General features: G+C 37.4%; 3 protein-coding genes across 58 annotated transcripts in view; 2 read left to right on the top strand and 1 right to left on the bottom strand.

The window, feature by feature from the left end:
- HPF1 (histone PARylation factor 1) overlaps window positions 1-10,242 on the top strand; it is a 17,213-nt gene extending 6,971 nt beyond the window's left edge. For 2 of the 3 annotated variants that reach the window (XM_085577984.1, XM_085577983.1), the window contains exons 2-8: window positions 2,633-2,792; window positions 4,678-4,864; window positions 5,352-5,450; window positions 6,482-6,632; window positions 7,333-7,420; window positions 8,018-8,190; window positions 9,992-10,242. In XM_085577984.1, coding sequence (XP_085434110.1) covers window positions 2,633-2,792; window positions 4,678-4,864; window positions 5,352-5,450; window positions 6,482-6,632; window positions 7,333-7,420; window positions 8,018-8,190; window positions 9,992-10,123 — 990 coding nt within the window. In that variant the 3' untranslated portion in view covers window positions 10,124-10,242. Of the gene's footprint in view, window positions 1-1,542; window positions 1,615-2,632; window positions 2,793-4,677; window positions 4,865-5,351; window positions 5,451-6,481; window positions 6,633-7,332; window positions 7,421-8,017; window positions 8,191-9,991 lie in introns of those variants that run through there. The other variant, XM_021555552.3, reaches the window with a different exon arrangement.
- Window positions 10,243-12,015: 1,773 nt separating this feature from the next.
- Window positions 12,016-73,288, bottom strand: CLCN3 (Cl-/H+ antiporter 3). Of its 6 annotated transcripts, XM_085577982.1 has the most exons (15): window positions 72,269-72,393; window positions 62,083-62,258; window positions 50,149-50,241; window positions 34,997-35,154; window positions 33,923-34,022; window positions 32,171-32,358; window positions 31,402-31,524; window positions 29,882-30,088; window positions 28,753-28,833; window positions 26,989-27,534; window positions 22,737-22,923; window positions 21,142-21,540; window positions 19,108-19,324; window positions 16,726-16,801; window positions 12,476-15,073 (listed from the first exon to the last, which is right to left on the bottom strand). In XM_085577982.1, exons 4-15 carry the CDS (start codon window positions 35,138-35,140, stop codon window positions 14,915-14,917), a joined length of 2,427 nt encoding a protein of 808 aa, XP_085434108.1. In that variant the 5' UTR covers window positions 35,141-35,154; window positions 50,149-50,241; window positions 62,083-62,258; window positions 72,269-72,393; the 3' UTR covers window positions 12,476-14,914. The 6 variants fall into 6 exon arrangements, with proteins under 6 accessions (XP_021410891.1, XP_021411062.1, XP_085434108.1 ...); XM_085577980.1 differs by lacking the exons at window positions 50,149-50,241; window positions 72,269-72,393 and adding an exon at window positions 72,766-73,288; XM_021555542.4 differs by lacking the exon at window positions 50,149-50,241 and having other exon boundaries at window positions 72,269-72,408.
- Window positions 72,512-114,957, top strand: NEK1 (NIMA related kinase 1). Of its 49 annotated transcripts, none has more exons than XM_085577942.1 (35): window positions 72,541-72,651; window positions 73,037-73,081; window positions 75,527-75,675; window positions 75,756-75,852; window positions 77,794-77,891; window positions 79,394-79,477; window positions 79,893-79,960; window positions 80,083-80,169; window positions 81,222-81,276; window positions 82,635-82,835; window positions 85,062-85,122; window positions 86,765-86,922; window positions 89,180-89,239; window positions 89,380-89,427; window positions 89,520-89,591; window positions 92,594-92,775; window positions 92,858-92,989; window positions 96,312-96,414; window positions 99,301-99,384; window positions 99,909-99,992; window positions 100,491-100,583; window positions 101,604-101,699; window positions 102,185-102,358; window positions 103,796-103,864; window positions 103,946-104,177; window positions 105,189-105,341; window positions 106,002-106,187; window positions 106,770-106,890; window positions 107,097-107,179; window positions 108,089-108,306; window positions 108,871-109,025; window positions 109,886-110,097; window positions 112,172-112,305; window positions 112,552-112,684; window positions 114,649-114,957. In XM_085577942.1, the coding sequence occupies exons 3-35, from the start codon at window positions 75,559-75,561 to the stop codon at window positions 114,660-114,662; spliced, it is 3,864 nt and encodes a 1,287-aa protein (XP_085434068.1). In that variant the 5' UTR covers window positions 72,541-72,651; window positions 73,037-73,081; window positions 75,527-75,558; the 3' UTR covers window positions 114,663-114,957. The 49 variants fall into 49 exon arrangements, with proteins under 49 accessions (XP_021409667.3, XP_085434070.1, XP_085434078.1 ...); XM_085577941.1 differs by having other exon boundaries at window positions 72,545-72,651; window positions 73,037-73,101; XM_085577943.1 differs by having other exon boundaries at window positions 72,545-72,651; window positions 73,037-73,101; window positions 100,506-100,583.
- Window positions 114,958-129,838: the final 14,881 nt, after the last annotated feature.

Raw genomic sequence — 129,838 nt, forward strand, 5'->3', positions numbered from 1 at the left:
TAAGGGTAGATGCTTTCGTCCTGACTTTATTTACTTGTTTTTCCTTTAGGTGATGCTTTCTCTAGCCTCCACTATGGCTAAAACTTTGTTTACTAGAAATTACGAGTGAGACTCATACTTTAATTTTAGAAAGCATTTCCCAAAGAAACCTCAGGCCAGTACTCTTGACACTTTTCAGAAAGAAAATTAGGTTTGTGGTTTCTTAGTAAGCTTTTGTGCCTCGTTTCTGCTTAACCTCAGGCAATGAAATGTAAATCGTTAAACAAGGTTTGGATGTGAAATTTAATAGACCTTCCTTGTGTATGCAGGACTTTGGTAAGTAAACAACAGGTATGCTGATTTAAACAAAATTTTTCCATCTGAGAAAGAAGACTTTGCAGACTTTGTTCTGCATCTACATCATAGCAAACCTTGCTGTTTTATGTACAGGCAGTACCACCCATCAGTCAGGATCAAGTTTCCTGTGACTTACTTGTGTGTAACTCTTAAACGTGAACGCTGTAACCTGAAGTAACATCATCGAGCTTTTGTGTGAGTCATGCAGCTGTCAGGTGGCTGAAACGCATTGCAGTTTATTCCTGGACCTAAGCTAACAATCTATACCATAGCAAAGACAGCCTTAACAGACTGCAGGATAAAAAGATCTCACAGTAATTATTTATGCCACACACGCATCTTTCTGGTAGGCATGTGAGCTCACCAGTTCCTGTAGCTTAACTACATAATGTTGCTTTAAATAAATCCACTGCGATCTCACTGGAAAAAAAAAAAAAAAAAAAAAAAAGAAGGAAGGTTTATATATAACCAGCTTCCCTGTGCCGCTGGTTTTCCAGGCCCTCCCCTATGCAAAGCACTGAGCAGTGTACGCGGGTGTTGCACAATGTGGTTATGGGCCGCTCTGCTCTGCGGAACGTGCCCCACTTGTGGCACGTTTCACACGGCTGCCTCGCACCTTGCATTGAACAGAAGCTGTGATGCTGCTCTTTATATTCCTGGCAGCTGTCAATTGCTAAAACAAAAGATCAGGGGATTTGGGATTTTTTTTTTGTTTTAATTTGTACTGAAAATCCGTATTGCTTCCTCTCTCTCATGCCTTTAGCTCTGAAGAATAGTAAGTATCTGCGTAGAGCCATATAATATGCATTTTGCACAAGATGATTACATTTCAGGTCATCTCTTGTCTGTCTGATCCCAATACAGCACCCTACCTCATATTACAGGAATTCAAAGGTATATGTAAGCGGGACTATAAAAACTCAGCTTCGAAAGCGCATCTATGCGGTGTATCTACCGCTGTGGGAAGATGGCGGTGGGTTCCCGGCTTGTCTCCGGCACCAGCCGCATTGGCCAGCCGGGGTGAGCCGCCGGCCTTGCGGCGCCCCGCCGCTGCCGCCGGGCGGCCGCTCTGCCGGGGGTGCCGCAGCCGGGGCGGCCGCGCCGCCCGCCCCTCGCGGCCCCTCAGAGCCCCTCACGCTCGCGGCCGCCGCGCGGGGCTGCGCAGGCGCGGCGCGCGCGCCGTGCAGCGCAGGGCGCGCGGGATGCGGGCGGCGGGAGCGCATGGCGGGTGGCGGGAAGCGGAGGCCGCGCGGCGCGGCGGGAGCGGCCGCAGAGCAGGTGGGGCGGGGGCGGCGGGGACGCGGCCGGGGCACCCGGGCAGCCGCCTCCGAGGGCCTGCGCCGCCGCGGGTGCCTTGTGGTGTCTGTCGGCGCTCTGGCTCCTTGCCCCTCGTTCCGTTTCGCTCGGTGGCTCTGGGGACGGTCACAGGGCCCGCGTTGTGCACGCGGGCACCTCGCGGTGCGCTGGGCCCGCCGCAGGCTCCCCGCGGGACCGCGCCGCCACCCGGCTCGCCTGGCGCCGGCCCTGCTGCAGAGATCCGGTGTCCGCGCGTTGCCTTCTCTTAAAAACGATAAAGAAACCTTGTGTATTTAGCTACTTTACTTTTTATATTCTTTCAAATGCGGGAGTAACGATTCCTGCCTATTCACGGAGACTTATGTGGGAATGGGATGGTTGAGGCTACTGCCCACTAGAGTGTGCCCGTATGGATCATTTCCTAGCTGCTACAGCTCGCGTTGCATCATTTTTAAAAGCAACTTCACCTCTGAGCTGCTTCTAAAATACTGCACTGAAAACTCTGGCAGTCGTGATGTTGAATAGCGCAGTAGTTAACATAGAAGAGACCAGAGGATTTTTGCTGTGTTCTTTAATTTGACAAGACAAAATAGTATTCCTACTTTCAACTGTCTGTAAAACACATAAACATATTATATGCTCTCTGCAGTGTGATTGGAAATGGTCATTTTAGAACAATAGAATTAGATTAAACTTTTGCTTAATTAACAGAAGTGCTTCTGTTGATTATATTGACCCATTAATATCAAAGTAGCAGTTAGCTACTGCAGACACATTTAGTACATTTGTCAGACTGCAGTTTTAATGGGTTCAGTCCAAAGCAGATGTTTGAGGCTGTATATATACTGCTTGAACTAACAAACATGTTCTAATGGATCTAATCCTTGTTACTCCATTAGTATAAAAGCTTTGTAGACCCCTTTGGTAGAGCTGAGAGAAAGCAACTAAATTAACTCTGGTTTGGATTGGTTTTTTGTTTTAATTTTTTTATAATCTACAGAGTGAAAAAAATGGAGCTGTCAAGAAAAGAAGATCAAGCCAGGCAGACATTCCTGATAGTCTTTGCCAAGAAGCAGAAACATGCTATCGGCTTAGACTGCCTGAGGACTTCTACCAGTTTTGGAAGTTTTGTGAGGAACTAGATCCTGAGAAACCAAGTGGTGAGGTTTTAAATTTTGCGTCTTCTAACTTTCACTATTGAAACCAGCCTGAAAGCAGGCAAACTGAAGTTGGTCAGATGCATTTTAGTGAAGCTTCAGCTCTTCACTTGAGATGGTGAATATTTACATGAGTGTAAACTAAAACACTGGCTATAATCACCAAGATGTATACTTCAAGCTTTCTAAAATGTATCTACTGAAGTTGTGCAATGCAATGTGGTCTAAATCTACCTTTCTTGCAGGTGCATTTGAAATGTTTAGTATGAAATTCAAGTTTCTCATGTATCATGGTTTAATCCAAATCAAAAATTAAGCACCACATAGGAACTTGCTCACTCCCCCTTGGTGAGATGGGAGAGAATTGAAAGAGTGAAAGTGAGGAAAACATGTGGGTTGAGCTAAAGACAGTAAAATACGGAAAGCAAAAGCCACAAGCAAAACAAGGAATTAATTCACCACCTCCTGTGTGCAGGCAGGAGGTATTCAGCCATCTCCAAGAAAGCAGGTCTTCATCATGCTGAGCATGATGCCATTTGCTGTGGAACATCCCTTTGGTCAGCTGGGATCAGCTGTCCCAGCTGCATCCCCTCTCAGCTCCTTGTGCACCCACAGCCTCCTCACCGGTGGGATGAGAGGTTGAAAAGACTTTAACTCAGTGTAAGCACTACTAAATCCGGATTTCAACCTCTTCAAGTTTATTATATAACAGAATGTGGCATTGCTGTGTGCTCTAGAAATGACCCTATCTTTCAGAGACAGAATGATTTGGGTTGGAAGGGACCTTTAGAGGTGATCTAGTTGAACTCCCTACACTGAGCAGGGACATCTTCAACAGAGCCAGGTTTCTCAGACCTGGATCCAACCCAGCCTTAAATGTTTCTAGGTCATCCACTGTGTCTCTGGGCAACCTGCTCCACCACCTGCATCATAGCACTTTTTTTTAATCTTGTATTTAGTCTGAATCTACCCTGTTTTAGTTAAGAACCATTACCCCTTGTCCTCTTGCTACAGGCCCTGCTAAAATGTTTGTCCTTACCTTCAGTACTTAAAGTATTGAAACACTGCAGTGAAGTTCCTTCTGTTCTCCAGACTGAACAACCAAAAGCCCTCAGCCCATCTTTATAGGAGAGGTGCTCTAGGTCTCTGATCATAGTCATGACCCTATTCTGGACCCACTCCAACAGGTCCGTGACCTTGCTGTGCTGACAACCCTGGAGCTGTCTGTAGCACTGCAGGTGGGGTCCGAGCAGAGCAGAGGGAAGAATTCCCTCCCTGGCCCTGCTGGCCGCACTGCTTTGGATGCAGCCCAGGACACGTTTGGCTTTTTGGGCTGGGAGTGCCTGTGGCTGGGTCATGTCCAGCCTCTCACCTACCAGCATCCCCAAGCCCTTCTGGGCAGGGCTGCTCTCCATCTGCTCATGCTCAGCCTGTGTTGATACTAGGGGTTGCCCCGACCCAGGTGCAGAACTTTCCAAGACCACTTGGTCTTGTTAAATCCAAAGAGATTCCCATGGGCCCAATTATTGAGCTTGTCCAGGTCCCTCGGGATGGCCACCTATCCTTCAGGAGTGTCATCTGCACCCCTCAGCTTGGTGTCATCTACAGATTTGCTGAGGTTTGCTGATGCAGTCTTGTATAATTGATAAAGATGAATATTAAACAATACTGGTCCCAGTACACCGATCTCCATCCTGACATTGGACTGTGGCTGGATGGCTACTTTTCATTAAAATGTATTAACTCTTCAACTATCTGGACAAAACAATTCTTAGCTTTCCTTGTCTAGTGAACAGTGTTTGACTGAATTTATGGAAACTTTTAATATCTGAGCAACACTGGAACTTCCTGGTCTAAATATGCACCTGATTCATGGTTTGCTTTTCAGATGCACTTGTGTCTAGTGTTGGACTTAAGCTGGTTGGACCATATGATATTCTTTCTGGAAAACATAAAAAAGCAAAATCAACAGATGTGAACTTCAATCTTCATTGGAGATTCTTCTATGATCCCCCAGAATTTCAGACTATACTTGTTGGGGATAGCAGAACACAGTATCACATGGGATATTTCAGGTATTTTATTTCCTGCGTACACTTGTTCCACTACAACTATGCATAGCTTTTCTCCTCTCTTTCCACAAAATGTAACTTGTGTGCTGTCACCAAGCAAGAATCTTTCTTTTTTGTAGTAGGACGTTAACAAGTGGCTTTATCTTTTTATTAAAAAAGTTTGCAGGAACAGTTGTTTAAGTCTAAATATAAATATTCATTAATCTACTTCCTCCAGCCATCTAGAACACTTTCACTGACAAATCTTTAACTTCTGCCGTGCTGCTGAGAAGATCAGGTTACCAAAAGGAAATGTGTATTCTCTCTGCATGTATGGATACAAGCTCTCTTCAAGGCTTGCTGTAAGATTTTGGAGCTTTAGATTCAAGGGCATTTCTTGACGCAGTTCTGAAGGAGACAGCAGCATAGTGAGGAGGCAAATTTAATTTTACTTTGAAATAGGATAAATGGACACAGCTTGACTATTTTGTGTGGACTTTTTCATCAATAGGGATGTGCCAGATGAGCTCCCAGTGTGGGTTGGTGCAAGTGAAGCGAAGAAGGGTTGTGTGATTTCACAAGTTGGTGATAATATCTTTGCTGCCGTCAAGTAAGATTCATATTTAGTTTTATTTACAAAGAACAGAATAGAGAGAAATTGTTAACTGGGAGGTGGGATGTGGAATAATGAAGATAACTTATTATAAGTCTTTCTTGGAGAAACCCTCACATGCTTTCTGCCCCTGTTGGCAAGTTTTAAGATGCTCTCAAAAGCCTTTGTAGGCTTTTTAACAGTGCTTTACTTTCAGAACTGAAATAAATAAGTGCTCATTATGTCATTCCTTAAATATATTGGCAGTGACAGGCTCTAAATTGGAAAAAATAACCGCTGGGTATGTTAAAATAACTTTGTAAGTAGAGAAAGGGCATCTCAAACAGTGGTGAAGGAAATCTGAGTATCATAATAGATTAATAGCATCTGGTTCTTATTCTTGTCTACATAAAAATACATTATTTTTGTATATAATTAATATCTACAAGAAGTACCATTTCTGCCCTGTGGCAGGATAACACTGACATGGATATGTAGTTCAGTGTGATTCATGGAACTTTACATGTTCCTGCATCAAGAATGTAAACAACTGACCTCATCCCTGCTGGTTAAAAATGGAAAGCTAAGGACAGACACATGTCAGTCAGTGAAAGCAAACTGAAGAATGGCTTCTGCAAAAGAACCCTTGTGCACTGCAGAGTTAAACGAGGACATTTGTTTTGAAAGTACCATGAGGAGGCTTATAAATATGTATTTGTGTGCATGACTTGGATGACAAATGGTGTATATGGTATGGGAACAGCAAACTGAATTCTTAAGATAGAAAGATGAATAGTTACTGAGGCTGGGAGAAACTTCAGCACCTGCAGATTACATAAGCGAGATTGTAATGCAGGTACAGATAAGAAAAGCCCAAGTACAAGATGTGCCAAACTATTTTCTTGCCTCTTCTTAAGAGGCGTGCATTTTCAAGTCTCTCTGTAAATAAACGCAGGACTGCTAATCTTTATGGTTAAGACCTAGAGGTTTAATGTTTAAAAGGCTATTAATTTTTTGTTGTTTTCTTTACATGCTTAATTTGTTTGCAGATTATTTCTGTCAAAAAAACTTAAGGAAGTGGCTGATAAAAAGAAAAATGCTGTTTTGAAAGACATAGATGAAAAGCTAACAAGAACAGCAAAAGAACTGGGTTATTCTCTGGAACAAAAAACCCTGAAGATGAAACAGAGAGATAAGAAAGTATGACTTTCCTCATCTACTGGACAGAACTAAGTTGTGTTAAATTTTTTTCATTTACTTCCTGTTTGTGTTTTTCCATCCTTCTAGTCAGTAAGTATGCTACAGTAGGAATTTCCAAAGGTAATCAGCTCTCTATAAAACTTCAAAAGAGGAAAGATTACTACAAGTGTGTTCTGAATAATAGGATTTAATAAAAATACTTTAATCTTATAAATCACAGCTAGGCATTCAATTACAAACAAAACAACAAGAACAAGCTGCCACCAAAAAACTCAGTAAGCACAGTAGTCTAAGAACTGGAACAAATAGAGGCCATGAAGAAAACTACTTAAAATGGAAGAGTGTTATAAATAGCATGGTTGGATCTGTTAGAAAGAGGACCATTAAGGATAATATGGATGATAACAGATTTTTTGCATACCTATTAAAAATAATTATGGTAGGGGTCTAAACAAATGTGGTACAGTGCAACACAACTGACTACAAGGGTTCCTAAAATTCAGAATGTCACTAAAATGGTATTTCCAGTTTTTTCAAACTTCAGTGTTTGAAATTAACTGCAATATCATTTGAAACTAAATTGATGTCCTGGAACCAGGACACCATGTTAGGTTTGATCACCAGCAGTCAGGTGTTAGTTATTTTTAGGCCACAGTACTGTCTTATGGTGCTATGTTCCATTTTCTGTCTCTTTATTCAGGTGGTTACCAAAGCATTTCATGGAGCAGGCCTAGTTGTTCCTGTAGACAAAAACGATGTTGGATACAGAGAACTTCCTGAAACAAATGGTAAACGTCTTGTTTACTGTATCACTCTGATTTTTTGAAGTACACAACCCTCAGTAAAAAGCAAACTGCATTCATGTTTTCTGCTTTAAAAATTTGACTGATAGGAGTAAAACACAGAACTCCTAACCATGACATTTGTCCTCTAAGTATTGCCATTAAAGGAATCAGATGAGACTCGATGAAACATGCTAAATTGGCAAAAGGAATACCTGAAGGTGTGGCTTAGATGATATTTTCTTTTGTGTTGTCAAAGCCATGCAGGAAGTAGATCAAAAAGCTAATCTACATTCAGGGATGTGTGGGTTTATTTCTTATCCACCCTCTTCCAGTGTTGTTTTAACCGGAATCGATTCCTTGATGAAATTTCATCACACAAGTGCGTGTCTCCCTTTGTGAGGCACTGAGAGGGATGGGTATGGGGTAAGAATGAGCTTCCAAGGAAAGCGGGAACTGCTTCACCAGTAGTTCAGGGTGTGTCCCCTTACCTTACATGTAAGTGTGACACACGAGTGTAGTTTTGACACAGAATACTTCTGTGCAATATTAATTTTTTTTTTTATTTAAACATCTAAATACCTGCTTTTGGTTTTTTTGCAGCTAATCTTAAAAAAATTTGCAAGGCCATTGTTGATGCTCCAACTGATGAGGAGAGAGTGAAGGCCTTTGCACCCATTCAAGAAATGCTGACCTTTGTTCAGTTTGCTAATGATGAATGTGATTATGGAATGGGGTATGAGCTGGGCATGGACCTGTTTTGCTATGGATCACATGTAAGTACAACAATCAAACTTCACAGAATTATGCATTATTTTATATATGGGCTAGAAGATGTTCTGCTGTAGATTAATTATCCCTAGGAATCATAGAGGTCTGTGAGGATATTCTTAATTCATGAAGACTTAAAAAGTCACCCAGCATCATTCCATGTTGAATTTAAAATTGTGCTTATGAAGGCCCAATCCTGCAATCCAGAAGTGGTGTGTGAAGGGCCTGATCCAAATACATTGAATAGCTGGAGTCCCCTGTCCCCAGCTACTTGTATAGGCACCCATATTCACCCAGATCAAGAAACAGCCTGATGCTGGTAGTAACCCCAGCTGGAAGAATGTGAGCCCAGGTCAGCTGCCGGCTGCACTGCATAGGGCACCTCCCACCAGGAGTCTCCTCCCTAGTTCTCTAAGCTAGCAGTGAACACTGTCAGTAAGGGGATTGAATTAATAGCACTTATTGCACATAAAAGTTACACTTAATGCTTTTTGTTCTGTATTAGCTACTGACCTGCTGGGGAAAAGGGTCATGGCTGTAATTAGTACATAGGCAGAAAATAACACACGAAGTTTCAACATCAACCTAATGTGAATGAAACATAGAAACATCCCCTGCACAACAGCTGCTTCTAGCAAAACTAGTATTGACTAAGTGGTGCTCCAGAGTATTATGAGAAAGATAAGTTTTTCAATACTAAATGTAAGCCCAAAAGAGCTGTGCTGAACACTGATTAAAATACTTAGCCATTGAAATGTATGGAAACTGACTGCTCTTGCCATATACTGTTAAATTACTATTGTGTTTCTTAGACTTCATGCCCTGCTCTCTTAAGTTCCTTACAGTATCTGAAAGTGCTATTTTTCGTCAATATCCTTTTCATTTAGAACGTTTCTTTCACATACTAGGCTGCTTCATCTGCTTAAATCCTTTTTATGACTGGAAGGGCAGTGAAGGAAATGGTTCCTCCCATTTTTCTGAGTAGTTGGAGCCAAATACTCATTTTCCAAGCTTTGTGCTTCTCAGCACATGAGCCCAACCGCTGACAAAGTCCTGCAGTGAAAAATTGTGTTTACAATACTGTTGTGTCTCTTGTCTGTTACGCTGCAGCTTGGAACACCTGTAACTTTGCAGCTGTTTTCTAGAATTAGAAATCTTCATCTTCTAGTTTAGTAAACAGAAGAAACAGTGGCTTCACACATTAGTTTTGCTTAGTTAGGTCCCTGCCTTTCTTGGAGCTCCTACTTGTTTTCCAGCTCTGACTGCAGCCTTCCTGGCCATTTGGTTACACAGCCAGAGAAACACTGACACCTCATCTGTAGCCAAAGATATAGAAAAGAACTTGAATCGTCCCCTTTGTTTGAGAGATACAATGGAACTACAATAATGATTGCAAATGCTAAATATGCTCTTGACATTTATACTTTTGAAGTTCTTAAATGGTTACTGTAACTACCACTGTAATACCCTAAAACTGCCGGGTGGGACAAGACATGGGATTGTGACAGGATAGGGGACCTCACCTGCAGGCTTCAGCTTGGGAGGCTGTAGTGAGTGGGATCATCTTTTCTTGCACTGCTAACACTCGATTTCTCTCCCTGCGGCAGCTCGGGCACCCCCCTGCCCTTGCTGTGGCTGTCACAGGTGTAGCATGAGGGTACATGAGGAGCAGCAGGTGCTCAGCTGTCCCGGGAGGGTTGAAGGATGAAGCGTGAATGGGGCAGGGCCAGGAGCTGGGGCTGCTCCCGGAATTAACAAAGCCACTGAGGCCGAGGGCGGCTCTTTGTTTTCACTTCTGTCCTGCAGTACTTTCACAAGACGGTGGGCCAGCTGCTACCCTTGGCTTACACCCTGCTGAAGAGGAACCTCTTTGCCGAAATCATCGAGCAGCACCTGGGCGCCCGGCGGGAGGAGGACCTGGATCAGCTGGCGCTCTGAGCGGGCACGGGGCTGCAGCGGGGGGCGGCCCTGCGGCCGGGCCTGGGCTCGACTTTGTGTCTGTGGTTTTTTGTATCGGTGGCGGTGTCCCCCGCGGGCAGTAAAGGTTTTCTAAGGAACGCGCTGTTTGCCGGTGCTCTGCGTACGGCGGGAGCGGGGCTGAGGAGCCGTGGGGCGGAGCTGCCCACGGGCGGGGCCGTGGGGCTGACACGCCCGCCCGGGCCGGGGCCGGCGCTCCGGGCGGCCCGGGGAGAGCGGGACACTGCTCGGGGCACCTGCGGGCTCCGCTGGGGCTCGCTCACCACCGCCCCTGTGCCTTATGGTTCAAGTGGGAGGGAACTGACGGCACGAAAGAAATGCTGACATTACAAGGGAAATTAGGAATTCTACTGCAGTTGCTACCTTGCTAATAAGAAGCCATCTCCAGTTCTAAACATTTAAAAATTAAACCCAAGTGATTTTGTACAAAGTGCAAATTAATTGTTTTCAAGGTCCTTAACCCTCAGTTCTATGTTCTTGTTACTGTACTTGGAGGTTTATTCTCTGGCCATTGATTAAAGAAACAGTCCAGAAACAATGGAAAATAACACTTGCTCTTACTCAGCAGCCCTGCCACCACCCAGTGACTTGACTTCCATTGTAGCAATTCACATCAGTACTAGTGACAGCAATAGTAATTATTGCTGATAAAGATCATAGGCCAGTAGAACCATGCTAAAACATAAGTCATTCCTACTCTTTTTAAGCAAAAAAGCTGTATGTTACTTTATGGTAGAAGGGAGCGGTGGTGGTACAATATAGGTTAGAGTGCTGCAAAAGTATTTTGTGTTTCAAATGCACGTGATCACATGCCACAGCTACTAGTCTAAATTTGACAGCTTTATCCCTTTCATTCAGCATATTACTATCCCAATTATTCAAGCACAGACTAACAGGAGCTCATTCATAGGCCTAGAGGGTTTTTTTTTAAATACATAAAAACCAGATACTTTCCATCTCATTCTTTTTGTTTCAAGTAGAGGAGACCTTAATATCAGGCCCTATAAATCACACAAGTATTAAAACAGTTGTTTGAGTTGGAGGGGACCTTAAAAATTCAACTTTTTAACTGTTACTTAAATATGAACTTGGATCTGCAAAAATGAGGACCTGAGATTGGACATCCATATTCCACTATTAACTCCTGATGGAGAAGGAAACCTGTTAGAGCAGCTGCAACATAACTGATGTTATTACTGATGCTCTGTATCAATAAACTGGGACAGACTTTTTAGCAGGGCCTGCTGCACTAGGAGTATTGGCTTTAACTAAAAAAGCGTAGAGTCAGACTAGATAGGGGAAAGATGTTTTTTATTATGAGAATGGTGAAATATTGAAATGGGCTGCCCAGAGGGGTTGTACCTGCCCCTCCCTCTACATGTTCAATGGATGGGGCCCTGAGCAACCTGTCTCATGGAAGGTGTCCCTGCCCATGACAGGAGGGCTGGAATGAGGTGAACTTTAACCTCCATTCCAAGGCAGGCCATTCTATGACGTGTACATCATCAGCAGATGGTTTTCAGACAATAAAAGGCTCATCCACTTTTAATTATTTTAAAACAAAAACATTTTGTTTTAATTCTATAATTAAACCAAAATATTAAATGTTTATTTTGGAAAAATACACTACCTATGGCAGATCAGTTTGATGGTGTTGATTTGGCTACTGATTTTTTAGCCAAATGCTAGGCAATGCAAATACTGCATCTCCTAATCTGCATTCTTTTTGTCAAATCTTACTAGTTTTGTATGTAAAATTCCTAGCTGTTAATTGTCTCTCAGGGAAAATAAATGCAAAAATCAACACAAATCTTGTTTGTGAAAACAATGAGAAAACATGACAGAACAATAAATGGTAATACAGAAGTTTTTAATGCTTGATTAAATCATCACAGTAACGAGAATTTTTACTGTAATGATATGCAGTCCTACCACACTATTATAAATAAAAACATTAAGATCAATATTAAATACAGCTCTAGGCAACATCACAGATTAACAAAGAATGCATTCTTCATGAACCAGTATCTGAATGATTTAAAAAAAATGCTGACACTTTCCCCCTCCCATCCACCACCTTTTTTTTTTTTTTTTTTTTTAATTAGTAATTTGAGTAAGGCGCTGCAAGTTTCACATTAGAAATTTTTTGTTGCACAGCACAGGCACACATACTTCATTAACTGAACCTCTACTGCATGTTTACCAGACGGCATTTCAAAATGTCAGCAGGGAAAGCTTAGCAGGCTAAGAGTAAACAGAGATGCACAATTTATGTGCAGCTCTTGGGATCCATACAGAAATGAAACACAGCAGGAGTGTGAACTGTATTTTAATTCAGACAGTAGTCTCTAGAATTAGGTGCATGTTAATACAGTACACACAGCAGTGTTTTACAATAACACCACACATGGCAGAGATTTCAAACTGATTTAAAGTGATTTTTGTATGTGTACTGAGTTTGTATTCTTCCACTGTAGGAAAAAAAAAATTAGACAACAGAAATCAATGTTACAACTTCCAGAGCTGCCTTCTGTAAATAGGTCTAATCCTGCTCTTTGTGAAGCTTCCTCTTCAAGCTTATGTAACACAGCAGAACAAATTTTTAACAACTAGCACTGACTTCACATGGAAGAACAAAACTGGTTGTTGCCATCCTCCCATTTTTACATAGCCCAATTCCCTGTTTCATTTACAAACCTGTTTTTAATACAGCGCCTGATCTCTGTGATTCCCCGGCACATTTCACTTTCTACCAGTTCCAGTTGGAACCAAGATGATAAAATGTAGATGGCAGTTCTTAACTAAGGAAAATCGGTTTAAATTCAACAGTGCACTTAAGCACAACCATTTTTGTGCAGCTCAGCAAAAGTGCCAGAATTTTGGTTCATTGTGTTATTGTACTTAAGATAAAATTATACTGATTACTTTGTGAATAAGATGTTTGAGGTAACTGTGATGAATGCCTTAGAGATATTTAGGATTATTATGTTAGACTCTTAGTGTTTATATTCTTGCCATTTTTTGCAGTCTTGTGAGCATAATAGTTGAAGACATTTTATCCAACCTCATGTTACAAACATTTTTGTCAGCCAGATTTTTTTTTTTCCTTCCTAATTTAGGCTTATAGCATATTGTCATTTTTTCTCTGCATGCAGTTCTGGTGGTGGTCTGATAAAATGAATAGGAATGTACTGTAAAGAAGTTAAAGGTCTGCCAGTTCACCTCTGAGTGTGTGTGTGTTGCTGCTGAATTTTAAGTCCTGCAGTTTCAAGTACTGGATTCAATTCTGCCCTGCTGCTCAGGTGTGACTGCATATAATTTACACCTTTATATAGCTGGGAGAAAAGAAGAGTCAAAAGCAATCTAATAGTTGCTTTCTCCTATTACTTTTAAAACCCTGTGGGTTTCTTTTTTAAATCAAACCCTACTATTACTGTTCCAGTTATCTGCTAGTAAAGAAAAAAGGAAATTCAAGGTAACGGCAGTGAAAGTTACATTTGAAAATGATCTTGTATGTATGTTGGATCATAAAGAAGCCATTTTCTTGAAACCCTTCATCTAGTTGTAAACATTTGCAAATCCTCCGTTACTTGCAGAGGATTATGAATTATTTTATAAAATCACATTAAAAAGGTAATTAGTTATGTGAGATATCAACTGATTCATATTTAATATAATTTTTAATCCATACAAATATAAATAAAGAATGGTAAAACTTCAAGAAAAATAATATACATTTAGTGCAAATTATGAGTTACATTTCTTCCTACCATGTCAGCAGTGGAACGTCTTTTGTGGAGAAGAAAAAACAAAAATGACCATTCTCAAATTTTACAGGGGGGGAAAAGTTCTCCAGTGTTGAAGCATGCATTTTTTTACCAGATACACGTATATAGAATTGTTCCAGCTCTTAAACTAGTAGAATAGCAGTATTTTTCCTTATACTGCACAACATTGGTATATATATCATAGTGTGTTCAGTAATACAAAAATTGCATAAGACCAGGTCACATTATTGATATTTTCTGCAGCAAAACCAGTATTTTTCTTTAAAATACTGGTTTCACCTGGTTTTAGTTTTCTCATATCATGACAGCACACGGGTAGAAAGAAGTCTCGCATGGTTCTTGGAAACTATTACCTGTTCAATCTGGTTTTGTTGCAGTGGATCTGCACTGCCCCAAGCATTTCGTGATGTACGAACTTACACATTTAATGGCACAAGAAAAACCTCCCTTCTTGTGATCACACCTCAATAACTCATAGTACATCTCAATATGAGAAACAGCTGCTTCAAAAGGGCACACCAATTTTAAAGAGGCTTTGTTACAGCTCAGGAGAGAGAGAAATAAAGCTCTTCTGGAATGTAGAAAGGTGACGAGTAATAGTTAATACGTTTCATGAGTTAACACAACAGTTTTCAATGGTAAAAAGGGCAAGACCTTTCAGTCTCCACAAGATGGCTCAATTCAGAATGATCCCTCTAGAAACAGGGATTATTAACATATCTCTTCAATGCTGAAGTACCAGGCTGGGCTGGAGAATGGCACCATTTCGCATGGCTCACCCACTGCACTATCATGGCAGACCTGATGTCTCGGGACGCATCCAGTGCAGGACAGCAGCTCTCCCTTCCCACACTCCCATCAGCCTTCCTCCTCGCCACATGCTCCCCCAGACTGACTCCTGATTGCCAGCAGCACTGTTACATAAAAACCCAGCTCATCTCTGATTTTAGAAGTTTTCCCCAGACTAAAGTGTTGTGCTATTCAACAAATGAACCTCCTCTTCAGTTTCCTCTCTCTCCTCAGCTATGGGTTTCAGTTGAACATTATGGAGGCGGGGTCTTGGTTTGCCGTCTGGGCCATATGACGGAGGATATCTTTTTTTGTTATAATGCCAAGGAGGCGCCTGAAAAGGATAAATGGGAGACTGATATTAATCCAAGCAGGAAAATAATGAAGCAGAACAAATCTGTAGCCAAGTCCTTTTTGTTGACAGGAATAGAGCAAAAGTAAACAGTCTGATTTTCTTATTTAAACAGAAACATTTTATTTATCAAAATGCTGAGGAACCACCAGTTTGATAAACACAGCAATGCTGAGACACTGTATCAAATGGTCTCTGACAGCTGTAGTCCATTTTAATGAAATACAAGTCATACAAGTAGAGCCCATTACAATTTTTATTTAACTTTTTGTTTCTACAAAAATCAAATTTTCATTAGCCTATGCCAACAAAAAAGTAACAAAGAGGGACAAAGAAAAGAGAGGCATGAAAAAGAAGTGATAGTGATCCCATTTCATAAAGGAGGCATGTTCCAACCTAGCCATCAGAAGTGATGTATTGCTTGATGGCCCCAAATCAAGCAAATCAAACTCCCCTTCCCTCCTTTTTTAAACCAGAAGGATTCTTCCAGTCTGACACATTGGCTCAGATTGAATGCATTCATAGGAGCACACTGGCCACAAAACTTTTGTAAAATAAACAACAGTTATTTAGGTTTTGGAGTTTATGGCTTTAGAAAAAAATAAACTGTGAATAATAAAATTTTCATTTTCCAATTTAGATACTGTGCTCTTATGACAGGGTCTTTTAAAACTACAACTGTGAAACATCAAATAGAGTGAGACTGTCCAAAAGGATAATATCACAAGAGAAGCAAAGAGCAGAATGAATGAGCTGCTGCCCTTATTTTGGTTAGTACATTTCAATTTGTCTTATTAAAGGATGCATGAAATTCTTGTGAAATATTAGCATAAAATGAGAACATAATTAGCATGTTTTGCACATAAGCAGCTAAAAATGGTGGGTATGTTTAGTAGACATGGAAATAGCAACCCATGTCTGAATTAAGACGAAGTGTACCACCTATCTAAGGGGTTAGTTCACAACATCATGGTTAAAATCATATCTGGATTCTTAGGTCAACAGTCAACATAGTAGCAGGTGACTGGTATCTGTACATTTTGTAAAGGATTATACTGACTGCTGTAGGTAACAGTGGCAGAATCGCAGATTTTACATAAAATCACAGGACTTTGCTAAAAAATAAGAGTACTTTCAAAAAATCATGTTAATAAAGGGTGATTACAGGGAGGATATAATGATGCAATTAAAACATGCTTATTTCTGCTTCTCAAAAGATGTGATATTTTGCAGGTATTTAACAGCTATTTAAAGCTGTCCAAATCAGAAAAAGAAATTGGCATATACAAAAATCTTAATTTGCATTAGGCAGGGAAAAACTATTCCTAGCTGCATGCCTTCCCACCTGGGGAATTCAAGAGATCAACCAGCTGGATCGATGTGATCTCATCAACACAAGTATCAGAAAGTTTACTGTTTACTTTCCTTTAATGTTGTGACTAACAGTATGTTCACATTTACAGCTTCTTTTCTACAAAAGGATTTTGCACATGTTGTTTTATGTTTAATACAATTTTTGAGCATAAGAAGATTTCATTGGTCAGCTGATATCATAAAAACCCTGAACAGTTCACAAGTTTCATGCTTCCTGACTTCTACTGTGTCTAATTATGAGATCTGATATATCTAATCACCAAGGGTTCGACGTGCTGCTTTAGTTGCTCGAGATGCTCTAATATGTTCTTCTTTGTGATGATCCCCAAGACAATCCTGCAACAGATTATGTTATGCTAATAACTGTGTGAAATCAAAAGAAAAAAAAAGTTCTAATCATAATGAAAAAGGATTAGAGCAAACTAAAAAAAAAAAAATAAAAAAAAATAGAATGGTTGCAGGAAAGCTAATGAGATAATTAAATAAGAATTTATTTCAAAGTCAGTACCCTTTCCCAAATTTTGCTTTTTCCTTTTTCTCCCAAAATACTGAACATAATTAGCTCTTCAACCACCCAGAGCAGTATGTTTCTTCTATCAGGTACACATTGGGGTAGCAAACTTTATCCCTTCACCCTAAATTCACATATTTTTGAGTTTTAAAGGTACTGAAACTAAAATCTACTTTGTATTTCCTCTGTTTAATAGTTACTTCTCCTCACACATACAGATAATTATTGACATTTTTAACAAGCCACAGAGTAGATGAACAAAGTAGTAACTCTGTAAAGTCATAGCAACTGAGGTTCAAAGCTGCCCTACAGAGCTGGGCTATCTGGTGTCCTTAGAAAGAGACAAATTTAGACAAATTTCTGGTTCATGACAGGACAAACCAAGCGCAACTCCCTGCAATGGATATTCTGGTACAGATTTGGAGGAGTATGGCTCAGGCTTCTCTCTGTCATCTGCACCAATTTCTGTACAGTCTAATCTGGACTGGAATCAGTATGTTAATGCAAGTCTTTAAACAGGTGTATTCAGTTTGCAGGAAATCTGCCAGCCAAAATATAAAATAGTCCTTGAGGACCACAAGGCTATATGCCATGGCTAAACACCACCAGTACTAGTATTTATGATCTGCTCTTCTTGTAATGGACAGTGTATTTGTGGAATGTCACAAATTCATAAACTGAAGTAGGATAAAATAAATATTAAAGCCATATGTACTTCCTGTTACTTTATCATAAAATAGTTTAAAATTTATAGTTGAGCTTAACACAGCTTTGCATGATCAAGCTCTCTTTAGAGAAAAGTTTAGCATCAATGTCAATGTTTGAGCACTCAACCACAACAGAAACTATGAAAAAAAAATAATAGTAAATATTTTTCAGTGAAGTTCTATCAATTCCAATTTCCCTCCCTAAAACAAGAATAACTGCATGCCCACAGTAACTTCTAAGAGTCAGATCATTTTCCCTGCCAGAGAAAGGCTTCTGGAAACACTACTTGCCATTCCATACAGAGATGCATTGAAGAAAAAAAAAAAAAATCTAGACAGGAGGACATTTAAATAAATATGTTTCAAAATGCATCTGAAAAAAAAAAGCCAACTTGGAAACCAATAAAATATTTAAATATTCGCCACATATAGGAGCAGTCCTTTTGCCCACAGAAAAACTAAGGAAGTCCTAGTCATTTCAGATTTCTTCTCCCAAGGACATGAATCAATCCTAAACATGTGAATGAGCAGACAACATTTCATTCTGCAGGTGCCTTAAAAGACATGCTAAAGGGAAAGCAAGATACTATGGTAGGAGCTTTGATGTTGCATGTCAAGCATTTAATGCAAGGGATACAGGAAAGCAAATGTTAAAGGAACAGCTGCACAGAAAAAGATCATGTAGAAAAAAACAAGGAGCAGTTTAGATAAGAGGTAATTACAATGAACATTTAGTTTCCATGCCAGGGGCTCATTTATTTAGTAGATAATCACAGGACAACTCCCAATAGTCTCATTTACAAACATTCTAAATCTTAAAACTACTTTCCTGAAATATTTTGAATTGTAGAAACAAAAGTTGCAGACTGAAGTTCCAGAACTAGCAGCAGTTTAATTGTTAGTATGCCAAAAAACAAAAGCTTGGTGGTAATCGCCATCACTAGACTTACTAGATGAAGAGATACTGACTAGATCATTTCCCCCTTTACTCTTTATGAACCCAGTATTGTAGATGTTCAGTAACTGCTGATATATTGCATGTTGCCAGAACATTGGTAATAACCAGGAAGTATAAGCCTTAGACTCTGCAGCGCACAAGACTAAATTTCTGCAAGAGAAGTTGTATCTCGTCCACAAGCAAGTTGCACAGACCAAGCTTGCTGAATGGCAGTAAATTTTTAATAGAACATCGTAAAATGACTGAAATCATCTGCCTGCTTACTTGGAACACACGGACGGCGTAAGAATTTCAGAGAGGTGCTACAGCACAGCACGTTCTTAATGAACAGCTGGGGTCCTCAGTTGCAAACTTACAGGTTCAAATACCATGATCCTGGTGTATATCCTGGTTCAAATACTCTGATTCTGGAAGTGAAAAGTACTGTATCTAAAAAAATGCACAGCATTGCTGCCACTTTACTCACCCATTGTGTGTTACAAGGCACTGCCTCAGACCCAGCTTCCGGAAAATATCCACCACTATTTCCATTGGTGTGTGGTCTGTCACGGTGAAAGGGCTCATATCAAGTATACTTCTGAGCTTCAAAGGTCGAGGGCTTTCTGCTGGAAGTGATGGGGTATGCTGGGCAAAACATACCCTGGAACTGCCAACAATCCCCTCCTGCTTCTTTCTAGCACTTTCTTTAAAAAAGATAGGGAAGGGGAAAAAAAGCAAAGGAGGAAGAATTTACATTCTTGGAGTAAGATGTTAATGCAGACTTACAGCTCAACAATACCAGGCTCTTGCCTGTATTTTCATAGCCACTGCTTTATCCCCAGGAAGTGGTTGTGCAAAAATCACAAAAGCCATTTGCCATTCAGCTTTAGTCATTATTCAACTAATTTTCTCACTCAAATAAGTAACTTTTATTTACTATGAAGAGGTGGAAAGGCTAAAAAAAAACCTACTCAGCTCCTGAAGAAACTGCCAGGGAAAAGTCAGCCTCAATTGACAGCCCCCTGAATTTTTCCTAATATCCAACTTAAACTTCCCTCAGTACAACTTCAGGCCATTCCCTCAGGTCTTATCAGTGAGCGCACCACAGAGGAGAGATCAGTGCCTGCCCCTCCTCTTGCCCTCATGAGGAAGTTGCAGACTGCAGTGAGGTCTCCCCACAGTCTCCTCCAGGATTAACAGACCAAGTGACCTCAGCTGCTTCTCATATGGCTTCAGCTCAAGGCCCTTCACCATCCTTGTGGCTCTCCTCTGGATGATCTCTCATGGCTTTATAACTCTGACTACCTGGCACCAAAAACTGCACACAGGACTTGAGGTGAGGCTGCTCCAGTGGAGAGCAGGACAATCTCGTCCCTTGCTCCACTGGCAGTGCTGTGCCTGATGTACCCCAGGACACACTTGGCCCTCCTGGCTGCCAGGGCACAATGACTCTTATGACAGAGACAACCCAAGATTAAGTGACTTTCACTGTATAATCTCAGCAGCTGAAATGAGTCTTACCTGTGAAAGTGTTTTCTAAGAAGAGTGTTCTGCTATTCCCCCATTTACTCAAATAAATGCAAACTTAAACCAGTATGGATGGCGTCAGTAATGATTTCCAAGTTTTGTACATTCATATACATCCTACGCAATGTAATACCATGGTATACACAGTAGTAGGACCCCAGGCCAAAATCTGACTGAAGTAAACAGTATTATGTTCAAAAAGCATGCTTTTAAAAAAAGTCTCTGGAAGCATCTGTCCCTTTCTCAAGTGTCTTTGTTTAAAATATATGTTTAAAAATAAAGTAGTTTAAGATGCAACTTCCATCCCTTATTTCATGCAATAAATGTTACATGCTTTCTAACATTTTCTTACATAACAGTGTGTTTCCTCTTACAGTTATGATAGTAGCCTCAAAATCCACAGAATTTTTCTTGCCAGGGCACAAAGCATTATCACAAGTATCACACAAGCACTAACAATATTCACCCAGAAAGAGCTGTCCTAAACAGGGCTTCTGTGCTCATGTACCCAGGGACTAATTTCCCATTATACAAATTGTAAAATAATTAATATTCCACATATCTCTTCATAATACAACCATGGTTGCTGTGACAAAAGTAAATAACACACTGTAAGAAAGAAATAGGATATACATTTAAAAATTACTTGGACAGTAATTCTCACAGAATACTGCTGGTCAAAAATGAGAATTACTTAATTTTGAAGAACAATGTTAGTATAGCATTACTCGAGGAAATGAGATACTATCAAAAGCCTCAAAAAAATAAAAAATACCAGATTAGATAATGTTTTGACCTACAACTTTTGCTTTTACAAGAGACAAAGAGATGAGGATTTTCTTCATTTCAGAGCCTGCTACTGAAGATACATTATCACACAGTTAAATCAATCTGCAGTCTAAAAACATACAGAGTAAATTCTATTTTAAATATAAAATAATATTAAACAATTTAAATTGGTGCATATAATAATGCAATACTGGAAGTTAATTACCTATTGCAATAGTTAAATCTCTTCTTAGAGCAAACCCCACAAGTCTCTGCGATTCCTTTGACATAATGACAGGAAAACCATTATAGCTGGTTTCATTGATCAGGGTTTCTATGTCTTCGACAGTCATATTATCCTGCGTCAGAACTGCTAAAGGTGGGTCGCTCCTGCGAGGTCTCATCACATCAGCAGCCAGTGTTGTGTGAGTGAATTCTTCCTTTGCATCCAAGAAAGGATATCCATTCAGTCGGATGTGTGCTTCATAGATGCCTTCCCTACCAAAGGCATCTCCTACCCACTTACTGGTCATGACTGCAGCCATTAGGGGCACAATATATTCCAGCCCTCCTGTTAGCTCAAAGACAATAACTACCAGGGACACAGTCATCCTTGTCACACCACCTGCAAGGAAAATGACAGTCAGTAACATCTGAGTATCAGATAACAATAATTTTAGAATTTTCTGCCTTCCTGCTGAGACCTATAAACATAACTTTGACATGAAAGGCCATCTGACAAACATCCTTCTGTGTAATACCAACGAAGCAGACAGAGAAAATTAACACAAAACTTCTAGAAGTGAAAAAGAGAGTTTAGGGAAAATTCATAGAAAGGGAGGTAATAAAGGAATTGGAAAATATGTACAGTTATTTAATGTAAACTAAGAATAAAACTGTGTATATCTCCATACCACATCAAAGTTAAAAGCACTGTGAAATGCTTTTAATATAAGAATTTGAAAAAAGAATTCAATGCTGTTGCTTAATCATAAAAGCTAAACAGAATTATGAGCTGATGAAAAGAAATCTCTTTCTTGGACAACAGAAGACAGGGATTATATTTCTCTTATGTTACTGTTTAAAATAATTTTTTTCTGCCAAGGTTTTTGATGCTGTCTCTTCATTCAATCAAATAATAAGAACTGTCTTTCAATTCATTCAAGAGTGATTCAAGTTGCACTATTAAAAACTAGAACAACTTCTCCAAAACCTAAATTTCTATTACTAGTTTGATTGCCCAAACATACCTTTGCTTAAAGAAGAAGTCTACTTCTTGCAGAATTTGTCCTAACAGCTTTTAAGGTTAATTTCTAAGGCCACTAACTTATAAATAAGGACAACTTAAGCCTCTTTCCATGAAGCTGATTTTCAACAATTAGACTTGTTAAAAATACCTTACACACTTCTAAAGCTTTTGTTTGGATAATGAATTTCAAGAACAATTTCTTGCAATTCATGTAGATGTGGTAGCTGATCACACCACTTCCTTCTAATAATTTTAACTGTACTTGACACCGTAAATTCTCTGCTTTAAGGAACTAATTTTTTTGACCAATGTAGTGATGACTTTTCTTGATACCAAAAAGAGAAAGCAAACACTACTAAAATTTTCCTATTTCTCATCAATTTAGATTTCACATTATTTCTCAGATCACAAGGAGTTGAGGGTCTTGTGTAGAGATGTGAATGTATTACTCTGGAGGAAAGACGTTATAAATAGGTGTTCCAAAACTACACAAGTTTATATCTCCTTTCATTTTTTAATAATTATTTTGATATATGAAGAAAACAGATACTTATTTGTTACATTTTATTTACCTAAGCATGCAGCAGCACCAACCATGGCATAAAGACCAGGTGTAATACAGTCAGCTCCAACTTCACACCATTCCTTGAAAATGAACCAGTCATGATGGTAGTAAGCCAGCTGCTCCACTGCAATTCCTACAATCCTTCCTGCTATTGCTCCAATTGCCATACTAGGTATGAACAACCCAGATGGAACCTGCAACGAAACCAGAACTGTTGTCATGCTGCTGGGAACATAACTGACACATCACTTAAGAAGTGATTTTTTCTATTTTTTTTCTGAAAGAGTAACAAACACTCAAACTATCAGGTTAAAACATGTAAAGTGACCTTGGAAGGTTAGCAGAACTTAACAGAAAGCTATTGATATCTCTGATTGACCTGATTAACAGAAACCATTTTATGAGAATGTTTGTTTATATCATACTGTGTTTGAGAGAAAATCTACCACCAATACAGGACCAAAAACTAGACTCGGTGCCAATAGCACAATTCTCTACCATGGGCATGCCCAGTGTGAGCTGTGCCAATCATACTGGAAAGATTTCCTTATCATTTCCTGTCTCCCTTATTCCTTCACATTCCTCAGAGTCAACATTGACTTACTAAACAGGACTGCCTTCCTAAACTGCTTCCTGACACTGCTATAAATTAACTAAACAGGTGAGTTTTAAAAGAGGCTCTGTACTATTACTGCTGTCTCCTATAGAAATGAGTGTATGTAGAATGCTAAACACACCAAGAGAGAAAAAGGCAAGATGATCCCCACCGCAAAAAAATTGGTAACACAATAGGTTAAAGAAAAACAGAAGCTTCTACTGTCAGTTTAGTTACTTAAAATGTTTTTCTGATACTAACTAAAGCCTTGTCATACAAACATGGCTTAGTAAAATATTAGTGCAAACTTGCTTTTATCAGCAGTTTCATACAAAGAAACTTGTGTATCTTCTCTTCTCCTTATGAAGCAAATCTTTCCAAAAAACATACTGGTACCTAAATGTCTCATTAAACTGCAAATGCCTGCTGCTTCTCCTCACAGCAGTTGTTAACATCAAAATATTTTATACTGTGACTGAGGTAGAGGTGTGACTACAAAAAAAGAATAGAATTGTTACTTTGTGCATCTCATCCCATCTTGTTGAAATAACTTAAATATTGCATTCCTGCTGTAACAGGACACATCATGTAATTTTTCTTGTATTGTACAGCTGTGAAATTTAAGTATTGTGGAATTCCAAACTATAGATTTTTGCTGTGGTATTCAATAGCTGGTGCAGAAATGTATTTTAGAATTGCTGTTGTTGTTAGTATTACTATATTTTATCTGTATTTACGGTTGCAAAGAAGATTTCTAGCAACAAACCAAGGGAAAGCAAAGATAGCTTATAATTATTATTACTTTATATTTTGTCTATATTTGTGGTTGCAAAGATGATTTCTAACCAACAAACCAAGGGAAAACAAACTTTGTGTTAGACAGCAGCACACGTTTTGAGAAAAAGTTTAATAAACTTTAATTCCTATACTGAATTACCTAATATTTCAGTGTTTACAGAGATAACATTCAATGCTATCATTTTAGTCTAGTATTCAAATTATGCATTTATACCACTATAATTACCTGTTATTTCCCACAATTAATTATGCATCTAAGCCCCTAGCCAACTGCTAAAATATTTTCTTTCCCTGAGTGAAATTCTTTCTTGATGTACAGTACAACAGTACCCTGAAAGAATCCCATATTTCCAGTATAAAAGTAACAAAATAAACCTTTGAAACTGCCTCAGATCCTACTGTGCTAACAACAGAATATTGCAAGAGAAATTCAGTCTACTGTGTATGCAACAGAAATTCAGTCTCCACATGGAAATTACATCAAAATTGTTTCTGGTCCTTTGGTAATATACCTTTTAATGCACTAGCTCCTCCTTTCCATCATATGTGGATAATGGTTACAAGTCTAACTGTAATTATGATTTTACAGGTCCATTTGTTTGCATACGCCTGTGAGTCACAAATCACAAAGGCGAGAGGAATCTTCCCAGAGAAGTAGCAAGGGAAAACAGCTAAGTTTTTCCTCTTCTCAGCTTTCTTCTCTGGGGCTTCCTTTTGAGCAAGCTCAAATTACACTCCAGAGGAAAGGATTTGTTGTGTGTTACATGTGTCATCTTTGGAAGAAGCAAGGATTAGGATATAGGTACAAGTTTCCACTTCTTCATTAGTGCAGCTGTGTACCAATCATGTTCTGAGGCAAAACTGTAACTCCTTCCCACCTGTTGATCAGGATTTAGATACAGTAACGGGTCTACTGATAACAAGCAATAGAGTTTAGAGTAAAAACATGAAAGGAAAAAAAAAACACAAATCAAAACAAACAAAAAAATGCCAAACCCCTGCCTTATCAGCCTCCTGGTAATGCATGTCCACAGCAGTACTAGCAGCAGAAATCACTTTGCCCCACTGGCAACAGCTGAGTAGCTTTCCTCACCTCACAGGAAAGCAGTTCCTGTGGGGAAGATGTATGTTTGCAGATGGCTACAGCTCCAGGAACAGACCTGGAGAGCCCAGAGGACCTTTATAATTATTTAAATGACAGTGTAATATTATTTCTTCACTTTTTTTTTCCTTCTATTTTGAATTTGCTTATTTTATAGAGATAAAGCCTAAAGCAAAAAAATATCATTAAAGTAACATCCTCCAGATCCTGGCTGATGCTCTAACTAACCACATGCTTTAAAGCTTCGAAGAAATCCATGCAGCACAGTTCCATCAATGACAGCAACATGACCCCTTGCCTACTGGCAAAGTAATAAAGACATTCTCACAACTTCACAAAAAATATTTCTACATGCTGAAGTTCTGAGAAAATGAACCAAACTCAAACGAGGGCTCTCCCATTCTGTATGTAAACCACTGAATTCTATCTAATATGCAGTGTGACCTTGTGGTGACAACCCCATGCAAAAGAGACAGATGCACATAAACACGTGAATGGTAAAGGAATGTCCAAAATATAAATGAAACCCAGTAAGTGAATACAAAACTAAACAACAGATTGAAGTGGTCACATCCCACAACACTGCCTGAATTACGGACCTAAGGAAGACTAGTGTTTTAAACACACACTCTAAGATTCCTCTTACCCACCAACCAACATACAGAACATAACTTCAAATTACAACCTGCAACATCTTCTAAAATATCCAAACATGAGAAATACAACATGATGTTACTGTTCTATCAGTTACAGAATAGTTGAGGTTGAAGATGACTGTCCCAGATTGTCTATGCCTGCTCAAGCAGGACACCCTCAGCAGGGTGCTCAGGCTTGCAACCAGTCAAGGTATGAGAACTTCCAAGGGTGTTCTCTGCACAGCACATTCTAGTGAGCAGACACCCTTACAGAAAGGAAGTGTTTTCTTATGCATGCTGTTACATGGAACAGCAACTTACACTGAAAAGTTAAGGCAAATTTAAACAAATCTTACTTAGTGAACATTCTACAGAAATTTGCATTAAGACACATTTGATTGTGATGTACTTGCAAAATCTATGAAGGGAGCCTGACAAGACAGAAAGTGATGAAGGTGTGACACTTATACATCATCATTTGGAAAACAGCTACGGACTGTGGAGAAGCCGAAGCCACTTCCAAAACAGATCTATGAAACAACTGGTAAACCAAAAATTATGCTGCTTGTAATGGAGAAGAAATTTCCATTACAGTCACATGAACAAAGCCCATTTTCTCATCACAACATGCAATACTGGAAAATACAGCAGAAGAAATCATCATTGCCTCCTTTTAACATCTGTAGTAATTCGATTTATGTGAACAATGAGGAGAGTAGATATAAGAAATATCACCAATGAGTAGTGGAAGGGGTACAGTCTGCTCTTCTTCCAAGTAACAGACAAGGGAATCTGAGCGGTTATGCTTGAACTTCGCTCCTGGAAATTTTAGAATAATCCCTTATTGCTGAATCAGGCACATACAAACAGCCATCCATCTACACAGTTACTGCTCCCTACTGCATTTAGCACATTTCTATTCAGCTGAACAAAGGGCTATTCTGAATTTAATTAAAGTTATTACTGTTTGCTACAGGACTTGCTTATTAACCAAAAGTAAAAAGACCTTTTTTTAAAAGAAATAACATGAAAAAAGTAAACAAAGCTTCTAGCTTCAAGAAATGGGAAATGAGGAAGGCAATAATTAAATGATCACAGCAGATAAGAGAGCTACTGCATTCACACTTACCTTGATACCAAAAGTGAAGACTGTCATGATTATTTTAAATATGAGTGCTAAACACAACTGCCATATAGCTGAGTAGACTCCAGTGCCTGCTGGGCGGTCCGGAATATCATCTACAATTTTGCTTGCATTCATATCATTTCTGTAGTCACAGAGTGAGGAGGATTCTAATGGCCCACAGTCTGTGAAGAGCTCCTTAATAAGCTCACTGGTGTTTAGCCTTGTATATGGATTAGGAAATGCAATCACAGCTGTTATTGCTGCAACAATAATAACCTCCAGGACAGGATACTTCCCAAATTTTGTAGATTTGCGTCGGCGACACCATGCAATATTTGCTCGGATGAAAAATGCTCCCCAGAGCCCACCAAATACTCCCAGAAGAATAAAAGGAAGCAGTTCAAAAAGATACCAAGGAGTGTGATATTCCACATAAAAAAGAACTAGGCGGCTATTACCAAAAGGATTTATGGACCTTAAAACAAATGCAGCTACTAAAGCAGCAAAAAACGATCTCCATAAAGTTTTCAGTGGGAAATAGTAACTGACCTGCAAAAGACAATACATGAGAATCATTAGTGATTCAATTAAAGACTGGGAAAAACAGGTTTATGCATGTGTTAGAATACTGCTGCTCACATGGTATAAGCTAAAAAAAATTATTCCTATCACTTGGAGCACTGGCACTCCAGCGGATTCTGCATTTTTAAAAAGCTCAACTCAGATTTTAAGTCAATACTACAGCATGTTGAAACTTCTGCTGTTTTAAGACCGTTAGGAAATGATGCACTGCAATTTATGCTTAGAAGCTGCTCTGCTTTGTGTCTCTAACTAGTCTTCATGAGAACCAGAGTACTAGCTGTACTCTTAGATTTCCTGCTAATATTTTCATCTCCTTTCAACCTATATTGAAAGGTTTATCACAGATCTGTTATTTTTAAGAAGTATGATTAAATTAAAACTAACAAAAAAAATTTAAAAGGCCTCAAAACAGAACATGCAATTTCATTCTTAAGCCCCACATAGCCTGATTTGAATTTTAAGACAGTTTTCTTCTGCATTTTCTGGCAACAGAGGAATTCCTCAAAACACCCTAAGAATATAATAAAATTATACATAAAAGAATACCTTCCCTACTTTTCAATTCAGAGATTTTTAGGGTTTTAGTTGTCTTTAAAAATGCCAATGATAGAAATAACATTCTTATGTATTTTGGAAATTAAAATTAAAACTAATTTAGCATAAAACATTTTTTGGAAAAGAGAATTTGCTTGCTTTGGAGGTAAGTTTTATAGTATATTTGCCCTTTTAATAATTATCACAGTTGTGTTAATTATCATATAATTGTGTTTAGTGTCTGAAGCTTTACATAATGCTTAAAAACATGCTTTACAAAACTGTTGAGTAAGTTTCTAAAGCCTTTTTCAAAAATTAAGAGACTTATTTCTTTTTTTTTTCAGAATAAACTCCTAGAGTGAAAACCTTCTGTGTCTGTATCTGCATGTAAACTGTAATTATTAACAGATTCAATCCTTTTCCAAAATAAAATAACTGAGAATAAAGTAAAGCTGACATTCATTAAAAAAAAAAAAAAGAAAAAAAAAAATCTTTAGGAGTTTGCTGGTAACAGGACTCTTGGTTTTGAAATATGGGTCCAAAAAGAATTTCCTTCTTAGGAGAGACTCTATAGCTTAAAGGAGTCTGTAATTATTTAAACTAAGAGGATTTTTTAAAACATTTTTTCTTCAGTGCCATCTCTTGACATACCTCCTCCAGACTGAAAAGGACTCCACCAATTGGGGCACCAAAGGCTACAGAAACCCCTGCTGCTGAGGCAGCTGACAACACCTGGAAAACAATAAAGGTGAGGGGGTTTGTCACAGTCTATGTTGTAAACATGAACAACAAAATTCACCATAGTTATAAGCTAATTTTGCTGATGATAGAGGAGAACAAATGCATAGCAGAGCAGATTTTCACCCTGCAGCCCTTGCAAGCTCCTGGCAAGCTCCTAGCAAGGGCCGTGGCCTGTGAAAAGGAGCCCAAGCAGGAGCAGGTTTCTCGCAAGCACTGCAGCTTGTGGGTGATCCAGGCTGGGGCAGTCCTGAATGGCTGTACCCTGTGGAAAGGACCCACGCTGAAGCTATTTGTGAAGGTCTGTCTCCCATGGGTGTGGCCCCTCATCGGGGCAGAGAAAGAGAATCAAGAGGAAGGAGCAGCAGAAACACAGTATCCCCTTGTGCCACTTTGGGATAGAAGAGTTAGGAGCAAAGCTGAGCCTTTCAAGAAGGGACAGTGGGGGCAAGATACATTTCGTTTTGATTTCATTTCTTATTACTCTACTATTGGCAGTCAAGTAACTTTCCTCAAGTCTGGCCTGTTTGGCCTGGAATGGTAACTGGTGAGGAATCTCCCAGTCCTCATCTTGACCTCTGAGCTTTTCATCTTACTCTCTCCTGCTGTCCTGCACAGGACAGAGAGGTGAGAGAACTGCTTGGCCGGCCCCAAGTCAAACCCACCACACTCTTATTAACAACAGTGAACTGAAACGGGGCAGAAAACACTGCTGTCACCAGGAACACTTTGTTCATGGGCTCAGAGTACTCTGCTGTCCTCACAATTAAAGATACTCATCAATTACCAAAATGTAGAGACAAGCACAGAAAGAACTTAAATAAAACCAAATGGTCTCTGAAGTGGAAGAAATACAAACTGACTCTGCCATAGAAATTACTTACTGTGAGAATGCTGGGGATAACACATTGTTTTTAGCATAATAAATAACAATTGATAATCACTAAATATTTTCTAAGAGAACAAAGATCTTCTTTTAAATAAATCAGTGAAAATGCACCAATATGCAATACATTCTAGAAATGCTTTTTCAATAACTTACCTCTCTTTTTTTAGCTTCATTTGTACTGTATTTTGGAAAGAGGTAGGAAAAAATATTCCCACAGCAGCAGGCAACATGTACCAAAGGACCTTCTTTTCCTAAACTCAAACCTGATGCAACAGCCAAGACTAAAGTAATTGTTTTTATCATCAAAGTCCACTTCCCCAAGTAACCTCTGATGATGAATCCGCTCAAAATAGTTTTTATCTGGAAGAAATAAAAAACTGTATCTGTTACTGCATTCTTCAATTTTCAAAAAATAATTCATCCTTTAATTTTAGCTGCTTTAATTTTAGCCTTTTCAAATTACTAACTTTGTCATACTTTAAAACATGTATCATTCGTATGGCCACAACTCAATCTATCTGCTTGCCAGAAGCTTTTCATTTGAAACTTACTCTAAAACACTGGGTAATAACACACAACTACAGTATCAATTACATTTAGTAGAAAATTAATCTGCAGCAGCTTCTAAGACTGGATTCATTAGTTTATGAGGTAAATTATTGAGCAAAAGGCAGAAAATTTCCAAATGAAAAATAAATCTGCTAAAACCATACTCAAGATCATCTATTGTACCAATATCCCAGCTTGCACCAATATCCCATGTTTTCTCTCCATGTTTTTACCATCATTACATAAAAATCGACAGTAGATTTCTTCACATGAAGATGGAAAAGATCAGCCTATCTCCACCAGGAAAATGTGCCACATGCCAAAGGTATTACTGTGCTTAATAATGCTATATTATAAGCTTGGAAAATAAGCCCATGCAGAGTAAATAATATACAGCTATCACAGGACAGCATGTCCATAAATAGGATGCACACAAAATACTGGGCAGCTGTGTCTAGGAAGTAAAGACAGCTAGATTTAAAAACCAATTCAAGATGAAATTTCTTCTGGAATAATGGCACTGAACTACTCCAGGCTTAAACAGAGGTAGATTAAAAAAAAATATTTACAGAAAAACTGAAGAAGTGAGACTGACCAGAACTGGTTTGACTTTGGATTTTTCTCTCCCATTATGTGGATAGTAGCAGACAGCAATTGTAAACAGCGATTTTTTGAGGATACCACACATTTCACACTGCAACCGTCTATTGGTTTGTGGTAGTCAATGCCACTAAAGCCATTGCAACAAGATTGATTGCTCTATCAAATGACCTATATTGTGTCAATGAATCACTGCTCTCTTATCACCATAGAGAGGGTATGGATTAGGGGAGGTTTGGCAATCATTCTTCAGAAGTATACTAATCCAAATGCTTCCTTAAAAAGTGGTCCCGACAGAAGCAAAATCTACTAACCCAGGAGATTCTTTTAAATTTAAGGCATTTTCTCAGAAACAATTAGCAAAACTACATGTTTTCAGTTTGAATGCTTGTATTAATATATTTCTTCAAAGGCACAGGATGCTTCCTCTTGCCTTTCCCCTGACCCACTAAGGCAGCAGTAATCTACACATTAACATGAAACACCTATAATATATATATATATATATATTAGTTAGACCTCACCTCAGGTATCCCTGAGCCACAGGCGTAGGGAGCAAATACCTTCACCAGCGAAACTGCTAAGAAGGCAAAGCTCAAAGCCCAGAAAATGTACATGATGTAGTTCATTATGTATGAACCTGGACCCTAAAAGCAAAAACAAAAAGTCAGAGAATAGATTTGACATAAGAGCAAAATCACTACTTAAAATAATCCAGAAGTACTCTTGCTGCAAGTACATTTATACACACATTTTGAGACACAACAGTCATTGCCAAGAGAGTTTTGTTTGAAATGCATAAAGCCATGACACCTGTACATTAGCACAGACTGTGTTAGAAAAGGTGGAAAGTATTTCTTCATCTTATAAAGAAAAAATAAACATATAACAAGTGTATTTTAAATAGCTAATAGCTGCTAAAATCTAGTGAATATTGAGAAAATCTTTATTTAAAAAAACTTGGTAGAAAAACAAATAAATCTATTAGTTATCAGAGAACACCATATATGGATTTAATTTACATACAGTTATGATCAAGAATAGAAATTCTCGTGTTATTAACAGTTCTATATTCTCATAACTTCCTTACATTTGCAATATTCCAAGCCACCTTCCAGTTCATGGAATACACATTTATTACACTATAATGTAGTAATCAATTCAAATGCTGAAACATGGCACAGACAGTACAACCCAAATTCATGTGTGGGTTGTACCCTAACCTTAAGGCCATTATATTTTTTTTTCCCTATTCAGCCAAGCAGTTGAAGAAGACCATCAAAGAATACTCACTTCTGCTTGCCCAATTATTAGTTCTGCCCATGTTTTCCACTGTGGACATTTATCTCTCTCTTCAAATGTGGTCTCATTTGAACCCCAACAACACTGTTCATGGTTAAACCACAAAGCACTAAGGCAAATGCCTTCCTTCAGGTCAGTCATCCAGTCAGCAGCTATGTCAATTAATCCTGCCAAAGCCCCTGTTGTAGAAACAGTTTTGTATCAATGTTCTGGTAAACAGAAATAACACACACAGCTAAAATAAAGGAATGTGCTTGTATTAACTGAAGTAGTAAGTATTTACTTAATTAAATTGACATTTAATATAATACTGATTTCCAGGATTATATCCTGGTTTTGTTATGGTAAGACTAATATTTGAAGAATTAAGTACTTCGCATATTTCCCAAGTTAAACGAGATTTTTTTTTCCCTTTTTTCTTCTTATACCACAGTTCTCCAACAGTCCACTGAAACCAAGGAGTTAAGAGTAAAGAGAGAACTGTTACTTTTGTGTGATGGAGCAGTTTATACGGCACCAAGCCTGCTGGAAAGAGATGGAATTCACCTGTCTAAAAGGTGGGAAAAGATTCTAGCCCACGTGTTGGCAAGTCAAAAGCAGTACATCAGTAGAACAGAATTTCAACCAAATTATTAAAATACATAAACATAAGATGTCCTCGTCACTGAACTCAAGGTTGTACCATTTAAGATTCACTAGACATACAAGAGAAGGTATCTGAGACTGAAAAACCTACCACTGTTCAAAACCAGAATATGCTCACTTTGTTACTCAAAAACAGAATAAAGGAATTGTAAAAAACAGCCTCTTAGGGGATGGAAAACACTCCACACTGCATGCTCCCATTGAAATTATCATAAACAATTTCCAGTAATTATCCACTCCTGGTTTGTGCATCCAGAAGTATATAAACATGCTACAAACTTTGCATATATATTAATTTATATGTGATTTGTGAAAATGATTATGTATATACCTAAGCAGTAATTATACTGTTACCATGCTTTTTAATAAGCATAGCCTTACTTCACAACTAACTTTCCTAACATTTAATCTACAATGTCTATTTGAAATACTTATTTTGAAAAACTTGGCACAAAGTTTGTGACCTTTCCTTACTGCAGGTTTTAGTCACTTCAAACTATATTCAGCACTGCCTGATCACTGGGCCACAAACTATTGGATGGCTTTAGTTGTAAAATCCATTCTGAAATACGTTAAGAAGGAAAGAGAGAACTGAAGTATAGGTCAACAAACTTTACCTGTTAAAGTCAGTACTTTCTGTGGAAGAACCTCAGTAAAGGTACAACAGAAACATATACTTAGAATTCACCAATCCATAAACACATGCTTTACAAGGAAGTGTGCTTAGCAAAACTACACATACCAGAGCTACTTTTACAGTCAACACTTTCACAAGAAATCCTACAAAATTTTACAGAAAGGGAAAATATAAATGTCAATCATAGGATTAAAGAACATTGACAGTTTAGTAGGTGGAAGCTCCAAAACACCTGAGAAACTCTCTCTAAATTCAGTAAGGATTTTGGTTCCCACTTGATCAGTAAACCCTCATCTCAAAATAGTGAAGCCTGTAAATCAAGATAGTAAAATTTTTCTTCCTTTATGGAATTTTTGTAGTAGACTGAACCAGCTCTTAGCTGGGTTGATGGAGAACAAAGAAAAAACACAACTATACCTGCTGACAAATATAAGAAAAGAATCCTTTGTGTTTTCATTTACCTGATGCCAAACCAGTTAATGTGACTACCAACCATCCTGACCATGCATCGTACAAACTTTTTGTCATCTCCCATGCTGATTCTTTCTTCTTGCTGTTAATCTGCAAAGAGAAATCAATATGTAGCATTGCATGTATTTCAGTAATATGAATAATGAAACAAAAGGAAGTATGACATACAAATTGCATTATGCAAGCTGCAGGCAAATAAACCCTCTCTTGAAACCACAAATGTTCTGCCTGTATTTAGTGCTTTACATAGATAAATCAGCTTAATTATTCAGACATCAAGCAACTGACAAAGAAACATACAATTGCTTAATTTAAAGAACTAAAATCCAGGAAATGCATTATTAGGATAATTGAATATTTTCTATGGCATACACCTAAAATGTGAATTGTAACATTATTTCCTTCCTATAGATTAAATATTTTTGAACCTTAATTAAACTGTTAGCATGCTAATAATAAGCTATTTCATATGATTCAAATTCTAAAACTTCTACTTCAAATATAAACATCTTTATCTTTAGACTAAAAAACACATAGAAGTAAAATAAAACAAAAAATTTGGTATCTACCCTATAGTACTTCTAGACAACTATTAGTAATGATATCTGAATTTATTGTGCTGAAAAAGTTGCTATTCTTCTTTTATCCTAATTTACTCTGTGCACTTAGCTGCAGTGGCACAGACACAGTTGTGTCAGTACAAAGCAATATCCGTCACACTTCACTTTTCTATACAAATACCACCAAAACCACTATTGTACTATTACAAATACATCTACACTGGAAAATAGCCTTAAATATACTAGCATGCAAAAAATGCAGTACTTTAAAAATGGTATTTGGGTTACAGGGACCTAGTCCCCCTCTATTAAATTACTGCTTCCTTTCCAAGTTATAATAATGCTGCAAGACTGCAGGTATCCAACTAAGCAGTGCTTTTTAAACAATATTCAGGTAGGTCTACGATGAAACTATGTACACATCTAAAGGACATGCATGTGTTACTAAATCAGACCTTAACTCCAACATCCAACTAAAGAAGTACTATTATTTATCTCAAGTACCCGTCTATGCCTTTCTCTGTCTTTGCATTTCTCTCGAACCCAGTCAATGGTATGGAAGTCATCGTATGTTCCAACTCCAGGAATTGGCTCATCCAGAAGGTCCAATAAATGTGTTGAACTGTTGATATTTCCTCCATTTGTCATTGTATAATGAGTTCCTGCAGTGGAGAAACACAGGAATCAATTAAGTCTGCAATAAATTAAGTATTCAAACTATGTTCATAGCACATAAACTTTTGAACAGCTAATTATGACACTTTCCAGAATAAGTGTATTGTATAGTCATTTAGGTCTGTCAATGCTGCATGCCACCCCTCTTTACTGCCATTCAGCAGTAAATTAAATTGATGTATTAGTGACTTTGTGTTTCCATTGGTTAAATAGGAATGTCCTAGTCAAATTATTGTTCTGTTTTGTATGCAGGCTCCAGAAAAACTTCAATTGAAGCAAGTGGAAAAAAAGAGCAACTTTGACACACATTTAACTTCAAGCTTATTACAGCTTATGAACTACCATTGGAACATCTGTTTGTAGAAAAATAAAGCAAGGATGATTACCTAGAAAGTTCACAGTACCTTCATATGTAACCAATAATTTCTAAATATACATTCTATTGATTACAAATCTCTCCTATACATCTAAACCAAACCTAAAATACATTATTAACAGATTGTATGTGCATCTAAAAAGCAACAAAGAAACAAACACTCATATTTTGTTTTTATGGATTTTTTCAATTAAATCACAGAGCAGTCCTCTGTCATAAAAACTGGGAACATTGTATAAAGAAAATATCTTCTGCTAATTTGTCATCACTACCTATTTTCTCCACAAGCAGCTTGCAGAGCAACAGCCACACAAATATTTATTGCACTGATCGGAATAAGAAGGCCAAGGGCAGGGGGGTACTGAAAATCTTTACATTTTCAAAAGTGATTAAAGATTTTTTACGCTTTCAAATGTCATAAATTCAGTAATATACTGGCTTTTTTTCTTAGTTCTCACTTGTTTGACTAAGGACAAAATAATTTGCCTAACAATATACAGCATACCACAGCAATCTCTATTTATAAAGACGTAGGCTCAAGTGGACCAAGATTTCTATCAGTTCAGACAGACACCAGAAATCATTTCACTAGACTGACACTGGGATGTTTAGACAGGTGGGGGGTTTTTTAACCTGTTTTTTGGGGGGGTTTTTTGTTGTTGGTTTGTTTGTGTTTATTTCCAGGTTTCTTTAATTGAGCTGCTTGGTATTGTCAGTGGAAATTTCCAACTAACCAAAAAACCAAAACTAACAGACAAACAGCTTGCCAAAGGACCTACCTGTAAATTTCCAAATGCTACAAATGCTGAGATCACCAGCCCAAGCCCTCATAATAACTCACAAATAGATTTATATGTAAGTAAAATGTGCCTTTTCCCTTTACAAATGTGAATTCTAAGATCTAGAAGAAGCAGTGTAACATCTGGCATTACACTATGCCTCAGTCATCTATTGTTAAAGAGGTCATGTTGATGCCTACTATATAACATATTGTTTATTCAGACATTTTCTTAGTGGTGAAAGAGAAAACAAGAAAACAATACAAAATTCTTATTAAGACAAAATGCAATCTATAATTTTCAAGATACACAAACAACTATTATTACAAATTCTATAAAGATTAAAAGAAAAGTACAGAAGACAATGCAAATGTAGCAGACATCTCCCCAGTAACACCAATACCTATCTCTTATGTGAGCCTGGCTGCCATCTTTAGCTTAATACATTTTTCCCCAGTCCATGCCATACTAAATCCCCCCTCATCCATTTCCCATAGCTAAGCCCTGTAAATCTCTTCCCAAAGCTATTGCTAGTCTCTCTTAAGGCAGATGTAAGGAAGCATTACCTATGCTTCCATTAATAAAAGGCTAACAACAACAACAATTTAAAACAGATTTGTTAACAGAGGTGATTGTGAAAACCTTGTTTTAGGATAAGGGATTCAATTCCCTTGCCATTTCCAATTCTCCTAACTAGAAGTCTAAGATACATGCCTGGATAGCTGAAAGGGCAAGGTGATCTTGTGGAAGAGATACTAACAAAATTCACAGTGTGATAACTAGTTTAGCTCTTAGAATTAAGGCACTAACAGAATACATTATTAAAATATTATTTTTACATGAAATCAGCTTCCTCTGGCAAAGCAAGGAGACATAAATTAACCTCACCAATGGCTTAATTATTAATTTCCTAAATCATTCCAATGTGATGACACAGTTTCCTGAACCTGAGTGAGTAGGGTTGGGCAAAAGTTTGTCTTTGCTCTGGAGGAGTTGGTTTTATGCCCTGCTATAAATGAAGCAGTAACAAACTACAAGGAGCATGCAGTCCTATGCCACAGAAGGCAAAGGAAAGTTGAGAGTTATAAATGCATCACAAACAGTAAAAGATTATTTTATGCATATCACAAGGTGCTAAATTGGAATTCTCTCCAGGGGATTATCAGAGATGCCATCATCAGAGATGGCATTTATACTAATTGCACCTGACCCACAGCAGAACTTGGAGTAGATTACAAATGATGGTCACTGTCTAGATACAGTAAAAATCCCGCTGAAACTATGTCAGGTTCCTACTTTGCCAACAGTTGCGGGCACACCAAATACTGGAATATAACTGATTATTGTACAATGGGGAAGAGACACAGAAGAAGATATGAAGCTGAAAAGGAGGTTTTGTTTAATACAGAGCTGCCATGACTGCCTAATGCAACACCTGAATAGCTGCAATCTTGTATCGAGAGAAAATAGGAAGCAGTGAACATGGTAGAAAGGCTTCCTTAGAGCACCATGAAGAGGACAACTCTACAAAATCTGATGCTCTATATTTAAGATACAGAACTCTGAGATGACATTCTCTAGCTAGTATCATGATCTGTGTGATTTATAACTATTCTAAAGGAGATGTTAAAGAAATATACTTTTACTAAGACTCCACATTTTTTCAAGCTTTTACTTCCCTCTACCCTTCTTCCTTCTCTAGCATTTCACACGACAGGATGCTTCTTCCAGCAATAAAGATGATTTCTCATCAGCATAAACACACAAATTCTTACTATTTACTCCCAGTTTCAAAGAGTCATTAAATGCATTTTCAGCACAATGTTAAAACCCTTACCAGAATACAGATATTTCATCACCACATTCTAACCATCAGGCAGAAAATCATCATTACATAGATAAATTGTAGCACTTAGCAAACATTCAGAATTATTTCCCCTTCCATCCTCTCCCTCTTCCCCAGTCCTGAAGTTTCAAGATGCTTTCTCAGGCTACATGCTTTCCACCAGAAAAGAAGCAGGTTTGGTCTTAAAAACCACAACAAGCACTTAGCATACAAGATGTATAGGTATAGCCTCTAGCTATGATAAGAGAACACTTCTGGAGTTCATATGAGGATACCTAAGCCATTTTGGAGCTGTAAAAAAAGTAAAGCCTTTTTATTACATATGAATTTACTTAAGTTTTTATGAGACTGGAAGCTAATGGTAAAAGTGGCATGCGGAACTTTTATAATTACTGCTATTCTAAACTAACCCATGTTACTAGAGTGAGGGAAACAATATATTGATATTCTCAGAGTCTTAGTACAACTCACAACAATCCTTATAAAGCAAAATCACAGAATAGTTTAGGTTCGAAGGGACTTAAAGACCATCTAGTGCTTGGGCAAGGACACCTTTCACTACATAGGTTGCTCAAAGTCCTATCCAACCTGGCCCTGAACACTTTCAGGCATGGGGCACCTACAGCTTATCTGGGCAACCTAATCCAGTGCCTCACCACCATCATAGTAAAGAATTTCTTCCAGGATCTAATCTAAACCTCCTCTCTGCTTGAAACCATTCCCCCTTGTCCTGTAACTATGCACCCTTATAATTCGTCTTTCTCCATGCTTCTTGTAGGCTCCTTTCAGGTACTGGAAGGCAACAATTCCATCACCTCAAAACCTCTTTTCCAGGCTGAATAAACCAAACCCACTCAATCTTTCCCCACAGAAGAGGTGCTTTAGCTCTGTGATCATTGTGGTGTCCCTCTGCTGGACTTGTTCCAACAGTGTCCTTCCTGTGCTGGGAACCCAGAGCTGGATGCAGCTCTGCAGATGGGGTCTCACCAGAGTGGAGCAGAGGGAAGAATCCCCTCCCTGGCCCTGCTGGCCACACTGCTTTGGATGCAGCCCAGGACACATTTGGCTTTCTGGGCTGGGAGTGCCCATGGCCAGGTCACGTCCAACTTCTCATCTACCAACACCTTGGTCTTGTTAAACATCATGAGATTTCCATGGGCTTACTTTTGGAGCTTGTTCAGGTCCCTCTGGATAGTATCTCATCCTTTAGGAGTGTCAACAGCACCATTCAGCTTGGTGTCATCTACAAATTTCCAAGCATGCACTCAATACCTTGATCTATGTCATTAATGAAGATATTAAATAACACCAGTCTCAATATGAACCTCTGAGAGACACCACTTGTCACTTATAGCCATCAAGACTCTGAGCCATTTACCCCTACCTTCTCATGTGACCATCCAAGCAATTTCTTATTCATCTAATGACTGGATAATGGTTCATGAAATCCATCTCTGTCCAGTTGAGAAAGAAGGATGTTGTGGGGGCCCATGTCAAATGCTTTACAGAAGCCCAGATAAATAATATCTGTAACCCTTCCCTTTTTCATTGATGGAATCACTCTCTCATAGAAGGCCACTGGGCTGGCCAAGGGGGAAACTTGGTGAAGCTTTGCTGGCCGTCCTGAATCTCAACATGTAACTGCTGTGAGCTGCTGCAATCACAGACTGAAAGCTTATAGACAGTAGGCTTGTAGACAGTAAGAGCAACATGCTTCTTCGGAAAAAGGAAGTCAGTCACTCTAAGTCTTGAATGAACTACCTTCTAGAAAGGCAGGTGACTTTTGTTATCCTTCCATGCATAAAATTCCAAATCTTGAGCACAATCCTTTCTCAGCAATCAGCTCTGGTATTGCTGAAGAACTGTGTGAACTGAAATTGTTAAAAAAAAATATTGCACAACGTTAAAAGAAAAAACTGTAATAAGCATTAAGGTTAGCAGTTAAACACTGTACTTTGGGACACCTGATGAGAATGAAGTACAACAAAAATGCTACACAAATGAATAATGCTTGGTATTGTCAGTAGAAATTTCCAACTAATCAAAAATGCTACACAAAAGAAACCAGAATAAGAAAAGTGGATTGTAAAAAAAAGCTTTTCTGTCTGAAGAAGTAAAGGATTTTTTCTTCTTCTTTTTTTTTAATTTTAATGAGAATGTAAAACATACATCCAAATCCAAAATTGCAAATACAATCCAAAATTGCTTGCGAAGATACTATGTCTGACAAAAAACAAACAGTTCTTACCATGTTACTCTTCTGCATTTCTCTTTGAACATGAAGTTATACTCAGCAGCTGTTGGGTCTCAACACTGATACAACTTCCTGCTTTTTCTAGCTAGTTTCTGCTGCTGGAACCACTAGGTTAAAAAATTATAAATTTTTCTATACTCACAGAAGCCTCTTTATATACCAGGATTCCTCCCTGGCTTTTGTCCCTCATTAAAACAAGAACTATCTCATCTTTCATATTTTATAGATGTGCCTCATACAAGCAGTATTCAATCTCGATTGATGTTGGAACTATGATAAACATGACTGAAAGCTGATTTATATAGATTAGACACAGCAATCTTGAGGCCATGCACAGTATTTTTAAAAGCTGCCTCACCTCCTGCAGCAGTAATCCCATACTGCTTTGTCTTTCTGCAACTCAGAAGATTTCTTTCAAATTTGAAAGTAACCCTGGAACACATGCAGCTGATGAAAGATGTTTTTAAAAAGATGTTTTTAAAAGAAAAATACCTGGTAAGTTAGTAGCTAATTTATTGCATACAAGAAAGTGGTTTTACAACATACATTCTGCTCCTGATTAATGCATAACTCTTCAACAATCCTCCCCAACTCTTTCCTTGTATGCTGTGTTCCTTCTTTCCTCATAAAAATAATGAGAAAAGAAACACCAAGATTTAAGACAAATGCTACATCCTGCGTAGTCAAACAATGCACGACAGATTTTTATGTGGTAATCCACCACGTGATTACCTGAACAATTACCCAGTATCACCTAGAGAACAAATCCTCACAGGTACACCCCCGCAAGAGAATAAGGTACAGAACTGAGACATGAACAGGCTTCTCAAGAGGGTGCCTATCAGAGTTAACAAGGGACCATAATCTTATGATAAAGTTTATGACCCCTTCTATATGCTACACAGCACATGATATCCATCTTCTGAAGGCACATCACAAAATACACCGTTGTCTCAAACTGAGCCTGTATTATCTCATTCCATTTTAAAAAATGAGACATACCTCTTGGGACATAATTATACAGTAAGACTGAGCTGATCTAATTGACTGCTGGCACACAAGGAGTAGATCTTGCTCCCCCTATTCATCCCTGCTGTTCTTGGTCACACTCTCCCAGTCTCACCCTTAGATCAGCTCTGTCACCCTTGATCTGACTGTACAGTAAACCAACCCACATGCTAATCCAGCTAAGCAGACAAACTAACAACAACAACAAAAAAAATCTGCCATTATAAGGAAGTGGAATCAAGTTTCTGTGGTGTTGGAGAACAAACAGAGCCTGCAAGGGCAAAAACTGAGAGAATAGAAGGGGAGCAACAAGTTCACCCCCTTCCATAGCAATGAACTGTCAGACTAGTTATCCTGAAATACATAAATGCACCCTTGGGGTCTTGTTATATTTTAATTATAACTTTCTGCTGGAAACAGCTCAAAACTATGAATATTAATATCCAGACACTATACAGTAACATCTATTTCAAAGAGCTCAAAACTCCCTAAGGTTTAGAAACATTCCAGAGTTGTGAAAACAACAACAGATAAACAATGTCAATGCTGTATTCAATGGCAGAGCAATAACAGGACCTAATTTCTCACAGGTATTTCTCTACAGGCTATGTAATTGTTAAGTCTTACAGCAAGAATAGTTGCTGCTGCTCACCATCCCTTTTTCTAAACAATACACAACTAAATAGCATTCGCCCCAGCCCCTGTTCTAACAGCTGACAGCAGTGCAACGTGTCTCCTTTGGGCTACTCCCAGCAGTGTGAAAGGAGGGAAAAAATAAATGCACCTCTGGGAGTGAAAATGAAGTTAAGTCAGATTACAGTAAAGGCTGGAATAAGCTCCCTCTGACATGACCATCCAAATCTGCTGAGTGTTAAAATCAGCAGGGGTTGTAGCTTTCCGGAGGCCAGATTCTAATCCAAGGCTTTGCTTCACCCGCGTGTCCTTGGGTATTAGGTGGCAAGGGGAGTGGAGGCAGGGAAGCACCCTGCATGCAATGCACACTGTAAGGATCACTTACGCTTGGAACAAAGAAGATTTGTATACATGAGGTATGTTCTAATGCCTCAGCTTCTTTCTGTCACCATATTCAGACCTCAAAATATGAGACTTTCAATTAAAAAGACAAGAAACAATCATCAGTTTATTTTACTTTATCTGTTTGTTAATGACTCAGAAAGAGTAATTAAGCAGTATTTCTTTTTCCTGGCTAGAAGCAATTTTTAAATTTCAGAATCAGAAGCACAGCACACAATGACAATCTTATTTGCTACTGTTGATGATTAACAAAGTTAAAGTCTTTGCAATCGAGTAATACATTCCACTTGCAACTATGAATTTTCAGCATGTCTCTTCAGTTAACTCTTCTAACTGTATCAAAGGCTTTCAAACAGAAAGTGGTCTCTGCATTACAATCAAAGTGCATATAAAATTGACACAACTATATATACACAAACTGAAAAAAGTCAACTGGAAAAAAATCTAATAAATAGGAAACGGGAAGATATGGAACAAGCTTTGAGGAACAAAGATAAGTTGTACTGTTTACTAAAATACTACATGATAATACTCTCCATTTCATCTGCTCCCAAATAGATCAGGGGGCATAAATAACCTTTTACAAAGTAGGAGTGAAATCAAAGTTCAATAGTAGCACCTCTGAGTTAAACCAAGACTTTTGAAGATTTGTGTCCACCACAAATGCGCACGGGAAAAAAAACCAAAGCCCTATGCTTTGGCTTTTCACTTTAGTGAAACAAACATTTCTGTTTCTATGATGCAGCGCCAAAAAAAGAGGTTTACTGCTATAGATTTCTTTTCTTGTAGTCATAAAGGCAGATGGATTATGTTTATTTAATTATGTCTATGATGAATAGGGACTTCAGATATGCAAGTGAAAAGTTATTGAGATCCTCCCACTACTAAATTTACAACTTATATTTAAGATGAATAATGAGGAAGGAGATGAGAAAAATAGAAGGTATAAAAATATCTGAAGTTAGATAAAGCAAGCATTACAAAAGGGGAGTTATCTATGATCTAACAATGACCAAGGCCATTAGAGTCAGAATGCCAGAAATTTAGATAATTAGATTTCTAAGTGCCACTGCTGCATGTACATAAGAGCAACTTACTTATATGTTGTTTTAGAGGGCAAAGACAGGATTCAGCAGGATTTCTGTTAATATGATTATCCCATTCAGACCACATTCAGGACCAAGGAGGGCATAATCTTGGTCTGTTTAACAGTTTTCTAATATCTCAAAAATGCATCAAAAATTATTTCCAAAATTGAGAAACAAACTTCATAGAGAACCTTACCAGTTATACAGCACATGCGGACAGATAACCTGTAACTACCTAAATGAACTGTATTTACAGCTGATGGTACTTCATGGTAATCACCAAAGTCAAATATGCTAAACTCATAATTGAAAATCTTTATCGCTCTTTTATACAAGGAACCTTAAAACAAAGCACAGCAGAAATACAGTGTCATAATCATACTGAGTTTCTCCAAGTTAGGTTTTTTCTGGAAGTATTTAAAGTTAGAGAATGATGATAATCTTGATCACATTTTCTGTTGTGAGCATGTAATTAATCTAGAAAAACAATTTTTTAACTCTTGCTCTGCAACCAATAAAATTTCAGGGTCAAGCTCTAGTTCTGAGCATGTGTACACAACTTTTATAGCCATTTATTTCAAAGGTCACACAGGTATTGACTTTTGATTTATTACTAATTCTTAAACATAAGAGGACCTTAAGCACAAATGCAGTCAAAAATACCAAAGTATAAGTTTTAGCACTTAAGAGCATCTGAACTGGCTCAGTATACATCTGACTCAAAGTCTTCCTAGGCTATTATTAAATATTCTCTGCCCACAGTTTACAGTAGCAGGTGAGGCTCCAGGTGGCTGAGAGGTTTCCTCTGTTACTATCAGTATTGTCTAAGCAAGAGAAGTTGCATCTTCATGGCTGGTGACTGGTGCATGATAAATGAAATTGTGACTTACTTTATCTCCCAAAAAAAATCAGGTTAATAAAAAACTAAATCATCAGTATATCTAGCATGTTCTTTATACATGTAGTTTTTACATCTCTTGGCTACTGATTCTATCAGAAATTATTAGCAAAATAAAATTTCAATAATTTTCCTTGAGGATTTCCAAATCTTTCTTAAATCTAAGGAATTTCTTAAATCTAAAACGTGTTTATGTATATGCAGAAAATAACTAGGAGTCAACAGAGCTTGTGCCTACTAAAGATCAAGTCTTGCTTGATCTGGTAGCCTGGCCACCATACATGTTCTGCTATTGCTCAGATTTCAAATTTTTAAATTGGGGTAAAATTAAGGCTTATTTAGGAATAATAAAAAGAGGGTCAGCATGAGCATGTATATGAACAGCTGGAAGATAAGCAAGATACTGACCATTCTGAACTTTCAAAAGGGTCAAGGTAGTAAAAACAATGCAAAGATAAATCTGAGGGCAACACAAGTAATTTATTTACATATGTTGCAGTATATGGTTTGTTATACAAAAAATTCTAAAAATTTACATGCCAGTTACTTGGGATATATTCAATCCTACATCAGAACTTTTCAACCCTTTCTGAGAAGTAGTATTTTTAACTCTTATTTAGTAGAGAAGTGAGAAAAAGTGAATTGTGTTCCTGAATTTTTATTTGTGTGTCAGGGAGGATAAGTAGGTCTAGAACGACGCATTTAGTATCACATAAAAAGAAATCTTAGGACAGCACAAGTCAAAGGAGCTCCTACTAAGGAGTATTCAATAATATCTAGCTTTTTTTTTTAAGACACAGTAGTGAGTAATCAACATAAAAGCTAAATACAATTAATACAAACGTAATTTTCAATTTGTTTCATTGTGTACTTGCATGGGAAAAAAATCTTAATGCAAGGGATCTAAAGCTAACAGATCAGGCCTTTAATAATAATGTATCATAATACTTCCTATTTCATCTCACTGAACATTAGTGAAGGTCATTAATTAAACCTCAAAGACCTCTGCTGATTTAAAGTAATTTCATAATTGCTGAGGTACAGCTACTTTGGGTGAGCCACTGCAGTCAATTAGTGCAACAAATGCCTTGATGTTACAAAGCAATTGTGCATGACGTGAACATTACTCTGCAGGACATACCAGTTGTGAGCATGTGAATAAGGGAAAAAATTCACCAGCCTTTGACAATTAATTCCGCTTTCTTGGAATATCTTTACCCATGATCTCTGAGCTTGTTATCACAATGCTGTGAAATCTACATGAGATGAAAATAAAAATTGTGCTAGTACACAAAGTAATGTGAGGAATTTACTTTCAATTTCTGGTTTTGTCTGCTAGCATTTTGAGCTTTATTTTAATAGCTGAATCACAATAACAGATTACTGTGACGTTGTAAACCAGCAGGAAATACTCACAAATTTTGGTTACATCTATTAGAACAAACTTGTCTGGAGTCATCTTCTTATGAGACATATTGTCATGGTTTGATAAGTACTTGAAAAATTCAGAATTGGAAAAGATTATGGTGACACTATTCAGGTTTAGTTGTTGGTTGCTTGGATTTTTTTAAATCTAAACTCACTAGAGCAAGCCCAAGAAGCACAAGTAACATTTGTTTTGAAATAAAACATTAGAATATGGGAAGCACAAGCCCTAACAGAATTCAGTGGAACTGCAAAAATGACAAGTCGCAATTGGGAATTGTCTTGCTGGCTCCCAGCAGTGTCACCACAATGGAACTACCTAGCTGAATCCTCCACAGTCTTCATTACAGTATTTGCAAACATTATATTTAACAGCAATACTCCAGTGTGCCACATACCACTTTGCACTGCAAATATCTACTTTCTGTATTGTAAAAATCAACTAAAACCTGTTATTTTCCAGGAATATACAGCTTATCACATTTCAATGTCTGACTATTACTGCAGAGTCTGAAAGTGTCATGTTAGGACTGTTTTGCAGTTCTCATATTTAAATCTATCTACAAATCTAAACTCACAGAATGGCTGAGGTTGGAAGTAATCTCTGGAGGTTACCTTGTCTAAACCCCCTACTCAAGCAGGGCCACCTAGAGCTGTTTTCCCAGGACCATGTCCACATGGCTTTTGAATGTCTCTGAGGGAGGAAATTTCAAAACCTGTCTGGGTGACCTGTTACAGTGCTCATAAACATCTGTTTCCTGATGTTCAGAGGGCACCTGCCATGTTCAGTCTGTGCTCACTGCCTCTGGTCCCGTCACTGGGCACCGCTGAGAAGTTCCTGTCTCCACCTTCTTTGCACCTTCCCTTCAGGTGTTTACATTCAGCTTTGGTAAGATCCCAAAGTCACATTTCGCAAATCTTTTAAGAAAATACTCGCCTCAATTTCTCAGAAGGGGTTCTAAATCTGACTTAGAGAACTATCTAGCACTTGCTAGACAGTGTAAAATTTGCTTGTCTAAATTGGAACTTGTTGATGTTCTTAAGATATGCTGAAAAACATTCTAAGAATCATAAAAAGACCTTCTATGTAAACTACTAAAAGACAGATAAAACGTCAGATGAAAATAAATGATCTGATTTTTTTACAGAAATAAAGAGTTTGCATGGACATGCAAACCAATTATTAATTTACAGAAATAAGAGTTTGCATGGACATGCAAACCAATAAATTACATGGAGAGAGAAAAAAATAATTTTATGTAAATCTTATCTCTGTTCTCAGCCTACCTCCTCTCTAATGCTTACGCCAGCAGCTATAAATGTTCATAACTTTCTAATTTTAGATTGCCCAATTTAAACAAAAGTAGGAATTCACTACATTTATTGTTTTAAATGCCACATTGTGACCATCCAATCCAAACAAGAAAACATACTTGTATTTTCAGAATTTGAAGGCGTAACTTTTATTCTTGCTACAACTTCCCAGAACAAAAGCAAATCTTTACAGACTAATATTTTCTGCTTTAAATTTACAGCAAGAAACAGAATGCAAACTCAAAAGAGAATTTTTTCCCCCTCTGAACACTTTTCTTTCTAAATCTGCTTCCTTACAAGCAACAGTGTAGAGAACCTAAAGCACCAGTTCCTTATGAGTTCATCGATATTTGCTGAGCTGACACAATACCATTGCAGAGCTTTCCCTTGGCATATCAAAAACGGCAAGAACCGGTCAAGCCTTAAAACCAGGTATGGAAACGCAAAGCCAGACAAACACTATTCCTATTCATGCTAGTGGAAAGCAGGTAAATACTCTATTTACTAACTCTAGCTAATTTGGTCGTAGTCAAAGACAAACACAGTTTTTGGAGGGCTTTTTTCTGCACGAGATGGCTTAATTGATTAAGGAAAGAAAAAAAAAAAACACACACACATAAAAAAATCCTGAGAGGGAGCGAAAGGCAAGCCTGCCACACATCGAAGATGGAGTCACAGGGCGATGAGATGTGAAGCAGGACTGATCTGCCCGCAGAGAAAACAATCCCTGACAACACAGGAACCAGCCAGAACTGAGTTCTCCTCCCACAAAAGGAATCGGGCAGACGAAAAAAAAGCAGTTCGATAATTAGCAAGCCTTTACGTCCCCGTTTCCAACGCGGACAGCGGTCCCGCACGTACAGCCACGCAAACAAGTAACCCAAACGCCAATCCGGCATACCTCGTTTATGCAACTCCCGGAGCGGAATTCCGTCTCCTCCCCCTCCATCGTAGGGCAGATACGGATCGGAAGAGACATCCATGGACGTGACGAACACGAGGCCCGCCTGCCGGCTCAGGAGGGCCGCGGCATTCCTCACGCAAGGCTGGCCGCGGGGGCCGCTGCCATGTTCGGCCGGGCCCGGCCCGCGCCGCCGCCGTGGCTCTGCAGCGCCGGGCTCTGCGGAGCGGGCTCGGCCCCGCCGCTGATGTCAGCGCGGGGCGGCCCCGCCACCGGCGCGGCTCGGGCGCGCCCGGAGCGCCCGGCGGGAGGGCGGAGAGCGGCCGCGGCGGCTGCCGGCAGAGCCGCCCGCCGGCCGAGCGCCGGGAGGGATGCGCTCCCGGAGGGGAGCCCGCCAACAGGTGCACGGTGGGGCCCGACTCAAAGCCGGCCGCCAAAGAGCCGCTCGTAGCTCCTGCACCTTTCTGGAACCACGCCTGCTGACGCTTCTAAACACCTGTTTTATCTATAAAAATATTATGTATTTTATCCATTTTATCCAGAAGGGAAGATTCATGCATTGCTGGGGGCTGGGGAGAAGCCTCCTTCCTAGGCATTTTATTTACTCTTTTCTAACATCAAAACGATTACCTCAAAGGAAGAACAACATTAACCTGCCAACCCCTCTGCTCCACAGGATCAGCTCAACCCACTTTCATCAACCTCCTATCCCCATTCAGGTAGAACTTTCAGTCCTACCGCAGTGACTGACAGATATGAATATGTGTCATCAAAAAAATTAAAACAATAATTTAATTACATATCTAACTAAAATGGAGTAGTGTCTCAATTTTTTTGTGCGATTATTCTGGTATTACAACTGTGTAACATCCATACTCACACTACAAAGCTTGAGGTGGGTGGAAGAAAATGTAATAAACACAAGTCCACAGTTAGCTTGCATTACTCTACACATTGATAAAATGGTCTGAGTCCCTTAAAAGTCACAGGCTCAAAATAGGCAACAACCCACATGAATGCTAACCAAGGCATCATCAAGCTGTGGCTGTTACAGCACTGGCAAAGCCCAAGCACTTCAAACAGCCAGGATCTAAAGACAAGAAATCTTACACTGACTACATGCTTCCATTTGAAGCAGATACTATTACATATTGAATCAATATACTATTTTATGTTTAATGTATGATCTTGTCCTGGTCATAGCCTCCAATTGCTAATAAGAACAATTTATAAGAATGCTATTTTCCACGGGATTTCCATAGTTGGTCCAGTGGTAATGAAATACATACAGAAGGTATGCGTATTGGTTTTCCTTCTCTTCCCCTTCAGCAGGTAGCAAAGTTAATATATTGCATGCCTACTGCACAAGGCCAGCTTCCATTTCATTCACACAGCAAATAAGGAATTAATTTTATTGTGTATGCCTTTGCACCTCTGTAAATGTGACACAGCTATTTTATTTTCAAATGGGTTAGTTTCTTAAATAATTTTCCATATATGTTCTTAGAGAAGTAATTTCTCTTATAAGCCAATGTTACAAGCTGTGTCCTCCATATGATTTTAAGGACAGAATAGGACATAGAAAAATGTTACATTTACTTCACAGGCTTGTAAATATACTAAATGTTAAAAAATACGGCTCTGATACAGACATTGAGAAAATGCTGGTATCTCTAGAGGTGGAAAAACTAATGAGAAAAGGCAGGGGGAAATGAGCATATAGCAAAATACGTTTCAAAACCTTAAAGAATACCTTATCTCCATGACAAAGGGAACCCTTGAGCCACAGATAATCAATTCTAAAAAACAGACAACTCCCATTTGCTATCACCTCTACAAATGTTTTTTTTAAAAGTGGCCTCCCACAACCTTTTTAACAAAAAAACCAGAATCTTTAAGATCTTGCACATGCAAAACTTTCAGAGCCATTATGCATTATCACCATTTATTTTTGCCTGTGAAAAGACAAATCTAAGCACCTCTTAAATTCAGATTATCCATATACCTTATTTCCAGAGAAACACAACAAAAATCCCTGAGCATTCTTAACTCCTTACCTCAACAGAACCTGGAAGTAGTCTGTAATCTTATTGTAAGGTTCTAAATAAGAAGTCATTCACAGCAGGAAGAAATACAACAGTTTCTGTAACCTGAAGCAAGAATTATTACAGAATGAACTGTTAGTGCATTTATTATATGTAGATTATAGATGATAACACTATAAATTCAACTTCATACTTGAGAGAATATGAAATAAAGGATATAAAGGACTTGACGTCCTTTATAGGACTGGAAGATCACCTCTACTTTAGGAGTTTGATGTTGCTACTGAAAACGTGGAATGTCTTACAACTGATAATAAAAATCAGTCACAGCAAAGAAATAGCTCACTTGTTTTGCCTAAACCTGTTCATTGGACTAAGGCAAATGCAAAACTTCTGCCCAAGACTGAAATCCAGTTTGAGCTGGAAAAGGTCAAGGATATAACTTGTTTGAGAGCATATATGATCCACTGTGGATATGGGGGAAAGTCATAACAAGTCGTCTGCAGTGTAAAACAGATTACTTCGTATTTGCTACATGAAATATCAAGAGTCCACCTAATACTAAAAAAGAGTTTTCAAAGCTCACTGCTTAGAGACTGGCTGCCAAATAAGTCCTTTGTCTACTCTTAAAAGGCAGAGCAGTCATTTTCCCTTCTCAGTTACCAGTAGCTTGTGTTCTCGTTGTTCATACCCATCACCACTGTGTGTATTCACTTTCCTACAATACCATGAAAGGTGATTTTAGTTTTTGTGTTGTTTTGTTTTTTTTAAGAAAGAAAGATAATATGCATACTAACGTGACAAGCAGTCCTTTTCCTTTGTAAATAGCTAAACACCTATGCAATGTAATCTTTCCAAATTACCCTTTTTCTACCTGATCTGAAAAAGTGTATGGCTTGAACTGACAACTTTATATTCCAAAGAGTATGTCAGTTATTTCTCCTGTCAAGTTCTGCAAATTCCAAAATTATAGTCAGTGAAATGGTGACTCTAGTACAAAATATTATGAACACTTGTAAGGCCTAAAGCAAGTTTAACAGTAACCTTATTTTAAATGGCTGAGAGCCCCTTCAAATTGCCAATTTACAACATAGAACAGCTCATATGTAAACAGTAGGTGTGTATAGCAGCTTGTTTTTCAAATGTCATCACAGTAATTATAGACTAATTCTCAATCCCAGAAATCTTCCATGCCCAAATAACTTCACACATCTGAGTGCTCCCATTGTTCTCTGCAGGCACAGGCTGTGGTTTTACCATAACTTAGATGCACCTGTCTTTGCAGAAGTCCATTGTTCTGAAAATACTGGAACATACACAGGTGACACACCTTTAAGGCATACTAAGAATGACAAAAGGCACTTTTATCCTCTCTCCACACTTGGTCTTTTCCAGTTTAGGGAAAGAGAAGAATCATATTCAAGGTAAAGTATCTGACAATATAAGAACAAGTCAGAAGTTATACAAATCAGTTGCACCCAGGGAAATATGTTTTGAAGGGACAAAACAAGGCCAATGAAAAGAAGGGAAGTACCATGGAGGTATGATAGCCTGCTTACTCAAAGCAGGAGGGAAGACCTTACCTCTGAAGCACTTCCCATTTCATATTAAAAAGTAAGCTAGGTTTAAAGAAGACAGCCAAGCACCTTGCTATGTATAAAATAAATATGCTCTCACTTCTCCCAATTACTTGGTTTATTTTGGAGACAGACTATATATCTTTGTTGCACTAGAAAATGAAAATTAAAACCAGCTCTTTTATGAAATTACAAATATAAGTTTTGGGATGCTGAATGATTTCATCAGCATAACAACAGATGCCGAAAACGTGACTGATAACTACAAATGTTAGTGTGACTGATGCAAAAGATTTTGGTGACTTTTAACTGTAATTTTCTTTCCTATTATTATTCAAAACTAAAGCTTCTATTTCAGCAGAGCTAGAAGATAATGTTCTCCTGAAAAATGCTACACATAGAGCACTCACCAAAGTAACTACCATCTCCAACCATTCCAAAAAGAATTTAACTCATACATACCTTCTCTTGAAGGGGAGGCATGAAAGCATCTGTTTACAACAAAGTGCCAAAGCATACATAAAATGTCTCAAAAGCCTCTGTGCTTCATCATTACTCTTCCTCCCATCTTCACTCTCCTACCTTTTCTCCCAGTTTCTTCTTTCATTAACCCTTTTCCCAAACCATGCAGCCAAATTAAGCTCAAGTCTAACCCCTCTACCAGGTTGACTTCTCTTAATGTCTCAGTCTAGTATCTTGCAGCCCCTTCAGCCTGGCTCCGTTCATTCTGCATAAAATCATAAAACTTTCTCCTATGGGTCACACAGAGCCTGCTGTGAGAATATGAAAGATGATAAGAGGACAAGCACTGTTCTCTCAGTTCTAATTCCCAGACATGATCCAGGATGATATAACAAAGAAAATGGGGAGGAAGGGAAGAGAGAGAAAAAAAAGTACAGTCATACATAGCTTCAAACTGATACACAGTAAAAAAGGAAAAATTATTTTAGAAGCATTGTAAATTAGAGTCTTCAACTTCATTCCTTCATTAATAGTATATAGAATTCTGTCCTTGATCAGTGTATCAGGCTATATATAGAAGATTGACACCTCATCAAAAGCCTCAATAAGGCAGACAGATATCAACACAAAAAATTTTAGACCAAACACAATGTAAAAGCAGAAGAAAACAAATTTATAGCATATGCTGTTGAGAAGATGGGGTTTAAACAACAGAGAAGTAAAAAAAAAAAACCACAGAAGAAATTGCATAGCAGTAACACAGTAAGATTTTTCCCTATTTGCATTTTATTATACAGAAAAAAATAGTTTCTCAATCACCGTTTCTTTTTTCATAATCGCTTGTTTCCCACAAATTTGTCACTTGATTTTACTCACAATCATTTCACCCACCAGAGAACACTTTAGTTCAGGTTCTCACCTAATAAACTCAATTTTAAATAGCCGAACACAGGTTTTTGTATCATACTCCTAGAGTTTTTTATAACTTCCAATGGTGCTTTTATTCACTCTCCAGACAGAGAAGGTGGTAACGGAAGTCAAACCCAACCAGCAAACAGAATGCAGTAGAACAGGTCATATAGCCAAAAGCATGTTGTGCAATCAATTCTGAGACCGACTTCCCCTCAGGGAAGTTGAACCTTCACTGCCAATCAGGGAAACAGCAGTAAAGGGTTCCCACTGCCAAGCAAAACCTCAAGGCAGAAATAAAAATAGATTTAAAAAGGTGGAAATAATAAAATCATGATACAGCATTAACACCTAAGACCCCAGTTATTTATGTTTATAAACTGGGGGAAAAAAAATAAAGTTTGGTCCCTAAAGACTGGTTTGACATCTTCTCCCAAAACACTGAAAGCAAGGCTAGTCTCTCCATTTTATTTCTATTTCTTTCTGGGCCTGCCTGTAACACTACTTACTATGTAACCCAAGGAGGCTGGAAGAAAAGACATCAACAGACTACATATAGCTACTAGGTGTGAGAGGTGTGTGTCAGTCTTTGTAGTCTTTGAGGTTTTGTTTTGTTTGGGGTTTTTTCTTGGTTTTAGGGGTTGTCTGGTTGGTTGGTTTTGGTAAGTTTTTGGTGGTTTGTTTCTTTTTTAATTGATCCATTTTACACTGACATTAGAAATATGTACTTCTCTGTATTAACCATGTGAGAAGCATTTGGCAGAAAAGCAAGCAAGTTGCTCTCTCTCTGATTCTCTAAAAGCCTCTTAACTACTACAAAAAATAGGCTTTTACTAAGAAAAAAAGTACTGCTGCATTTTCACCTTTGCATATGTGTTCTCACACTCGTTTGCTAAAGCTGTAGTTACAATACTTCAACAAGAAGATTTGGCATCTTTCCCTGAAGTTCACTTCTCCCCTTTCTCAGACTAGAAAATCCTGCTGCAGAGATTGTTCTGTTTTTCCTCATATATAGATGCATACAGGGATATAGGTCTTACCTGCTCCACTGCCCTTATTCTCTTTTAGGGTTGTTTACTGTTGGCCACTATTTCCAACTTGGTGTTCACAACATATTGGAGGGGATGCAATTGTAGCACCAAGGAGTATTCCTCCCTAGACACAGCACTGTCCTGGTTCCAGCCCTGATGTCTGGCCTGGCTCAGCAGGACAGCCACCACGACCAAGACACTATGTTATTCCACACCGCCCTCATGTCATTGCCGGGGCAGGGAAATGGGACTTGCCCTAATTTCCAAGAAGGGTATTCCTTTCCACTTGGGAAAACATGGCTGCAGTAGGGTTCAGTCAGGTCAGGCTCTGGGGTGAGATTTTTTGCATGTAAATCATTCTTTATTTTTTGTATGCATTTGTTATTACTCTTGTTGCTGTTACTGTTAGTTTCCTTATCTCATTGCTGTTTCCATTAAATTGTTCTTATCTCCAGCTGTGATTTTTGCCTTTTGTTCTTCCAGTTCTCCTCTTCATCCACCCACAGGGTAGCAGGAATGGGGGGAAGATGGAGCAAGCAGTATGGTTTGGAAGGTCTCAGTGGAGAACTAAATGGGGGAGTACAACTCCTAAACCACAACAGCCATATAAATATAAATATAAATATAAATATAAATATAAATAGAAATAGAAATAGAAATAGAAATAGAAATAGAAATAGAAATAGAAATAGAAATAGAAATAGAAATAGAAATAGAAATAGAAATAGAAATAGAAATAGAAATAGAAATAGAAATAGAAATAGAAATAGAAATAGAAATAGAAATATTAAGCTTTCCTCCTATCTTTGAGAATATTACATCTTCTTCATAAATAAATAAGCTTTGTGAACAAAGAGTCAACAGCAATTCTCAATTCTGCACATTGTTAATACATAATTGTACATTATGCCAGGCATATTTGAATTCCATTAAGCTATAAGCCCAGTACTTGGTAGTGGTCAGAATAAACTTACTCCAATTCTAGGACATGCCCATCCTCTAAATGCTGCCTGAAGTTCTGACCCCTCCCTTAAATTAGAGATATTAGAAAGGGTTCAGAAAGGGGCAGTGAAGAAGATCCAAAGGATGGGATAGCTACAAGGTCAAACCAAGCAAATAAGAAGACCTCAACCTGAAAAAGACATAACTGAGGAGAAGAAAAAGTAAGTAGCAATGGAAATAAAATTTTCACCATATGTTCTAATAACAGTGACACCACCATATAATTCATGTGTTAATCCTTGTTAGTGTCTACATGCGTATGGCCACCACGTGATAGGCTTATCAGGGTATGTGTATTTGGCACAACAATCAAGTCATCCTAGTTTCAGGTCACTCTGTTCTGGTTTCATATCAAACCTTTTCTTTTTAACAGCAGTTTTACATCAATAAGCTAATAATACCCCCTAAAACTTTTTGTATCGGCAGAAATATTTTCTGCAGTTACAACTGTAGATGAAAACCAGAAAACACAAAAGAGCTTATGCATTTATGCCGTACAAGGGAAAGTGACAAGGAGATCCACGTGTCAGTCCATGCTAACACATGGGCCAGTGTTAACCTAAGTAAGACTGGCACTTAGATCTGTTCTCAGCAGTATTTATACCTGGATTTAAGTTCAAAATAAAGAAAAGAATGTGGTGCTTTACATAAAACATAGCTGAGCTATGAAAGCCTGCAAGGGATGATTTAGGTGCTAAATAATAGCATTTGTGAGAAAAGCTCAGTTCAAGAAAAATACACTGATTAAGACTAAAATTAAAACCCACCACTCAGATGACAGGGGCCATCAGCTAGACAAAAACTGCTGTACAGGTACTGTGGTGCTGATCTCTTACCCTGTTATTACTCTTCCTTAAGCACTGACTTTTAACCCCTGCCAGAGATAGGATGCTAAGCTAGGTAGATTTGTGGTTTGACTCAGTACAGCTGTTCTCATTTCAGGGACATAATGATACCCTCTTTCAGAATAATATTTCGGTTTAATCCAAGCAGATGCAAAGCTTTCACTTTAAAATGCTGGTAAGCAAGAATATTCTCAAAAGCAAAAAACAAGAGTACAGCCTGACATCAATTTGGATAAAATCCTATCTGCTTTCTTTGGCTGACCTGAAAGAACAAATCAAAATTAAAATTAATAAATGAAATATTATTAAATCTGTATTTAAAAAATTACTATTTCCTTCCTAAAGACTTTATAGACATATTATACTGAATTATTTTATTTTACATTTCAGATTCATCTTTCTGCATATATGCCATCAGACTTCCTCTGTTTTCATTCCTTCACTTTACACTATTCATACTATTTGTCTGGGAGAGGGACAAACACATACTAACACTACACCAAGCCATCAAGTTGGGAACAACTTCCTCAGCAGCATCTGTTAAAAAAGCCAATGTGCTTTAAGCACTTCAAGAGAGCTGCAGAAGGAGACCAAAAAAGTATATAATATCAGAAAGATGGAAAAATGGATTATTAGTACTATAATTCATCTTCTTCCAAAGCATCAGGCTCATGTGCCAAATAAATCTTTGGCAGGAAGGACCAGTGAGACCATTCAAGGACTGTTAGTAGGGTTGACATACAAGTCAAGTCCTCAAAGAGCTGACCATGGTATTTATAAGATATTGAAATTATAATTATTTGTTTTTAAACATTTAAGAGAACAAAAAACTACTTGGTTACTAAAACTCTACATACACACTTTAATTTAATGTCCATTCCTCAGAAAGCCTAATGCCTAAACTAACGCTGTAACATCATTACAGGCTGTTCAACTACAACCATAGCAAGTGAATTTACATTTTGGACAATAACTACAAAAAAGACAAACACTAGAGTTCAGAAAATCATTAGCATAATAAACAGATACTCACTAAAATTCACTCATTCGATAATGACATCCCATAGCTAAGATAAAACATTTTTTCCTTAAACTAACAATCTTCCCGTCAGTTGCGGAAGGGGGTGGGGGGAGAGAAGGGGTGTTGACAATAATTTTTAAATGCTTGAAGAAGGACCTTGTTAATTAACACAGTTACCCATGTAAACATAATGTATAACAATTTCTGTTCCAGAGAGGAGAGCAAAATCAACTTTATGCATTACTAATAAAAAAATTAGAAGAAATCATGGTTTGATACTATCAGATATCCTGTGTTTAGCTGCATTACTAGTATGAAACAGGCAAAATGTCTGCAACCTAATTACAATCCAACAGAAAAAAAGTAAATTATAACTAGTTACTGACAATTTAATTTAATTTCATTCCATAAGTTAGCTGTGCCTCCTGCTTGTCCTTGTCATCACAGCAAGTCATGTTATCTCATGCTTTGATCTGTATGGCATCATTTGGGGGTGAATATACTCCTTACTTAAGAATGGCAATGAGCTCTTTAATGCAAATATTGCTAACTTGGAAAATACGTTGTATGTAATTTAGGAAAGTGGTATGTCAAACTGTCATAATGACTGTTCAGTCAAGTCAGTTTTATAACACATGGATGGAATGGATGGGTAATAAAAACAATGCCAATGGTGCAAAATTACTTCAAAGGCTCTTCTTCATATCAGCTGTGAACAATAGGAAGAATCCGTTAAGGCAATTTCCATATATAAAGAATACAACAGGAACAGTGAGCTATTTTTTATTTTTCTTTGTATTCTTCTTCTATTTTTAAAGAGCAATAGCTAAATAAAAATAAGCATACATGTGAAACAACATTCACATGTCGCTGGAAAAGATATGTTTCTTTTGAGCTCTTGCTCAAAAAATTATCTGTGGTACAAATGTCTTCATTATACTTAACTGCCTGCGCTTGCTGAAAGTTGTATTCTGTTCCTCAAATAATGCATAATACTAGTTCACTACTAGAAGATTTTTAGTGTCAGTATTTAAGGCACTGAAAGTAGATTGTTTAGGTCTCTCTCTTTAGGCAAGGGACTCCAAATCATGGTTAAGGAGGTTTTAGGAGAGATGCAGAGTTTTACACTATGACCTGCTGGCATACTCTTTTCTTTTTCAGCGGCAGTGAGATAGTAGCAAGGAAGAGAGTAGCAAGGAAGAGTAGCAGCAGCTTTTGAATTACCAGTTTACAGGTTGTCATATTAAGGTTAAGTATTGCCAATTTTATGTTAGCACCATATGTCAAATTGTAAACTGTCTCCACACTGAACTCACAATATAAGCAACTAAGCTCCCTCAGTTGAAGCAGGAATCTCTATAGCTACCAAGAAGAATGCAAGCTCATTCAGGACTCGAATTCCCACAGACAGGTCAAAGTACATCGAGATGTGAACAGCAATGAGGTCATTTGTTTGCAAACCATTTTTACTGCAAATAAGGTTCCATCATCTAATTTCAGGAAGTGCTTTGAAAAAACTGCAGTCTGACAGCAGTAGAAAAACCCACCTCCACTGAGCTTGCCCTACACTTAAATAAAAAACAGTCAAAACCAATGCAGACCTCTTTTATCAAATAAACAGCCTTCAATTGTGAACAAAATTATGGAGACCTCAGGGATGACAGGATGACAGGCAGCATCCCTTCAAGACAGGGCTTTGGTACAGGCCATCCAAGCCTCCACATGCATGGCCATGTAATTATTTAGCATGTTAAAATACACTATGTTCAAAGAATTCACAATTTCATAATACCTACTTGTTCTCCATAACACTGCCATTGAAAATCCGTCATTCATGCTAAGAAAACAGCTTCCAGGAAACATAACAGGCACAGTACATATATAATTACTATATATACATACGTATCTGGTTTACAATGCTACATCATCACAATTTCTGTATTTTCCTCATATGAGACACCGAAGGACAGGTCACATGCATGCTTTCAGATGGTGTTGAGAAAGGCAAGATTGCTGCACAGCATTGGTTTTAAGATAATGGTGATTACCCAACACAGAACTATCCACAGTCTTTCAACTAAGATTATACTAAAAAGACAAATTGCTATCAACTAAATATTAAAGAAACTTAAGAGTCTAGGTGACAGGACTTTCTGATTACTGGTTTCAATTAATGTTCATTTGCTCAGTCCCATACAGTATCAAGGAATTCCCACATAAGAAGTGTGTGAGGTTAGCATTCTTTCCCAACGTCATCCAATTTCCACAACCTTTCAACACAAGGCATATTCATCACTGTGTAAGAGCTTCAATGGCTTTCCAAACCTCAGTTAAGCACTTGAGTATGAGTGGTAATGTGAATAGCAGTACAGTGCAGCTTTATAGAATTGCTGTCCTGAGAGCCAAGGGACTGAGCAAGCCGAGTGAAGTAAGCAGACTTCTGTTAACTTACAACCCTCTGAACGAGGGGGAAAGACTACAATTACTTTAGAAATTCCATATTTTTAGACATTTATCTACATTATGTATGTGCAACTTATGTTTCCATTTTCATTAGCTGAAAAAAAAAGAAAGATAAAGGCTAATCCTTCATTTACTCCTCACATGGTCTTGATGTTTTAAAAAATCTGCAATTCTACATTTTATAATGTAGATAAACTGTAAAATATTGTATACTCTACTGTCCATGGCAACTTACTGCATAAATTCACGTCTGTGCTCATTTGTACTACAAGCTTACATTCTGCAGCTATGCAGTTTTCAATTTATCTACGTTATTTCCACAATCATTTGAACTGCAGATACACTGTTGCCATTTTGCTAATGTTGCTAAGATACCAGACTGATAAATTCTTCCAGTCCCACAAACTCAAACCACCGTATTTTTAAATAGGAGTCCTGATTTTGGCAGGGTTCACCTGCTAAAGCGCAGAGCTAGACCTGAAGCCTCTGCATTCACATCATGCTCTGGAGGGCCTGCAGTGCTGAGAAGCATGTAATCTTCCACTTACTGGGATGGTCCTGCCCTTCCGCAGGAGGTGAGAAACGTTCCATATTGTCCATACTGAATCCATCTGTACTTACACTTAACAGAACAAAAATGCAGCTAAAGGATAAGAGCATTTAAATAACGGTAATAATAATAATACAAGATCCCAAACATTTGATGCTAAGTAAGAAAGAATTACAAAATGGGCATGTGCAAGAAAGCCCTTGTTTTGTCTTGTCAATGAGATTTGCTGTGTAAAAAATACAGAAGAAAAAAAACACCTGACTCATTTGGATACCTAAGGAATGAGAAACACAGATGTTCACCTCCTGAATGGAAGTTTATATGTAACATTTTTCAAAGTATGTTCTTACCACCCTAAAAAGAAAACTAACATCAGATTCTGATCTACTACTCATATACTCTACTACTCATCTACTATAATAATTTTTTATTATTTACTGTATAATAAAACATTTTCCATGTATGGAGACACATAAATCACCATTCAGTTAAATAAAATAATAAAGTTTATTACTCTTGTTGCCTCTTACAGGAAGTCCAGAATTGGGGCATGCAGGTAAGTCATTAGCAAAAAATTAAAGTTCCAAGAAAGAAATACATTCCTATTTATGTACCAACCCACATTCTGTTACTTCAGTGTTAGAACAAGATGGGAGCCGCTGGCATGTGCAGTAATTAGCAGTGATTTTGACAATGCAAACAAAACAACCACCTCATCTGTTTGGACTCAATTTATGGATCAGATTTCACAACAAGTAAAGGGCAGAACACTGGCTCTGGAACGATTTATTTTACTGTAAACTCATTTCTCCTTCATGCTTGAAGTGATGGAAATTATTTATATGAACAATAACCAGAGTAGCTTCAGTCTTTCAGTACAGGTTATAAATATTATGTTAAGACAAGCAAGGCACTCACTTTATTAGAAGTGTCAGATACTTAGAACAAAGAATTATATATGGAAGTCAGCTGTTCACTTAATAATTTCCCAACTCTTAAGCACTGGACTTTAGTGTGCTGGTGTTCTCCAAATAATGTGCCAGAAGGACTATGTAGAGATTGAAGGTGTGCTGGCTTGTGATACCTGTATTGGTATGCAAGTTAAACAACTGCACATTCAAGATGTATCTAATTAGACAGAAGGAATACAGGTGAGAAGGATGCTTATAATGATATGGCACAACCATCTAGTACAGTACCAACATCCAACTGATAAGTGCAGCAAAGGCAAAACATATGGAGAAGAGACACTGCAAGGAAGGAAAACAACTAAATACTAGTGGGAGGAGAAAAGAGGCAAAGGCAGTAAAAAAAGCAAAAAAATACAGGAAGCAGAATTTGATTTTAAACAAAGTGAGACTAAGTGACTAGAGTATACATTTAAACAAGATTAGCATCTTTAACATAAATTACTTTCCCTCCTTCAGTTCACCTCTTTAACTATTGCTATATGAATGTTAATACTTTCACTACCTGAACTGTTTTCTTAAACTAAAAAAAAAAAAGCTTCCCAGTTCTTTCTTCTTCATGTTACTTTAGTGATTATACAGTGTTCACTGTAGAAAGTTTTCTTTACAACCTTTTATCTAGTCAAAAATTCAGCTCATATTGTGCTTTTTGCTGCTTCTAACAACACCCCTACTTTTGGCTTTTGTTTACAAAGGTGAAGCTGAATGAAGCAAAACAGATTTATCTCTAGAAGTAATGATTAAAACAGCCTGTTAAATTTTGAATCAAAGAAACATTGGAGACATTGAGACTTCCAAAATCCCACTGAAGAGAAGAAAGACTAGGCAGCTGCAGAAGAGACATCCTTTTACTTGATAGGAAGTTTTACATTTGTCAGCAGCCTGTTAGTATCTGCCTTGTATGAGAAGTCATCCCACACAACATAGTTGTTAGGCAAGCACACAGAAGCATGTTCAACTCCTTTCAGGTTTAAAGCCTCTATCTGAAGAACACATTAGCTTAACAGAAAAGGATCCAATTTGGTCATATGAAACCAAAACAAAATAAAAACCAACAAAAAACCCTCACGACACATAAAAATACAACCCAGAGAAACTTTAAACTGAAATTAACTTACCAATGGATGCATCACCATCCAAGAGATTGTCATCTTCAGAGGTCTGAAAATCCATAATTACACCTGCTCCATCTAAAAGCTCCTCATCGCTGCTTGCACTAGTTATGCTGTTGTAACTGTTTCGATAGTAGCCTCTATGAAACAGCTGCTCAGACTCCATTTAGCTGCTTTATAACCTGTATGTACACACACAAAAAAGTTACTTCCTACTTGAATATTCAAAAAACACTAAGAAATTTGTATCAAAATAAAATGAGTATTTCATGCTTTGGCGAAAGCTTTTTATGGTGACAGTATTACAAGTTACAAAAAGGTAGCAGCAGTACAGAACAAATATAATCTAGAAGAACGGAGAGCTAAAGCAGGATATCTTACCTGTTATGACTAGAGAGAGGAAAGAAAGTAATGAGCACTCAGGCACAGCATATAGTGGAAAATCTAATTAAATACAGCACAGGCAGGAAGTACATTGGCAAAGGAGAACAGTGAACAAACAGCTACATTAATAGCAGAAAAAGCACGTAAGGCTGTGCCGTTTTCTGCAGTCTAGTACCACAAGCATTTTTCTGCTCTCCAACATCAGATATCCTGCTTCTCTTTCAAGCTCTACATTTAAAAGGTCAAGCACAGAAGCGAGTCAGCTGAGGGAACCACTTCCAGTCCAGAGACATGTCTATGGAAATGACAAAACTGGCCAGTAAAAACTCTGTTTTACAAGACATTTGCTGACAGCTGATCCAAGGAATCAGTAAATCTCCAGAATGTGCTGTTATACCATAAAAACACTTATCTGTATCTCAAAGGAAAAAAGGCAGCTAAGGCTTGTTATTTCCCCAGAAGGGGGGTAGAGTGAAAACTTTACAGTACTCTTCCAGATTCCAAATTTGCTTGAAATAGTTCAAAATCAAAAACAACTACAAAAACCTACCAACAACAAAGAACCTAACAAACACAATCAACACAAAAATCACAAACCAACAATAAACCACAATCATTTATCTTAACAAAAGAGCTCTTTTTCAAACTAAGAATCCTGATTAATCAAAAAATCAGTGTAAAATTAAATTTTTCTGTTCAGTACTAACAACTAAGCTAAAAGGCAGTCATCTGTCTTCTAACTCTCATACATCTTCCAACAACTAGAGTACAGCACTTAGTGAGAATGCTATACACCCATGAAGCAAAAGGAGATGTAATAAAAATTATCAATACAAGCTTTACACATAACAATATGTTCTACAGTAGAGAAAATACAGGAACAGGAACCAAAGCGTAATTTTCTGAAATTTTTTGAAAACAATATACAATTTAAAATGGTTTAACTGTTAAGAACTTTCAAAAGTAACTACTTGTTATAAAATAGTCAGGCATTATATATATATGTATATATATAATCTTATTTTTAAGATTTCAACTACTGCATATTTCAAGAACAGATAAATAATATGACAGAGACACTTTCCACACCCATTCTTAAATTAAAATTTTAACATGTATCCATATATATATTGGGATCTATGCCAGAACACAGGCCCAAAAAATGAAACCAGAATTAAGCTTTTATCACTAAATTCTAAACCTCCCATATTAAACTAATTTAAAATCCTGCTTTTTTTTAGTTTTTAAATAAACCTGCCCATCAGAAAGAAATTTTAAACTCAGAAATTACAATAATTTTACAACAGTTCTACAACAAATGCCATGTTGCAGCTACTCTTAATCTCACCAGCATGAAAATTGCATTTCCATTTTTACCACAGACTCGGCATATGTAGCTTTCCTTTATTTATTCTATCTGCAATATGAAAACATTTAAGGAGGATGAGAACATCACTCATCTTCCAAACTCTGGATTTGGAAAATGAGTGAATGAATTGTGAGGAATTTCTCACTGAATTTTTTTTAGACCATTATCAGATTTCTTTGCAAAAAGGCACAAAAAAAGTCTTAACACTTCAAGTTAAGCTTCAACCACAAAAATTCTTACAGACACTCAATAATTCAAACTTAAAATTTAGGGAACGCTTATGCTAACCAACCTTTACAAAAATACATAGGAAAATCATTCTCTGTAGCACCCCAAAAAAAAAATCAAAAACTTTTTTTCTTTACTGTGAGGGTGGTGATGCACTGGGACAGCTTGCCCAGAGAATGATGCCCCATTCCAGGAAGTGTTTAAGACCAGGTTGGATGGGGCTTTGAGCAACATGTCTAGTAGAAGGTATCCCTGCCCATGGCAGGAAGGCTGCAACTGGATGATCTTTCAGGTCCCTTTCAACCCAAACCTTTCTGTGATCCTCAGGAAAGGATCTTGGTCAATATTTAAGTCATCTTTGGAAAAACAAAGTTATGAAGAAGCACTGCCAGTTAACTAAGGCTATTTGAGTTTTGAAACCAAAAACTTCTATTTGAATTTATATAGTAGATTCCTAGGTTGCCTTGAAATAGAAAATAAAAAGTCAGTTTCCAAAAGTATCCATAGGTAAAGCTTAGACTAGTTTCATTCACAGCTGCTTCCAAAATAAAACTGACATACATGGATGAAAGAGACCTACTCAAACATGAACAGAACAACATAGACCAAACCACAGGAAAAAATAATATTTGTAAAGCACAGTCTTAGCTTTAAAACTGCAACAAAATCTCTCAGTATTCATATTTATGTCCTACTGAATCTTAACAATCTTAGCTAAAAACACTTAATATAACACCAGCCTGAAAAAGTTTCTTCATTTTTATGACAAATACCAGTATAAAATATCATCACTATAGACCTGATCTTCACTAAGGCAGAACCTATAATAAATACTCATTTTGGTAGTACTTTTCATCACCTTAGTGTTAAAAAAAAAAAAAAAAAAAAGGAAGCCAACAAAAAAATAACTAAAACCTGAGAGCCTAATTACCGGATGAATACCAAACTCATGCTTCTGGTCATATGATGACAAACATTAAGGGTATTGACTTGAGTTTGTATAAAGTATTTGAAATCACTGCATCTCCACTCCCTAAAATGTCATGGCTACCCACATTGTGACAGCTGAAGAATTATACCCACTGGCACAAAGATAGAAGCCTACCTGATGGAAGGCATTGCTTCTTTCACAGCCAGTTACTAATGGGAATACTTTATAGCATTCAACCAAACTAGCTGGATCAGCTGAATACTTCAATTTAAGCATACTAAACCCCATTTATTGATACATTAGGAAAAACTCTGCTATCAGAGTTGGAGAGTAGTCTCCTGCACAGGTAGAGTAACAAGCAGCTCCATGAGTGGTAAACTCTTAAAGGGGTTTTCAGTCAACAGTTTAAAAAGAAGGGCAGAAAAGAAAAAGAAAAGCTAACATCATAATCCCTTACCATGAGCCTGAACTAAGTATGAAAGCAAGTATGACTCAAAAGTTTTAGCTTCACAGACAGGTACTGATCCTTAGTCAAATCACAATAAACAACTCTGCCCATGGCTGCTGCTTTGGAGCAAGGCAAAAGTACATGAAAGATACAGTACTAATATCTAAACTAATGGGACAGTACCTACATTTGCAAATATTCAGTCTAGGAAAGAAAAGATGAAGAGTTCCCTTGACCAAAAAAAAAAATCTCTGATGTCCCTTCTGTGATCATATTCAGATGAGAATTAACATTGCAACTTGTTAAGACAACTGAAAGGTAAAACCCATCCTCCTCTTTTGAAGGGTAGGAACCATGACTGCAGTTTCTATTGTAGACAACATAACTATTGTTTGTTGAGTCTTAAGTCATTTTCTGTTTGATGAAAAGACACTACAACAGTGTCTCTTTACAGTTTTTAAAGGCTTTTGCTCCTTTTTAATGTGGACTTGTGTTGAAGTCATCTGAGGGTTATACAATGAACCAGAGCTTTTACACATCACCAGAAATCTCATTAATAATACTACTTTTCTTCAACTCATCATAAAAATGCACTGACCAGTCTATAACTTGGATTCCTAAGCTCAGGGTCACACCTGAGTGGAGAATCTTTCAAACAATTTCATTCAAGTTCAATATAGTTTAGGACTGTCAAATTGAAATGTGAAAAAGCACCACTATCCTCAGTTTAATTCCAAGTGTCTTCTCAATAACAGCATCAACCACAGATTTTTAAGGTCTTAATTAAAATTTATTTAGAGACACAATAAAGCCACTGAGATAAAGGAAAAAAATCCTACAGAGGTTTCCAAAACACGGGACTACTACTTGTGAAATCTTGTGGGGACCCCTGGTGGTTTCTGGTCCTTACTCTCCCTACTAACAAATTTCCAGCTTCAAAGGAGTGAAGAAAACACCAGCTCAAGAGGAACATATCCACTGTACTCTGTTAGAAGTGACAAACCTTTGGTCACCAGAAACAAAAAAGGCTAGGCTCTCCTCTGGTACGTTTAACTGTAGAATCCCAGAAGATAAGGGGCTAATGTGTATGTCCCAAACAGTGATAACTGGATGGATGTGGAGCCAACCAGGGATTGATGGTAATAACAGACATTTGTTGTTACTAACATAAGAAAGAACAAGATTGGCTGGAGAAGGGGCCGTGCAGAAGTAGGATAGCACTCCCCCAGGATAAACATCCTTGGTCTAGTTCCAAGAGAGAGGCACAACACAGTACAGCGCAAGCACAGGAATGAGGCCAAGATGTGAGCACAGACTGTAGAGAGGGATCAAGGCTATCCCAGACCCCTGAACCTCTCAAGCCCATTTCCAGAAAGGTCTGAAAGAATGGACTGCACACAATGGGTAATTTGCACAGAAAAGAAGAAACCTGCCTTCCTGGTGAGGAAACATATCTATTAAAAAGTACTCCCAGCAAGTTCAGGAGTGCACCCAGCACCTTGGACACCTCATCAGCTGTACCGATGCTGGAATCAGACTAGTGATCTCTTTTTCTCTCTTCCCTTTCACCCTACTCCTTTATCCAAAGCCCACTGCCATGCACTTATATAGACTAACATAGCAACTTTCATGCCAAGTGTGTAATGCACTAACAAAACTTTCTGATTGTCTGCAGGCCCCTCTGACTCTTGTTGTCCCTTTTGACTACGAGCATTTATGAATCTTGAGTGCTTCCTTCCCATTAAGGGAGACACATCACAGTAGTAGAGTGATACACTCACAGATGCAGTAAGTACAGCTATTTAAACTTCAAGGCCAGGAGTGCTGACGACAAACTTGCTCTGCTTCTTGCTCTGGATCCTCTCAAGCAACAATGTTGAGGCAGCGAGGTGAGAAAGGACTGATCTGTGATCAACACCTGGATCTTGCTCATGGCTGACATCATTTTCTCGACTACACAGAAGGCACCTCATTTTTTTAAAAACAGCTCTTCCAACCATTACTGGTGACCATTCTGGTAATTTTCAAAGGATTAAATAAATATATAATGTTTTTCAAAAAGACCTGTGTGTGAACCTCTGATATTAATAAACAAGACTGTTAACAGCCTGTTCCTGCTTTTTAATAAAAACAGATATTCTAACTAAAGGAGATTTTTTTTAAAAAATCAAAAGGTAGTGAAGATGCACAAATGGCACCAAAGCAAAGTATTTCCTAAATCAAGTGTGTTAGCAGTTCAGAATGCACAAGTTGCCTTCACTTGGATATTCTTCTCTCCAGCTGTAAAACCTAGTTGAAACATTCCAAAATTATGTGTATTTCATTGGGGTCTACAAATGGTAGACAAGTTTCTGGCAGGAGAGTCCAGAGAGAAATTTACTGTTCAATAGTGGTATCAAGTTAAAAACAAGACTCATCATGGGTATTTTATGAGGAAAAAAAGAAATTGGGTTCATGTGAGATTTTTAATATTTAGAAAAACAAACTTTACTAAAAGGCTTTCAGCTAACAGACAGCAAAGAAGGTGAGTTATCTAAAATGTGTTACATAACCACAGTGATGAAGTCAGTTCATTGAGTTCATAGATCAAATTTATTAAAAATTATCCATCCTCTACCTATCCAAAGAAAATACACATTCTTTAAAATTTCTTAGGAATAAAAACTGAGATTTTCCTAACTGTGGTAATGACATAAGTGCTTAGTGCAGATTCTTAGGTCTTCTTAGTTGTCTTAGAAGCTTTACTGCCCAAGTTAAAAGAATATTTGCATCTCAGCACAAAACAGATGAAAACTGTTGAATCTGTAAGATTGATAGTAACTTAAAGACGTCTGCAAGACTAGAAGCAAAAAAATTCAAATAACAGTTTAAGGAATCTTCCGTTTCTTTCCTAGATATACTCTGGAAATCTGCAGATTCAGTTTTCAAAATCAGAAAATGAATGTGTTTGGAAGCATATGGAGAACAGAATTTTTTTCCCATCATATACATGAGACAAAAGCAGAAAACTCAAGAGAAAAAGCTGCAGTAGATCAAAAACTGTAGATAACACATCAAAATCCAAGAAATCTGGCAGAGAACACTAATTTGAAGATAAAAGTGGAAGGAACTCAGACACAAACTTATCTTTCAGGAAAACAAGTACTTGAATTTAAACTGGCAAGATGTCAAAATATTAAATCACCCCAGTAGCTCTATCTGGAATTTAAATAAAGTACTGAAGTGAAATGCCACTTTTACTATTTCAATTAGGAAACATTTTTTCATTGTACTTATTGCAGTATGAACATGCAAACATGTACATACTTGAGCACTTCATCTCCTCTGAACTTTTTAGAGAAATTTATCACAATATATCAAAAATAAGGAAAAAAAATAACAGCGAAGGTTATTTTTATCAAAGGGTCTGGGCTTCAGGACTGAATTAACTTTTTCATTTACTACTCCTCCTTAGCCCCACCAAGTAAGCACAGTTTAATCCTGTAAGTAGAAAACCCAAGGAAAATACTTAACAAACAAAACAGCTGAATGCCTAGAAAGTTCAAATGGAAAATAACTGACTAGACACTCTCCAAGTTATTAAAAGTAACTGCTGGTACCCACTATGGAGTTATAAATTCTGTTCTTTACATTCATTTCCAGGATTATACACTCAAGACCACCTACTACATAATACAAACTAATAAATACACTCCAGATGCAAACAGATTTGTAACCATTTTAGCAGCTTTGTCTAGAACTCTTTCTATTACACATGAAGCCGATGAATTACTTCATCAGCTCCCTTCCTCAGTAATAAAAAAAATCAGTTCATTAAGTACAATTACTATCACAACAATTTACATTTTCCAGTTTCTACGCTTTTAAAGCAGAGCACATTTCCCAGCAGAAAAAAAATTTATCTGTTTACAACCCTCTTATCATAATCAATTTAAATAAGCATTGTTCCAGCTAGACTTTATTCTCTCAGATGATCTTTTATAAAGGCTTCCAAAATTCAAAAACAAGTTTCAAGTTAAACAACTCTATAAAATTTTGTAATTATCAACTTTCTACTATCCTAAGCATCTTCAGTTTGCTAAGCATGGCATATACACAAGCATGAAGTATTGTATTACAGAGCCTCCTTGTCAACAAGCACAGGTAAAAAGCTGACCTGACACCTGAACAGCTTTAGCAAGTCAGACAACACAGAAGATGCACTTTAAGGTTATGACAGAAGGGAAAAACTGAAACAAGGAGGGCAGAATTGGGAACTTGCTCACAGACATTAAGCTGAAATAAGCTGAAATCTTAGTTTTGGGAAAATAAGCAGGGAGAGTACAAAAGCAGTTCCATGCACATGATCTACCACTGCTGACAACCTTTGGAGTTTATTGAGTTACTACTGCTGACAAGGTGCCAAAGCAAGAAATTTAGGAACATGCAAAATAATCTGAGAATCAGGAAATTAACTCAAATTGGCACTATCACTTCCAGCACAAATCTCTTCAGCAGTAGAGCTTCTATTCTACTTTTTTAATTTAGGACCAAGTTAAAAATATCCCTACTGCCAAATTATTATAAGACTTTACCTGAAACCTTGATCTATACAGGTACGCCTATTCACATGCATATGATGTCAGCTAAATAAGAGCAGGAAAAAGCTGTCTCAATGTTCCTAGAATGCCTTTTGGCAATGATTGTGAACTTGGAACAGCTGTCCCAGCTTTAGTACTTACACTCAAGGAATGCAACTCTGCTCTTCAAGGTAAGACACACACACACACAGACCCCAAAGCAAAGTGTGTAGGGGGATGAAGCCAAATTGTATATTCATTGAACAGGAGAAGATAGATTACACAGCCAGACCCATCTGTTCATAGAGTAACCAGAAGAGTGGGTTTTCACTTTCAGGTTACTCAAACATCAATTTGCTACAAACGTTTGTGCGCAAGAGACCACAACAGGAAGTATGAACATGGTCATGAGAAAAATGATGACAAATCCATAAAATAAAGTGATGCAGAGCAATGCAGTCACAAAGCGCAAAGGCCAACAGTTCCAAGTGTCTTTCCTGGTCAAGAATTTGGATAGGCTTGTTCTTATTACAAGGGGAGAAGAGAGGAGGAAGGTGGTGGGAATTTTACCCAGGACTACTTTAACTTGCAAGTATGCACCACAGAGAGAACAGTGGAATAGTAAACCACTCAAAGAGGGCACTGTAAAAATTTGGGCAAAGAAAACCTTGGAATAAAAAAAGTAAGACCTGTTTCTAGAAACATTACAATACATACCGTGTATAACATCTACCATTATCAGGCAAAGAATTTTTAGGACTGACATACCACATACCAACACTAAACAGAAGCAAACCAGAAACAAGCTCCATTTTTCTGAACACCATGTAAATTCTGTTTTCACATGTGTTGCAGAGAGATGCAGAGTCATTGTGTTTCAAACTATGAGTTTCAAGCTACCTGTAGTTTTCCCAGAGCAGAACTCCTTCCCACTCTGATAACTTTGCAGCAAGTTTACATCTGTTTGCCATCCAAAGAGACATCAAATTTACAGTAGTTAGTGAAAGACTTATTTTAGCAAAAGTGATAGTGACAGCTGGTGAGCTCTCTTTCATTATTCTTCACAAAGGTATGTTTCCTATAATGCACAAATATTTTTTTTTTAAATTTTACATTACAGCATATTGACATTTCCTTAAATAGAGAAAGAGTTTTGATGACTATCTGCTTTCAAATCTGTCATACCAACACATCCTTCATTCAAATAGCTGTATCTGCAAAGAAGTATCTCTGTTGCTAAGGGCTACCTAAAATAAATGCCTTCACAGGTCCACCAAAAAGAAAAGCATCTAAAAGCACCAATTCACCTGACAATTTCTTCCACAAACTCTAAAAGAGAAACTTCAGAGGTCCCACAACGTCAAAAATGAGGTGCAAGTCTTCAAACCCAAATGCCTACCATTTACCAGTATGTTGTCAAAAATATTTAAGCATCTATTCTAACATAGGTTAGACACAGAAAAACTTTAAATTTGGTGGTAAAGCCCTATTTTGCCTAGTTTAGTACTTTAAAGTGTGACACAGCAAATTTACTACACTACTCAGAACACAGTTCACTATTAGCACACAATTTTCCACTGTCACATTCACAGCCATTCATTTTAAGTGAGAATTGATACATACTTATTTTACAGCTGTTTCCACGGTTTCGGCTAGGGCAGAGAATAATTTTGGACAAGTACAGAAGATAATACGAAAGAATGCACTCAATACTCAGTTTTAACCTCGCTAACCTGCACACCCATATAATTGTAAGGTTCCAACAAGAGCCCATTACCTCTCTCTCTTGTGTAAGAGCGGCCCTACTAGCCAAACCCGTGAGCCAATATAAAGCGAGCAACTCATGCAGAATAATCCTTCCAGCGTTGGTTACATGGGGAGGAGACCCTGGACATTCCCAGCCGCAGAACGCCCGCACTTTCCCTATGAGCACAAGCGCTGCCCCGAAGAACACCGGGATGGAGTGACAGGGTGCAAACATTATGTGTTTACGCTCTGTAAACACGCGGGGCATTTCCCCCCTCACCCTGGCCTTTCGGCGGAGGCACACGGAGGAGCTGAGGGATACGCGAGGAGCCATCACGTCCGTCCCTCCCCGGTCCCGGCCGGCCGGAGCCGTGCGGCCGGCGGGGGCGCAGCAGCCGCTGGGCGAACGGGGGCTGCCCGCTCCGCTCCGCTCCGCTCCTCCCGCCGCCTCGGCCCCGCTCGCTCCCCTGCCGTGCTCCTGGGCCGCGGGGGAGCCCCAGCCTGCCCCGCCCCGGCCCTTCCCGTACCTGCGCGGGCGGCGCCGCCCGCTGATCCCCGGGGAGGCGCTGGCTCATCCTCCCTCCGAGCGCCAGCGGGACACGGGCACAGCCCCCGGACCCGCGGCCGCTCCGCCGCCCGGCACCGCCCCCTCGGCCCGGGGAGGGCGGGGATTCCCACCGCGCAGAATCGGCGCCCGTCGGGCCGCCGGGGTCAGCCTCGCCGTCACTGCTGATTCTGCTTCCCGCGGGCCGCCGGCCCGGCCCCCGCTCCCGCCCTCCGCGGAGGGGCGCGGCTTCCCGGCGGCGCGGGAGGGGCCCGCGCGGGCTCCCGCGCTGCGGGGGCGGGTTGAGGGCCCAGGGGGAGGCAGGACGGTCCCGCGCTTCAGAACGGGGCGCCGGCGGTTTCCCAGGTAAAGGAGGCGGAGAGAGGCCGGGTACATCGCGGCATCGTTCCGCTTCGGGCTACACTGTGCCGCCTCTAAATTCCTGGCGCTGCGGAGACCCCGACAGCTTAAGGGGTTTACCTGCAGAGAAAGCGCAGGTGTCGGGCCGAGCGCGGAGTTCCTGGGTACTGCCAGCCGATGTGCTGAGGCCAGTGTGGGGTCCGCTTAACACACAGCGATTGCAAGTTCCAACAAAACGGGTCAAGTCAAGGGGTGGGTTTATCTTTTTTTCCCTAAGTAAAATGCCCGCTGGTCCGCTTATGTGCAAGCCTAACAAGCCCGCAAGGCGCCGTGCCCTGTGGCACTCGGACTGAGAAAGCGCGTTGTGAATCACGAGGCTTTTTGCCCGTAGGTGCTATTAAAGCGCGCTTTGGAGTGGCGAACGGAGGAGCCACAGGTGCGTCCCGACCCTCCCGGGTAAGCGCTGCGCACAGCGCCGCCGGGTCACGCTTCCCCCTGGGACCCCCGGGGCTGTCCCGGGGCAGACACGCCGCCGGTCCGGGCTGTAGCTGCTGTGGCTCGCGGGTCGCTCCATAAACACTTGCGGCTGTTCTGGGAGGGTTTCCCCCGAAACACTGGCACCCGCGCGCGCCCCGCCCGTCACGTGGCCGCGGCCGCGCGTTACCAGGGTGAAGTGCCGCTAACGCGGGCAGGGCCGGGCCCCGCCCCAGTGCGGGATCGCCCAATGGGAGCCAAGCTGCGGGGCGGGGCCGCCAATAGGGGCGGGGGGGCGGGGCCTTGCCAGGCGCGAGGCCAGGTTGGGCAGTGGCGGCCGCGCGGGCAGGTATGGCGGGGTGGGGGCGGGCTGGGCGCAGGGAGCGCGGAGGCGGGGTGGGGCCGGGGCCGCCCTTCTGGGAGCCGGGCAGGCCGCGGATGGTCCATCCCAGCCGCCCTGGGGTGGCGGTTCCGGGCCGCGCCTCTCGCCCCGGCGCTGGGCTTGCTCTGGCTGTGCGGGGGCGGCGGCCTGGCGGGGCCCGCTTGCGGAGCGCGGCCCAGCTCGGCCCCTGCCCTGCCCTGGCCCTCCCCGCACGCGCGGCCCTGGCCTGGCCGCCGCCGGTCGGTCGGGCTGCCTCGGGGTGTGACTTGTGCAGCTCTCCTGTGTGTCCCATGAACTGACTTGCTGCCCTGGGCTTGAAAAGACGACGCCCTGTCAGTGCTGATCTCCTTCCTCTAAACGCCTATTTTTTCCTTGCCACATTTAAAAATAAGCTATGTAAGTAATGGAAGATTATATACCCGCTTTGACTGAGCTGTAACTTCTTGCCCAAAGGCTGGTTACTGCCCATTTGTATTTGCACGGGACAGCATGCAGAAGCAGCCCTAAGCTACATCTAATGTAGCTGTTTTAACTGTAGAACAACTCTGGTTTCATAAAATAGGGTAGGAAGAGGACTTCAGTAGAGTCATGCAAAGTTCAAATTGTGTCACGCCTGCTGTGCTTTTACTGTTGTCTGAAAGAGAATATTGAAGTTAGTACCAAGATCTTCTTAAGTTTAAAAGTGCAGCTTTATATTAAGCTGTCTTTAAGTACTATAAGAAAAAAACAACCTTACACAGACACTTCAGGCTTGTAATTTTAACTTTTTACTTTCCTGGTAGTTATGCTTAGTCTTATTAAGCTTTGCATCTCCTCTTTTGCAGAGCAGGTTACTTTAGATCTCTCTTGTTTTGTCTTGCTGTGCTTCTCAGGCTTGTTCATGTTAGTCTGCTTTCATGGTATAGTTCCTGTTAAGCAGCATCTGTGTCTAGTACATGGTAATTCTGTACAAAAAACAAAAAAAACAACTCAAATTGAGGAGAGACCCTGATTGTGAGACCTGTGATGCATGTGAAGTTTGGATCTAAGCTACTAGGATCTCCTGTTGGAAGGAAGCTGGATACAGCAAAGCAGAAATGCAATTAGCAAGTGAGGCTTAAGTGAAGAATATCTTGGGACACTTTTGTCTTTTTCAGCTTATGGAGACTTCCTCAGGGTATGGAAGCTCTTTTTACTTTAAAAAATACAATCTTTTAGTCTACTGTGAATTAGCTCAGACATTTGTCACTTTGGTCTTTGTTTTGCCCTTTCATCGTGCTATTCTGACACGTTTGTATATTACCATAGCTTCTGCTTGCACCTCCCTAGTGTCCTGTTTTTACAAAAAGTAGTTCTTAATATAGAACCCTAAACACCATAAAAATTCACCTGAGTACTTCTTTTTTTATTCTGAAAAGGTAGTCTAAATGGTCAGATAGTACATGAAAAATAGGGATTTGTGATATTTTATGATTATTTGTTTTATATGCAATGTGAAAAGAGTCTTTCAGTCAGGCTTAAGGCCACATCTCTCTGTATTGAATAATGATTTGAAATATGATAGGGATCTGCTGAATTCAGGCCATTTTTGGCTTCACTGTAGTGATAAGGAAGCTGGATTTAGTGCTTCTTAAGAAACAATACATAGGAATTCCTCTCGCCTCCATTGTGTTCCTTCCAAGTCAAGCTGAACAAAACATTTTCAACCAGGTGCTATAGCTCTATGATGTTTGTGTGCCAGCTGCATCAGAAGTCTTGGCGCTGATTGCACTGATTTATTTAAAGACAAAACAGATCCTTTTTAGTCAAAATGAAAGATGTAACAGGTTTTAGTTATGCTGCCCCTGTTGGCTCAAAATTAGTCAACTGTACCAAAATAGAATTGAGACTAAGGGTATATGATTTACAGAAAATCAACTGAAGAGACAAATGGATCAACATTTTGAGTTAAAAAAAAGTACCATGCCTGATCAGGCTAGATCACTGAGCACACCTAATTAAATATACTCATGGGGGTTTTTTGTGTTTGTTGGTTTGCTTTTCCAGTACTCAAGTAAGGATGCCTTAAGACAAGAACTATGGATAAATATATCAAAGTACGGAAGATTGGAGAAGGATCCTTTGGGAAAGCAATACTTGTCAAAGCTAAAGAGAATGGCCAACAGTATGTCATTAAAGAAATAAACATCTCTAAGGTAAGTGATTATTATTAATAAATTCCTGATCCATTCTTTTTGTATTTCTGTTCTCACAAATCATGATTTTTATTCTGAAGATGTCAAATAAGGAGAGAGAAGAATCAAGGAGAGAAGTTGCTGTTTTGGCAAACATGAAACACCCAAATATTGTCCTGTATAGGGAGTCATTTGAAGGTAAGATGAACTTGAAGTAACATGAGTGACTCTGTGTACTTCTTACTGCACTTAGTCTAAAAGTCAGGGAGTTTTCTCTCTTTGATCAGTATTTTTCATACCTTTATTACTTCAGTTATTTTCCATATTTTTTTCAGAATTCTTATTTGTGTTTAAAAAAAATCATAATTCAGGAAAAAGGGCAGCAAATAAACATTTATGACTATAACTTTACATGCCTTGGTTTTGGCTGATGCTTAAATGAAAGATATTCTCTTGTTTCTCCAGAGCATAAGTCTCCTTGAATATACCCTAGCAACTGGAATGCTTGTATAGGTTAAATTTGTGTAGGTTAAATTGCAGTCTAAATTTGGATATTGATAACCTAGCAAGAGCAGTTTTATGCCCAAGTCTGTTGTCTTAGAGTTCAGACTTCAGTAACTGCAACCATATAGCTGCTTTCAGAGCTGGGAAAATAGATGGGACTGTTTACTTCATCAGGCAGTGAAGGAAGGAGAAATCAAATTCTACATTGTCTTCACAGTGAATGTCTTGGGAAAGGGAAGGACAGAAAAAAGATTCCAAAAGCTTATTATAAAAGTTAAAATATTATTAAAAGCTCCTAAATATTATTTGAACTGCTGTTTAGAGATTTTTTTGCTCTTCTGCTTTCCTTCCTTTCTGCTTTCTTATGTCTTTTGCCTGGGGCTTTCACTTTCTCTTTTCATTAAATTAGATTTTTGTGATATAATCATATCAGCCACATAATCACACACACAGGTTTATAAATGTACACTGCTTTCTTCATTGTGGTAGAAGGCTATTCTTTAAGACTGCTTTTTTCTTACAAGGTAGATCCTGTAATCCATAATTCACAGGACTTTGTGTTGCATCTTTATTGCCAGAAAACATTGATTTGAATACATTGAATATAAAGTTCCTAGAAGAAAATTATTTCAGCAATAGATGTGCAAGAAATCTAGACTTCTAGAATCATTTTTTAAAATAACACTAATTAAAGATAATAATAAAATAACTAAATAGAGAAACTTTAAGTATTTGATGTTTTGAAAGGCAGATTTCAGAAGCATTCCATGGGAGTGAAATTTCAGTGACTTAGATTATTCAATTTATTTTAATTCAAAGGTTTTTAAGTGTTGTGACTAACTTTTTCATAAAATAGGAGTTCTTTTTCTTTTGAGCAGCATGTGACTGATTTTCTGCAGTTATTCATCTCTTCTCAAAATCATGCCTAGTATGTGAGTAGTGTAGTTCTTACGCTTTTGGCAACTTGCAGTTTGCTTCTGCCTAATCTGTTTTTTCATCAGTAACTGGGAAAACCATAACTTTGAATGAAATGTATTATGTTTGTTCATACCTCCTACTGAAAACGTGCATGGGATATTTTTTAGTCTCATGAGATTTCATTCAAATATGAGAAATGAATTGTTTCCATCTCATTGTCTGCTGGAAGTTCTCTTACTGTTCTTCAGACTGAAATAAACTGCATGTCTAGTATGAAAGCTGATGGGTGTCATGTTCTAGCAAGTCCAGGTAAAAGTCCAAGAAAGAAAAAGGCAAATAGAGGCAACTTAAGATCCCTTTAGGGTAGGGGGATCTAGAGGATGTTTGAAAGTTTAAAGATTGGTTTTATATTGCGTTCATAAAATGACACCTTTAATTTCTTAGTGGTTTTCAACGCCATGTTGGAGCATTGGTTCAGTAGATGTAATTCTTTTCCCTCCCTATCAAAATAGTCCAGTGTTACCAAAATGGAAGCTCAAAATAATAAACATATTTTTGCTTGAAGTTTGAAAAAAATGACTAATAAATTATATCTGACGCTGCATGTGAAAAAATAGATGTTGCTTTTTTTGTGACTGTGGTGAAGATATTTAGAAAGTTAAGTAAATAAGGGTCTTGCTTTTGTCTTTTTGAAATACTTTGTCTTTTACTTCACAGAAAATGGTTGTCTGTACATAGTGATGGATTACTGTGAAGGAGGAGACCTATTTAAAAAGATAAATGCCCAGAAAGGAATCCTGTTCTCTGAAGATCAGGTAACAGGAAACTGCTGTTACAGTGTTTTGTTGCAGGATACTTTTTCATTAATTTGAAATTACTTTGGTGCAGGTTATAGATGTGGTTGCTTAATGCAAAAGGAGATTCTCAAACAGTCACCTCTTGTTGCTATTGGTCAATGTAGTATCATTAAAGAGCAAAACCAAACCAAAGTCCTGGATATGCTACTTGAGATTTTGTCTCTATGTGTAAGATGCTTTTAAAAGTTGGTTCTCTTGTGAAGTAAACCAAATCTGAGACATGAAAAATACTGAAAGACAACATGAATATCCTTAAACCTCTGAAATAATTTTTAAAGTTTTTAAAGATGTAATGACAGAGGATTTTTGTGTTGTAATACTGATTTTCATGTGTCATAAGTAAAAAATAATGTATTTTGTAAGTATAATAATATGATATATGGAAATACGGAATTGGCATCATTCAAAAGTTCATTTTGCCAGTAATAAAATTTAATATTCTGCTGATATACTTGCAGTACATTTTCTTTTGCCACAAAACTGGTTATAAAGTAATTTTTAGTGAAAGAGAAGTGACATAGTTTGGAATAAATGAGAGGATTTTAAGTACAGATTTGATTAAATTAAATAAAAATAAGTGATGTAGGATTCAGGGTGGGTTTTTTGTTAGGACTGATGTGTTTCTTTGTTTAAAAATTGGTTTTGTGCTTTTGTATCTTCATCCAGTAGGATCTCAATTTAGCTGGGGTTGGAAAGTCTTAGTACTATGTTAAACATTTGGGATATAATTTGTAAAACTTTATTTTCTCATTTGACCTCACTTTTATAAGAAGGACTTGAAGTGGAAAAATGAAAATTATGCCTTGCATTATACTATAATTTTGTCATGTATGTACTTCTAAGTAGTGAATGTAAAACTACTATTCACATGGCAAAGTTCTTGTTATTAATCACTTCTTAAATTGTGATTTTTGCAAATTTACCCAAAAAAGGGCATTGTTGGCTTATTCATAATCTTTAAGTTAGATGTTTGTTGCTTTTCTCATCAAAGTCTACTTTGAATATTTTTCTTTTTAAGATGAGACACACAAAATTAGTGTACATACGATAAGTTTCTGAGAGTATCAGTAAGCTTCCAAGGACTCTTGGTCAATTAAGTGAGTGCAAGAAGACTTGTATTTGCTACAGCAAAAGTACAGTCTTTTATTTTGCAATTTCCATATCTCAGGCATTTTAGCCAATCAAATCCGTGCGGCATACCTCTGCTAGGTTTATAATTCATAATGAAAATAGTGGTCTCAAGTTTAATATCAAATTTGGGTAATAAGCATCTTTCATTAAAAATTTTGTGTTATAGTGACAGTAGTATTACATTTTTAATTATTCTTTGGTTTAAATGAAACGGGGGGAGGAAGGTAAAATCCATAGTTGTAATTAAAGTCTAATTTGATAATATCATGTAAGTGGGGAAGTTTTCAGATAAATGATGAAGTTAATGTTGCATTTTCTTTTATTAATAGATTCTGGATTGGTTTGTACAGATCTGTTTAGCACTAAAACACATACATGATAGAAAAATCTTGCATCGGGACATAAAGTCACAGGTATGTAGGTGGCAATTTTTCAACTGAATTGTCTTTCAAAGTGATTGCATTCAGATCTTCCTAGTTTATGGAAACATTTCTAATACTAAAAACACTTATTCAGAACTGCAGGAGGTTTATATATTTATACAAACAGATGGAGATATTTGATAAAACTACAAGTGTTACTTATGTATTTATGTGCGGGGACAGAAAAGATTGTATGACAATGTGAAGTAGTGCTTTCTCATATTAATAAAGTAGGAGTTGTATAAGTCTGGTGTTTCATAGCAGTAAGTAACAATTACTTCAGGGGTATTGAATGGTAGAAAACTTTCTTCTTCTCAAAACATGTAGAGAACAAAAAGTGTGCAATTGTATGAATATTTTAATTAACAGACTTCTTAACATTTCTGTTATATCTTGTCATATCAAGAATATATTTTTAACCAAAGATGGAACAATACAGCTGGGAGATTTTGGAATTGCCAGAGTTCTGAACAGGTAATTTATTTTTTATTCTGTTTTTCCTGTGACTTAATTTCAATTGCTTTGATGAAGGAAAACACAATCTGTGCACTTGATGTGAGTTAACCAGTTAACATCCATCCTTGTTTCTGTCTTAGTACTGCAGAGCTGGCACGCACTTGCATAGGAACACCGTACTATTTGTCACCTGAAATATGTCAGAACAAGCCTTACAACAATAAAAGGTACTAATAAGGATTTTATTAAACATTCTTGATAAAGAGAAGAAAGTAAACTCTTTTAGGAACCTAAAGCTGTTCTAATCAAATGATAGTGAGCATCTGTTCGTTTGTCTCTTACCCAAGTAGGTGCTGAGCTTCACTGCAGAGCTGGTACGTTAGGGTCTGAGGTACAAAGCAGTGTCATGTAGAGATGACTAAACATAATGCTCCAAGTTCTAGATCTAGTTGTGTCCTTAATTGTGACTCTACTTTTGCTTATCTGCACAGTGGTTGTACTGCCTTTGTTTATGCACTTCCAATGTGAAACACTGTTAAGGATGAAATACAGTAATTTGATTATCTGAACACATGATGTGCATAGACGGGTGGCTCAGCTTGCTCCAGATACCTCGCTTATGCCTTTGCTGCCCTGGCAGCAGCCTGTACCTGGTAACAGTGTCCCCAGTGTAATTAACTGGTAATAATTAAATGTTAGTAAGTTACCCTTCCACAGGATCAAGCTGTTTCATTCATTGCAGTGAGTGCCTTATACTCATTTCAATGGATTTCTTAAGAGATAAAAATTATTAAAATTTCTATTTCTTCTGCATGGGGTTTATTATCCAATGGTGTTCTAATCAAATCCTGTAATGAATGAGGGTAAGTTTAGTCACTGCTAAACAGAATAAATTGGCTTTGAGAATTGTATTTGCTGAGTTAGGTGAAGGGTTTTTTGATTTTATTTGTTTAATTCAAAGACCTCAGGCAAATGTATATATTTAAACAAAAAAGCCTGTGTCCATATTTTGTCTGATTTCTGTGGCTGAGATGATTCTAAATCAGAAGCTAAAATAGCATCATCTGATTTTCAGGGTGGCCTTATTTTGGTTGATGAATTTGTTTTGGTATTTTTGTTTCCTTGGGGTTTTGCCAGGTCAAAGAAGTCCATAGAGGGGGGCTTGTGCATACTCAAAAATCCACCCTTTTCTCTTCAGAGATAGACTTCAGAGATACAAGTTGACTGGCAGTGTTAACCTGGAACTAAGTTTTAAAGTAATGTGTTCTCTTTGATTTAGTGATATCTGGGCCCTTGGTTGTGTTCTCTATGAAATGTGTACACTTAAACACGCGGTGAGTGGAAACTTTGTGTCTATAAAAGAATAGTGATTTCAAACAGAATTTATTTCTGATGTTATGCAGATGTATTTTAGTTGATGAAATGCTTTCATGGTAGCTGTTTGAAAATTACCTTCAGCATTTTCATCTCCCCTTCCCATGCCAACCAGGACTTTTCATTGGTGTTTGGTTCCATGGCAATCTCTCAGCTGTCTTGACACTTTTGTTTTTAATGGATTGTATTAGCTGAAAATATTGTTAGATGTTATAGTAAAGGATACTAGGTATAGTGGGGGGCATTTGTGGGTGTTTTGGGCTGGTTTGGGGTTTTTGTTGGTTTTGTTGTTTGGGGTTTTGGGGTTTTTGCTTGGTTGGGCTGGGTTTTATTTCCAAAAAAGCTTGAATTCACTGAAAGCTTCATTGAAAATCTTATTTTGGATTCTGCTTTTTTGCAGATATTGTTATTTCTGTTTAGAACATAAATAGTGCTTAGAAAATATTCCCAAGGTGAAAGAGTCACCTTTTTCAAATTTTTTCTTCTTCTGTCTATGTGCGTGTATAGTTTGAAGAGCATGTCTTCGCCATCCATTTTTCAGTTAGGAAGGGAAGAAAATGTTTGGGTGTTTTTCTGTCCTGTTTTGGATTTTTTTGTGGATATTGATTTTTTTTGGAGCTTCTTGGTAGCTATTTTATTAAAAGAAAAATATTATAAGAACATAAAAAGGAAAGGAAATATTTGCAAGGGATAAGAATTTAATTTCATTTCCAGCTTCTGTAATTTCTTCTTGTTTGGTCTTTTATGTGGCAACACTTCTAACAAGGTTTCATTCCTGAAAGTTGATGTCAACAATTTGTTTTCTGTAAGCTGGGTGATACATATTGTTTTCTTTTTATTGTACAAAGGAATTGAAATGGTTCCCTCTGTTATCTGAGTTTAACTGAAGTCTGAGGATTCCCTTGGATTTCATCCTGAATGAGTGTGAATACTTTACATTCTGTAATTTGAAATGGGGGGTTGCTAAAAGAAACAGAAGGCATTTTGTAGTTCAAAACCTTTGGAAGAGGAGATCAAGCAGATAATTATTTTTTTCCCTAGTTATATATCATTGTCAGTCTAGATCTGGACAGAAGTAATTACTTGTTAGCAATGTTATATCTCCATATTATGAAATACCTGTATTGTGATGTATTTTTAATTGGAATTTTAATTAGTATACTTGGCAACAGATTATTTTGAACTGCTGGTGTTGACCTTGAAAATGTGTGTGTTGAGGGAAAGTGCACTGTTAGTTTGGTTTCCTTATCATCTGTATGTGCAGCCTTGCATGTGGACAGGTGATAAGAGTAAGTGTTCTCTTCCTTGTGTGATATAGTTTGAAGCCGGTAACATGAAGAACTTAGTCCTGAAGATAATCTCTGGACCTTTTCCTCCTGTGTCTATGCATTACTCCTATGACCTACGTAATCTGCTGTCACAGCTGTTTAAAAGGAATCCTAGGAATAGACCATCAGTAAACTCCATATTGGAGAAAAACTTTATAGCCAAACGGGTTGAAAAATTTCTCACACCAGAGGTATGGAGTTAGTTTTTCTTAATTTTAATGTTAATATATTACGTGGAAAACTAGAGTAATGGTATTCCCCTGGAGCTCTTATAGACAGGGTCAGTTGAGGAAAAACTAGTTTTACCATGAACTTTAAAGAAAAGTCTCAAATTATTGTTTGGTAGTTTCCATAAGTAAATCTACAAGTGACATTTTCTGAAGTGTATTGTTTTGAGTGTTTTTCTATATAATGAGGAATCACAACTGAGATTATTTGTTTAGATATGCATCTTTTCATAAAATGCTGCTGTCAATTATTTCAGCATTGAAGTTGCTTCCTATTCTGTTTTAAGTCTATTAATATAATTTTATATCTAATAATGTCCTTTTAATATGAATGTAGTCAAAAGAGATCAAGATTAACAAGTGAATAATAGTACTGATATAAGGTAAATAAATATAGAAGAGCAAGGACATGGAGCAAGTACAGTATAAATAATTCTAACTCACAGCTAAAGAAATGTCTTGAAAAGGCCATATATAATTGGAATTTCTGAATTTCTGTGTTGAAATAGACTTTCAACTTCAGATTCAAGTCCCAAAGGTAAAATTCAGAAATCTTTACAGATAAGTTTGGTCTAACATTTGCAACAGTAATAGTTTTATCTGATTTTATTTCCAGCAGCTAGAATGAATATGACATTTTTATTTGGAGTTAGTCAGCCAAATTATAATTAGTCATAGCTGTCTCTATCTCCATATGGTGATACTAATTTATTGTACATGGAGTATGAATACTTAGGTGCAATTTTTCCAACTGTACTACTGCTGTCTTTGACTTAGAGATGTTCTCTAATATTTAAAACAACCAAAAAGACCCCACACAGAAAGTAGCTTTTATGAAATGTATCAGTCTGGTACATTCATATTCAGCAGGAGGTGGTTGTTCTGTGATACAGCTGTAATGCTTATTTTCTTTCAGTATCATCCATGGCTAGTGCTGTTGTCCTCTGTTTTCTTAGTCTAAGCTTATGAATTATTTCATAGTTGGCATCTTCATGTTGCAACTGTTGCTGAAATCCCATTTTTAAATATTGGGAAATCAATCTTCCAGTTTTATGTAAATTCTTTCTTTAGCTTCATAGTTGCTAAGTTGCATTAAGGAGCAGATCTAAATTAGCAGCAATTTTTAAAAAGGAGAGGGGGCTCTTTGAAAGATAATGAAGAGTTTTTTTTTCTGTTAGTAAAGGTGTTATGGAAACATCATAATTCAGTTGCTACAGCTTACCACTCAAATAAAACCTTCAATATAATTGAAATACCATTAGCAGGAAACTGTGTGACTTCTGACTTACAGAATCTTTGATGCCAGATTATACAGATGAAAAATTTGCTTTGCCATCACATGCAAAGTCCTAAGTTCTGCACTTTTGTTCTTGTTTTGGGGTTTTTTTCAGGTTTAACTCCTCAGCATCGATTGTAACTGACTGGTACAAATCAAAGGAATCTGAGTTGTTCAAGATTCTGTAAAGGCTATTTGTGAACTGACACTTTTCATTTATCCTTGCTGCTCTTTCTTGAATACTTCTCATTTCTACTATATAGGTTTTGAGGTGTTTGGTTCAGAACTACCTACAATATTTAAGATGATGGCATATTAATATTTGAATATTCTTTGTCTAGTCTCAAATTTTTCATCCCAGTAAGACTGCTTTCCATATTTTATTATGCTAATTTCATATGCCTGACAGCACACCATATTTTGTTTTTCCAGATATCTGCATATTTGGTCATCTTCCCATCTTGAAAAGGATAGCAACACTTTAAAACTGCAAACATTTTTAAAGAACTATTTTTTAACACTAGCTGTATGAAAAATTGAGGTGAACTTCGGTAGCTACTCAAAAATCTAAAAATCTAAAATTAATTATGCATAAAGATTGTGTTGATGCTCACATTAACTTTTTTCTAGTTTGTTCGCTAGTTCATCAATGAGATATGTGCCATCCAGAAGTCAGATTAAATTGCTTTTTTAAATTACTTGAGTAATTATGCCAAAAATGTTTGAAAATACTCCAGCTTCATATTGGTGTTAGTTATACTAGATTCAATGGATAAAGTTGAACATTCATTTTCATGTAATTTACAGTAAATGCTCCTAGTTAGATGCTTACTGCTAATGACACACTTGTCTAAAAATGAGTTATTCCTAGCTTTGGTCATAGGTACTATTGACTAACTCTTCAACTTTTTTAGCTTATTGCAGATGAATTCAGTCACAAAATTTTCCACAAGTTTGGACCACATGCTTCACCAGGTAAGTTGGTGTCTATACTGCTTTTGCTTTCAGCTCCGTCAAGATCGTGTATGTAGCTTTGTTCTTTTACTAGGGTTTTTTTTCGGTGTGTTCTCATACCTGACTGTAGAATTTTCAAGAGAAAAAGAGAGAAGAAGCAATTTCCTCCCCTCCCCTAGGGAGCTGGACATATGTTGGGTACAAATAATGCAAATACAAGCAATGGGCCTCTAATATATTAAGTGTACTTTTTCCTCTTGCAGTATGCTACACTTCCAAAATTAAGGAGACAGTGTAGACTGCAAATAATGGAACTAATTCATATGCTATGATTGTATGACTTTTTATCCCTTAGGAATGAAAAATGGTTAATGAGAAGTACAATTTATTAAAAAAAAATGTGAGATGTTTCATTAGAGATTCCAAGATAAAGCCTGGGTTCAGTCTAATTCAGTAAAATTTCTGCTAGTGGTAACAAAGAAATTCTGTCAAGATGGTCTTCATTTTAATGCATTAGTTTGCCTTCTTTTTCCCTAAATTTCCTTCCCAGTTATTTTACTTCCCTGTAATTATTTGATTGTTTGTCAAGGGCTTTGGTATATTTTGATAGTGTTGCTGACCTCCTGTTCTGTGGTAAGAGAGCCCTGCTAGCCCAGAATCAAACTCACAATATTGGTGTATATTCAGGAACTCTATGGGGAAAACAATATCCCTGAAGGCCATTGATGACATTAGTATTACAGGTTTCAGTTCAGTGTTGTTAGTGGAGAAAGGCAAGTCTCTCCATTCCATTAGGAAACCTCATCCCTGTGTGCATGAACACTGTGCTGTTAAGCAAGGCAGCTGAATGAAATGTCAGTTATCCAGCCTGAAGAACTAAGATATAAAAGCATAGGAATTGTTTTCTTCTATTTCTTATCAAACATCAAACTTAGACAAGCTAATACATCAGCTTATGTGAATGAAATGTTAGCAGTTTGTTACGGGTTCAGGAGGATGTCTATGCAAAACAAACCCAAAACCCAACTGTGATTGCAAAGCAAATTTGCTTTTAATTACTAGCAGTAGCAAATAATACATAACGACCCCTGGTTCCTGCAAAGCTACTGGGCAGGCAAAGGACATGGAGAGTATGGCGCTCATGCAGGGATTCAGGCAGGCAGAGCACCTTCAGGATATCCCCTGGATCCACACAGTATGCATCCAGTCCTTGTCAACCCTCCACCCCAGACCCACACCTCAAGGCTTCTCCTCAGGAGTGCAATTTTTCCAGCTAGGACATCTGGCCGGTGTGTGAGATGAGGCTACAGCGGCTCATGATCCCACCTCCGTGCTAACAGCAACTCCATTGCACGTTGTTCTCTTTCACAGGTTAAATTCCCACCAATGGACCAATCCGTTGTTTCTCTTTCAAAGGTCAAGTTCCCACCAGTTATAAATTGAAGTTTTCCTCATTGTCTTGTGGATGTACACAAGAGTGAACCAAATATGGCAGGGCCTTAGACATTACTTCAGTCCCCAACACACAGTTCACCCATTTTTCTCTAGTTTTGCTGTTCTAAGACCTTAAAAATTCTTAGAAAGGGAAATACCATACACTGGCCAGTCTGGGTAGCTCAAACCCAGGGTTTTTTTATTGTGGGTTTTTTTGTTTTGTTTTCAGCTCAAAGACCAGTTCAAGAACCAACACTGACTTCAGTTGCACCAGCTCAGAAAATTACCAAACCTGCTGCAAAATACGGAGTGCCTTTAACTATCAGGAAGTCCTGTGGTACATCTAAAAAGCCTAATGAGAAGAAGCCATTGACTAAAATTAGACAGGTAAGAAACCAAGTTAGTTAAATTGAGCTGTTTTGTTCATGCCTTATTTAAATACTATGCCTTCCTTTTCAAAATGTCTTGGTATGTGGACATGCCTCATGCACCTGCAGAGAAAGTAGAGCTAGTAGTTTAAATGCTTGGCTTGCTTCATTATTGATTGTTTGTTTAGTTGGTTTTAATATAATTTTTGTAAACACCTACTTTAGGCTTGGGTTTTAATTCCAAGGCTGAATTATATTTGTGTGTTTTCATTTGCTTTGTTGGTGTTAACCACTCTTAGAAATATTGGAGGCCTGTCAGGTATACCAGGAACATTGACACTGGATAGGAACCTTTGCATCTTTTTTCTTAGTTCCAAAATAATTTCAAATTTTCAAAACAGGCAAACTTTTTCTAGCCATTTTACAAAGTATTGTTAGGCAGAGAAACTGTGTAATTGAAAGAGAAATTTCCCAGATTTAATTCCATGAGATAATGAGAAAGTTTTCTGTATACTGTCATTGAGTACTTCTGATCTTTCTTCCTGTTGTGTTGTCTTCTTTGTGTTTCTTATTACATAAAATTTTTATTCTCTCTCTCTTTATTATTATGAGTTATTTATAACTCATGGTCAGGAGTTGGTTTTGCTACAGCTAGTTTTGAGCTATATGCACATGCCAAACAACTAGCAACCAAGAGGCTGCTGCTTCAGCAAGAGAACTAGTTCAGATTTTATTCTGAATAAATAACATGGTTGTTGTTGAGGGATTTGTTTTGGGGTTGTTTTCTTCCTTCTCCAATGGCACTTCAGGAAACATAATACTAAGACCTCTGAACATATGCCAAAGTTGTAGGTGGATAGAAAGTGATCCTTGAGGTGCAAATTATCTGCGAAGTTCAACGTTATCAGAGGTTTAGAGAAAAGTTCATTGATCACACAAGCCTTGTTGGCTCTTGAAACACAGTTTGAAAAAGCAAGAAAGGAGACTGTAGACTTCTTGTGTGACCTTATAAAATCACGAGGTTTATGCGTTTTAAGGCTCAATTGGAAGGCCATCTATGGGTCTTTGTCATGGGTTTCACAGCCAACACTTATCCAACTTGCCTTGAGTCTTAATGTGGCAGGGGAGAGACTGAAGAAATATCCTCTTCACACATGTAAGGAGTCAGTAATGCTACGTTTAGACAGTCTTTTTGTGAATTGTACCTAGTGATAAGATGGGGGATAGAAACAATGGCTACAACTTAATATAAATTTTCTTCTCTGAGTCTGAGCTTGCAGATGTTAGCTGGCTTTTCAGAGGAGCATGTAATAATTGTCTCCTTTATTTAGTAATATTTCATTAACACTGTATTATTACAAGTCTCTAAAGGTTTCCAACTTCGGCAATACTTGATTTTAAATTACCCATTTGTCTGCATGTTGTCAAAACAAAATACTGTGAAGCTCTGTGTGTTCTAGTATGTTCAGAGAAACAAATCTTTAAAAGTAATGATGGCTTTTTTGAGAAGATTAAACAGCACATTTTGTTAACTATAGCTGCTTCTTTACACAGCGGTGACTGTGTTGTCATAGGTAACAAGAACCTTAGTTAAGAGTTGGAACCAAGTGAAATACCACCAAGCAAAAGAGCCCTAGGATAACCTTCCAAATAAGAGATTCTTAATATCTAGGCCCTCTCAAAGAATTTCTATAAAGAAAAGGTTGTAATGAAGAGCGATACTACCAAAGAATTAAAATTAAGATAAAACAGATTTTAAAAATCACTGCCTTCAGCTTTTGAAAAACTTTTAGTACAGGATGAACAAGTACCCCTATATCCTAGCAGTCTTTTTCACTTCAAATCTCCTGAACAATCAAGTATTTTAAACCCATTTAGTGCACACTCAGTTGTGACTTCAAGAATATGTTTTCTGATAGAATTTTTCTCTCATTCTGGTGCCATGCTGTCTAATTTGAAGTATCACCTTTCATGCAGGCATTTCCAACTTCATTGATGAAAATTACTCTAGGAGAAAAAAAGGAGGAAAACATTTGAAGTATCATTAAATCATCTGTTTTCAAACTGAGCAAAAGCTGAATCCACAGCAAGAATGACAACATACAACATTCAAACCTTTCTTCCTTATATTTTTTCCCCAAACATTATATAGCAATGATTTCTTTTTTTAATATTCATGGACATACACCAGCAATTGGATTCGTAACCCATCTTGATAGAGAGTTGACAGAGTAATGACTTAGTAATAAATACCAAATTATATGCTTATTTTTCAGGAACCTTCAAAAAAGAAAAGGTTAGAATTGCCTGAAAAAGAAAAACGACAGAGAGAGCAGGTAGACAAGAGTATTCAGATTTTTCTTTATTCCCCCATAGAAATTTTAATGACATACCGTGTGGTGTGGTGTGTTGTGTAAGAATATGCAGTAGTTTGATTTCCCAGTTCCGTAACATGTTTAACCCTTACACATTGCAGATCAGTTTACCGAAGGCAGATGAAATGAGAAGATTGGAAAAAGAAAGGGTAAAATATGTTTAAAATGTGTTAAGAGTGAAGTTCAATTTTTACTTAGTGGTTCCTTGAATTTTGTTTTCCTGTATTGTTTTCTCCTTCAGATGGAACGAATAAACAGAGCCAGGGAACAAGGATGGAGGAATGTGCTTGGTTCAGGTGGAAGTGGTGTTAAGGTTGGCAGCAGATGCAGAAATGTGGTGCAGTCTGTTCTCCCCACCTTTGATTGTATGAAATGGTCTTCTCTTTTCAGAAGGATTTGCTCTTGGAGGTCAGCTCTTGAGGCTGTCCATTATTAATCTGTGGATAAGTTGAGATAGACTGTAACAGCTTCTCCCTGGCCTTTTGGAGATTATGTGCAATTTTCATTTTTAATGTTTTTTAATTTCTCTTTTCTTCTGCTAGTAATCTCTTCTCTTTCTGCTAGTAATGGTTTTCATGCACCACTTTATTTCCACACTTGCTTTTGCTACTTTTCCTGTGCTGAGTGTATGCATGAGCAGCTTCTTTGACATTCAAATTTGTTCTTGAATTTTTTTGTTCCCAGGTTTTCATATTATAGTAATGGACCTCTTTCCCAGTATTAAACACTTGTTTCTAAACATTCCTTGTTATTTAGCAATGTAAGTGTTTCTGTATATCTATAAGATGTTCAGGAGGGGGGTAAAAAATTATGAGTAAATCTAATTCTTTTTTTAATGCAGTGTGTTGTTTAGCCGTTCACTTTGTATGTTATTTAATCTGATTCCCATGAATGTTGCCTTTTCTCTATTTGTGCATGGCATAGTTTCATGGAAGCATAACTGTCCCGGAAAGTAGTCTCAAGTTAGTTGATTATAAGGGTCTAGGTACTTTCATCAGACAGAGCCAGTGCAGGAATTTATGGTGAGTCTATCTGACAATAGAAAGTGGATTGAAACACAGGGATTTATTGTGGTGGTAGTGAGTCTTATGAAAATACTGGGCATAAACATGTTCAGTAGGGTTTTTGTAATCAAGCTTTGACTGAGCAATAAAGTCAAAATGGTTAGAGGTTTTATTGCTATTCCTTGTACAAAAATGAGGAACACACAAACATCAACCACGTTTCAGCAGCTGCTTATTAAATATTTCCTTTCAAAATAGATAACATCTTTGGATAGGTGCCACATTTCATATAAGTAAAGCTTAAATATAAATACAAACTTAAGCATACCAGACTAAAAACTACAAAGTGCTAATTTATTTTTTTTTAAAAATTGAATTTCTTCCTATGTTGTCCTCCTCTCCTTCAAGATCAAACTGGCAGGCACCAATACAAGCTCCCATACAACATGATAAACATGCATCCTCACATTTGGATGAGAGCTGCATGTGTTCCTGAACACAGTGTTTCTGATTAACTCAGTTTTACTGTGAACATAGAAACTGTTCTATTGTAGGTCCAGCTGCATTGTTATCTTTATTCTCAGTTATCTAGGGAAACTGTGGCCAGTGAGTGTGTCTGTTTTCACTAAGTGTCACTGGTGTAAAAAAACATCATGGTAGGTGGAAAAATCATTGAGATATCTTCTTCAAATTGGCTAGTTGAGTACAAATCATACTGCAGGCTGCTAGCTTACCATCATTTCAGGTTTCCATATGCTATTATATTCTTACTTAATTATCTTTCTCCTTTCTCCAGCATGAAAGCAGTATATCCAGGAACTCTCTGACAGTGCAGTTGAATAGCATTGTTCAAGCTTTCCAATAACACAAGCCATATACAGCCTCTTATAAAGGCACAACAGAGTCATGCATTGCATGATTCTGTCCTTTTCTGTTTGGCTGTTTGGCTGCTTGCACCTGTTTCTGAGGAAAAGTAGAGGAAGACATGGCAAGTGTTTGGCTTTGAGTTTGTGGTTCTAGGATGAACTGTAACTGTTCTCCGGACTGTTGATGAGCGCTTGCTTCATTTAATTTGCCTGAAGAATGGTGATCATTCTCTAGTATTTCTTTAGATTTTGGAGACTGGACTCTAATAATAATAATATGTGAAACCTTGAATAGTGTCTTAGACTCTTAGACTTTTCCTTCTGTTTGTAGAAATCATAGTCTTGTATAGTTATTTTTATTCAGACCAACAATCTACCGCATATTTGTTTGAATGCTTAGATAAATCCTTGATTTAGTACTCTCATCTGGATTATGGGGAGCCATTGATGGCACTGAAAAACTGAAACTCAGAATGTGAGATAAATTCTGTTGTCAAATACAGTCTCTTCAAGAACTTCTAAACAGGCAGTCTTAAACCTGTCACATCTGTACTCACTTGTTTGAATTTATATTAAATACTTCAGACCACTCTGGAAGGTAGATTGAAACAAATTCTACTGAATTACTAGATTGAAACAAATTCCATAGATTTACTACCATGGGCTATTTGACTGCTCCCCCAGACATGAAGGAAACATTTTTATGCATGTGCTGACAACCTTAACCTTGTTTTGCCAGTCTCATATTTTCTGCATCCATCCTTGGCTATTACTGTACACAGCTGCTTAAAACATTATTTTCTTCATTATTTTCACTTGAAAATTCTGCAGGAATTCGAATGCTTTGAGAATGACAGGTATAATTTGCACAAAGCAGTGCCTTGTGGTAGGTGTTCCCCTGATCTGAACTTTCGTAGAGAAGCATCTCAAGTCTAGTGATGGAAATCAAGTGATGGATTGGGTGGCAATGAGGGTTCTCAGATAAATCTGCATTTAGTGCCATTCAGCAAACTTAAAACTATTCTTGACTGTTTCCAGATTAATGAAAAAAACGTGTTTGGCTATAAGTCACTTGTTACTACTTCAGTTGGAATTGTATACTTTTTTTGCTAAAACTTCAATTTTGGCCATGTAATATTATCTATCTCTGTTTACACTTCAATTGAATAATTTTCAGTGACTTCCAAAATGTGTGAGAGATGGCTCATGGATAACTGGACTATTTTTAAAGGAAGCTAAAATGGTGTTTTATTCTGGACTAATAAAAAAAAAAAATCTCTATCTTGTAATTCATTAAAATAGGGGCATGCCAGGGATAAAACTAGGACAAATTTAGAATCATTGTAGAATATGTTAGTATTATTACTCCACTGAAGAGGTAGAAATTGAAAGAGCCTATTAAAAGCAGTATTTGTGATTTCCACCCTACCCCTTTTGGTTTCCAGGCACCATATTATGTCGGTGGAGGTGGTGTTGGTCCTATTCCTGTGTCTTCCAGAGGACGCTATGAACACTATCATGCTATTTTTGACCAGATGCAACAGCAAAAGGAAAATGTCTTCAGAGTAGCTGAAGAGAGGGGAGCCAGATTGAGGGTGAAACTACAAGACCGAGGAGTTGTTGAAAGGTATGGCTACCGTCCATTAGAAGCTACATGTGTTCTGCTTTAGATGAAAGTAATGAAAGTTAATGTACGTATTTATCTACAGAGGAATTCCACCTGGAACACGTCCAGGAGTTCCTAAGGGACCTGCAGGTCATCACCAGTTACCCGATGTTGGTGCAGTTAGGAAAAAAGTGAAAAGATTGAAGGAAGTGTCTAAACAAGCCAATGCAAACAGGTCGGACTATGATAATCTGTGAATCTGTCCCTCCATGTTAGATTCTTGTTCTGTGTCTGGTTTCATTTAGTAGTTGAGCATGTCTCAAAATCACTTCTATTCATTGGTATTGTGCTGTCTGTCGTGTATTAGATGCTCACAGACCACAATTTTTTTAGAGCCAGTGGAGATCTTGGCTTTTACAAAAATGGAAAAAATAGTTTACTCAGCAAATGTACCTAAAGTAGATTTCAGACAAAATTGTTGGCTTAATGTGGTTGCATATAACAACATAAGCCTCCTTTGCTTCGTTCATTGTTCCACTTTTTATGTTACCTGAAAAGACTCTTCTTTCTCCCACCATCTTATTCTTCCTGTCTTCTCTGCACCTAAGTGTTTGTAGTACTGCAGAGTATCTAGAATGATCCCAGAATTGTTGGCTCCTGTTTATTGATTGGTGGAAAACTTCTAGGAGCTTTCTTCATTGAGATAGGAATGCCAGATGTTGTAATGGTGTCCAACCTCTAATTCAGTATTCAAATAGTGAATTAGAAGATCTAAGTCTAATTACTCTAAATAGGTATTTTTAAATATTAAAGGACTGTAGGCAAGTCCTGATTTTCTTTTTAATGTTTTTTCTCTTTCAAATAGCTTCTTCAAAACTTATTTGCTCTCCTTTAGATCTCATAATATTGCCCAAAGAACTGTGTTTGCAGTTGTGACTAGTAAATGGGAAAATACTATTTTCCTGGAAGTTTAGTACTGTGAACATTACTGACTAACTTTCCTAGAGGCACAAATTTTCTCCTTCATTATTTAAGTTTTTGCAGAGCCAATCATCTGTTCAATGGAGGAAGAAATAAATGGAGTTAATGTGAGAAAAAGGAAGTGGCCAAAGAAACAGTTCATTCTTACAAACTAAATTAATTCAATTTTATATTCTAATAGAATATGTATTTGCAATTATAGATTTTTTGCTATTTTAAAATTTGCAGCAATAGCATCATGCTTAAAAATGATATTACAATTCTGAAAGCTCTGAGGTATGTTTTACATTTGTTATAGTAGGTTGGACTGTTGTGAGATAATTAAATTTTTTTCCTTCCAGTACTGGGAGATATCTTTTGCCAGCTGTAGTTAAATGTATTTCCTCCTCTATTTAGTCTCAGAGCTTTGTACAAAATGCACAATCCCCAACTCTTGCCTAGATTAGGAAACAGTTTGACTCATATATTTGAAAATGGTAGTTTATATTTGTCTATATATGGATAAAGTGTTTTAAATATTTTAAAATTGAGAGAAATGATAGCAGAGTGCTGCAAATTATAAATAACACAGAGACTGGAAAGAGAAACCAATTTCTCAAATACATGAATTCAGATGCGCTCAATGAAACACTGTCCAGAAGTTTCAAAATAGGTAGAGATTGGGGTTTTTTCTGTTTATAAACTGGATTACTGTTACCTGTAAATTGAGGTGCTGTTTCTTAGCATCTTAAATGTGTTAAGAATTTGTATGTTACCTAGAAGCAATTTTATTACCATAACCAGCCTAGCTGTATTTCCATCCTGAATTTAATTCTTCCAGCTGAAGGCAAGTGTTCATGATGTTTCACTCAAAGAAAGAATTTAAATAATAAGAACTTTGTTAAAGATAGTCAATTTAGGGCATATATTGAAGAAGCTGAGAAATCTTCAAGTTGAAGTATTTTTCATTGTACCACCACTATTGTAAAGCTAAGTATATTCAGTGTCAACAATCTTGAAAAATTGTCTCAGGTGGAAGTGCAGCCCAGAAGAAATCTTGCTGAAATGTTGTAGGAAAATGAGTCACTCACCTTTTGAGTAAGAAAAAACGTTTTCATGAAATATTAATAAAATTTTGAGATAAGATGTTCCTGTCAATTTGGTTTGAGACAAATAGAACTATTTTGGTTTGGTTTTTTTTGCAAAGACCTCTTCTCCAACACTGTAATGTTCATGATATGATAGGTGACAAACTTCAGCTGCATGACAGGGCTTTGCACAGATTTCAGTATCCACCAATTGAGTTTATATGTAGTTAAAAGGTAGAGTAAAAATCTTTTAGTGAATCAGGTATGTGTACACAAACATTGGCAAGTGTTTGTTTCTTTACCAGTAACACCTGTGTGGATTGTCTTGCTTTTTCAGAGCAATGTTTGTTTTATTGTATCAAAGTGGTTTTATCTCTGTCTTCCTTTTAACAAATTGTAGCATGTGGAAAATAATTAATTTCCTTTTTGACTGGGGGATGAAGGGGCAAAATAATAAAATGCAAGTATTTTAATCAGTGTGCTAATTAATTATTAATTACTAGAGCTTCCTGTATTACAAAATTATTATTTCTTTAACTGTCTAATGAATTATTGCTATCAGCATATTCCAATTTCTTCCTGACTGTTGGCAAACTCCTAGTGGTCCTCAATTAAAGGAGGCTCAGGGAACCTTGGAAAGGCCTCATCATCCTACCATTTGTAGAATATCTTAAACCATTTCTCGGTGTTTTAGTCTTATTTTAGTATGAAACTTATCTGGGTCTACTTCTAAGGAATTTGTTAGACTCTGGTTCCTCTATGATGTTATAAATGTACTTGCAGAGTTGCAGGATGCTCAGTTATGGTAAACTAAATGTAGCCTTCTTGTCTTCTCAGGCAGGTCCCTGACCTGGGGTGAAACTTGTCAAAAAACAATCATCTGCTTATGGCTAATTCTAGGGTAGGAAAATTCCTTCACGGACCCTTTGAAAACAAACAAAAAAAATCCCCCAAGATTCCCTAAAATAATTGCCAGAACACTCTTGAGAATAATAGCACTGTAGTAATTCCTTAAGTGTTAGAAGCTCTTAGTGCAAATATAGGGCAGTCTTGAAAGGCTGTCACAGTATTGACCTTACTGATTGGCTCATGTGATGAGTTCTTGCTTGTCTCTGAAGGGAAATCTTGAAGGAATCTTCTTTTTTACAAATTATAACAGTATTGAAACAAGCTGAGACACTTCCAGAAACAATCATACCAAGATTGTGTTTTGACATTCATTTTTCTTTCAATGTCAAGGATCTGGAAGGACAACAGTACACTGTTTTGGATTTATTTTTTTAATAGTTCTTCTCACTTTTACTAAGTCTATTTTCCTCCATTTTGTGGAAGTCTGACTTGTATTTTGGCTGATAAAAGACAATTTTAAATATGTCTTGCTCATATAAAGTTACTTTTTTCCCCTGTGTGTTCTAGTTAGAATAAGTGTGGGGGTAGGACAGTGGGGGTGGTGGTGTTTACAGTGTCATATTTCAGAGATGTTCATCTTGCTGTGTTGAAATTACTCAGGCAAAAAGGATGGATAGCTGCAGATAGAGCAAAGCAAGTTGAAGAATTCTGGCAACGGAAGAGAGAAGCCATGGAAAACAAAGCTCGAGCTCAGGGACACATGGTATGAAATCTGGTCTTCCTGTCTGTATTACTGTTTCAGCATGCTTTGTGAGTCTTTGAAGTAGCATCATAAGTGAAATGTTGACTAAATATTTTCCTTAAGCGTTGAAAAAAACAGAGAGAATGGGAAATAAGTTTTCTGCATTTTGTTGCTAATTTTAATAAAACGTAACATAATAATGTACATTTCTTGTTACTTCATGCTTATTAACAAAAGAAATTATCTTTGTTTGCATGTGTCTAACTTGCTATTGTGAATTTTAGAAGATTCATTTGCATTTTTTTTCTGTTTATACTTTGGAGTATTGGTTAAAGTTAAACTTCATGTTATACAGTAGCTTGAACTGAAAATGAAGTTTGATTAAACTGATACAGATAATGGTCAGACATAGTGGTTCATGCTAGGGAAACATTCTGCTTATTAAAAAGGTATTATAAAGTCATCCATATCTGTCAATGTTGACTCTTATAAAACCTTTACTCTTTAGAAATTTAAGTAGAAGATAGTGTCATCAAATGTTCTTTATGCTTACGGTTCTAAATTCAGTATTCCTTTAGAAAGTTTGTTTAAAACATATATGTGTTTTGATAACATGGAGGGTTTTACCTTTTGAGTGCTTCTCCACACTATTCATATGCAATTGAGTGACAATATCTTTGTCAGCTGCTGAAATTGTACTGACTGTGGTGGAGTAGCAGTGAGATGAGACCAACTGCAGATTTATAGCAGCATCTCCTGAGTTATACCTGATAATCAGATTGATTTAAAGCCACCTCTTAATGTCAGGGATTATTTCACCTACTGTAAGCAATTTTTAGGTGGCTTGATTCACTGCTTTGATGAAGTATCCTTAGATTAGTATGTACGTTGTAAAATATGAGTCTTCCTCTCTAAAACAATGGTTCTGTTTTTTAAAACCTTCCAAGACCAGTAAATAATTTTGAAAAAAAATGATCAATTCTTGTCACTACCTCTTCTTGGACAAGTTGTTGGTAGTACCATGTCTTCTTAGTAGTTAGCAGTATCAGTACTGCATCCATTTTGTTCTTGACTTTGTTGGCATTGGTATGAATTTGAGATCAGTTAAGATACCCAATTATTTATGTTAATTTTTTCAGTTATTTCTAACGTGTTCAGTGAGGTTAAATGTTTCAGTCTTTGATGGGTCCCATAATAAAACAGGGAGGTTGCAGAACAGTTAAATAAGTAACTTCCAGATGTTATAACTTGAAGCCAGAGTACCAGGTCCATTTCTGGATTTGTCATTGAAAGTATAGGTTATCAACAGCTTCCTTCTATTTGTGGAGGAAAATAATTTGACTAGCTGGCAGTTGTTCTTATATAAAGATGGGACTGTTGTTTGGACAATGTTGATCTGAAAGGAGAAATCAAAAGCTAATAGTCAGCCTTTTGTCTGATGACTGGCACTAGTTTACCCAGTTTCTATAAAATGTAATTGCTGTCAATTTTAATTTTCAACTGACAATCTAAATTTGACTCAGTAGTTGAGTTGATGGTACTTTCAGAGATCTGTTTTTTAAGACAGCTGCTGACCTAATTTGCTACTTCCTATTGTAGCTTTGTGGCATTGCAAAACATGAGTCCTGATCTTTGGAAACTTAATGTAAGCAGATGAGTAAAATTAAGAACCTACAAGAAAAGAAAATCAGTTCTCAAAAATCTTGCTTCCAGTTTCTTTCTTAAGAGCAGTGATATAAATCACCATCAGTGATGGAAACAGCTAAAATAACTTCAATGCTAGAACAAAGAACAATGAAATTCCTTCAGTAGTGCCAGTAAGCTTTTGTAAAGCTCAGGACCATGTATTAAGAATAGAACCAATAACATGTATTAAAAATAGAACCAAATATTTTCTGAAAAGATTAATATGGAAAATATTCTTTTACATTTTGTATGGCTTAATGCTCAAGCTGAAACCAGCATCCATGGAGCCCTTAGGAATGTATAGAAACTACTCTTCCACAAAATTACTTTAATTTGTTCTCTGATCCCGTGGTCACTAAACCACTGAAGTGCGGTAATGTGCCATTTCCTTGAGCTATTTATTTTTCTCAATCTGAGAGATTATTTAACCACAAGCCTGAGAAAGCCAAAGCCCAGGCATTTTATAAGGCAGAAGGTCTATGACATGTATGTATGCTTGCTGTCTTTATGGTATGTTGCACTAACAAATTGAGGAGTTTTTAAAGTGTTCAGAAAATAATTGTGGTGTATCATTAGTAAAAAATTCAAGTATTCTTTATTTTAATTCAAGCAGAAAATATGAAGTTAAATGATTCTTGTACTGTTCTACACAGAACTTTCTTAAGGTCAAAATCTTTCTGTTGACAAGTCAGAGTACATCACATGAACCAGCCTGTACACTGCATGTATATTAGACATTTAGCACAGCTTGTTAGGTGTAATGAGTATATTTAAGTGCTTTTTAGATTTTTGAGTCATCATTGTTAAAAAAGCTTAATCTAAGAACATAAAAAGATTCCACTTTCTATTTTAGGCTTAACTTAGCAATGGCAGAAATCCCAACCCTGTGTCACCATTTTTATATAATCCAGATGTACAAAACTTACACCCATCAAAATTTAGGTTTTCTGACCTAAACTTTCTATAGCATGAGATAATTAGAATTGAAGGGAGAAGGCAACTATATTCTTAGAGCTCTTGTCTCTCTCTCTTTGGCTACTCAGAATTTTTAGTTACTGCTGTCATATGTTTCATGTAAGTGAAAAAGGCTTTTTGGTTAAATTCAGAACATCTGCAGATCTTTGATGGATTGGGTTTCTTATAAGTGAAGAGTTATTGGATAAAGCAGATAATTTTACTGCCCCAACCACCTTCAATTTGATACCATTAAATGGCAAACAGGGTACACTGCAAAACCTGGCAGATACCTATGGAGGCAGGTCCTTTTCTGCAAGAGGAAGGAAATCCAGAAACAAGGAGGAAGAGGTATGCTTGCTGCATGTTTGCCACTTTGCTTATCACAAAAATAGCACTATTTTGACCTTGACTGCACCCAGTTTCCTTGCATGGTTCTGTCTGTGTAACAAAATTGAAGGACTTTCTTAATTTCTAGGAAATAATTTACTGTTAATGTACTAAAGTTTGGCTGTGTTTCATTGCTTTGGTTTTTAAAATAATCAAAATAGTAGTTGCTTACATCAGTCTGTGTCAGAGAGGTTCTTGAATTTGCTACACCTAGTTATCACTATATCCTAATCCTGTGATAAATGCAACCTTTTCTAGCTTTCAGTAATGTAAAATGTAGTTATAATTAATACCTATTAACTCAAATTTTCTTTATTTTAATTACATGAGAATTTTTCTGGAGATTGGTATATGCTAGTGAAGCGATAACAATAATGTTGGGGGATGGTTCACCCATTTTCTTTATGGAATTTGATATATTTTAAGTTAGCCATCCTAGAGAGAGTTTCCATAGAGCCAAAATTTTTTTCATTTCGTTGCATTAGGAATATTTGGCAAGATTGAGACAGATCCGGCTACAAAACTTTAATGAACGTCAACAGATAAAAGCAAAACTTCGTGGAGATAAGGTTGGTTAAAAATAATCTTAAATACTTAATGGAAGTTGAGTGTGGGGTGTATTCTTTTACCCCTGGTGGAAGACTTCTGTTTTAGGCAGTTTTATATAGACATATATTTCAGACAGTATATATTATGAAAAAAACTGGAATTCTAGAGCATCAATCCTTTGTTGTATACCTCACTTTCAGAACATGCAGCAGTGATGAGGGGTAGCAAGTGACAGCCCAGCATTGTAGGCTACTTTCCTTTCAACAAGAGACACATTACTTTTTTCCTGACTTATTAAAGCTTCACATCTTTTAAAACCAATCCTCCCTGAAAAACTAAACAAATAAACAAATCCCCCACTGATCTCAGAGATGAAGCTGTGTTCATGTAGACATTGCATTTAAGCAAGGAGTTAGTGAAACTCACCCATGTTAGTAATACAGTCAGTTAAAATATTCTGACTAGGCACTCATATCAGTCAGCTTTTAAATACATGAACTGATGATAATTCCATGAAGACTTTTACTTTGCAGAATGAAGCTGCGAGTTCTGATGGACAGGACTCTAGTGAGGAAGCAGAACTGAAACGCAAGAAGATAGAAACACAGAAGGTAAGTGTGGAATGGGAAGAGATGGAAGTTACTGTTGTCAAACATGTTTTATATCTCATGAGTTTTCTTCCATTTCATTTTGCTATCAATAGTTTGTTCATGTATCCACTCCAAGGGGGATGGGGGGACGGGTGTTTAACTGTATAGAGAAAACAACTCTGTTCAGCCACTTTATCTTGGTAGTTTTAAAGCAAGCTGAGACATTGTGTAGTCTGTCCTTACAAGTCAAGTGTTTTTTCCTATCCCAGTCTTTGAAATTTATCTCTAGGGTAGCTTTAGTCCTAATGGCAATTTGGTATAACTAGGACAACATAAAGGGTAAGGAAGATGTACCTTAGACAACACCTTTATTTTAGTTAAAGAATAAAGGAAGGCAAAACTCCTTAAATGGGCTGACATGGGTTATATGTGGATTGGAACGTGCATTATATAACCCTGTGTTGAATTACATTTAAAACAGCTGCATTTCACAGAAATACGGTGTTTAATTAGAACTTTATTCCATGTGGTGGTTTTATATCAATAACTATTTCACAATACTGTACATAGCAAGTATTGCTCTTATATATTCTATAATGTTCCCCCACCATCTGCAAAGTACAGTGCAAAAACAAGTTAACCTTATAACCTACCCTGAAAACTCGAGGTGAAACAGCAAGTGAAGCTTTTTGTGTATGAGTAAGTTGGTAAAATTTAAACTGAATATTTAATATTTTTTTATTAATGCATGTATCTTCAAAGACAATTTTAAGTAGAGTTTCTAATTTTACATTAGTCTATTTAAGATTATGATATACACTAAAAATACAACCATCCAAATCAAGAACTGCAATTAAATTTTGAGGAGTTGCCATTATTTCAACATAGATAATCAGTTATTATACATGTGTGGTGATTTTATCAGTGGAGTCCTCCTTTCACGGTCTATACAGTCATATAGAAGAATATTCCTTCTTAAGATGTTCCATGAAATAGACTGCTGATGATTGTAAGTTGATTTATTTTGCTTGTTTACTGTAGGCCCATGCAAATGCTCGTGCAGCAGTTCTGAAGGAACAGTTGGAGCGAAAGAGAAAGGAAGCATATGAAAGAGAGAAAAGAGCCTGGGAAGAACATGTAAGAAAATAAATCTGTTACATGCAGTTGAAGTACGTAGGGCCATATCTTTGTATAAATAAAATCCTATACTGTGATTTTTCAAAACAAGTAGTTCTGAAATTGAAGAGAGTATCTCGTGTCAGTCAGAATTCCCTAATTAGAAGCCTAATCTTAGGTATGCTTGCAGGAAGACTTCTGAACATCATACCTAAGAATCACTAGGATCACCCAGCTCTCTTATTAAAATCGTCTGTTAATGACCAAAACGTATTTTATTTTCTTTTACTTGTGTGTGCTATGGAACAAGTCCAACTAGTAATATTATGACTAGAAAAAGCAGGATGTGAAGCTGACAAACTGACATGCAATGGGCAGTTGTCCTTGGTATGAATGTGTGGCATTATTGTCCTTTTATAAGGATTACATGAGCCTAATTGATTATACTGTGTTTAATGTGCAAAGTCTTAATCTTTGATGTAATTTTTTAAATTGCATCTATACAGCTGATTGCAAAAGGGGTAAAGAATCCTAATGTGCCTTTTCATGGGGAAGCTACAGAACACAGTCCTATGAATGGACTACAAAAGCCTGGAGCAGCTCTTTCTAAGCCACAATTTCCAGTGAAACCTGGTGTACCTGTCATCTCCATGACTTCTGCTTTGAAGGAAGTGGGTGTGGTAGGTACTTTTGTGAAGGGGGTAAAACAAATGGAAAGGAATAAATACTGACTGGAAAGAGAATGTTTAGAGAAAATGTGTAGGTTAGCTAGAAGATAAATTTTTAAGGACATTTGTTGCTTCTAATTTATTTTCTAGGGAAAAAAAATGAAAAAGAACTCAAAGCTTGGAAGCTGTTGAAACACATCTGTATGCTGAAACTGAAATTCGTGTTTTTGAGCAAAATAGCTTATGATGAGTCTTAGTTTCCATTTTGATCAGGGCAGTTATGTTTAGTTAAAGAAGACATCAACTTCCAGCATTTTCATCAGCCCCTTGAAGAGAGGAGCTAATGAGTTACTTTGTGGAAGTGAGCAGATACATTTTGAATGATAGGACTATGTTATATTAATGATTGATTGTTTACAGTGAGCTTGAATGTGTTGAATATTACTGAGAAGACAAAGCTTAGAGTTCTTCAATCTATTAGTGCTGTCTCTTCTTATTGCCTAAAAGAGCATCCTAATTTCTCTTCTGCATGCTCTCTGTCCTGATATTGTAAATACAGTTGAGTTTACCTCAACTGCTTTATGTTACAATTGTGAAACTGAGGAGATGAGTGTAACATTGTACAATTTAAATTTTTAACGCGGTGTGTTAATTGAATGCTACCTTTTGTACTTTTACCTAAACAATTTCTAAGTTTTAGTGTAGTGTGGTACTTTGTACTGTATTCAACCCTGAAGGCTGTAACTATGGGACTAAAGCAAAACTTACACTAAAGAATGTATATAAAATATAAAATGTAATACACTGAAAGGCATCAGTTGACAGCTGGAAAAATAAATAATGTTTTGGACAAATACTTAAATAATTAGCATATTATTTCCAGTTTGTCTCACAGTGATGCGAGACAGTGACTGTAACAGACTAAAAAATAGCACACAGAGCAATTGGAAATGGAGAATATGAGCCTTGTACACAGTTTATAAATTCTACATTTTTGCCTTCAATATGTATTTTGCTTATTTACATTCACTAAATTTGTCTCTTTTCCCTTCTGTTTTTTCCTTCAGAAATTATCCTTGACTCTGTGCTTGCCACTTTTTTGGTTTTCTTGTAGAGTTGCTCATTTGTAGCATAGGAATTTGGTGGCATCTTGCTGTAGAGGTCGCATCTGGCTTTATCTCTGTATGTTTCGTCCTTTAAAATCTCATTTGTCTAGTTAAATTGAGTAATTCACTTGCTGATCACTTTTAGATAGTGATTGGTTCAAAGATGGAAGGTGCCTTTGAAATTTTGTCTCTGGGACAGAATAATACAGAATAATCAAGCATTCTGTTTCAGTCTACCTGCAGCTGTCATTGGAAAGGTTTTATTATGTCTATTACTATTCTCAAGATAATTTTTTTCTGACATGTTCTTCTACTTTCTATTTCATGCTTCTGGGACTTAAAGGATGAACATGTAATAACTGCTGTCCAGGAGTCTGAGGAGGAATTTAAAAAGCCAAATTTTGCAACACAAGTATGTCAAATTATATAGTTTTATTTAGGTATCCTTTTAAGAAAGGCACTACTTTAATACATATGTTGGTCCTTCTTCCAGAGTAAGCGAGAAATTCTGAGAAGATTGAATCAAAATCTTAAATCTCAAGAAGATGAGAAAGGAAAAAAGGAGGGTAAAAATACTTCTGAATTAGCTGGATCTGATGGTAAGGAACAACAAGATGACCAGCAGCCACTTCTGGGAGATCGGAAAAAATGGGAATCTGGGGCATCTGAGTTGGTCGTTCCTCTAGCTCAGCTATCAATGGAAGATTCCCTCTCTGGAACAGAGTGTAAGTTGTGGGGTTTTTTGGGTTTTTTTGTCACCATGGTATTAGTAAATCAGTTTGCCATGTCTAGTGTGTAAAAAGTGGGTGGTTATGTATTCCCTTAAATAAGAAATAAGACACAGGCTGAGTAGTTAAACAGCCTGCAGGAGATTCAATAAATAATTTAATTCCAAAAATAAACAGTTACCTAATAAAATGTGCGGTTACTTTTTTCATGTCTTTTAAATAGGCATCAATTTAACAGGAAGAATAAAAATAATTTAAAATATATGAGAGTTTCTTACTTAACTTGAAAATTCTGTTGTGTTATCAGTAGAAAAAAAAAACAATGGAGGGTTTTTCTCAATTTATATCTGTAACTTCTGTTAAGCCTTCCTTAATTTTTTCCTTTCTTAAATCAAGACTGTTATTCCAGATTTTCTACTCCTGTCTTTCTGTTGGAACCACTTTTTCCTGGTTTTAGTATATCTTACTAAAAGTCTGTTTCACATTGTAGAAAGAAATAAGCGTTGAGAATGTGACAGACTTGCATCTTTGTATAGTCGTTCTATAGTGCTAGAATCAATAAACTTCTTTTACTCTGTTTTTCTTTGTCACTTTGTATCTTGTTTTCCTTGGAGGGAGGATTAACAGAAATAAATGTCGAAGGATAGCAAGACAAGAAACTTTCTAGTTTACCATTTCAAGTAAAGTTCAAGGCTATTCCATGCCAATATTAAACATTTCTGATACTGCTTTCTTTTGGAGTGCCTGAAAAGAGCTACTGCTGCTGTTAAGTTGCATATGACAACTGGTATTGAATAACAGTGTTATCGATTGGAACTGGCAGAAGAAAAACTCTAGATAAGCACAGTCTTTAGGCTGTCTGATTTGGGGTGAGGTGACGTGAGTTCTGGTTTTGTCACCTTTTTAGTTTTAAGTTTTATGGAGGTTGTTTGATTATTTATTATCTAGAAAATGAGTAAAAATTTCTAATTTAGAAAAGTTTTTATATTTGTGTTTGTGTCCCAACAGGTCAAACTCTGGGAGAAGTAATTAAGTTAGATATTGGTGAACCTCACAGGAAAGTCTGGGGCAAAAGCCCAACTGATTCAGTTCTGAGGATCCTAGGAGAAGCAGAGCTGCAGCTGCAAACTGACATCCTTGAGGAACAAGATGAGATAAATGGTAAGCACAGTGGGTAATTATCTGCACTCCAAGCGTAGTGTCAGTTTATCTACTGAGAAAAATTTTGAAGTAATAGAAGCATATTCTTATATTCTCTCTTGCTTTCTACTTCTGGGTGTTGCCTCAGTTCTGAATGTAAACACAAGCTGATACTGGAGGACACCAAAATATTTCAAACTCAGTGAAGTGGTAAGAAATTAACCAGAGTGTGCTGAAAGGAAAGGATCTTAATTTTGCTGGAAAGTCTTAAACTTTGCCTTTTAATAGAAACAATTCTGTTTTTTGAAAGGATGTCATCATCTGAATATTGCATTAGATGCTTCCTGTAACTTTGTTGGCAGCATGTGACTTACCATATCGGTTGATTCCACTCCTCCACCACCACCATCCTGGTCAACTCCTGCCTTTAGTTCTTTCTAAGGACAAAAGGACTTATATTTATTCCAAATATAAACTTGTACTAATGATAACGTAACATATGAAATTAAGATTTTAATACTTATAGCTTTCTTCTTTATATAGTTATACTAAAAGCATGCAATTTTTTTTCAGTTTTCTTTAAAGAAAAAAAAATTCCTAATTTATCTTATTATCCACATTGTAGTTCATTACCCAAATATGGTGAAGCACTGTTTAAATAATAGAATCATTTTCTCTTAGGTACTGCAGAGATTCTTGAGGGACATAATCAGTCTTCATCAGAGGAGAAGGAAGAGAAGGCTTTTCCTCCCATTGCAGCTCCATCTGCAGTACTAGTAGGTGTTACAAAGTCTGTCATGACTGTACCAGAAGAATCTCAAAGAACTGGACCCACCCTGGTGCAGAGCAAACCCGTTATGCTTGATGGTAACTCATTCCGTCAATAGTTCTACTTAGAATCTGTTAATTGAATACAATAAGTGAAATAACGATCTTATATATTTTTCTATCTTCCCATAAGTAATGTGCAGTTTTTTATTAACACATTTTAGGTAGGACCAGGTGATTTCTATGCCTGTATTGTTATCTGATTCAGTAATGCATTTAGTAGATTTCCAGAAACATTTTTCTGTGCCTGTAGAAAACTTTAGAGTACAAATAGAATTTTAAAGTGCTTCAAATATTTTGTTGTTAATTTGGTGGGGGTTTTGTTTGTTTGTCCCCATCAATTGTGCTGGAATCTTTTCTCCTGTATGATACCAGCATCCTTTTGATCTCTGGGAGCATGTTACTGAGGTTTTTAGAAGACATAGTTCATTGGAGCTTTAAGATACTCTTCTGGTATCAGAAAAAAAACAAAACTTTTAGCTTTGGGATGACAAAACTTTTGCTGTTTCTACAAAATTATTTAAGCTGAAGAATTTAAGTATAATCTTAAAATGTATACTCCTCCATCTTCTTGCTTGCTTGGAATTAATTTTTAATAAGGTAAATGACTATTAATTTTAGAGCCTGATGATTTGGAAGCAGAGGTACTGGAAGAAATGGAAGATAAAATGCACCCGAGTAAGGAGAATAAGGAGTTTCCTAGCACTGTTAATGAAGTATGGGTACAAGAGAAAGAGGATGCGTAAGTACTCTCTTCTGACCTCTCTCTCTCTCCAGTTCAAACAACTGAGCCTTAACTGAGTTTTTTTTTGACATGTCAGTTAAAATTACACTTAGCTAAAGCTTCATTGCTTGCTGCTGTGTTAGTTTTACTGCACTTGATGACTTCAATAGGCTAATGACCATTTTTTACATGGCATTTCCCCTTGATGTGATGTGCTATAATAGGGCACAACATGATGGAATAAATGAGGCAGCTTTGGAGAAAGAAGGGCTCAACAAGGTGCAACCACCAAAAGAAGCTCCAGCAGGTCAGTGCAAGTCTCATGTTCCATGGCTTGGCAGTGTGGAGTGCTTAAGCCATCCCTTCTCACTTCATTAACCCCAAAAGAGCAAGTTTTTATTTGCTTCTTCAGTTCTTACTTCTAAAAAAGAAATTTCTGATGGATTAGGAAGACAAATTGTGGATATTATGTTTGCCACTTCGGAGGAAAACATGTTATAAGAAAACTACACTGTGTATAGATCAACAGGACAGAGGCCCATACTGAACATCAACTTTCTGAATGTTACAGCTTTTTCACATTACTATTTAGGATGTTATGAGATCTGATTATTTACTTAATAGAAGTATTGCTTTGTTTATACACACTCAAATCAATACTGAGCTGCAGCTCAATGTTTTAAGTGGGTGCTAATCACAATCTTTTATCTCTATTACATAGAAGAATTGCTTGTTCTTGAAGGTTTGGGAAGTAACTTCAATAAAAACATTGTCAATACTGTCAAGTATCATTGGTGATATTCTTGCATCTAGTTAAGGGTGGTGTGAGCAAACTGCATGAGGTTTCCCCCTGATTGGGCAAATTATATTGAGATCACTTCAGAGATCTAGTGTAAGGTGTTAAGCAACAGGTGAAAATGGATGACACAGTATCAGACGTGGACTGGATAATGAGAAAACAGAAGGCCTGAGAACAGAACAGGCTATAGCTGAGTGTTGTATATTCTCCAAAAGTTAAAATGGGAAAATTTCACATTGTAATTGTATTTAATAGAATAATCAAAAATATTTTAATACTTTTAAAGTGCTATCTACTTTTCTCTCTAATTGTATTACAGAAATTAGTTAGGTATATTCACAGTAGTTACCTTTTCCTTAAGTATCTTGGGGTTTTAATCTGGTTAGATTTGTAACAGACTTTCTTTTACCACATCAGAAACTTGTTCCTGTGACTCTCAACAAGCTGAACCTTTATTCCAGAGGGTGATACAGCCCACAGCTGTACCAACAACCTCACCAGCTCTGTCAGCTCAGTCTTCACAGGAAGAGTCTTTTGTATCTCATTCAAGTTCCATATCACCAGCAAAAAATAAAGGCAAAAGTTCATTATTGATTGGACTTTCTACAGGACTATTTGATGCAAACGACCCAAAGGCAAGTTTAAATAACGAAAAAGAAATACTTTCGTGTTCTGTAGTATTATTCTTACTTTCTTATTGAAGTTTAATGAGTCCAGAACAGATGGCACAACTCTTTCAGCAGGTGTTTGTATTTGTCAAGCCATGGTCTGCCCTGTAGTTCAACTGCACTGTGCTCATGGTATCAGCAATTCTCATGCAGCAGTGAAAGTCTCTGGTTTCACCATTTAGCATTCTATGTTCCAGGTGTTTTTGGAGGAATTCCACTCTTTCTCTGAGACATTACTGAGGGAGTTCATAAAGACATTCCTAACTTGCCCTATCTGCTTTCTCCCTTTTGTGCAGTCTTTTAGAATTATCACTACCTTGCCATCATAAACAATCAGTGAACAAGACATCAAAGTATCTTGTAATTTCTGCCAACCAAGTGATTTTTTTCCTGTAGGATTTAATCTACTAGCGCAGCTTCTGACTGTGAAGCAGGAAACCTGAAAAACAGTGAAATCTCATTTTAAAGTATTTTGTAAACTCAAACTGTCTTCAATGTTGTTACCAAGCAGGCTTTCTATTGTCTTTGTAGATGTTGAGAACATGTTCACTCCCAGATCTTTACAAATTGTACAGAACGTTAGTTGATGTTCCCAGTGTAGCGGACATGCAGCATCAACATAACATTGAAACAGATGATACAGAAGATGAGCAAGCCAAAGAAGGACCCTCTGACTCTGAGGACATGTAAGTATATCAAGTTTATCAAGTATTTTAACAGGCATCTTAGTTCAAGAATGTTTTTGGTTAGACACTAACTGTTATACACACTATACCAGCATGGATTTTTTACCCATATTTTAAAAAATTTGTATTGAATCACCATTTACTTTAAATCTTGTTCCAGGGATTTAGAAGCTAATGGGGTACACTGCATACAGTAGCTGTCTAAATTTCCTTCCCAAAATCTATCCAAGATGTTATTCTGTCTGATGTTTGGAACTTGCATTTTGCTCAAGCAACTCGAAGTTGATTGCTATAGCTCTTCTAGAAATAAAAATTTCTTGAATATTTCCTTTCTTTCTATGTTCTGGGAATCTTGCTCACTTATCTCCTCTACTTTTTTATTAGAATGTTCTTCAAGTCCCCAGATTCTTTCAGAGGCTTCAAAATCTGACCCTGGAATTGACTATTCCCCACAGCTTTGATAGTCTGGTGTATTTAGTCTGATTAGATCTAGATCTCTTTTTTGCTTGAGAAACATTTTTATCTGGACTGAAAATTTGCCAGGGTTCTATAATAGTGCACAAATACAAAAATTTTCAAATTACCTTACTAATAAAGTTGAATTGAGGACTTAGTATCTTTTCATGAGACTGTGGGATATCTGTTTATTCCCTGTGTGTTGCATGGTACAATGGTATTAATGCTGTAGTCATATTGGACCAAGGTCACAAATAGCTGGGGGAGGAGGGTGTCTTTTTTTCTTTTTTCCAATCCAGCTAGGCAGGCTTTTCAATTTGCTGCCCACAAAAGAAATGATCTCTTTCTAGAGGGTTTCTCTTGCAAAATATTAATTATATAAACTTTATATCACATTCCTTTAGTATGTTTGGAGAGACAGATACAGATTTGCAGGAGCTCCGGGATTCAATGGAACAGTTGCTTAGGGAGCAGCCTAGTGAGGAACTGAGTGAAGAAGAGGAGTCTACTTTAAAGGCTAATGCCATGGAATGCGTAACAAATGGTACTGAGCTGGATGAAGGAGATGAAAATAACCCCAGCAGTGAAAGTGCTCTTAATGAAGAATGGCAGTCAGGTATAATTTCTGTTACACGTTTTATAAGTTATTTATTCATATTAAAAATTCAGATACAGAATAATTTTTTAGCTTTGTCAGTTTATAACAAAGTAAAGCTCTAATAATAATTTTTATACATAAGTTATAAAAAATCAGATCATATTCAGACTTTCCGAATGTTAAGGTCAACATCTAAGCAACATTCCATGTTGCAAATTAAAGTTTGGCTGTTTGTTGGGTAGTGATGGTAAGTGCCTTTTTCTCTAAATTGTCTAAAACTTGGCTTCAAGGAAGATCAAAGGCAGAATGCATTGTATGTCTTGAATAATTCATGGCTGTAAGTGTGAAAAAGAAATAGCAATTGACACGACTGGAGTATCTGGGATTCAGCTTAAATTACAGATAAGTAATTTAACAGGCAATCAAAAGGAACACGAAATTGTTCACCTTGTCCTTAGCCAAAATTAGGTATTAATGCAGTCAGACTAAAAGTGAGACAGATAAATTAATTACCTCTTTTAGCATTTTGCATTAGCTATGCACAACTTCTTGAAGTCTCATTTCTGTTTTTTTAAATTCTTGTGGAAATAGAAGTATTTTACTCTTGCTGTAAAATAAAGTGCAACTAGAAATATAGTTGTGAAAAGATACAGAAAATCAGTAACTCATCTAAAGCAAAGCTTTTGTGCAATTTTTATTGAAGAACATTTTCAACAAATCTAATAATATATTTCAATAATTATTTTAAGGTAAAATAAACTTTGTTAATGTCTTTAATTTTGTGGCAGTGCTGATGTTATACACTGATAACATGCAATACTATCTGTGTCTGTGATTCTGCTGTTGTTGCAAGTGCTAATGTTTAATGCCAGTGGCCTACCTTCTAGATATTCCATAAGACTTTCAAGTTTCCCTGTTGGGGCAGGGAGGAAGGCAGGCCAGCCTTCAAAAGGGTAACAGATAGAACTTGAGACAAAATCTGCTCAAGATGCAGATGTTAAATAGAGTATTAGAAATAACCTAATGGGTTTTTAACCTGTTTACAACTTTTCTTTTTATTTTATTAATACTTATTGATTTGACTGTTGCTACTTGAATGAAGGATGTGACTTGGTCAGGACTAGACCTTACACTAGTCATATATAAGAATTGTAAGTAGTAGAGTTCTAATACTACCTCATGAAGTCTGTGATCTACCAGGTAATAGTATTTAAAGGTTGATATTATATGCACTGAAATGTATGAAGTTTTCCCCTGGTAGACAAGTTCTCTCCAAATTTGAATGCTTATTTAAGAAGGTATTTTTTCCTGCATTTTACAGTGGAATTTTACATAGGGATTCTGTCTTGTATTTTTTAAAACATACTTTTTGTTAAATTTTACCTCATGTTTTACTATTACAAACCTATTTTCAAGGTTTCTGAAGCCTATAAGCAAAATTATCTTGATTTCTCTCCTGTATCTTATTGCACCACTTGGCATACTTAATTTGCTACACAAAGGAGATGCACTTATAAAAGAACAAGGAGAACTCTGTAGCTAAGATAATACTGGTTTTTTTCTACTTGTTCCATGGAACAAAATGCATCTTGGAGCAGAAAGCAATGGAGAATGGCAGTCAGGTATAATGGGTAACATACGTGTCCTCATTTTTTGCTAGAAGACAGCTGTTTCATTAAAGAACTCCTTTCCCTTTTGTGGCACAGTCACCAAACCCTTCACAAGTTCTACCTCAGAAATTTATAGAGTGGTAGTATGGAACTTGACCTACTTTGCTAACTAAAATTCTGCTTTAAGGCCATACCTTGTTTTCATACCTTTCCTTCAGGCTGAATACCCCTATGGCTAATTGTCAGAGTGGGGATTTAGTGGGGATAGCTGGACATGTCCCATTTGGGATTCAGAATTTTTTTCAAGAAAGGGACTATTCCTACTTTCTTGCACATTGTCAGAACATCTGCCAACATCATCCAGTGCTCCTGAGCTTACCTGTTTGGTTGCTTTTAAAGGATATTTGTTTTAGAGATTTAGAAACAACAGTAAGAGTGTAGGAGAACTGAGAGGGTTTTACTGTTGTTTTCTTTCTTTCTAGATAATAGTGATGGAGAGATTGCCAGCGAATGTGAAGAATGTGATAGTATCTTCAGCCATTTAGAAGAATTGAGATATAACCTGGAGGAGGAAATAGGCTTTGATAAATTAATTGAAGTTTATGAGAAAATAAAGGTTTGTGGAATAAGCTCAAGACTGTTCACTGTGCCAGTTCACTAATTACTTTGTGTGACTAGAGTAAAAGGTTTTTTCTATAGTCTTTTAATCTGTTTTGGCACACTAAAATATTATCAGAGAAAATGCCTGGCCAGTGAATTAAAGAGAAGAGCGTGTGGTTTAACTATGAATTGCATTTAATAGATTTGAACTGTTTATTATACCCATTTTAATTTTGGCAACATGGTTTGTTCTTTCCACTAGGCTATACTTGAAGATGAAGATGAAAATATTGATGTTTGTTCAACCATAGTTCAGTCTGTTCTTGGAAATGAACACAAGCACCTTTATGCCAAAATACTTCATCTGGTAATGGCAGATGGAGCCTACCAAGAAGGTAATCTCAATGTATCCTGGCAATTACGGCTTATGTTCTTTCTTGGTCATATACAATATAGGTTCTAATATACTTTTAAAGCATCATAATATGACAGAGTTTAGAACATGTCTGTGCTTTGCTATATTGATTTACTAAATTAATTAAAATTTCCCACAAAGGTTTTTTTTATTCCTTCAGCAAAATGTGACAAACTTTGCTGACCACTGATTTAACAGAATTTGCATGTACAGTCAACTGTAACAATAATTGGCATACAAAATCTACAATATAATTATTTAATTTCTGTAAAACAGTTTCACAGATGGGGAAAGAAAATCCAGCTCAAAACTTGCAGAATCAAAAGCAATTTTATCTTAAGAATTAATGAACTTTCAGCTAAAAAAATATTGTGCTTTCTATACAGTTACTTTTAATAAGTTGCACCATCACTCTTTTTCTGAAAATTTCTTGGAGCTCTTTATCCTATAATTAGCATTTTTCAGAAGACCTTGATGTGCATGTACCATCCATCTTATTTTGTGTCTCAGTAACACATGACAATGATTTATTTTACCTTGGAGCCCTGCCCAGCTTAGCACAGGTTTCAAGGCAGATGGATGTTGCTCCATCTTTCAGAGTCACGTTTATGAAAAACCACACAGACCACCACGAGTGAGGGAATGCTTTTGGTTTTTTCCATTTCTCTCACATCAAAGATTTAACTGCAGTTACATATTTTTACATTTCTAATGGTCAAAGTCTTCACTGGAGAGGGGAGAAATAAGAAATCTAAAATTTTAATTAGTTTTATAGAAATCAGAAGCATCACATACTGGCTTGAGAAGTATGCAATGATCACCGTTTATGCTTTTCAATTTTCAAAACAATAATATATGTATTTTCTGTACTTTTAAATTCTTTTACAAATGTGTTGCATTAATAGTGCAAGGTCAAGTAAGTGTACGGCTTTATATGACTTTTATATGTAAATATTTGGGGGGGTCTTAAAACTAGTTAGAAAAACATAATAGTTTGGGGTTTTTTTAATTCTAATCCAAATTACATTTTCCTGATTTTTTTTTTTTTCCTACTGATATAGAACTGCTAGGTAAGAACAATCATTTCCATGTTGTTTTCATGCTGTGTTAGAGAAGTATGGCAGAGAAATGTCTGAAAAATATTTTTCAGGCACAATTTCTTGATTTAATGACAGATTTGGAAAGATGCACTGTAGTAGTCCATTGTTCAAGTGTACAAAAGACTGGAAATGTAAAATAGCAAGAAAATGGTTACTGTGGTGTCACCATTTTCTTTTGCTTGCTACTCTGCTTTAAAGATAGTTTAAAACTAGTACTAAAAGGCTTAAATGAAAATTTGCTAAAATGTTGGCGTATCAATTATAAGCTGTTGTCTGAGTGAATCCTATTAAAATGAGCTGACTTTCATCTGGCAAAATGCTGATTACAAGTGGCTATTTTTATTAGATTCAGTTCTAATTATGTATTTTACAAAACTGTAGTAACATCCAAAAATTATAAGAAAAAGTAATTCTATAAATTTCAGACACTTGAATTAAAAAGTGCTAGACACTTGAATTAAAAAGTGCTATGCTAATAGGGGTGAATAGAGGACAAGTGACAGACAGAAGGATCTTCATGAGCTTGTCTCAAAAGCCTTATACTCTTCAAATAAGAAATGTTGGGAGAAAATCTCTGTTGCTCTTTCTAAGAGGATTGTTCTATTGAAGCAGGCTACTTGAGGTGCAGCTATCTTAAATTCACTAATCCAAGATGACACGATGTTCAATATTTGTGTAGCACTTTAAGGCAGCTTTGGTCATGGTCACCTCATTGGTGACGGACTTAGTGTGTTACTGCTTACTGAATTGTGGTTTCTAGATTGTTTTGTACCCCTAGCTTGACTTGTGTCTATATGTGTCTCTCCTTTTCTCACTGTCTCTCCTGCTCTTCTACTTTGTACAGGTAATGATGAATAAACCTGACTCAGGAAATTCCTTAGTGCTTACTACGTGACAGTGTCTGAAGTCCGCACAGCCCAACAACAAGTTGTAGTGGAGAATGTAATATGGTGCAGGAGAGGCAAGACTTCAAAAAAGAATGCTGATTGTATGAAAAAGAGAAACATGCCTTTTAAACTGAGATACCTGTAGAGTTCTCTTGTGTGGATTTGCATACGTGTTCCTTAAAAAACCCACACGAACCAACCAACAGCAAAAAAAAAAATCAACAAAACCCGAAAAACTCAACAAACCAAACAAAAAACCCCAAACCTGTAACATCTCAAATTTCAAAAGAAACAGAGAAAGAAATACCTCTATATATTCTGATACAAAACTGAGACCTATAATTAAAACAGAATTTCTGCCATATGAACATATAGCTGGCATGGTTGAACAGTTGGAAGTATTACTCTGTTGTAGAAGTACTCACATCTAGCTATTCACTTCCAAGTAGCTTTTCTTTACACCTACACAAAGAAATTACTTTGTTTTTATTGACCCTCATGGTTGTATTTTAATAGTATCTTCATCTAGTGGTCCAGTCCTAGCATTTCACTTTTATTGTATGTTGAAGCTGAAGGCTTCTGTCACATTTGAAATATCTTGATGGTGTTTCTTAATTAGGGCAAACTGGTACATAAGTCATCATTGAAATGTGTGGGGCGCAGGGGAGGGTTGGGATTGAAAAATCCATTTGGAGCGGGAATACTCTTTTCTCCAAAATTTTTATTCTTATTTTTCTTCTTCCCCTTTCCTATCCCCTTCCCAAAAATCCCAGTTTTTTGCCTCTCTTGAATTTTGTAATCTGGTCAATGATGATATACCACACTGTTGAACTGAAAAGAGGAGGTGGTTTGCAGTTTGGCTTTGAATTCTGAGTGTTCTAGTCATTTCTCCAGCAGCCAGAGGGGAGAATGAAACATTGCAGCCACAAGTGCTGTGTAATACTTCATATCTTCTGGCTCCTGATTTGTACAGCTTGGTTTCCACCACCCTACAGGGAAAACAGGTTTCTTCAGACACATATTTCCTCATTCCTTGTGTTGAAGCAGTAATATACAGGGCAGACATTTAGGATTCTGTTGTTTTGCAGTCATCATCTTTGTGTCAGCTTTACTGGTTTATGCATTACAGTAAGTCTCTTGTTATGAATTTGATGAGCTGTCACATTTCTAAGTGCCCTACTGAAGAAAAACAGGTTTGATTTCTTTTTTTTTTCAGCTACAACTAGTCACAATCTAAAACTGTCAAAAGTTGCTTTTCCACAAAGTAGAAACAAGTGTGTATATATATATATATATATCTTTATTATTTAAACTGTCAAAATGTGTACCTGATTTTTGTATAATTGCTTTATGGTGTCATTATTAAAATTTTGCCCACTGAAAAGCATTAATTTTTTTTTTAGACAGATACCAAACTTACCCTAGTTCAGCAGTATCATGGGAATCTGCAGTGAGAATAAAACTATTAATAATAAGAATAAAAAATTGCCTTTAATGGATTATTTTTTATATTCTTATTCCTTTGATAAATACCTCTTCATCTGGTAAGAAGTTGATCAGTTCTTGGAAACAGTGTTGGTTCTGGGTTATGCTGATTTTCTCATTCTTTATTTCCTTTTTCTTAACTTACCACAGTAATCTATTTACCAGGTTTCTCATCCATTCCACTTTCTACTGCTGCATAATCTATTCAGAGATATGATCCTCATGTGATACGTCACTCATGGCCTTTAGCAAATACACCATAAAGACTATTAAAGAATGATTCTGTTAAAGAAAGACTCTATTAAAGAATGAGTTACTTTTCTTTTTCCAGTTTGATTTTTCAAATTACACCTTGCCCACCTTTTGAAGGAAGGGAGGACTCAAAACCTTTAGATTTAAGATAATATAGAATAACTGTATGGAAACAACAAAATACACAGCTTGTGTATTCTGTCCTTTATGGTTTGAATTCCTTTAAGGTGATAGTCTTACTGAAGTTAAGGACTGGGCCGTGTTCACTTATTTTAAAATTGAAATTGTGTCATTATTGACAGTCTTCATTTCTTACACGGTGTACAGGCTTCTGATGAGAAACATGGCATAAGCTGCAGACTGCAAGATTTACAAACAGAACTTTTTACCAATTAATAATTTGGAAAATAAATGTAGATTGTGGACAGCTTTTAAAGAATAATCTTCAAACCTGCCACTCAGGATTGAATATCCCTGAAATCCCTCAAAAGCTAACTTAAAACTGACAGTAAATAAGTTTGTCTGTAAAAGAAATACTTTCATCTGAAATGTTAAATCCATATTTAATGTATTCTATAATGACATCAAGGACTGGTGGCTGCAAGATAATTAATTTGTCTGTATGCAATTTATTGCAACTAGTTGAGCATTTGGCTTGTGTGCGTATTACATTCACCTTGAAGAATTTTCTGTTGTAGTTCTAGTAGCAAATTGAGATATGTAATGGTATTTTTCACACAAAACATGTTCTGTGAACTATGTAACACTCATGTCTCTGTCTTCAGACTTGTTTCTTGACCCTTAAAGCCAACTCTAAGTTAAGTTGAATGTTTAAAAAAAACCTAAAAAAAAAAACAAACAAGCAAAAAAACATCTGCAGAAAGGAGTGAGACCCCCAGCAGTGAGCTGGTTGAACTGAACAGGTACTCTACCCAAAGCACGAATGTCTAAAACTTTCTTTGAAGAACATAGCCTGAAGAGGCTTTTGCTTTTCAATTTGCTGAACTCTGACAAGTGCATATTTGCATTTACAACTAGAACAAACTTCAGAAAAATGTGTTATCTGCTTGGGCAGCGTGAACCAAAGCAGAGCACAAGTTTTTCTGTGGTCTGGTAAGTGAATGGCTGATTTAAATCAAGTTCCAATCCACCACATTCCTAACAAGGCTCTTCATGCTCTTGAAAAAACTGCATTATTTATTAGTAATTCCTACTTCAGCTTTTGCTGCTTCTGTCCCTCTTGCTCTCATGCGAGCATAATCGCAGTACGTTTACTCAGACGCGCATCCTCCCCTCGTTGCTGTCGAGCTTTGGAGCGTTCCGAGCTGGTTGGAGAGCTGCGGCTGCTGTGCGGGCCCGTGGCCGCCAGGTGGCGCCGCGCGCGTTCCAGGGCGGCCGCCTGCGCGGAGCGCGGCGGGGCTGAGCCGGAGCGGGAGTTCGCAAGGCCCTGCCATTTATTGATTTCCTGTACAAGGCCGGTTTCTGAAAATACCCTTAGGTACAATTCTTGGTCTGTTTACAAATCTTCACATTCTTTTTCCTGGAGGACAGGAGGATCATAGACTATCCTGAGTTGGAAGGAACCTACAAGGATCATAGAGCTCAACTCCTAGCGCAGAACAGTCACACCATGTGCCTGAGAACATTTGTCCAAATGCTCCTTGAACTCTGGTCACTCTGTAACCTCTTCCCTGGGGAGCCTGTTCCAGTGCCCAGCCACCCTCTGGGTGAAGAAACTTTCCCTTATATCCAATCTAAACCTCCCCCAACACAGTTTCATACCATTTCTTAGGGTCAACTAGAAAGCTAGAACTACACACAAACTTTAGGATTGCTTGCTTTTTTGACTTGCAGTTGGCAAGATGAGTAACTGGAACTTAAACATTTGTCTAGCTTTTTCATCACCCATAGACAAGGGGTGTCATTTGATTTAAAAAGAGCAGGCTTTAACTCCTCTTCCCCTCACAAGAAGTTGTAACTGCAGTGAGGTCTCCCCTCAGTCTCCTGTTCTCCAGGCTGAGCAGACCAAGTGTTCTCAGCTGTTCCTCATATGACTTCCCTTCACAGCCCTTCACCATATTTGTAGCCCTGCTTTGGATGCTTTCTAATAGCTTTATGGTATGGTATGGCCAGTCTCACCAAATGACTAGATGCAAATTTAAATGAAAAAAAACTTTTAGCACATGTGAAATGTATATTTGGGCTCGGTCTAATCTTCCTCTTTGCCAGTGGCTGGGGTAGAAGCATGCCCCTGACTAAATTACTGATTTGACTTCTGTCTTGCACTAAAAGCATCACATCAAAGCTCAAATAAGACTACACTCTACATAATTTTATTAGCTGTGATAAACCAAATACAAATATAGAAATCTAACATTTCAATCCTTTTAATGTTTTTCTTTTCAAATAACTGTTTGCTTTCTCAAGTCTTATTTTACCGTTTGTTCATTCATAAACCATGCAGACTCAAATTTAGTGTGATATAGAAATCAATGGTTATCATTCCTAAAACGTTTTTTTTTGCCATTTTTATCATAGCAATTTAAATTGAGCAATTTGTATAGTTTAAGTAGTAGTTTTAAAACCTATAAAGAGCTTCCTGTAAATTAAATTTGTGTGTTAATGCAATTCACACTTCAAAAGCCTTTCCAAATTGATATATTTTCCAGCTGAGCTGATGAGTTCATCAATTCAAATTGTACCACTTAGAATGGTTGGCTTGTGCAAGTCTTAAAAACACTTCTTCATCAACTAAAGCCTTAATTGAGCTGCTTCCACAAAAATATATTAATTTGCAGTTACTTGTGAGTCCTGTGTATATACATATATGTGTTTGTATATGTGTGTGAGTGTATATATGTATATGAGTTCAGCTGCTGCTCCTAAATTGTTTGCCTTGAGCATCTCTGATGTGGTGCACTCTTCCAGATTTTATTTCCAAGACATTTTTTAAACCAAGACGGGATTCAGCCAATTCCATCCACTCTCTTTTCAACAATACAGTTTAGAGAACTCAAAGAGCCAAAGGCTTGTAGAGTTTTTTCACATAAGCTGCATAACACAAGGCAAAGCCATGGGCAGGCTGCAGAGTGGGAATACTCCAGCATTTGCTTAGTTTCAGGATGGCTGTGACAGTTCTTTCCCAAGTCATCCCTGAGGTTGACTGTATCGAGTGTGAGGCTGGGGACTTGCATGATTCATGTCTGCTTGGCTGATGGATGTTCACTTAGGGACTGTAGTCAGCCAGGAAAAAATTCAGTTTAGATTGAAATAGGACTGTGGCTTGAGCTGATGCAGGCATGCTCTGAGGAGAACCAATTGGGTCTTTGACATTCCCTAACTTTTGCTGTATCCTGCACACAGTCCTGACAGTAATGTCTCCCCTAGGGGAAGGGATGAAGTATGCATTTTGGCTGTGTCCTTGATATCGAATAAAACTTCCCTAAATTCAAATTGTAGGCTAAAAGACTGTGGTTCTATTTCTCTTGAAAAATTTTAAATCTCAAGCAATGCTCCAGGGATGCCATACTTTCCTCCTATTGGCTTCCCCATCAGCAGTCAAATGTTCTTATTGTTGGGGTTTTTTTTTTTTATTGCTGCTACAACTATTCTGAATGCTGTCAGAGAAGTTTTGCAAAACTAAAGGTATGTAGCCTTTTTCTGAAGGGGTTGATTTGATGTGGGTAGAGAAAGGACAGAAAACCTGAGGTGCATGAGCCACAACTCTGTCTATTGCGGAGCTCTACTGACTTGAGCCCTGCTTAAAACTGCTTTTTATAAACTGCTAAACTTGTTATATTTTCTCTAAATTCTGTTTCTTCTTTTGTATGAAAGTGTTTAAAAAAGACCAGATGTGATAGTTACTGCCATTCCCTAACTGACACAGTGATACTCAGTCAAAGGTTGGAGTTGATGATTTCAATAGGTCTTTTCCAACCTCATTTATTCTGGGAATCTGTAACAATTCTTGATAAAGATGTGTGAAAGATAGAAATAAAATGCAATAATTTACCATAATTATAGCACAATTTAATTGATCCTTTCCCACTGACATTAATTTTTATAACTTACATAGCCATTTGGAGTATGTTAGTTCTCTTCTTTAAACATTGTAAGACAAGCCTAAAAGATGAAGGCTATGACAGTTGAGCTTCTCAACAGAGTATATTTGAACATAATATTGATGTTCAATAATTTGATGTCTTTTAATTATTATAAATATGAGCATACTTATACTCGGTAGTTTTTAGCCTTATTTAATAGACCTGTATTTATTTTTACACATATGAGAATTACTTCAATGGCACTGATGTGATTTTTAACTTAGTAATATAGCACTTTTTTTCCAGGTATGGAAAAGCCTAATTGCACTAACCTCTATATCCGGTTCCACTGTGGCCTTTGGTACATCAATTAATGATCACAGTGCCCTGAATAACTTAACTCACTGTATTAACTTAATAGTTCTTTGTCACCTTTCCTCAGACAACCACTGCTTTCTCTACATTGGACAATCCTCTTTGTCCAGAAACTTCAGCAAATTCTGACTCCACAGACCATGAGGTCAAACATTGCCAGGTGGGAAAGGAAGCACAGTTCAGTCCTGGCCCACAGCCTTTGTTAACCAGGCAGTGATACTATATTATTTTGCTTGAATCCATAGTGGACAGAGTTTCCACCACAACCCCCCCAGTATCTCACTGTACATTCCTATAGTGGAGCATGAACAAGCACTGTTATAAGGCCTCCTTCCTCCCAATAAAATTAAAGAAATCTTGAGTCAGATCCCACTGTGATTTGTTAAGCTTTTCCTGTTCACCATAGTCTGTTCTTTCCCTCTGCTGATGATTATCAGGACCAGCAGAAGGAAATGTTCGCCCACCCTCATACTTGGGCACGAAGCAGAGCATCATTGATTAAACTGCTGAGAAGATGGGTGTGAGCCAAAGCATCAGATTCTGAGCTGCAGTTGGTGAGGATATGAACACGTCTCCCATTCTGCTTATTCTGCCACAGTGAACACAATCTCCATCAGAAGGATGGGATATAACAGATGGAGCTATAACTTAAACCACTTTGTAACAGTTCCTAAAGCTCATCTGTCGAGGATGGTGCCAGACTGCTTGTGCAGTGTTAGTAAGAGAAATTTATGTATGAACATACAATGTGAAACAGGCCTGCTGAGGAGCAAAAGCTGTGTAGCCTGTAGTGTTTATCTTGCATTAATCAAGTTGTAATGTATTTACTTAGCACTATTTTTGTTTTCACTTGCTGGCAAAATCCCCACATATGTTTTATTCTACCTTACAGCAGTTAAAAAGGTGAGAAATGCATAACTGAAATAATTTACTAATCGTGTAATTTCCTGGCTTATCACACAATAAACCATGGGGTCTTGTTAGAGGATCACACTAAACCAAAGTAGGACACAGGTCAGATCACTTCCTACGGTCACTAGCTTTAACACAGCTATCTATGACACTTCAACTCAGGTATTTTCAGCTGAAGTTCAGAAGACTGGCAAGCCTGTAAGATGTGGAGTTTCCCCTATCCCTCCATTCTGCATTTCTGTCTTAGTGGTGTCTGAAGAATGTGCTGTTCACAGCTACCCTGATGGTCATGGAAATTGCAGGTACCTAATTTCTGGAAACCTTGATGCTTTTGCAGCCTTAGGGAACTGTATTTTCTTGCCATAGGATAACAGAGAGGTCAGAAGGCTTTGTGATCGTTGGCCAGAAGACTGTGCAGAATAATAGAATGATCTGGGAGAAAAAATGCACTGAAAGCATCTGGGAGTTCTTGTGCTTACTAGACAATATATTCTATACTAATTTTCTGTGGCTAAGTTTACTGTTACTGAGGCCTAGAAGTAGCCAAATAAAACAGCAGGGAGGCCTTTTCTATGTTTCTTGCCTCCATTTCTCACTAACATTTTTACATTTGCTCACTCCCGCTTCCAATGGAACTGGAGGGGGAAGTGCCAAGTACAGCACTATGACATGAAGAAAAATACTGAAGGCAGCAGCATGGAAGCCATGGTTTCAACCACTCTCCCTCCTTTGCCCAAGGGAATTTCAGTGACCTCTTGACACATCCCATGGGAAACTTTAAGTTGACAAAGGTATTTGCCAAGTAAATACAAAAAATGGCTTTAAAATAGTATTGTTTCTGACTTAATCCTCCTGAAGTCAATGCAAGTGAGTTAAGGTTCCCAGAGCAGCTGTAATGCACTAGCCTCAATCTTGATGGCTGGGTATGTGAATGTGTATCAGGACTGATTAAAAAACCCTTCCAGGCACTCACTAATAGTCACTGGGGAAACTGAAAATAAAAATGCCAAAAAATTATGTTACAACTTACTTCTGGATTGTGCTGGTATATTGGTTAAAACTAATAAGGTTCACATTATGCAACACTACCTAGAGTTAAAACATTAATTTGTCCTTTCAAAATAAAGGGGAAGGCATTTCATGCTCATTATTACCTGAATGGTTATTCTGCCATGTTTTTGCTGGGGTAAGTTTCTCAAGAATGGTTGTTGTGACTCTTGGAAAGTATTCTGGCTTTATTATGAGCCAGTTTCCAATTTTTCCTCTGAAATCTGAAATAGAGAGACGTGAGAGTATGTTGCACCTCAAATGTCTCCATACCATATTCCCCCACACCCAGAGAACATTTGCTGCCCAGTAACACTTGCTGGTCATTATTAACTCTGATCCTGATTGTTGGTAGTAGGATTAATTCTACTCCAGGAGATAGGTTGCTAAACTGGAGATCTGTAGTTTAGTACTTGGAATTGTTCCTTTACTTCCTCCCCAGATTATTATTTAATTGAACCTGTAGAGATAAATGCATCTGTGCCAGTCCTTGTCTCATTTGCCTTACATTCTCTTGTATTTCCAGTCTTTTTAGCCACAAGTTGCCGAGTCTTCCATGTATGAGGTAACTGTGCCTTCATGTTCCCCATGCCTGTCATTTAGAAGAGGATCAGCACAATAAATCCCATAAATAAGAATGCTTCCAGAAGACAATACCAGAAAAAATGCTCACCAGTGTGAACTAGTATGTAGGAAAAGACCTAGTACATGCCATTTGCTGACAGTTCTTTAGAGGACAACTGCCTTAGATATATGTTAGAACTATGATGCGGATTAAATATAAATCAGTTTTTTAGCACAGGTGTGACCTTAGAGAAGAACTGTGGTAGAAATGCATTAGCAGTTTTCAGGTTTTTGGCGCACTTACCCATTGTCAGTGCCTCAGTCCATCCACACACAGAGTCGCTGTTTGCATTTTCTGGGACACGTGGGAAAACATTACTTGAAAATGAGTTTGACTGTAGCTCATATGAAGTGTCTTTTTAAGAGGTATTTAAGGGTTGATTCTTAGCTGGGGGATGGAATCCAGCTGCCTGTTTTCTTTGGCCCCAAGAGCCAGTTTCATGTGATTTACATTTTCAAAGCTGACTTCACAATGAAAGAGCTTGAGGCTTGGTTTTGAGGCATGACATGGTTTTTTTGGGATTGGGGTTTCTTTTGGTGGTGGGGGCATGCTAGTGAGTAAATATTTTACAGCCCACATTCCTAGTTCTACTAAATCAGTGGCTCCAGGCTTTGGGACACTATAAGTAAGCACAAAGGCTGGAATTTATTGCCAGTAATGATCTATGAGATAAGATTTTTCAGCTAAGCCAGTGCAGAGTTCTCTTGCCAGATGTGTGGGAGTGAAAGTGACACAAATCTTAAAAAAAAAAAAAAAAAAAAAATATATATAAATCTTTGGCAGTCCCAGAGTGATTATACAGCTTTGTAGCTCTAGCAGCCTCAAAGAATTCATTTTGTGTCTCAGTGTCCTTACTGACTTAGAAGCCAAGTCTCAAGCTTTATTAAAGGAATCCAAAGGAGTGCCATGAATACTCCATAAATTTATCTCACTTCCTTAATCTTTTTTTGAACATTTTTAACTTTTTTCCTACATTTCTCTGTTTATAAAGAACTGTGGTAGCAGAATGATAGTGATTCTGCAAAAAATCACTAGGGAACTTGTCCCATTATTCCCTTACTTTCATCCCACTGTAATTAAAACTTTTCTTCATAGTAAAGCTACATCATAAATCCTTGGTTTTTGCTTCTAAGATATCATGGACAAAAGTATGGTACATGGCTGGTACGCTGATCATGTCCAAACCTCTGCCTACATCCTTTCACAAGTATACCAGGAAATGCAGGGAATCAAAGCTGTAAAGGAGCTTCTGTACCTTTCATACAACCAAGAGGCCTAAATTGTGCTAACAGGGCTGCAACTTTCCTTGGAGCTGAGGGTACATTCCAAAAAGGAATACTAATGTCAAAGAAAATGCTTTCCCTTGGTGTAAGGATACTGCTTTGACTAGTTTGGAATTAAAATGGTAGTGCACTTTTAATGCTGTAACACATTTTAATTTTTTATATCCTAGTAAACAAACTCTTACACAACCTATCTCATCACTTATGTATGACACCACATCAGAACTGTTCAAGTGTGGCAGAGACGTTTGAAAAGTATATATGCTGATAATCCTACTTGCCTGTCACATAGCTCTGCCCAGCAGGCACTTTTAGTAAAAAAATGATATTTTAGGGAAATAAATCTGTCTGAAAAAAGAAAAATCTAGCTGTGTATGCTTTTAAGAACTAACATGACTTTTTTTTTTTTTTTTGCAAACTATCAAACATTACAGCACTTGAAATTCTAAAATAACTTAGTTTAGAATTTAATCTTCCTGTAGATTTTGCTGTAAAAACACATTTATTTAATGAAATTCATGAATCCATGAATCATGAATCCACATGACATGGAAAGATGTCACATATTTATCCTGGAGCATCTTACCAGTCCCTGCTCCTAAGTCTGAGAGTGTAACACAGCTACAGACTCTTCTGGGACAAAATTCAAACCAACTCTCTCCGCAGAAGAGATGTAGGTGAAGGGATTATGGTACTTTTCAACAGATTGCCTGATTTGGACAGGAGGAGAAACTGCAGGACTCATCATAAAACAACAGGAACCACACTACAGATACATTACTGCTATACATTTGTCACACTTTTGCTTTCATGACCACAAAAGCATAACTGGTTTTAAAGAGTTACTCCTCCATAAATGCACTTGCAAAAACTTCTCTTGGAATAAGACACTTTGGATAAGGTGTTTGTTAAGACCTGCAGAAAGTTCTGAATTTTCATTATGTTGTTATGCAGTTACCCAAAGGAGGAATAAAATCCTCTACATCACCTGCTGTAGAGCCTATGCTCTGAATGGACATGAAAATTTCTCGTCTAGAAAGATTGAAAAGAATGCTTAATATGCTCTAAGGATTTATTTGGTGTGAAAGTGTGAATAGATCAGAGGTTCCACCCTCTTACTGATTGGAGTACCCCAAGGCTTTGGCTATAGATGATTGCTCTTGGAAGGTTAATTTGACTGAAGGACCCCTCTAGATAAAATAGCACAGTATTGTGAATTCTTCCCTATACAAAGTATAACAAAAGGTAGAATCTAGGAATTATAGATCTTACATGAGGGATGCAGACATCTAAAACCCACAACCTCCTTCTCTCTCTGTAGCCTACATGCAAAAGTGCTGCTGACTCTCCTCAGCAATTCCTTCTCCTATCTAAAATTGCAGATTTAATATTTTTTTTGGTCAAAAAATATCCATGACAAGTATCCAGTCTCCAGACATTTGTTTTCTTTCAGACACTTTGGTAATGAGGTGTGGTAATGAAGACTAAGCAAACTTTGACGAATGTTGAATATCCTCCATGATATTTTTGTTTATTTAAAAAGAAGAATTGTTTGGGCCCTGTAACTCATCTTTGTGTTTGAACACATTTGGGTGTCCAAAGCTCCAAACACTTGTCACAGTGTTCCTCAAAGATAAAACTGGACTTTAGTCATTTCAGCTCACTATCACTGAAGTGGTTTATTACAGTTCTGCCTGATCTCAGTCTAGGGTGAGTAATGTGATAATTTTAATTCAATATTTATATGTTTAGTGGTTTATTATTCATGTGAAAGAGCTTTACCCTGTGACTGGAATGCAGCCCTTGCAAGTGGGGAAAATACTAATAGCTTTTTAATAGCTTACAATTTGCTAACAGTATAGCAAACTATTAAAACAGCATGTAAGCATTCTAAAATGTCTAGGGCAGTCAATAATTCTAACACTACATTCTGAATCACTTACAAATCTTTGGGAGACCAGACCTTAATGGGATTGGGAGATACCAAGAGCAGAATTGAACACATAATCTGGTATGCTCTGTTCCCACCAGAATCTCCCCTGTGGAGACAACACTAATTCTAGAGGAGCAAAGAAGCATTATGACCAATTCTGCAGTCTCATAGATTAGGTCTGTAGCTTATCAGCAAGGATGGAAAAATATATTCTGATTCTGGAATAAACTTATTAAGAATGGATTCTAACATTTCTGCTCCTCTTCTAAAACCTTCACAGTTGTACCATCTGGCTTGATTTCTTCAAACATGCATTCTCCTTTGTTTTTCTTTTAACCTTATTTGTAGTAAGGGCAAATTCAAGCTTACTTGTTAATGAGATGCACGCACAATGTTCCCATCAGCATAATGAACATTTAAATCAAGTCCTTGACCAACTACATAATCCAACACATTATTTCATTTCTTCAAGGTACAGCACTGAATGATGCGGCTAGGTTATAGGGATCATCAGCACCTGTAAGCCCAGTGTTTTCCTGTGACTAACCTGGTGGGAATGTCTTGTAATAAAAAGCTCACTCAAACACTGAAGAGTTGTAACATCTTTATTCTTTAATGCCACAGACACGTTGTGTATTGCACATTTCCTCCCTGTGACTCAAATTAAGTTATTACAATAGCAGCAATATGTACAAAGTTACAATCCCAGGTTCACCTTATCAGCGAGAACTGGCTTACGACATGAATACACAAATGATACTGTCCTCAAGAAAACTGGATGCCTAGAACACAGCATAAAAATGTACTATCAAGTACATTTGGGCTTCTAGTTTTACAACTCATTTTTCCCAGCTCCTCACCAATACCAGAACAGCGGAGATCCTTCTAGCAGGATGCAAAAACCTTAGAAGTTTGTCATTGATGTAGTTAAAACTAGTTCACAACCCAGAAATTGCATCAAGGATAGCATAAAACTCAGTTTGCCAGCAAACCAGCTGGATCAGTATCAACCATGCTGAGCTCCTTGCTGCTAGAATTGTTGCCAACAGTAACTGAGCTTGATAATTTAAACCTGGTACTAACTGAAAAAAACCCCACCAACAACTCAACAAAAAAAAACAAGACAGCAAAGCAAAACCAAACTGCAATCCCACCTTAGCTCCCTGAAAAAACCTGAAAACAAAATCACAAAAAAACCCCAGAATGACCTACAAACAAACAAAAACAAAGATATAAAAACAAGAAACAAAAAACCCCAACTCTTTAATGAAAAAGGAAAGAAGCCATTGAAGAACATCTTTGCTCATTTCCACCAGACTTAAGAAAGTTGGCCATGGGCCATCTTTCATCATGTGCTTTACATTGACTTACCAGCAAGATCAGTGTGGCCATCAGCAGTAAACTTTCACTAAAGGGATGTCAGTGGGAATTTTGCATGGCCTTTGAAAGGGAATCGCCACCATATCACCAGGGGTCATTTTACAAAGAAATAAGATTAACCTTTTAGGTCTGTACCTGAGAGCGGTATTACATGGGAAAGACAGGCTAATGTGAACATTACATCCTTTCTGATTAAATTACCAAAAAAAAAAAAAAAAAAGAAAAAAAAAGCTTTAAAAATACTTTAGTAAAAAAATGTAGCTCAAAACAAAAAGATGCTTATAAAACTATGAATACAATTAATTCAGACTATGACTGTTGTGTTTTCTTACATAACGCATCTTGTTCCATGAGTCTTAATATGTTTGAGCCTTCTGCAGTTATCTGAAGACTTTCAGGATGGAATTCACAAATAAATTAATTGTGCCTTCATATGTTTATTCTTGTAGGCCTGCATTTCTCTACATGGCACTCAGTTTTATTACTCTAAATATATATAGTGCTAACATGACTTTTTCAGGCAGATGGATTATCCCTGCTGTCCAGGGTAATAATCTTCAGGGACATTTTGTAGGATTAGAAGGAAGATTGGACCTGGTGTTGTTCTGTAGTGTGTTAGTGCATTTAGTGCATTAGTTACCAAATATCTTTAAGATTTGCATGTTGAAAAATTTGCAATTCTGAAATATCCTATTAAAAATTTTCTAAGAAACTAGATGCAGATGACTATAGAGTGCATCTCCTACCCCCTCTTCCCAATAATTCATTGGCAAAACTTGATGGAAAATCTGGAGAGATATTAAGATTCTAGAGGTTTTATAGAAAACAGTGGTCATATAAAAAATAATCTAATATTGAATGTCCCTCCTACAGGAAAGGGTGCAACAGATGCTGTTCTCTCTTCTTGTGAGCTGCCAACTTATCAATTAACCAGTGCTGGTCAAAGCCAGGTACAGTATAGACTGTCTCACATTTTAAAGACAGAGGAAAAACTAAGGGTACTTGGAAATGTGCCAGAAAGAGGAATTATTGCAGTAAGAGTTAGTTATAATAGAAAGTGTGACTGTTTCAATAGAGTGGGCTGAAGACATGGGGAGAGGCCTTTAGGCTGTTCGGTTTAGAGAGGAAAAAAAGAACGCATTGATGAAAGAGGAGTGCAGAGACCACAGTGGGTTTATTGCACTAAGGATGCAGACAGAAAAAAGGAAAGCAAAAGGTGTTACAGTTCTTTCTGACGTTGTCCTTTGCTGTTCTTCCTATTGTCCTTTGCTTCTTCCTTTACTTAACAGCTTCCAGGTGAAGATAAACAATATACATTGGAGGAAAAATATAAAGTATACCTGAAACCCAGTGACAAAAATACAATTCACTACACAAAAATGTGTAAGATACATATATTAATAGACATTATAATTGTAAAAATCCAGGTTGAGTAACTGGTGGGCCTCATCTTTCAAATCTGTGTTTTTAAGGGATTTCTTCCCTTTGCATCATGTACTTAATAACAACTGTACAAGAAACTAATGAACTGTGCATAAGGATGGGACAATTTCAAGAAGTGAGGCCACCTCACATAAAAATGTCTGAACAGTGCAATGTCTGAATAGTGCAATTCCCTGCTTATGGCTGGTAGCAAGAAAGTAACAGCAATTCTGTTCCTTTTGGTCCTGGCACCAGAGTATTGCAGCCTCTCTGAGTCAAACACTTCACGTGTAAGAGGGCAGAGGCATACTTCTGCACACACTCCCACATTTTTTTACATGGATCATAATTGCTTGAAAATTAACTGCAGCTACTGCTCAGGAAGTAACA

The sequence above is a fragment of the Lonchura striata genome, chromosome 4 (assembly GCF_050655825.1).
Source record: "Lonchura striata isolate lonStrDom1 chromosome 4, ASM5065582v1, whole genome shotgun sequence".
In the NCBI taxonomy this organism is placed as follows: Eukaryota; Metazoa; Chordata; class Aves; order Passeriformes; family Estrildidae; genus Lonchura; species Lonchura striata.

Coding starts and splice junctions, on each gene's coding strand:
- CLCN3 (XM_085577980.1), bottom strand. CDS start 62,242: ATGGAGTCTGAGCAGCTGTTTCATAGAGGCTACTATCGAAACAGTTAC. Junction 31,525..32,170: donor TAATAATTGGGCAAGCAGAA/GTGAGTATTCTT, acceptor TTTTGCTTTTAG/GGTCCAGGTTCATACATAAT. Junction 21,541..22,736: donor TGGTGCTGCTGCATGCTTAG/GTAAATAAAATG, acceptor TTTTCCTTGCAG/GTGGTGTGACAAGGATGACT.
- NEK1 (XM_021553992.4), top strand. CDS start 75,559: ATGGATAAATATATCAAAGTACGGAAGATTGGAGAAGGATCCTTTGGG. Junction 89,428..89,519: donor GAAGATTGGAAAAAGAAAGG/GTAAAATATGTT, acceptor TTTCTCCTTCAG/ATGGAACGAATAAACAGAGC. Junction 101,700..102,184: donor AAAGAGCCTGGGAAGAACAT/GTAAGAAAATAA, acceptor GCATCTATACAG/CTGATTGCAAAAGGGGTAAA.